Genomic DNA, 144,179 nt, shown 5'->3' with positions numbered 1-144,179 from the left:
TCCCTGAACAACTTTCAGGGATCCAGGAGAAAAAAAACACCATTCATAAGCAAAGGATAAACTATGGGAGTGGAAACACCGAGAAAAAGCAACTGCCTGAATACAGAGGTTGAGGGGACATGACAGAGGATAGACTTTAAATGAACACTCTAATGCAAATACTATCAACAAAGCAATGGGTTCAAATCAAGAAAACATCTAATGCCCAGTGGACTTACGCGTCGGCTATGGGGGGTGGGGGGGAGGAAAAGAAAATGATCTATGTCTTTAACGAATAATGCTTGGAAATGATCAAATAAAATATATTTTAAAAAAAAAATTAAACTCTGTTATTTCATTGTGACAAAGAATTTCCCATAAGGAACCTCCCTCCAACATTACACAGAGCACCTTCTCTGTAAGTTGTCACTTTATTTTTTTTTAAACCCTTACCTTCCATCTTAGAATCAATACTATGTGTTGGTTCTAAGGCAGAAGAAAGGTAAAGGCTAGGCAATGGGGGTTAAGTGACTTGCCCAGGGTCACACAGCTAGGAAGTATCTGAGGTGAGATTTGATCCCAGAATCTCCCATCTCTGGGCCTGGCTCTCCATCCAATGAGCCACCCAGCTGTCTCCTAAGTAATCACTTTAGAGAGATGCCTAGAATTCTGTGAAGTGCCTTGTCTATGAATCTAGAGATTCATAGTAATTGTGTGTCAGATACAGAGATTGGACCCATATCTTTGGGGGTTTGAGGTCAGTTCTCTATCCATTGCATACCAAACTGACTCAGTAGCTTATTATGATAGCTTACATAGCTACTAATTCATATATGTTCATTCAGGACATAATAGCATAGAGAACAGAGAACTAATCTTGAGTCCAGAAACATGTTGGTTTGAGTCCTGCCTCTGACATGGATTGGTGGTGTAACCCTGGAATAGCTACAGTTTCTTATGGTTCTAGACAACTCTCAGTTCAGATGCTGACACAAATTGATAGAAGGAGTTTCCTCAATGGGAACTCTATTAACGATAAAGTCACAGACCTTATCCTATCTTTAGTTATATAAAAGTCTATTCTGTAGCAGACGGATTAGACTGGCATGGCTCAGCCCCGGAGAACACAACTAGAACCAGTAGGTGGAAGGAAAAAACACTTCAGTTCAGAATAATACATTTCCTAAATATTAAGGTATCTAAAAATGAAAAGGGGCAGCTAGGTGGTGCAAGTGGATAGAGCGTCAATTCTGAAGTCAGGAAGGTTTATCTTTCTGAGTTCAGATCTGACCTCAGACACTTACTAGCTCTGGGATCCTCCCTAAAGTTAATTGTAAAGTAAAGTTAATTGACCCTATTTGCCTCAATTTCCTCATCTGTCAAATGACCAGGAGAAGGAAGTAGCAATCCAGTATCTCTACCAAGAAAACTCTAAATGAGGTCACAAAGAGTTGGACTTGACAGAAATAACTGAACAACAATACCAAAATTAAATGGATTCCTTAAAAAAGAGACTAGAGTCTTCTATGTTCCAGGTCCCTGGAGGGCTGACAGTCATTTTTCAGGAGATACTACAAGACAAGTTGAATTATTTGAGTAGAAGTTGTATATGAGTATGCAAAATACATAATTAATTTCTGGGGATAGTTAGGTAGCACAGTGGATAGAACACCAGAGCTGGAGTCAGGAGAGAATTTAAATCTGGCCTCAGATATTTCTTAACTGTATGACCATGGGTAAGTCATCTAACCCTGTTTGCCTAGCCCTTACCCTTCTGCTTTAGTGTTATTAAGATAGAAAATAAGGATTAGCAAAGAAAATAAAAAGAAAATATGTAGAGGGTAGGATATTTTTCAGGAAACAACCAAAAAGATTTGCTCAAGTATAGAATGAAATAAATACCACTGAGTAGCAATTGAAGTCTGTATGGAAGATGCTTAAGAGATACATAGGAGAATAAAAATTTGGCAGACAAAAAACTCAAGTGATCTTATCCTACTTTGAGACTGAAATAAAACAGGACAACTGACCTTGTGTGAAGGGAAATAGCAATGAAAGCCATTCGAACTCTTATGAGTGGAGTGACCAATTGTGAAGTCAGAGCACAGACAGTGAAATAATCTCCCTCCTCTGGAAGAGAGGGATGGACGACAGGTGCAAGATTAGGGATGTTCTGTTAGACAAGCCTAGTATCTTGGTCTATTTTGCTTAACTATAGTTCTCTGTTAGGAGGGAGGGTGAGGTTGTAATCATTGGAGAGTGACAGCATTGTTCAACGGGATATAAATACAGGGAAATATGTATTCTATGATAATCTATGTACAACCTGTACCATATTGCCTGCTTTCTTGGGGAAGGAAGGAGACAAATTTTTTGAAGTTAGTTTCTTGTTGAATAGACAGGTTTTGTAATCATGGAAAAAGAGTCTAAATTAATTAATTAAATAAAATTTTCAATTAAAAAATAGGTTTGAAAAAGAAGTAAGATAATTATAATAAATAAATGTTATGTATAATTATAGGTAAATATATATGATTATTATAAGTATTATAATATCAAAAAAGAAAGAAAACATTGATGAATCATTTAAAAACATAAATGTCAACAAAAGGAAATATAGAATGGGACCCAGACAACCAAAAGAGTGTTGAAACTAATATGTTAAATTTGAAATGTATGTATTTTAAAAGCTGTATGTAATGGAGATACACAATTTCATAAGTGATCCTCCTTTTTCTGCTCTTTGAATGTGGAAGCATTCATGTTTGTTAATAATTATCAATTCATAGTAATAAAAGATAACATTTAAATATATATTTATATTATTTATATATATATATAATTTATATAATTATATATTATATATTATATATAATTTTTAAAAGAGGGAAGCATAATGTCCAAGACTAGAGATGATAGCCTTGTTATATTCTTTTTTGTCAGATCACATTTAGAGCATTATCTTCAGTTCAGGGTATCACATTAAGGAAGGGGCATTTTATAAGCTGGAAAATACTTAAAGGATGATTTGAAGACTTCTAGTCCATTTTCTCTACAATCCATCTTATACTAAAATGCAGATTTAATCTTGTCATTCCCTCATTCAAGAAGTCTCATTGACTCCCCTTGCCTCTAGAATAAGAGAAACTTCCATTTGAGATGTATAACTCTTCTATTTCCAGTTCTAGTTTATCTTTCCAAGCTTATTACACATAATAATGCACAATATAGTTCAGCCAAACTGACCCATTTGCTGTCTCCTTTATAGGACATCCCAACATCTACCACTCAGTCTAGACATAGGCTTGTCCCTAGAATACCTTCCCTCCTCATCATTGCCTCTTGAAATCCTTTGTTCATTCATTTTTTTTCAGGAAATCCTTTGTTCATTCATGTTTTCAGTTGTATATGATTCTTCTTGACCTCATTTGGGGTTTTCTTGGCAAAGATACTGGAATGGTTTGCCATTTCCTCTTCCAGATCATTTTGCATAAGAGAAACTAAGGGAAACAGCATTACATGACTTGCTGAGGGTCACATAGCTAGTAAGTATCTTGAGGACAGATTTGAATTCATGAAAATGAGTCTAGCTGATTCCATGCTCCATACTCTATCCACTATGTTTCTACCTCCTTTTGGCATGTCACTACCTCTTTGCATTTCATTTTCCTCATCTCTAAAATGAATTGAACATTTCCTTCTGATGCCCTTGCCAACTTTGAATCTATAGTGCATGAAGCTAAAAGCAGTCCTCAACCCTTTCTTATTCCCCCACCAGTTGTTAGTAATTTAGACTTGTCTGTAAGGAAAACTTTCTAACAATTATTACTGCACAAACATGAGGTGGACTCTGGGGGGGGGGAGGTTTAATAAGTTTTCTCTCTCTCTAGGGGTCTTCAAGAAAAGGCTAGAGGATGTGATAGAGGCTGGCACTAGAGAAAAAGTGCCAGGCTGAAGAGTATGCGAAATTGATCACCTCAACCCAGGAGGGGCCCCATGAGTGGAATCTGGAGGAAGAAAAGACTGGCAAGGAGAGCATTGAGGGTCTCTCGGTTTTGAGAAGCAGAAGAGAGAAATCGGGAAAAAGACTTTCCTCTGAGGGTTACCCATTTTTCCTGCTGGTGACTGGAAATATTTTCCCCAAAAAACTTCCCAATTGAAGGGACTTTCTGAAGAGAAACCTGAGCAGAGTTTACCTCAACTCCTGTTGCCCAGGGGTGAGTCAACCTGACTTTCTCTAAGGGGGTTCAGGCTGCCAAGGGCTGGAAATATTTTAATATAAAAAGATTTTTTGTTCAGGTGAGGAATGGACTAAAACCAGAAAAGGCTTGATTAGAAACCTATTACAAAAATACCTGGTTATTGAGGTCCTTTTCAATGCAGAATCTGTAATTAAATAAATACTATAGAAAAATAATAATTATTATAATAGCATTTCTATTGTGCTTTAAGATTTGTAAAGTGCTTTACAAATATTTTATCTTTGCAGTTGAACTTTAAAATAAATGTCATTATAATTCCCATTTTACCAATGAGAAAAACTAAGACAGAAGTTATAATAATAGCTAATACTTATATACTACTTTCTATGTGTAAGATACTCTGCTAAGCACTTTACAAATATTATCTCATTTGACTCTCACCACAGTCTTGGGAGGCAGGAATTTGTTATCCCCATTTTCTGCTTAAGGAAACTGAAACAAACAGGTGTTAAATGATTTGCCTAAGGTCACCCAGGTGTCTGAGGCTAGATTTGCACTCAGATCTTCCTGACTCCAGACCCAGCACCATCTAGTAGCCTCGTTCAGTATACAGTATGAAAATATGCAATTTTTGCATGCTAAGTAAATATTCCCCTGATGACAAATACAGCATTGAGGAAACAAGAGGAAAAGGAAAGGAATGGAGGAATGAAGTGAATGGAAGAAGTAGCAAGAGAAATGGGTGAAAAGGGAGAAGAGGAAGAAAAGAAGGAATGTTAGGAGGAAAAGGAGAAAAGTAAGAAGGAAATCCCTGGAAAGATGAATAAAAGAGACTGGAAGAGAAAGGAAGGAGAGAAAGATAAAAAGGAAAAGAGGAAAGAGGAGGAACAGAAGGAAGATGATTTGGAGCTTTCCTACCACAAGGAGGTCCAGCTGCTTGATTTCAGATAGCAGTTACACCTTGGCAGGAAAACATTCGTTTCCAAATTTGAAACATAAATTCCATTTAATTAGTGACATGAGCTGGATGGTCACAGCTGCTACTGCTTGCATTAGCCAAAGGCCTGGGAAATAGCAACAGAGAATGCATGTAAAGTGAATGGGGGAAAGAAATAGAATGTGGACAGAGGCACACCCAGCCTGACAGATGGAGCTTGCAGTGCCTGGGTCTTCTAACCAACGAAGTTTGTGTACTTTTCTATACATAGTTGAACTTTGCACAGGGAAAGTCCTTAACAGAATCATATTGTTTATCTTTTTTCTGAGAAAGAAGATTGTGACATAGAGAGATGATAGAATTTTTTTCCAGTTACACTGAAAATTGATATTATTTTTACTCATTCCATATTCCTAAGGTTTTAGTATTTTTGTGTGTTAATTACCATTTGTCTATCTTATAGCATATGACTATTAGGATCCATTCCAGCTCTATTTTTTACTTGTATGTTGCTGTATTCTCTAATCTAACTTTTTTCTCCTTAGTTTCTACATTTGGACTCAGAAATATATAGGTTGGGTACAGAAATGACTGATGTAGAGAAAAGGCATCAATAAAATTGCATATGAACAAATAGGCAAAGCAAAAGGAAAATTAATTTGCTTTGTTATTCTGAAATCCTAGGTAAAATTCATTGTGATTTATGTCTCTTTAATTTTTCAAAAAATACTATTGACATCACAGGGTGATGATTTGACTTGTTTACAAAGTGAATTTAAGTGAGGCAGAATTTCACAGTGTCATAGTTAGTTATCACAGTTCAATGGTAAGACAAAAGTTAAAATAATTATTAAAGTCCCAGGATGCAGTGGATGACCTTGATGTCTGAGCAAGCTCTAAGCTATTATAAATAAAGGTCCAAAGTGAAAAGTCCTAAGAAAAGGACCTACATTAGGTTCGGGGGAAAGTCATTACTAATCATGGGGAGGGAGAAGGAAAATTTTATGGAGAATGTAGCATTTCAGTTAACTTTTAAAAGATAGGTTGGGATTTGATAATTAAGAAGAAATAAATGACTTTCCTGTGAGAGAACATGAGCAAGAGTTCAGGTGTAACACTGAGATAACAAGATAAATTGTACTTTGCAAATTTTAAATTTTATATAAATGATAGCTATAATTGATATTTATAGGAAAGAGAATGCAATATAAATTTGAGGGATATAGAACAAAAGAATTTAACGAGAACACAGAGTTCATAGAGGGGAGGCACATGTCTACAAATAACTATAGAGTGAGCAATAATAAATAAATGCTACTGAGTTGTGGGCATACAGTCTAGGGGAGTTCTAGGAAGAAAAAGCTCTTTCTTTCCCTTACTGAGGTTGCTAGGGAAGATTTCACATAGGAGGTGTCACTTTAAATCAGGACTTACAGGACAGAAACATTTCAACAGGTAGAAATAATGATATTCATATCCTAGGTGTTAAGAGTAGTATAATCTAAAGCACTGAAACAAGAAAATATGAGACATATTTAGATAACTGACTCCCAGTTTGGAGAGAGTATAGGATAAAAAGAGAAAGGCAAAATCTTATAAGAAAGGAGCAGAACACGGAGAGACCTGTTATCTTGATTTTCAAGATGGAGAAAAAAGGTGGGTTTTTTTTCAACTACAAGCCAATTTGCATTGATTCCTGGCAAAATTCCAGAATACATTATGAAAGGGATGATTTGTGAGTACCTAGAAAAGGCAATGGTAATAATTATAATGCTGACTCTTTAGTGCTTTCCATTTTCAATTCCTGTACATATGTGAGTTAGGGTATTGACTGAGTCAATCAATCAAATAACCCCATCCAACTTAAAGTAACTGATAAAACACTAAGTCCTAATACCTTTGTCAGGTGTGAACACATATCAATTGAATCAATCAGAGTGTGAACTAGATATGAACAAAACCTAGACATCTACTGTTCAATCATTTAATCAAAGCCTTTCAACTTGGTGTGATGAGCAGTCTATGTGCATTGGTTGAAGGACTGGGTGATAAAATGTGGGGTTTTTACAAAATTGAGAAGCTAATTTGGAATCCAGGAATTGAGCATCTGGGAGCTCAGTGGTGGAAAATTCCAGTTAATTTCCTGAAAAGGATTCACTTTGTAGTAAAGGAAAACACCTTAACTGCCTTTCTGACCTCACCAATTTTGGTTTGTGAGAAGGTAATTTGTATTTGTATATGATCAATCAGAGATTTAAACTTCCTTTCCATATGTTTTGAATTTGGGTCAATCAGCAACCAGGGAATTGATCCCACAGACACTGCCCCCTGGATGATACCAGGCTAATCGAGGAATTGTGATTGGTTCCTGGGGAGTGATGTAAGAGATCTGGAGAGCATAGTGAGGATTTATAAGATAAGACCCAGCAGGAAGCTGGGGATGGGGGTATTTTCTGAGGCTGAGTTGTTAGGCTCTGGATTATTAGGAAATTCTTTACCTCCTCTCTCTATTCCTTATTTTTCTTTTTCTTCCTAAAATCTAGCTATTGTGAGATTAAAATTAATATCTAATACTCCAAGAATTATATTTGATAGAGTTTATTAATAATCACTTGAAGTAGAAGGAATAAAAAGGGAATAGAAGTAAAAAAACTAATTATCTAACAAAAATTAAAACCACTTGAGCTAGTTTCTCCTGCCTCTCTCCTCACTTCACCTCCACAGCACACTATCACTGAAAGAGAGAGAGAGGCGGGGCCACACCAAATTTATATCCTCCCTACGTCAGCACGTAATGTGAGCAGGAACATAGGATGCTGGGTTCATTACAATTTTTGGCAACCACCCATTCTAACCATTACATGTTAAAGAACTTCATAGTATAAGAGAATTTGTATTTGTATCACTTACATCATAAAGACTGCATTAGGACTAAATACAATGAGAAAAGGCATATTCAAGGCTCTATAAGATGCTGAACAAAATAGCTATGCCATATAAGGATTCTGGCAAAATGACTTCCAGGAGCTGTGAATTACCTTCTTTGCTACTTGTGTTCTTTTAGCCACTTTACCCTGAAAGTTGTGCAGGTAAGATGCTGTAATACAGACTTTTGGGAAGATGTTTCATAGTAACTATAATGATATTAGTAAATGCCCATTTCAAAAAGCTAATTAAGTATTGCTCACTAATTTAAATCAATTTAAAATCACAATGGAAAGCATACTGGTGGGGCTGTCATGAGATATAGTAATAAGAAAATATCCCAAATCTGGGTCAAATACCCCCTAGCTGTGTGACCCTGGGCAAATCACTTAACAACACCCATTGCCTAGCCCATACCAGTCTTCTGCCTTAGAACCAATACACAGTAAGTATCCTAAGACAGAAGGTAAGAGTTAAAAAAAAAATTCCCCAACTGACAATTCCTCAGTAGTATCTCTAGAGCTCTAAAAGGACCTAATGAGAGCCATGTTCTAGGGACTTGAACTGTTAGTGATGTTGGGGGTTGGAAGAGTAACTCCAAAACATATACTCCATGTATGTTACATAGAGCCTTATTAAACATTGTGAGATATTCATTACTGATAGGATTATATTTTTCCTAAATTAAGAAACTGAAACTCAGACAATTTATATGACCTAACCATGGTCACACTGCTGTCAAAGATCAATGATAGGATTTGGATCCAGATCTTCCTGCCTAAAAATCCAACCTTATTTATATACTTTCTAAAACCACACTGTGATTATAAAGATTCTAAATGGGTTCTTTCGAAACAGTCATGCCAAATTGAACACTTCCTTTTTTTTAGAGGGTTCCTATGCAGGGACTTCATGGATTACTATGGAGCCAATATCACTTGCATCTGATTGATGCCTACCATGGTATCTTTGTGAATGAATGGGAAGGTTGTGATTTCAGAACTGATTGAATTAACAAGAGTCAAAGAATGGAAGGGAATCGCTGTCCTTCTAGAATGAGAAGTCTCTAAAGTAGTACCACGAGGCTCTATAGTTAGACATAACATTTCCATCAAAGAGTAAAATTAAAGCATAAATGTCATGCTTATTGAGTTTCTTAGATGATGTGAAGGTAGAAGGAATAGGTAATATACACGACTACAGATGAGGGATCAAAATAAAACTTAAACAGGTTTAAATATGGTAAAATATGCATAAAATAAATTGAAATTGAATAGCTGTAAAGAACAAAGTCTCAAAGCAAAGTTTTCAAGCAAACTGGATTTAATGATGATAGTAAGCATATCACACAAAGCCATTGGCACATAACAGTGTCAACGAGTCTGCAGACACATCCAGCATAATTTGAGATCCTGAGCATCAGATCTTTCTAGTCAAAAATAACTTAAAAACCTGTCTACTGCCCCTTCCAAGAAGAGGGGTCCTATGCTTTCTGGGGGCTCAGATCCCATTTATTGTTCTTTTTTGAGATGACTAAAAGGATGGGGTTCAGGGAAATGGTGGTGAAATATTAAATGGTGGAAAATCTGACAATGATCCGTGGTCACTTTAGTCCCCACAGTCATTTTGCATAATTATCTCAAAAGCAAGTTTCCACATCTGGTTAAGTCAATTTACAAAAGCAGGGTGAGAACTTATTTGCACATGAAGAAAAAATTAATAACATTTTATGGGTTTATATGATTATAGGGATTTGTATGATTATAAATGATTACCTTACTACTACTACTACTACTACTACTACTGCTGTTGCTGCTGCTACTACTACTACTGATTATATATAATGGATATCTTATACTCAATTATTCAATCAGCTAATAACTGGAGCTATCTCTTACTACTAAATCATTAGTTTCAATTCAGTAATCCTATTTATCTGACAGTAATTATTCCTAATCAATGTAAATAGTTCCAGATCAACAATTGACTTTATCACAGGGATAAATTTAAAGTTCTTTATTTGGGTTTGGAAAAAATCAACAGTACAAGTAAAAGTTGCTGAGAATGAAAATTAGACAGAAATTCATGTTAGAAAAAAGAACTAAGGGTGGGGTGGTAATTTTTGGATGACAAGCTTGCTCTGAATCAATAATGTAACAGCAGCAGGGGGTAGAGAAGTTAATAGAATGTTCGACTACTTTAATTGTGGATAATATCAAGAATGAAGTAAGTTACTGTCCCACTATATTATTTTCTGGCCAGACTACATTTGAAATATTATGCTTAATTCTAATATCACAATTTTGGATGTTTAATACCAACCTAGAAAACATACACAGAAGAGACTAGGCTAGTAATATAACAAACACACACATATATACATTGCTTGAATAAAAATAACATTTATAATTATCATTTGATCATTTCAAAAACTATAGGAGATAGGTTCTAAAAGTAAAAAATAATGTGGATAGAACACTAGACTTGGAGTCAGGGAGACTTAAGTTCAAATCCTGACTCAAAAACTTACTAGCTGGGAGACTCTGGTCAAGTCATTGAAATTCTCTCACCTTCAGTTTCCTTATCTGTAAAATGATAATAATAGCACTCCATACATAGCCTTATTATGAGAGTCAAACAAGAAAATATGTATAATGCTTTACAAAGATTAGAATCCTATAAAAATTTTAACTATTGCTATCATCCCCATTTTACAAATTAAAGCTCTCTTCCACTACTTGGAATTCACTTTCTTCATGGCTCCACCTTAGTTCCTTCAAGAAGCATTTCAAGTGCCATTTTGAACACAAAACCTTTATTGATTGATCCATGATTGCTGGCTAGTTAACCCCTGCCTGATGGCCTTTGTGAATTTTAAAATCTCCATCTTGGTCTAGCACCCCAAAATTGTGCACACCCACACTACACGGGCATGTGCTAGTCAATGACAAATCAGAAATAATTAACTGCCCACCTAGGCTGTCCTAAGCCAAGGTTGAGCCACCATTGGCACGTGTGAGGCACAGGAAGTGACGGAGAGAGCAGCCTCTGGAATTCGCTCACTTCCTGTGGAGAGAGCTAGACGCGAGTTCGTGTTAGAAGCTTGAAGAGTGAGGAGGCCTGCAGACAGCTTCCCTTCAGATCCGTCACGTGAGTCAAGGACTGATTCCTTCCACCTTGGCCCTTTGGGCCTAAACTCCCTCTGCCTTGGTCAGAGGTTGAGTAGCCCCTTTCCCTTTTCTCCTCTCTCCTTCTCTCCCTCTCCTTTCCCCTACTCCCATTGTGACTCCATAAACTCCATTCTGACTTGAGTGTTTCATTTTAGGAATTTCATAAGTAAATTCCTTGGTCAATATTATAATACTCTTAAAAGGTGAAAATTTTTCACCACAACACCTTGCTGTACAAAAAATCATATATATGTATATATGATATATATATATATATATATATATATATATATATATATTGTCTCCTCTAATAAGATCCTTGAAAGTAGAGATGGCCTTATTGTTCCAGTTTTTTTTTTTTAATGTATAGCCCAAATAACTTGAGCAATTCTAGGCACATTGATCTTTAATAAGAGGATTTCGATTGATTCAACTCAACACTGTCTCTCTTGGTGAACACATCTATTCATGTGGATTCAATTATCATCTTTACCAAGATGGTTCACAGATCTGTACATCTAGCCCTGGTTTCTGTCTTGAGACAGGAAATGCTTTCTGGAATTACTAACTGCCAAATGGCTATCTAACTGCATGTGCCATAGGCATCTCAAACTCAACAGAGCTTAAATAGAAATTGTTTCCTATGAAACATACATACCTCCACTCCAAACTTCTTCTTTTCCATCTAGGATAGCATCTTCCTAGTCACCCAGATCTGCTACCTTGCTATTATTCCAGACTTCTTCCTTTCACTCACCTCACATACCCACTTAGTTACCAAAATGTATCATTCTTCTAAAATATTTCTAGTATTTATTCCTTTTTATTTGCTCATTCAGATAGGGGAGACTCATCTTCATGAGTTCAAATCTAGCCTCAGACATTTACTAGCTGTGTGACCTTAGGCAAGTCATTTAACTCTGTTTGCCTCAATTACTCATCTGTAGAATAACCTGGAGAAGGAAATGATAAGCCACTCCATTGTCTTTGCTAAGAAAACCCCAATGGGGTCTCAAAGAGTTGAACTCAACTGAAAAATGAATAATGAAAAATAAATAACTCCCTTAGCTCATTGCTCTTATCCCATTTTGCTGTATTATCATAATAGCCTCCTAATTAGCTTCAGCCTCAAATTTCTCTTCCTAATCTATCCTTCCTACAACTACTAAAGTAATCCTGAAATGCAAAAAAAAAAAAGAAAAAAAACATTACTCTTCTACACAATAAATTCAAGTGACTTCTCCATTACTTTAAGAATAAAATATAAGATCCTCTTTAGGAAACTTTAATCCCTTTGCAACCTGGCCCCAATAAACCATTTCAGTCTTATTATATATTTTCCCATTCACATATATTATCATATGGCCCAAATAACCTCTGACTGTTCTTGGTACCTAATTCTCTCCTACTTCTGCATGAATTTCACACACCTAGAACTGACTCCCTTTTCACTTCCACCTCTTAGAAACTTTAGTTTCCTTCAAGGCTCACTTCAAATGCCACTTTCTATTTGAAGCTTTTACATTCCCTCTCTGAAACTAGTGTTTATCTCTGCAAATTACCTATTTTGAATGTACCTATATATGTGCCTATTGCCTACTTCAACTAGATAAGTTCCTTTGCTGCCTTAAGACTGTTTCACTCTTATCTTTATATTTTCAGAGCCCAGCACAGTGCCTTGGAACATACTAAATCTTTAATAAATGTTGATTGATTGATTGAAGGTCAGGGACCATGCCTTATTTTTCTTTGAATCTCTCTAAGAGTCTAAAACAGTATTCTGTACATATTAAGTGCTTAATAAATATTTGTTGAATTGAATTGGATGACAGGCAGTAAGTAGCAAAGGAAAGTGGGAGTAAGATGCAAGAGTCATTAGATAGATAGAATCAATTGGGTTTAGTAACAAGGATATCAAAAACAGTTCAAATTTTGAGCATGAGTGACCATGAGAATATTGGCAACATAAGCAGATTTAAGAGTCAAGAAAAGGAAAATGGAGAATAAACAGAGGCAATGAATTTGGGACATTATTAGCACAGTTGCATGTTTGGGAGGCCTGTGATAATAAACTGCTTGTGCTGTCAGTTCCATGTCTCTGATTAGATTTGTATTTAAAAACTTTTTTTGTTATTGTTATAAGGAAAGACAGTGTGGAAGATAAAGACAATTAGTATGCTTCTGCAAATGACTGTAATACATATGTGTGTTTTAAGGATGAGGGATGGAAGAAAGGAAGGAAGGAAGGAAGGAAGGAAGGAAGGAAGGAAGGAAGGAAGGAAGGAAGGAAGGAAGGAAGGAAGGAAGGAAGGAAGGAAGGAAGGAGACAAAGGGAAGGGGAGGGGATGGGAGGGGAGGAAAGGGGAGGAGAGAAGAGGGGAGGGAAGGGAGTGAGGGCAATTCTAAGCCCCTCAATTTACAAATGAAGTAACAGGACTTGTCCAGGGTGACACAGATAATAAGTGAGGTGGGATTTAAATCCAAGACTGATTCCATGTCTAGTTCTCTAACCTCTACACCAAAATGCTTCCCAAATTCCTTCATTTTACAGGTAAGGAGACAAGAGAGACCTGAGTACTAATATTGACTGCCTTTAGCTGTGTGACCTTACTTTCCATTTTTGTCTTCCATTTCCATTTCTTCATGGTAGGAGGGAGTTGATCCCATTGACATAAATCTATGTATTTTCCACATGGATGAACCCAGGATAAAAAAGAATTGGGGAAAACTAAACTTCCTAATCTATAGAGAAAAATAGCTGTAAATGAAAGCGTTTTCTCTGGTAACCCATCACTCACTTACTGAGAAGAACAAACTGACCTCGAATCTGAGGCTTCCTCTACCCCTACCCCTCCCCTTGCCTCCTTTTTTACACCAATGATGATAGAAATGCAGGCCTTAAGGGATGACATCTATAGGAGTTGCAGAAACCTCAGACTCAACCCCACACAATGCCATTTTCCAAAGACTTGGGAAATGGGTGTTTTCTCTCAAACTATTTTTGTTGTTGTTGCTGTTCTGGGCCCAATAATTATTACAGGACAATAGCAAACCTAGAAACACAATCATCCTTCCCTTATAGACAGGGTCCCTTTTGTATTCCTCTTGCTCCAGCTGAGCAGCATTTCCATAAATAGCCTATTGTGTTTCAGCAGATTGCTGTTTCATTAGCATTACTGTGGTCCTGTTGTAGTAATAAATTGGGAGCACAATGACTGCATGTCAGGTCTTTTCAAGTGCTCTGATTAAGGAGGATTCAGATTTCATTTTTTTTCCTAGTTCCATTCCTCCTTGGCTATTGAGCAAAAGCATGAAGAGTGGAGGGCAAACCAGGCCAGAAGCTGAGACCCCAAACACGATGTCCAGGGTGTCCATGCATGCTTCTGTCCCTAAGAAGTCAAAAGCTTGAGTGCCCAGACCAATAAGACTTGAGTCTCAGCATCCCCTCTGGAGAGACAGTGTCAGCAACAGGAACTCCATTTCTTGCCATTAGCTCTGGCAGCCTTTCTCTGACAAGATTCCCACCTGACAGCCTGTTGAAAATGGCCCAATAGTAAGAAAAAGAGTGGGGGGAGCTGTTAGGTACCTCAGTAGATGGAGAGCCAAGCCTGCAGATGAAAGCTCCTTACTATAATTCTGGCTTCACCCACTTTCTAGCTGTGTGACTCTGGACAAGTCACTTAACCCTGATTGATTAGACTGAACTGTTCTGTCTCTGAACTCATACTTAGTATCTCTTCTAAGACAGAAGTCAAGGGTTTAATAAATTAAAAAAAGAAGAAAATAGCGTAGGGGCATTTTTAAAACAAGGAATCAAATGCTATTATTCTCAGAAATATGGAGTCTTCTTACATACACTGTGGAAGAATAATAGATTTAGAGGTTAAGAAATCTCTTGGGCTATTTAAAAGTAGGACTGTGGGTTTTAGAACTGGAAGGGACTCTAGATCTCAAAGTCCAAGCCCCTCAACTTACAAATGAGGTAACATGACAGATAATAAGTGAGGAGGAATTTAAATTCAAAACTGACTCCATGTCTAGCTCTATCCTCTACAGTGCCACGGGTCCCCAAACTATGGCCCTCAGGCCACATGCAGCCCCCTGAGGCCATGTATCCAGCCCCCACCCCACTTCCGGAAGGGGCACCACTTTCATTGGTGGTCAGTGAGAGGAGCCCTGTATGTGGCAGTGCCGCAGCACAGCATAGCTCACGTAAAGTACTACTTCTGGTGACATAATCCTTTGCATGGCACCTTGTTCTGAGAGTAACTGAATGAGAATGAGGCACCGCACAAAGGATTATGTGTCTGCACAATGGAAGACGTCAGCATGGTGAGCGGAGATCTGGGGGAGGGGATTCCACACTGTGTATCCTGCTGCCCGGTATAGTGGTGGCAGTGATGGGCCTGTGCAAGGTGTGACAGACCCATTACAGCCAGTGCTGCAGCCTCCACTATCCCAGACAGAGGTATACAGATTTGTTCATAGTTTTGTTTTGTTTTTATAGTCTGACCCTCCAACAGTCTGAGGGGCAGTGAACTGGGCCCCTGCATAAAAAGTTTGGGGACCGCTGCTCTACACCAATATGCTTCCCAAATTCCTTCATTTTACAGATAAAGAAACTGAGACTCAAGGAATTAATCAATATTCCCAAAGTCATGCATATGGCAACCATTTGAGTGTGAATTTGAACTCGGGTCCTCTCACTCTAGAGCCAGTTGGTATACCATGATAATCCCAAACAATGCAGGCAGCAAGGAAGTGGGATTCTGTATGCTAACTTTCAGAGTGGATTTATCAAGTTTGGGGAGATCTTTGGAGTTAAATCTTGATACCCAGGCCAGTACTTTGCTAAATCAAACCTTCTATTCAGGCAGAGTGAACAAGCTAACTTAGCTAGCTAGTTAAAGAAAAAAAAAAAGAAATATGCCAGCCAAACTCATTGGTCTGTCTTCAGGTTCTGAGAGCATGAAATGGAAATGGATGGGAGCCAGTGAGCCTGCTTTTATTTTATTATTTCAAAGTGCTTTGGACACAGATTAAGTCTCTTTGCCTGGTGTTTAGCATCCCTTTTCTCTGGAAATGGGAACAAGATGCCCTGTGATAAATTCATTGGACAGTAGTATGTCACCACCACAGCTCCTCGACATGCCTCTCTTGTCACTTCCTGAGCTCAAATGCTCTGTCTCCAAGCCATGTCCCTCCGCAAATCAGTGCAGATGCACTAACCCAGTGCCTCCTCACAGTAAGCCCCTACATGTTATGGCAGGAGAAAATAGAAGGCAGGTAGTGAAGGGAGGAAGGAATGACAGTCCTACCCATTCCTCTTTGTGCAGGAAATAAATGGAACACATCAATCCCTTAACAGCTTGTTTTAGATCAGAGCCTCTGTTCTGTCTACATTGAGGCAGACAGTCATTCTCTGCTGATTGGAAACTGTTTTGCCTCCAGTACCTGAAGAGACTTTGGGAGCTGGCAGACCAGGTACACTGAGTAATGAAGCTGGCCTTCTCTGGGAGGAACCCAAAGGAAACACCCTAGGCACTTTTTTTTGACTGGATTCAAGCTTCCAGAAAGTAAACAGCTGATCCTAAAGAGGTGAGAAGGGAGCTTCAACTGCTTTTGAAAACAAAGGTTAAAGAGGAATTTTCAGACTAGACATAAAGATACCTGAATTTTAGTCCTAGATTATCCTCTATCTTTCTGGGATTCAATACAATTTGACCATAAGTTTGGCACTCCTGTAAACTTCACTAATAATCCTAAAAACCAAACTAATGTCCAGAAAGTATTCATTATATGAGAGTATTCTCCCCCTGACACTTAATGTATATTGTCTTTTCTGATTAGTTTTTTTTTCAAAGGTTTCATAGATTTAGAACTGAAAGGGCCATTAAGAGAACCTTTGGGGCAACTCTTTCAATTTACAGATGAAGAAACAGGGAGTCAGAGAAGCTGTGACTTACCCAAAGTCATACATTAATTAAGTGGCAAAAGTGGAATCTGAATTCAAGTATTCTGACCCTAAATGGAGCATATTTTCTCCACTACAGGAAATTCTTGGTTTCTCAAGATAGTTTATGAGCTCCTTGAAGACCAAGGTTGTATCTTATTTCCTCATGTTTTCCCAACCATACTTTACCCAGTGCTGGATACTGATGTATAAAGATGGTAAGGAATTGCAGGTAGCAGGAACAGGACAAGCTTCAATTCCTTATAACAGAAAATAGTAGATACTGTATGAGAAGGAAAGGCCAGAAGAAATGGAAAAGTTTGAATTTGACAACCTACCTCAGAAGAAGAGGAAATGGAACCCCAACTGACTTTCAGCCAAAGCTCAGGAGGTGGCAGTTGAAAACTGGTAAAGGTTCTTTGCTCCTGGAGCTGAGGGGAGAAGGAACTTATCCTTTGCTGTGAAGATACCAATTTTCCCAATCCTTTTGCCTTAGCCATACAAGATCTTATTTTTCAACTGGTGACACTTTTAGGATAAAGACTTTTGTCCCTTAGGGGAACCTCAGAGTTTATCCTGAAGAAAGACCCTGGGTCAAACCCCCCAGATCTGTATAGGAAATAGCTAGGGACTTCCCTTTCCCTTTGTCCTCATTACCCTTCAACACTTTATACCTAAATAAATAGACATCTTGATTTTAATAGAGATTTCAATCAGATTCAATGTATTAGGAGGGGAACTTCAAAGAACATCATTTCTAGAAGGAGGGCTGAGGGGAAATCTAACTTACCCTTTTAGTCCAGTCAGAACTGACTCCAATTGTTAGCAGCCCAACTTGGGGTAAGGGGAGGAAGGAAGGAAGTGTTACTGTGTATTTATTCCCCAAGTAGGTGGAACTTTGGTTCCTTCTTCAATTTCCCCACGAATTCAATACTTAATAAATATTTGTTCATTCCTATTAGGCCATGCTTCAAGAAAGAAGAGGGCTATATCCAGTAATGATGTCACTCTCACAGGATGATTTTATAATCTCACTGCTTTTAGGAAGCTAATTGGAGCTAAAAAGAGCTGGAATGAAATATGGATTCTCTCTCATCTTATCCAGGCCATTCAAACACCTTAGGTCCATCCAGTATGGGGCTGAATTCGTCTCCACTCTCTGTTTTGATAGACATCTGTCTCGAGAAATCCATTCTGGGAATGAGCTGATGACACCCAAAGTGTATCCTATTAACACATTTTTCCTTTCAGAGACTGCTGCTATTTTACAAAATGCCTTTGGGTGGGTTGCAGAAGAAAAGCCTTCCACAACGAGATCCAGGCTTTGATCAAAACTGTTTTCCATTGTGCTTCTCTTTAAGCTGGCAGGAAGTTTACTCTCTTGACAGGCTGGAGGAGTTATAAGCAATCCTTTAGTCTACTATTGGAATGTTGCTATTGTCACCCCTACATTCCCTGTCAGTACATTGGAGGAAGGACAAAGAGCACACATGTAAGCCCACATTGCATTGCACATGGGTAAATCAGCTCTGGATACCTTTGCAATCAAGGCTGTGAAAGCATAGATCTTTGTAATGCTCACCTTGGATCCCTGCCCTTGCAGCCCTCTAAACTGTGAGGGAAAGGCCGTTCAACTTCCTCTGAGATATTGAGCTTCATTCCAGATTTTAAAACCCAATGCAAATGATCAGTATGATGTAATTGGAAGCATGCTGAAGTTATCAAAGCAATTTGCCATCTGGCCTCTTGGGCCCTGGACTCACAAGACAGGAAGCAGTACAGTGGATAGCTGTACTGGCCTGGAGACAAAAAGATCAGAGTTCAAATCCAGCCTCAGATATTATAAGCTTGTGTGACCCTAGGCAAGTCATTTAACCTTGTTTGCCTCAGTTCCTCAAAAGGAAAATGTGCAGAAGGAAATGGCAAACCACTCCAGTATCCCTACCAAGAAACCCCCCAAAGAATCATGGAAAATCAGACACAACTAAAACAACTGGAAAAACAAATCAAAACAACAACAACAAAGCCTCTGTGTATAGAATTCAGGGGCTCCATGACCATAGAGATGGGAGCAAATCATGTATTTATTTTCACTTACCTATAACTGAAATTTAGCATTTTCTTCAATAATTTATGAACATAATTATAAGAAAGAATTTACAGACTTTTTCAGACTTCCACCTAGGGTTCAATATATTTTGTGAATTTTGTACCTATCCTTTACCTTTGTAGAGTAATCTTCAGTTTCAGATATATTTTCAGACCTGTTATACTCCTGGAAAACAATAATTGTTTAATTTGTCTTCTTATACATAATATTTAGATTGCAGCAGGTGCTTAGTATATGCTTTTTAAATTGAATTGAATTATTCCATTAACTTGCCCCTGGACCTGTTTATATGTTCTGATCCTGGTCTTTACTTAATTCTGTGTGTCTGCTTGGAATGAAGGTTTCTACTTTCCTCTGAACAGCCTACATCATTGCTGACAGGTTTCATTACACCCCAAATCTGTCCAAAACATGGCAGCATCAGCAGAGTGGAGCAAGAGTGGAACATGGTTATCAGCCTGCCACCATAAAAGAACTCCATCATGGACAGAGAAATTGCCCAAAGCATATGAATTCTTTTTGTCCAGTGCTCAAGATTCCAGGCTAACTTTCCCCTACTTTAAACACGATAGCAGTGATGGGGAGCCTATGACATGGGTGCCAAAGATAGCATGCAGAGTGTTCTCTGTGGGCACTTGGCTGCCACTCCCCCAGAGTTTGTTACTAGAAAGGCAGAGGGATGCAGGTGGAACTGCTCCCCTCCCCCTCTCCATCATACCTGAAGATATTTTTTCACACCCCCCCTCCCTCTACCCAGCACCCAATGGAACCAGAGAGGGATTAAGGTGGGTGGCTCACAAGCTGCAGAACTGGAGGGGAGAAGCGCCCTTGGGCCACTCCTCTCCCCCTGCTGAAGACATTCCTCATTTCATCTACTCCTCAGCCCAGCAGCTCAATGGGAGTATGTGTGGGGTAAAGGGATGAGGTAGGGTGTGCCTGCAGTAGGGGACTAACACAGAGCACAGTCTGGGGGGTCAGGCACAACACTCAATTTTAGTCCCTAGCATTCTGTCTCTAAAAGGTTTGCCATAACTGCCCTATCTATTCATTTCCTCATCTTTTACAGACCTTTGGATTTGCTTAACCTCTTGACTCAAAACTTAGGCTACTAAGTACTGATGACAGATCTCAATCTCTAGGAAGTTTCTTGTTAATTAATAGGTGCTGCCCCATCTCCTTAAAGGGGTTTACAGCTCCCTTGTATCTATACCAAGAAAACATCCTTGTTCAGATGGAAATAAAAAGTACTTACAGAAGTAGGATTTTTTTTTCTACCCTCTCTCTTCTTTACATAACTATATCTTCCATTTTAGGGACTCTTTCTAGGTATCCAGGTCTCTCAAGATGCTCCTTTTCTTCCTATTGTAGAACAAAATTGAATTTCATAAACCAATTCACACTGAGCTCTTAGTAACAAGACATGTTGCCCCTATCAGGAGTATTTCTATTTTTTTTAACAATTACTTGTTTTCAGGAACTATATAATGTAAATGATTAGGAAGGGAGAGAGGATGAGTCTTCTGTGCATAAGTTTTAACCTACCTCTGAGTGACACAGGCAGATTTCTTAACTTAATTGTTATACCTACCTCCTTCTTTCACATTTCCCTTTTTTTTCTATTTCTTTCCTACTCTCTCATTTTCATATACTCTTATCTTCAATCCTAAATGCCAGGAAAGAGGATAAGTTTAGCAATATTCAAATTCATGACCCATCAAGGAATGTAGTAGAAAGAAAACTCAATTTGCAATCAGAAGACATGAGTTCAAATCTAATTTCTTAACTTACTGGGAAAATAATTCATTTAACTTTTCTGGAAATTGGTTTCCTAACCTATAAAATAAGTGGTTTAGATTAGATAGTTTGACCTTTTCGCTTGATAAATAATCTCTAAAGTGCCTCCAAGCTTTAAGTCCAAGAACTCTTGTAAGTGATGGTTGGGGTTAGACTTGGCAGATGAGTTTCAGGACAAGAAAAGAAGCTAATATCTTTCATTTGCAGCAGAGCAGGCAACATGGTTGGGTGTAGAAGTCAGAACTTATGGACAAATAGTTTCCAACACAGTATCCTCCAATATATTACAACTCCAACTACACCAGGGTTACTACCAGGGTTATGCTGAAGTCAATTTGTAAGGCTTGCAAGAGCCAATTGTCAATTTTTCCTTCTAAGCATTTACACCTCAGAAATCAGTAAATGCTACAAATTAAGTAAATGCTACAAATTTGATTTATTGTTTCATTGAATGTCTATACATAAGAAAGCACTTGAGAAAATTTTGATTATGCACTTAAGTATGTCAGTCATATTCCTCCTCAATCTAGAGATCTTGTTGTTAAACATTTACCAGCACACCCCTAATCACTACCTCACTCTTAGTAGTCAAAGAGATTGTCACTGTCTTTATTACATAAGGCATTGTTATTTAAGGACTTAGTAGTTACATTCACTCATGGGAAAATGTATAGTTCTTGGAGAAAATTAAATATATAAAAAGGGTTGAATTTAGCCAACCCAGTGGTCTGATTATGGTTACAAGAGAAGAGAAGAAATGCCCAAGAAATAAGACCTTGATGGCAAATAAAGGTAGATAGCAATATTGTAATAGTCAGACCCTTAAGAGGAAGTCCTTAGAGACATCTCCAGAGAGAACTGGTCCAGACAGAGGAAAGACATCAGAGAGTTCTGAATGACTGAATGAAGGGGCTCTGCTTTTGTCTGGGAGGTGTGATCTCCCACTCACTCCTACCCTCAGATGATGGACAAGGAATAGATTTATAATGAGGTATTTCTAAGAAGTTGAGCAAATGTAAGGGTACCTGCTGATTTCAAACCAGCCTCCCTGGTGGGTTCTTTTGTGTGTGTGTATGAGAAGGGGTCATTTAGGACATGAAACAAAAGCCGGTACAGTACATACATAATTCTGTTCTCTATATCTTTTAATGCAGACAAGCCCTGATTCTATGGTACTTGCTGAAGAAATATTTTATTTCATCTCCATGTGGGACTTTTAAAGAATTCCCCCAGGAGCAGGGTTTTGCCAAAAAATGGAGCTTAATTTAATGAGGGTGAAAAGTTTAAGAATGAAATATAAAAGGAAGGGCCTGAATGGGCTGAAGAGATTTTGGGGAAATGTCAATGGGGAACAAGAATCTGTGCCTAACTAGTTAGAAAATATCAGAGATGGCAGCAAGTAGAATAGGACCATTATGAGGTCCTGAGCTTCTCCAGAGATTTTCAATGAGACACTTGTGCGCCTGTGGCACATGTCTGCCACTTCAGAGCTGATAGAATAGAAAGACAAGCTTCTATCCTGAATGTTTCAGGGTTTCTCAGGGAATCAGAAAGATAGAGAAAGGGCATTTGCTGCTGTGGTCCCCCTGCTGCAGGGGAATAGCAGACTGGCAAACCACCATTTACAATGAGGAAGCAACTGTTAATTGTTATAGAATGTTAGGCATGGAAAGATCCATAGAAATCACATCTAACTTACCAAGGTGGGATCTTAGAAAAGAGAACAAGCATCTCATCCACAATTCCACAGCTAGTTAATGACAAAGGGAGATGGAGAATCCATTTCACCGAATTCCATGTGGGGAATAATTTCTACCATTTCAAAATACTGCTTGGTTTCTTGGATAGTAGTGAAATCTCTAAGTCAGAGTTGAACCCAATCAAGCCAAACCTGTAATGACCCTAACCTAGATTAGGCTGCAGATAACTTTGATGCAAACTAAAAATAATTTATTAAGTAAATGCATAATATTTGCAAGATTGAAAGGAGCATATTTAACCTGCTTAAGGGAACAAATAAATTTAAGAATATTTGCATCTTTTTGCATGCAAATGACATTCAAATATTCATCTTATAAACACTTGAGTAATTAGTTCCAAATTATGGTACTTGAAAATAAACACTTTTGAACAGCCCCTCCTCTCCAATCTGACATCTCAACCCTCCCTCCCGCCCAGTTCACACTCAAATACCTACAATGGCTCCCAATTACCTATAGGACAATCTTTTAGCTTACTATTTAAAGTTGCCCACAATCTTGTCCAGCCTACCCTATCTAACCTCATAGCCCATTATGTATTGATAGAACCATCAAGATAAAATGAATCTACTTTATCTCCCCAGCTAAATTATGCATATACCTGCCTTTCAGATTTCAATCAGTCCCTATTTCTCATTCCCTCTCCCCTCCATTCTACTCATCCAAAACCTGTCATCCATTCAAAAGCTAGCTCTAGTTTCATGTCCCAGAAGCTTTATCCCATTATCCCAGATTTCTCCTATTAATTCTCTCACTAGTTATAGTCAACATCAGGCATTTTGCCTTTTATTTATGTTTTTATACTTTATATGTTCTTTCAATTTAATTCAACATAGATTAAATTTCTAGTATATTTAAAATCCCATTACAGTACTAAAGATAGAAATATATTAATTGAAAAAGGTTTGGGCCTTAAGAAGCTTCCATTCTGCTTGTAGCCTATCTTCCCTACTCTGTAGTAAAGTTTTCAGAGTTGGGAAACTTACTTAAGTCTTTTTGTACTCCAATTATTAGTCCATAATGCCCTGCACTATTAGGCACTCAGTAAATGTTTGATGATGATAAAATTGAATTTATTTGAAAATATTCCATGTTCCAAATATAATAATACTCACGTGACTTCTCAGTACATGTGGAACTTTGCAATAAGCTCTTAGAGGTTATATGAAAATCATTGAAGAAAATGTCTCTGTTTACCATCAATATTTCAACTTAATTCAAAAAGCCCCTCTTAAGCATTCACTATATGGAAAGTATTGCATATGCAAGATCCTGGAGCTACAAGGAAGAAAAATGATATGAACCCTGCCTTGATAAAAAAGCATAATCTTTTTTGGACATAATGAGATATATGAAAAAAGTAACAATAACATGTTAAAAAGCATATAGGAGAAGTCAAATAGAGCACAGGGTCAGGAATTAGTATGAGAAAATGGCTTCTATTGAAATCTAAGAAGGCTTCATAAAGGAGGCAGAACTTGAGTTAGGTTGGATCAATGAATAGAAATCATAAAGGAGGCTTGGGGAAAAGAGTGTACAAATTTACAGGAAAAAAAACTCCATGAAACATTAGGAAACAACAAAACAAAATCAAAAGAAAGAAAAATAGAAGAAAATGTGAAAAAGCTCATCAGAAAAATGACTGACTTGGAAAATAGGTTGGGGAGAGAAAACTTAAGTATTTAACTAACTGAAAGCCATGATAAAAAAAAAAAAGAACATATACTATGAATTTTAGATTTTCTATGCCCTGATTAGCTTTAAAAATCCTAATAGAAAGGAATGTCTACACCCCTACTTAAGGATTAAGTGTTGAGGTATGGCCTATGACCAACATGTGCTAGCAAGTGACAAATAAGAAACAACTGACAGACCCCCTGGACTGTCCTAAGTCAAGCTTAAGCTACCATTAGTACATGTGAGACACAGGAAGTGATGTAAAAAAAAAGTCTATATATTCACATCACTTTCTTTTGCCGGTTTCTCTTTTCGTGACCGAGATGTTGGGTTTGGCAGCAGTGTGGCTCATGGCAGCTTGCTGAGTCTTGGCGTTTTGGCATGCTTGTAACTCTTGTCCAGGTTTGGCGGTGAGCATCCTTGGTGAGATGACTGGGAGAAGGTCAGTAGTGTGGGTCAGATAAAGCATCTTCCCTGAGCTCTCTCAGAGTTTAGGCTGATTCATCTTTTTTTTTTTTCCTTTTACCTTTCCAAAAATACTATCCTCTTAGGAAGCCAAGTTAGTTTTTATCTTCTTAGGAGGCCTTATGCCTGAGTTCTCTGAACTCCCCTTGGCTTAGGCTAGGCTGGAGAAATCTTATACCCCTTTCTCTCTCTCTTATTCTTAATTCCTTTCCTCTATGTTAATTAAACCACCATAAAATTCCCAAACTGACTTGAGTATTTTATTGGGATTCTAATTAATCCCTGGCAACCACTAGTATAATATATTCAGTCAAAAACTCCTAAATTTACCCCTTACAATACATATTACAAATATATATATATATATATGACAAGACTGCCTTGCCCAATATCTCACATCCAGAAGACAAAATAGAAATTGAACGAATGCATCTATCTCCTACTGAATGAGATCTCAAAATGTAAACTCCCAGGAATATTATAGTCAAATTCCACAGCTCATCGATCAAAGAGAAAATACTACAAGCAGTCAGAGAAGAAACCATTCAAATGTTAGGGAGTCACAGTCAGGATAAAATAATATTTGGTAGCTACCATGATAAGAGAGTGGATAAAATATATTACAGGAAAAAAAAAAGAATTATAACCAAGAATAACCTTTCCAGAAAAACTGCATATAACTCTTCAGGGGTAAAAATGTGTGTGTGTGTGTGTGTGTGTGTGTATATATATATATATATATATATATATATATATATAATATAATAGAGACTTTTCAAGCATTCACAATGAAAAGACCAGAGATCAATAGAAAATCTGAATTTCAAATATAATAGTTGAGAGAAACATAAAAAGGTAAGCATGAAAGAGAAAGCATAAAGGACTCAATAAAGTTAAATTGTTTACATTCCTACATGGAAAGATGATGCATGTAATGCCTAAAAACTTTATCATTATAAGGATAGTTAGAAGGACTCTGCAAAGACAAAAAGGGCATGAAAATGAGTTCATTAAGTTGGGATGGTTTTTAAAAAATGAATGAGTGAGAAAGAGGGATTCATTGGGAGAAGAAGAAAGAGAGAAGAAAGAAAGAAATTATCTCACATAAAAGGGGCACACAAGTAAAAGCTTTTACAGTGGAAAAGGAAATGGTAGGGGTTGGTTGGGTGGACAATGGCTAAACCTTACTCTCATCCAAAGTGGTTCAGAGAGAAAAATACAAAAGCACACTCTATTAGGTATATAAATCTGTCTTGCCTATAGAGAAGTAGGACAGGTAGGGGATAAGAAAAAAGTGGGGGGAGGGTAGATAATAAAAGGGAAGTCAGATTAAGGGAGCCAATAGTCAAAAGAAAAACAGACTTTTGAGAAGGAGAGGGGAAAAAAGAGAAAGAAGGATGAACAGAAGAAAATAAGATAGAAAGAAATGCACAGCAATCATAACTGTGTCTGTAAAAGAGATTAATTCACCCACAAAACAGAAGTAGATAAATGGATTAGAAAACAGAATCCAACAATATGTTTTTTATATGAAACACACTAGAAACAGAGGCACACACAGGGTTAAATAAGGGCCTACAGCAGAATCTATTTAAAAAAAAGTCAGGGTAGAAATCATGATCTCTGAAGAAACAAAGCAAAAATAGACCTAATTTTTAAAAAATAAGTAGGGATTGTAGAAAGGAAAACTTTGTCAAGTTCTGGACTTTCTGCCACTGAGTTGGAACAAAAAACAGTGGGAATATTAGAGAGAGAAGATATTGACGAGACAGACAGTTGGTGGGGGAAGGGGCAACTGGGAGTGGCAGTTGGTATTGTGACTAGCACTTCCTTCCTGGCCCTGGAACTAGAAGGAGTCTCTCTCCCAGTCTCTGGATAGAAGTGCCTCTATTTTCCTGATTTTCCCAACTATGTGCTCTCCCTGGATTCCTGTGATCCTCTCATCAACAAAAGGACTTAAGGAAAGCAGTTTGAACTGTAAGACCAGTTGTTATGGGCATCAGCCTGAAGAGACAGGCCCAACTAACTGTGAAGATCAGAACTTTTCTTCCTCTCACTGGCTACTGCTAAGACTTTTGAAATGAAGAACGCTAGAATAGATATAGCCTAGACAGGAATAACAGAAACCCTCCACCAGCCTGTGAGGCCTGTCCTCAGCTCAAAAGCTGAGAGAGACTCAAACCTCATCTAGGGAATCCCTCTTCCCTGATACCTCCACAATTCAAACTTATTATTAACATTCATCTTTATTTGAATATCATAGTCAGATAAGAGGATTAACATTTCAGGGGACATAGAGGGAACTGAACCATAGGACAGCCATTTAACTATAAATGGTCCTTATTGGAACCCTGCTGGGTGACCTTGGTCTAGGGGGAGGCTTGTTCCTCAGGAGGGTCCGTGCTTACCTGCTCTGGGGTATCTGAAACATCAATCTATAGAGAAGACGTCACCTCAGGCTATCATAAGTGGCCCATTTCTCTGGAACCCCATTTTTCAAAATATAGCCTCTTGGCAGGGGGCATCTCTCTCGTTTTACTTCCCTGGCAGCCATATTCCTTCTTTCCCTTCAACTCATCTATTCCCTGTTATAAAGCCTTCAGTTATCCCCAGTTCTTCAATCCCATACATTTTTCACAATAAATATTACAGAATACTACATCTTGCAATGTATGTACCATACATAAGTAATAATACAAAAAATATACAACAAACTATGACATCAATATTTCTAAATGAAAAATTAATGGTGCTATAGGAGAAAATAAACAGTAAAACTATACTAGTGAAAGACCTCAACTTTTCTCTCTCAGAACTACATAAATCTAATTTAAAACAAGTAAAAAAGTTAGGATGACTATAACTTAGAGTTAGATCTTCTAGACCTCTGAAGAAAAATGAATGGGAAAAGAAAGGAATATACCATTTTCTCAGCTGCTTATGGCACCTTAACAAAAATTGACCATGTATTAAGCCATAAAAACCTTATAAACAAAAGCAAAAAAGCAAAATATTAAATTACCCTTTATAAATTATAATGCAATCACATTTTGATTCAGTAAAGGTTATGGAATTATGGATTATTATTTGGAAATTTAAAATATTATCCTACAAAATGAGTGGGTCAAAGAACAAATAAAAGAATAATTTAATTAAAGGGTATAACAATGAGACATCTTATCAAAATTTGTGGAATGCAGCCAAAGCAATGCTTAGGGAAAAATTTACATTTCTAAATGAATGTGTCAGTAAAAGAGAAAATCAATAAATCAATAAATTGGGCATACAACTAGAAAAAGAATAAAGTTAAAGTCTCCAATTAAATACCAAGATTGAAATCCTTAAAAGAACAAGGATTAAAAAAAAAACTTTAAAAAACAAACATTAAACTAATGTACAAAACTAGTAGCTAGTTTTATGAAAAATCAACAAATAGATAAATCACTGGTTAATTTGATTTTAACAAAGAAAGAAAAATAAATTATAAGTACCAAAAATTAAAAGGATACATGTACCATTAATGAAGAAGAAATTAAAGGAATTTTAAGAGTTATTTATAAAATTAATTGCCAGTAAACTTACCAACCTCAGTGAAAAGAACAAAATTTTACCAAAATATAAACTGCCTAGATCTACAGAAGATGAAATAGAATACTTAAATAGTCCCATGTTGGAGGAAAAAATGAATAAACTACAAAGGAGGTCCCTAAGAAAAAAATTTACAGGATTTACAAGTGAATTCTACCAAACATTTTAGGAATGATTAATCTCAATACTATTTAAATTATTTGAAAAATAGATCAAGAAATAGTCTACCGAATTCCTTCTATGACAAAAACTTGGTTTTGATACTTAAACAAGGGAGAATAAAAAACAAAGAATGAAACTATAGTCCAATTTCCTTAATAGATATTGATACAAGCAAAATACTAGCAAGCAAATTATAGCAATATATCACAAAGATCATATACTATGACACGGTAAAATTTATTCCAGAAATGTGATACTGGTCATTATTAGGAAAACTGTAAGCATAACTAACAATAAAGAACAAAAATCTTATAATTATGTCAATATATGCAGAGAAAGGTTTTTACAAAATATACCTATGTCTATTAAAAACTTTAGCAAATAGAAGAATAAATGGAACCTTTCTTAAAATAAGTAGAATCTATATAAAACCAAAAGCAAGCAATACCTGAAATATGAATAAATTATAAGCATCCCCAGTAATATCAGGGCTGAAACAAGGCTGTCCATTATCCCCACTATTATTTAACACTGAACTAGATCATCTAGGGGGCAGATGGGTTGTTCAGTGGATTGAGAGTCAGGCTGAAAGATGGGACATCCTAGGTTTAAATCTGGCCTCAGACATTCCTAGCTGGGAAACCCTGGGTAAGTCACTTGATCCCCATTGCCTAACCCTGACCACTCTTCTTCCTTGGAACCAATACACAGTACTAATTCTAAGATGGAAGTAAAAGGTTTTTGTTTTTTTTTAATTCTAGGACAATAAGATGAGAAAAAAAAAACCTAAAGGAATAAAAATAGGCAATGAAGAAATAAAACTATTTGTCTTTACAGATGATGTGATGTATATTTAGAGAACCCTAGAGCATTAATAAAAAAAAAAAACCTAGTTAAAAATTGACAACTTAGCAAAAGTTACAGGATATGAAATAAACTCACTATATATATATATATATGTATGTATGTATGTATAACAAAACCCAGTAGAAGAGATAAAAAGTGAAATTCTATTTAAAATAATTAAAGATATAAGATATTTTAGTTTGCCAAAACAATCCCAGGGACCATATGAACATAATTATAAAACACTTTATACACAAGTACACATCTAAACAATTGGTTTAATATTAATTGTTCATGAGTTAGAAGAGCCTATATAATAAAAATGACAATTCTGATTGATATTTTCACTTTTTCAGTAGTATTCTAATCAAACTACCAAAGAATTATTTTATAGAACCAGTAAAAAAAGAATAACAGAAAATGGCAGAAAAGGTACACAGACCCATTTGATTCCTACAAATTAACTTCCAAAGAACTATGATATAATGCTTCAAAATAAATTCTGGAGCACCATGACCCACAAAAAGACAAAATGAAGTAATTTTTCAACCCAAAACAACTTATAAGGCCCAACAGGAGAGATTTAGTGCACCTGAGTGGAGGTGGAGCACTGTGTACCCAGGCAAACCCCACCAGCTGCTGGAGTAATAGTAAAGGCATCTGAAATTCTCTGCTATAGACAGTAAAGGGGGTCAGACAACTGCTCAGGAGGAGATTAGGGGGGACAGCTAGATGTCTCAGTGGATTGAAAGCCAGGTTTAGAGATGGGAGGTCCTATGTCCAAATCTGACCTCAGACACTTCCTAGCTGTGTGACCCTGGGCAAGTCACTTAACCCCCATTGCCTAACCCTTACTGCTCTTCTGCCTTGGAACCAATACACAGTATTGATTCTAGGATGGAAAGTAGGGTTTAAAAAAAAGAGATTACAGGAATCCCTTTGATGACTCTGGGTGTAAGACTCTTGTCTCATTGCCTGTATGCAGAACCAGGTTGAAATCCTGGAGGGGACAGTCACAGGATGGAGAGGAGCACTAGCAGACAACAGCACTTGCAGCCAGGGGAGTGAAGGACTCTGGTCATAGATCAAAAGAGTAAAAGAGTGCTTGTGGTTACACAGACCAGAACACAGGAAGAGACCATATTAAACACATCTCTTTTTATATCATATCACCTTGTTAGAAACAGAGCTCCAGAGCCAGTTCTGAAGGCAACTACACAAAGAACCTGAAGCTTGGAACAGTGATCTCTTCACCACAACTAAAGAGCCCAATTTTAACAGGTATTTTTTTTTCCATCAAAAGGAAAGAAAAAGGCAGGAAAGTGAGCAAATTAAAAAAAAAAAAAGAAACAATCTAATGAATTATTTTGGTGACGGGGAAGATCTAAATTCAGAAGACAACAAAGTCAATCAATATTACTGTATCCAATCTCTAAGAAAAATATTAATTACTCTCAATTCCCCCAAAAATTAATGGAGGAACTTAAAAAGGATTTAAAAAATCAAATAACAGAGGTAGAAGAACAAGGGGAAAAGAAATGAAAGTGATAAAGGGAAATCATGAAAAAAGAGTCAGCAGCTTAGTAAAAGAGGAAAAAAATTGAAATTCAATTCAATTAATTAAAAGAAGTACAAAAAAATTGAGAAAAAGAAAAGAGAAAAGGTCAATTGGTAAAAGAGCCATAAAAATCCAATGAAGAGAAGAACTATTTTAAAAGCAGAATTCACCAAATGGAAAATGATTCACTGAATATACTAAAGAGGAAAACTTCTTAAAAGACAGAATTGGCCCTATGTAAAAAGAGATACAAAAATTCACTGAGGAAAAGAACTGTTTACGAAGTTGCATTGGCCAAATGGAAAAGGAGGTATAAAAGCCCACTCAAGAAAATCAAGCCACAATATGGAAATATGTTTTGAATGATAATACATGTACAACCCAGATTGAAATGCTTATCAACAATGGGAGAATAGAGGGAGGAAGAGAGGGAGACAACATGAATCATATAAATTTGGAAAATGTGTGTAAAGTTGTTAATAAAATAAAGAGAAAACTAAAAAAATAAAATTAAATAAAAAGAAATCAAGCCTTAAAAATTAGACTTGGAATAGTGGAAGCTAATAATATCATAAGACATCAAAAAAGCTATCAAATAAAGTCAAAAGAATAAAGGGAAAAACAATAAAATGTGAAATATATCATGGGAAAAACAACTGACCTAGAAAATAAATTGAGGAGAAATAACTAAAGAATTATTGAACTATCTAAAATCCATGATAAAAAGAAAGAAATTATCAAGAAAAACTGCCTTAATATTCTATAACCAGCAGACAAAAGAGAAATTGATAGAAACCAATCATTTCCTGAAATAGATCCCAAATGGATAATTCTCAGAAATGTTATAACCAAATTCCAAAACTCCCAGGTTAAGGAGAAAATATTATAAGCAGCCAAAAAGAAACAATTTAAATATCATAGAGTTATAGCCAGGATATCACAAAATTTAGCAGCTTCTACAAAATTAAAGGATCAGAGAGCCAGGAAAATGATATTCCAGAGGGCAAAGGAGCAGGACTTCAACCAAGAATCATTTAGCATAATAAAACTGAATATAATACTTCAGGGGGAAAAATAAGCATTCAATAAAACAGAAAACTCTCAAACATTCCTTATGAAAAGACAAGAACTGAATGGAAAATTTGATTCTGAAATACAAGACTCATTGGAATCATAAAAAAGTAAACAGGAAAGAGTATCATAAGACATTCAATAAGGTTAAATTGTATACATCCCTAAATGGGGAAAGGATTCTTATAACTCCAAAGAACTTTGCATTATTAGGACAATTAGAAGGACTCCACAAAGACAAAAGGAATTCATCAGGATGAAAAGGAAGGGAAAAATAGAATGGGGTGAATTATCACACATAAAAGAGAAAGGAAAAAGAGTGGAGGGGAAGATGGAGGAGGTGGTAAGGAGAACATATGAACCTTACTGTCATCAGAATTGGTTCAGTGAGGGAAGAACATAAACAATCACTTGAATATAGAAAGTCATCTTACAGTAAATACAGTATATAAAATGTTAACAGTCCACACCTGTGTATACACAAGGGAAATTATCCATAAGGATTGTCTTAGGGAAGCCCATGCTCGGTCAAGCACATGGAAAGAAAACCATTGACCTTTGATCCCAGCATCTCTAAGAGTTAGGTGCAAACTCAGGTTTCTTTGTACTCACCTGGCTGAAACAAACCGCGCCCCTACCATGTCATAATTTATAATTGAATCAATGGCAATCCACTGTGTAGTCATCAATATGTGTTATGTACATTTGCATCTCAATGACAATAAATAGGAGTGACCACAGAAAGCCAGCCCTTACCTTATCAACTCTCACCTGTCTTTCCTGGAGCTTGGCCTCTGGCCAAGCTCAACTTTAACTTCCTCTCTCTCTATCTCTCTTTCTGTCTCTGAAAGACCTTTCCTCTTTAATCTCTTATTCTCAAGTGGTTCTTGCTTAGAGTTCCAGCTCTAAGGAACCTGTGATTTCCTTCTTAATCTCCTATCTTCAAGCCAGACTGGTCTGTACTTACAGCCCTGGCTGTAAGGGACTGTGGCTTTTCTCTCAGCTAATCTTCATGTTCATTGCTTACTCTCGTATGTTGATTCAAAGCTACTTAACTGTTTTATGTCCTTGTGAAAGCTAAGTAGCTGAGCTTATTCTGTGGAGCTCGATTGTTATAATTATTGCATGGGTGTCTGCCTCCTTACTTATCCATCTCCTTGGCTCCAGTCCTTCCCCCAAGGTCAACCTTCTAACATCCTTTTCATGGGAGGGCTCCGGGCCAGACCCCCCACATAAAATATATAAAATACAGTAAAATAGGAGGGAGAAGGGATAAGAGAAGGGAGGGAGGCTGATGGGAAAAAAGTGCAAATGAGGGGAGGGGTGGTCAAAATCTAAATGGGGAAATAGGCTAGAAAGTAATACACAGGAATCATAATGCTGCAAAAAAATTTATAAGTTTTCTAATAAAGGCTTCATTTCTCAAATACATAAATGAGTTGAATATATAAGAATACAAGTCACTCTCCAATTTTAAATGGTCAAGAGATATGAATAGGTAGTTATCAGGAAAAATAATTAAAGTTCTTTATACTAACTTAAAAAATTAAGTCAATATTATTTAGAGAAATGCAAATCAAAACAATTTTGAGGTACCACCATACATCTATCAGATTGGCTATTATGACAAAAAAGGAAAATAATTCAGATAAATAAATCAAAACTATCAATAAGCACACAAAAATGTTCTAAATCTCTTATAATTATAGAAATGCAATTCAAAACAACTCTATGGTTATCTGTTACCCTAAAAAAAGAACTACATTTCCCAGGAGCCCACTGACTTCCAGTCATTACGTACTTCCTGTACACAGGGGATAAATATTGAGTGGGCAGTCCTGCTTGTCCTTTTTGGCATCTTGGCTTGATGGTGATGAGTGAGAATTTCAACAGTCTGAATAGCCAGGAGCACATGGTCTTTTTCTTTTTTACCTTTTATTCCTTTATTTCTAATGATCATTAATAAATCCCTTAAAATGTACTATGTAAGATTTTAAATAGTTGTCTGCCATAAACTGTGGCAGTTAAAAGAGTTAATGCTATAAATTGTAGTGATTAAAATAGTAGGTGAGTAAATTTGACCGCAGAAAATATGTTTCACTACAGTTTTGGTTTTTAAATCAAATATAAGGTGGTTGCCAGGGAATATATTCCCAATTATGAATATACCCAAGTCAACTGGGTTTTATAGAGATTTTAATTAATAATAAAATGAGTAATCAAAGAAAGAGAGAGAGAAAAAAGTATAAGTATGAAGGGCCTTAAGCCAACATGGCCTAGACCTGAGTCTTAAGAGAGAGAGAATCAGTCAGTCTTTTATCACTCACCATAAGATTTGTCCAAGTAAGGGATACAGAGGGACAGAGTCTCCCCAGAGGGAGTTCCAGCCAGAGTCCTCCTCAAAGAGCCTTCCAGCCAGAGACTGTTTCAAAGGGCCTCTCTCAAGAGCCTCCAGAGGGACAGAGTCCCCTCAGAGGAGCTCCAGCGAGACCTCCTTAGAGATTGTCCTCCAAGAGCTTCCCTTCTCCAGAGCCTATCTCAAGATATTCTTCCTCAAGCGAATCTCCAAAAGAATCTCCTTCCAAAAGCTTCCAAAAGCCTCCAAAAGCATCTCTCAGTAGCTATCTCAAGTGATCCTCATAAGAGATTTCTCCAAAAGGAATCTCTTTCTTATATAGGGGGTTTTCTCCTATGCCACCTCCCCTAAGTTCTTCCATCTACCAATCACTGTCGACGTTTTCCAAAGGAGAACCCATTCTAAAAACACTGCTGGGTCGACTAATCCCCTCAAGAGAAAACCTCTGAATAAGTTTTCACCTCTTTGCTCCTAGCAAGTTTGCAAGTTGCCCGACCTTTATAGGTACCTAGCATCCCATTGTATCAATTCTAAAAACAGGCATGGCTCAAAGAACTCCTTGCCTCATTATAAGTATGGGTCTAAGTACTTTCATTGTTTAGCAAGGAGTTTTCTCCCCTAAAGCAGTCTTAAGTATGGGTGGAGTAGAGGTCCTCCCATTTCTGATCCTGGCGAGTTCTGATAGTCAAAATGGGGAATGTTCCTAGTAGGGAATTGTTCCAATTGAGAATTCTCCATTGGGGAAAATTTTTAACATTCACAAGTCTGAGAAATTTCAAGATTTACAACTATTTTTATATTTCACATTAATTTTAACTTTTTCAGTTACCACCTCACACCTAGCAGATTAACTAACATGATAGCAAAGAAAAGGAATAAATGTTGAAGGGGATATTGCAAAATTGGGATATTAATGTATTGCTGATGGAGTTGTGAATTGATCCAACCATTCTGGAAGATATTTTGGAACTATGCCCAAAGGGTGCTAAAAGACTGCAGCCCTTTGATCCAGCCATATCACTTCTGGGTTTATACCCCAAAGAGATAATAAAGAAATAAATCTACCCCAAAGAGATAAATAAAGAATAAAGAAAAAAAGAGATAATAAAGAAAAAAATCCTTGTACAAAAATATTTATAGTTACACTCTTTGTCAAGGCAAAAAAAAAATGGAAAATGAGATGATGCCCTTTAATTGGGGAATGACTGAAAAATTTGTGGTATATGTTGGTGATGGAATATTATTGTACTCAAAGGAATAATAAGCTGGAGGAATTCCATGTGAAATGGAACAACCTCCAGGAATTGAAACAGAGAGAAAGGAGCAGAACCAGGAGAACATTATACACAGAGTGATATATTGTGGTACAATCGAATGTAATGGACTTCTCTACTAGCAGCAATGCAATGATCCAGGACAATTCTGAGGGACTTATAAGAAAGAATGCTATACACATCCAGAGGAAGAACTGTGGTAATAGAAACACAGAAGAAAAACAACTGCTTGCTCACATGGTTCAATAGGGATATGATTGGGGATCTAGACCCTAAAGGATCACCCTAGTGCAGATATCAATAATATGGAAATAGGTCTTGATCAATGACACATGGAAAACCCAGAGGAATTGCTCATTGGCTATGGGAAGGGGTTGGAGGGATGGGAGGGAAAGAACATGAATCTTGTAACCATGGGGAAATATTCTAAATTAATTAATTGAATAAAATTTTCTAAATTAAAAAAAGGAAAATTACAAAACTTGGAAGGGATAGGGAAAAGTTGAGACATAAATGCACTTCTGTGGAGTTGTGAACTAATTCAAACATTTAGGAGATCAATTTGGACCTATGCCCAAAGGACTATAAAACAGTGCATATCCTTTGAACCAGCAATACCATTACTAGGTTTGTATCCCAAAAAGATAAAAAACAGATAAAGGGGGAAGGACCTATATGTACATAAGACTTAAAGCAGCTCTTTTTGTGGGGGCAAATATTTGAGAAGTAAGGGGCTACCCATCAGTTAGGGAATGGCTGAGTATATTATATGTTTGTAATGTAATACTATTGTGCTCTAAGAAATAACAAGCAAGAGGAGCCCTCCTGGAAATTATTCATACAAGTTGAAGCAGAGTGAAATAAGCAGAACCAGGAGAATATCATACACAATGAAAGGAATACTGTACAAAGAACAACTCTGAATAACAGCTATTCTCAGCAATACAATGATCCCAAACTATCCAAAGGACTCAAGATAAAAAGTGCCAACTGCTTCCAAAGAAAAAGAATTGAGTCTGAATCCAGACCAAAGCAAACTTTTTTCACTTTCTTTCTTAAATTTTTTTCTATTTAAATTTTCTTTCACAAAAGGATTAATATGAAAAAAAAAAGTTTTACATGATTGTATATGTCAAATATATGAAATTGCTTACCATCTCAATAGGTAGGGGGTCAGGGAGATGGAGGGAGAGAGGGAGAGATTTCAAGACTATATTCTTTGAAAAATGTTGGAAACTTTGTACATGTAATTGGGGGAAAATAAAATAAAATTTAATATAGAAAGAATGATAAAAAAGAACTAATTCATCTAGAAAAAGACAAGATAAAGAATATTAAGAGAATCACATATAAAAAAAATGTGAAAGTGGCCTAACTAGCAGATTTCAAACTAGATTACAAAGTGGTAATCATCAAAACAATCTGGTACTAGTTAAGAAAAAGAGTGGTAGATCAATAAAATAGATTAGGTTCACAATACTCAGTAAATGACCATAGTGATCTAGTATTTGTAAACCTAAAGATCCAACTTTTGGGAGCAAGAATGGACGACTTGACAAAAATTGTTGTGGCAAGAAATCAAAACTATTAATAAGCACATGAAAAAGTGTTCTAAATCTCTGATAATAAGAGAGATACAAATCAAAACAACTCTGAGGTATCACCTCACACCTATTAGATTGGCTAACATGACAGCAGAGGAAAGTAGTGAATGCTGGAGGTGATGTGGCAAAGTAGGGACATTAATTCATTGTTGGTGGAGTTGTGAATTGATCCAACCATTCTGGAGGGCAATTTGGAACTATGCCCAAAGGGCAATAAAAGACTGTCTGCCCTTTGATCCAGCCATAGCACTGCTGGGTTTGTACCCCAAAGAGATAATAAGAAAAAAGACGTACAAGAATATTCATAGCTGCGCTCTTTGTGGTAGCCGAAAATTGGAAAACTAGGGGATTCCCATCAATTGGGGAATGGCTGAACAAATTGTGGTATATGTTGGTGATGGAATACTATTGTGCTAAAAGGAATAATAAAGTGGAGGAATTCCATGGAGTCTGGAACAACCTCCAGGAAGTGATGCAGAGCGAGAGAAGCAGAACCAGGAAAACACTGTACACAGAGACTGACACACTGTGGTACAATCAAATGTAATGGACTTCTCCATTAGTGGCAGTGTAATGTCCCTGAACAATCTGCAGGGATCTAGGAGAAAAACACTATCCACAAGCAGAGGACAAACTGTGGGAGTAAAAACACCAAGGAAAAGCAACTGCTTGACTATAGGGGTTAAGGGGATATGTCTGAGAAGAGACTCTAAATGAACACTCTAATGCAAATACCAACAACCTGGAAATGGGTTCGAATCAAGAACACATGTGATACCCAATGGAATCACACGTCAGCTATGGGAGAGGTGGGGGGCTGTGGGGGAGGAAAAGAAAATGATCTTTGTCTCCAGTGAATAATGTTTGGAAATGCTCAAATAAAAAAAAATTAATAAATAAATTTTAAAAAATTGTTGTGGCAGTTTGGCATAGATTAGGCATAGACCAACATCCCACACCATATACCAAGCAAGATTAGGTCAAAATGGGTGCATGATTTTCATAGAAAAGTGATACCATAAGCAAATTAGAGGAGCAGGGAAAATTTTACTTCTCAGATATATAGATAAGAAAATAGTTTATGACTAAACAAAAGATAGAGAGGATCACAGGAAGAAAAAAATAATAATTCTGATATGCAATTAATAAGGGGTTGCACAAACAAAATCAATGCAACCAAAATTAAAAAAGAGACTAGAATAAAAATTATAGCAATTCTCTCTAATAAATGCTTCATTTCTCAAATATAAAGAATTGAGTCAAAATTATAAAAATGATAGCTATTCCCCATTCAACAAATGGTCAAAGGATTTTAACAGACAGTTTTCAGAAAAAGAAATCAAAGTCATCAATAGTCACATAAAAATGCTCAATCACTATTGATTAGAAAAAGATGCAAATTATAACAACTCTGAGGTACCAATTCCTATCTATGCTATTGTCTAATATGACAGAAAAGAAAAATGACAAGTGCTAAAGATCATGTAGAAAAATTAGAACATTAATGTTCTGTTGCTGGAGTTGAGAACTGATCCAACCATTCTAAATGACCAATCTGGAACAATACCCAGGGCTATAAAATAGTGCATACCCTTGAACCCAGAAATACCCTTGTATCCCAATGAGATCAAAGAAAAGTAAAAAAGACTTCTATAGACAAAAATAATTATAGTGGCTCTTTTTGTGGTAATAAAGAATTAGAAAATGAGAAGATGACTGTCAATTGGGAAATGGCTGAACAAGTTGTAGTATATGATTGTGATGGAAGACTATTGTGTTATAAGAAATGATGAGCAAAATGATTTCAGAAAAACCTGGCAAGACTTACATGAACTGATGCAAAGTGAAATGAGCAGAACCAGAAGAACAATGTAAACAGCAATGACAAGATTTAATGATCTAAAATAAAGGACTTAGCTACTCTGATTACTGAACAGATCCAAGACAATTCCAAACAATGAATGGTGGAAAACACTCTCCACTTCTAGATTTCTGATGAAATCTGAGTGCAAACTGAAGCATACACCGCATTTCTTGCTTTTTATTGATTATTTTTTGCAACATGGTTAATATGGAAATATGTTTTGCATGACTTCGCATGTATAATTGATATATTGCTTTCCTTCTCAGTGGAAAAGGTAAGGGCAAGAGGTAGAGAAAGAATGTGAAACTTTAAAAAAAAATAATGTTTTAAAAATAAATAAATAATTAAGAAGACATAACAAAACTATTCTCAAATCTTTTTTAATTGGATTCCCTCTATTTTATGATGTTAGCGTTGAAGAGAAAAAGATATTTTCTCATGTTTGGGGAGTCAATTCTTGTTGAGTTCTTTATCATTATTCATTCGTGTTTACCTATTTATGTTTCTCTTCACTCCTGGGTTTGAACTCCAGTATTTCTCTAGAGCTCTTGCCATTTCATCAGGAATGCTCTGAAATCTTCTATTTTATTAAAGATCCATTTTCTCCCCTGTGGCACTGTGTTCAGTTTTACTGCATTAGTTATTCTTGGTTTTTAGCTGATAAACTTTGCTTTCTGGAATATCATGTTCCAAGTTCACCACTCCTTTATATTGGTGGCTGTTAAATCATGTATTTACCTGACTGTGGCTCCTCAGTACTTGAATTATTTCTTCCTGGCTGCAGTTTTTTAATTCAGCTTGTAAGCTCTAAATTTTGATAAAAATGTTCTTGGTAGTTTTTATATTGGTTTTCTTTTTTTTAAGGAGGAGATTGCATTTTTCTATTTCCATTTTGCCCTCTAGTTAGAGAGCTGGGCAGTTTTGCTTTAACATTTCTTGAAATAGGATGTAAAAGCTATTGTTTTGGTGTTCAGATAGTCTGTTTCTTAATTTTTTTCTCCTCAATTTGTTTCCCAGATCAATTAATTTTGCTATGAGATACTTTTTTCTGTTATTTCAATCTTTTGATTTTATTTTAATATTTCTTGTCTCATCATGTCATTGGCCTCAATTTGGTCCATTGACATTTTTAGGATATTCTGCTTGGGCGACATTTTGTACTTTTGTTAATTTCCTTTCAGATTTTTTTTCTTCAATAATAGTACTATTTCTTTTCCACTTTCTTTTTGTTCAAGCATTCTCATTGCATTTAAATAAAAATTTCCCCTTTTGAAAAACTGTTCCTTCATTTCTTCCAGGACTTAAAATTGAATTAGTCCCCAACTTGTGCTTTTCTCTGGAGAGATACAGTTTCTCTTATAGAGGTTTTGGAATCATTCTCTGCTTCTGAATTTGTGTATTGAGCATACCTGTCAACAACATAATAGTATTTTATGGTAGCTTTTTGTTTATTTGTAGTTTGCCTACTTCCTGACTTCATATTTGATAGCTGTGTTCTTCCATGCTTCTGAAGGGAATGCCTTCACTGGTTCTTTTACTATTTTCTTGGTGCATTGTGTTATTTCTGGATCTCAGGGACAAACTGGAGAGGTGCCAGGCTTAAGTGATCTGATCCAAAGAAAAGTCTGATTACTACCTCCCTGGTCTGAAGTCCACAAGTTTCTCCCTATGTTTGGGTCAATGAAAGAGTAGGCAGCTGCTGGATTCTATACTCTGTGAGCTAGATGGAAGGCTCTATTGGTTCAAAACAACAGATTTGTAAGCTCTCTTTTTGTCTGAGATTTCTGCCCTGGTTATTCTTTGCAAGCTAGATTCTGGGAATGAGTCCTTATTTTGTACCTGGAGTCTGAGCCATACTGCCTCTGCTGCTGCTATGGTTGCTGGCTCTTGCATCTCCTTATTTCTCCGTATTTCAAACAGGGCCTCCCCATCTAAGAATACCCTCCCCACAAATCCCTTCTTATTCTTTGAGTACTAGGTGACAAAACTGACTCCTCTCACCTGTCTCCAACTACACACTATGGTTTGAGTCCCTTAGAATGCTGGTATGGGTCTGGGATGTGCTCTTGATCTGTCATGTAGCTTCTTCTTGAGCATTTGGGCACTGGGGGGTGAACCCCAGCCTCAATATCCTCAGACCTCTCTAGCTGACTCCTTAGTGAAAGCAGACAGATAACTCTGTGGCTTTTTTTCTCCCATTAAGGAATTGGTCAGGTCCCTTTTTTTGTATCCATCTGGACAGTTTCCTAGAGGGGAGCTCATTATAATACTTCCTATCACTCTACCCCCTTAGCTCTGCCTCCCATTATTGTCAAAAGTTTCCTTATTGGGATCCCTCATCCCAGATTCTCCTCCTTTCAATCCATACTCCACAGAGCCACCAAAGCAATATTGTTCATGTACAGTTCTGACCATATCACTGCCTTGTTTGAGAAGCTCCAGAGCTGTCTACTGCTTCTAGGATAAAATACAAACTCCTCTTCTTGGCACTTAAAGCTTTTCTGTCTGACTCCAAACTCTCTTTCCAGATTGGTTATACATTACTCTCTGTTGTTCAGTTTACATACCAACCAACTAGCCTCCTCCTATTCCAGACATGACATTCTACCTCCCATATCTGAGTTTTTATTGGTTATCTCCTATGATTGCATTATTCTCCCTCCATATTTCCAATTTTTAGAGACTCTAGCTCTTTTAAAGATCCACTCAAGTACTACTTTCTACAAAAGGTCTTTTATGAGTCCCTGAGTTGTTAATGCCCCCTCCAGTTATTTGACATTTATCCTGTAAATATATAAATATATGTATTTACTGATCTGTGTGCATGTTGTCCCACCTGTAGTAGAATTTAAGCCTCTTAAGGGCAGGAGCTCTTTTATTTTTGTCTTTTCTTATCCCTGTGCTTAGTATAGTATCTGGCACATATTAAGTCCTTGATACGTCCAATTACGTCACATATTATGTCACGACCATGGGATCTTATCTGCCCCAACCCTTTCTTTTTACAAATGAGGAAATGAAGACACAGAGAGAATAAATGAATCATCCAATGTCATCAGGAGTGTAGAAGAGCAGATTCATGATTTGAACTCAAGTTTTAGCTCCAAATTCAGATCTCTTAACACTGTACCCTTACCTCCCAATCCCTGTGTCAGGAAATGAATGAGAGACTGCTACATAGAAGTCGAGACTTCTACCCCAGAACTACCCATGGTCATGTGAACCCAACCCCTGGGTACATCCCTATGGATACCAGCTATAAAACCTTGAAAAATCCCACTCAATCTAACTGCTGATGTGATTAAGTCTTGACTAAAAGAGGATCTGCAATCCATAGTACTGAAAATTGTCAGCTAAAATTCTAATACCCCAATTCCCATAAAAATCTGGGAGGAAGTGTCTCAGAAAACAGCTAATGGAAGGTGGGGGGAAGAAGGAGAATAAATACTCCTGAAGCTATATTCTCTCAATTGTCAGGAGCTGTCAGAGAAGTGAAAAGAAAAAAAAAATAAATCTGGATAAGCTTGTTCTCCTCCCACATTAAGCCATCTTTGCACTTGGATCAGGCAGATTATCACCGTTAAACACTGTCACCTAGCAAGCCCCACCAGAACTCTATCAGGAGTGATGCATCACCACCACAGACCTCAATATCTCAGCCTAAATGTGTAGAATTCAACACACATAGCAGAGTAGTAACCACATACTTGATGTCATTTCACGAGCTCTTATAAAGTCCCTCCTTCTTGCCAAAAGTTACTTAATTGGCATCAAAGCCTCTCATTCCACTAGTTTCACATGTTGTAACCCCTCCTCCCACACTATGGAATACAACCATTTAAAGGTGGGCATCACCTCTTACCTTTTCCTCCAGGGAAAATAGGTAGTGGGTTGAACACTGCATCTGGAATTGAGAAGATCTGAGTTGGAATTCTGTCTGTGTGTGACCCAGAGAAACTCACATAACCTCTTTTTGTATCATCTATAAAATGGGGGAATTAATCTCCTGATGGAATTGTGAGAGGTAAATGAGATAACATGTAAAGTACTTTGTAACCCTTAAAATTCTATATAAAGTTAGTTGTTATAATTATTCTTGTGAGTAAGCTTATATAAAGGGAGAACAGAGAGAGAGCATTGGTTAAGAGATCCTCCCCGGGAGGGAGTGAGCAAGAGAGGGAAAAGAATGCAGAAAAAGAAGCAAGGATCCCAGCTCTCTGCTCATGCTTCTTGCATTATGGGAACATGGTCCACTCTGAGACCAAAAGTGACACTTAGTATGTCTAAGTTTTGAGGGTCAGCCCTTCAGCATAGGTCATTCTGGAATCCGTGCAGTACCTAGCTAGCTTCAGGTGTGCAGGCATGAATGCTAGGATTGTATTAATCACCAGGAAAAATCCATCCAACCAAGTGCCAAAGGCATGATGCTCTGGAGATGTGGAATCAAATACTGGCAAATACTAGTTTGTTTATATTATTCTAATAGCTTCCTGCTTTCTTTCCTGCAGTGTATGTATATAGAATCATGTCCTTCCTTGGTCTGTTATGAGTGAGTGATACTTAACTATAATGCCTTCTGCATCTGTGAAGAATGCTAAGTGAATAATACTCCAAGAGGAATACTGAAGAAGGAGGAAAGGAGTGAAGGGAGCAAGTGACTTGAGACTATAGAGGTATTCAAATTTAGAGAATATGGGAGTGATAATCTATCTGTGGAGAGTTGTGTGAACCCTGGAGACAATTTTGAATTGGATTTGGAAATGGATAGGGAGTCAATGAAGGTGACAGATGATGTGGGGAGGGAGATATAGCACTGGTTGCTAAAGCAAGAAAGCCAGACAATATCTTTAGTTGATGAATTTGGAGAAGCAAGCCTTTGGTGAGGTTGGTTGGAGTGTGTGACAAAGGAGGCTTCTTTGCTCGGGATATATCTTTACCTCCAATACCCTGTTTCACAAAAAAAGATGAGATAGAGAGGAGAAACTGGGGAGAGAAAGAAAGAAGAACCAAAAGAGGGAGGGAAAGAGAGGAGAGTCCGTGGGGAAAGGGGGGAAGAGATCTTTTACAAATTGCACATATCTCTTGTCAGGGTATCACATTTATCAATCAGTGTTTCTGATTCTAGCTATAGAAAGCAGCCTGGAGGTATTTACAAGCCAGACACCTCTCTCAAATGACAAGGAAATCAGCCAGATATCTTAAAGGCATGAACATCACCTCCACATCTGGAATGATGATGAAAATTCTCCAACAGCTGTCTCTGGGCTAAGGTCCTATGTTACCTGAGATTTCATTGTCTAATGGGAGACCCTTTTGAAAGCTAAGAAATATCAAAACTCTTGATTTGAAAATACCAGAGTATCGGCAATGTCTCCAGTGCAGAACCAAGCAGTTACTAACCTCAGGCCCCAGTCTAGACAGAACCACTCGACAAATGAAGCCCTCCAGAGCAGGAGTGTATAGCTGCAGTGTCTCTGAAGTTGGCCTGTTTTTCTATGTTCAATTCACCATGGTCTTAAATGAAATCCTTTCAAAAGATAACCTTGTTCTCCACTAGGATCCTTTCACTAACACTCCCCTTCTTGACCATTTCACCGTACCTTCAGCTTCAGAGAAAAGAGAGCAAAAGAATCTCCTAGGAAGAGATAGACAAGAGGAGAAACTGAACAGAAATGGAGGTAGAAATATTGACTAACCAAAGCCACCTCATCTACCTTTTGTCAGTCATATTAGAACAGAGTAGGTTTTAGGGAGAGAGGAGAAGGAAGGGAGGCTAGTGGGAAAGGAAGTCAGGCTAAACTCAGAGGGGAATGTTTTTAAAAAGAAAGCTTGACTTAGAAAGAACATCAGCAATGATTAAAAAACCATATGCACATGTTTCAACCAAAGTCTGCATTCTCCTATATAGATCTGCTTCTCCATTGAAACTATCAAAATGAAGATTTAAGAAATGTATCCACAGTGAAAAACCTGCAGTAGTTTTCATCCAGGAAGGAGAAAGGGAGTATAAATGACTCACATAGACCTGCCTTCCCTGCAATGCTGATAAGAAAAATGAGAAAACTAGCTGTATCCTTAGCAAAAAACTTCCCCTTTTTACCCTCTTCATGCTAAATATTCATTCCTTCCGTTTTTTGAATCTTACAGCTATTCTGAGGCAAAGCAGAGATCATGATGAGTCTCTAGGGCTTTCATCTCCCCCATTTCTCCTGATCAAAAAGTTGAGGCATGCAGAGTTATAAGCAGCTTGTCCCAAATCCAAGTTGCCCAGAAACACTTCACCCTGCTGTTCTAGCAGCCTCTTCTCCCCCAAGAGAGCACCCTCTCTCCAAAAGCCCAGGCTCCAGGCTAACAGCAGAACACAGAAAAGATGTAAAATATTAAACAAATAAAGACCAAGTAGGGAAAAGAAAAAGACCATATTCTGAGACGCATTCTTGAAATAAGAAAGATAAATTCTGAGAATAAAACATATGCTGGGAGAACAAGACAAATACTAAAATAAATATGAAAAGAAGACAAATTTGGGCCATATAGAAACTGAAACTTTGAAATGTAAGACAATGGTTGGAGAGAGGAAAAAAAGGTAAAACTGGGAGAATAAGATAAACGCCAAAAAGCAATAAATCACAGAAACAACACTTCCGAGAATTATGGGGAATAAACCACGTCCCCCAAACTGAAGCAGCCCGAGTAAGACAAATACAGTGTGACTAACAAATACAGATATCATGACAAGGATAAAAACGACTGTTAGGAAGATAAATACCCTGAATAACACTGACCGTTCTTGTCTTCCATGGGGAATCCAATTTACATGTATTTCCCTAAACTATGCCTCTCTGCTTGTTCCCAGCCTCTTTTTATTCCGTGTAAGATCGGAGGTCACCGCTCCTCTGGCTGATAGCAGCTCTCATTTACTCTGCAGGTGACAGCTGTGCTCAGCCCCCATGGGAGAGAGAGAAAAAGCTCAGAATCTTTCTGTCCCTGATAACTTCTCTCTGGGAGAAAGCAAGGCCATTTCTTGCCCAGATTCAACCCAAGGCCCCTGCCCTATGAAGAGCGAATAGCATGCCCATGCACCCCGTGATATCTCCTCTGCTACCTTGCTACAATCATCTGAGCGTCAAGCCTTTGGGGTTTGAACAGAAACACCCTGAAAATGTAAACATGCTGCCTACTGTGGATAACACTTCGACCACGTAGCACAGAGCTAAAATTTAACACAGGCATCAGACAGATGTATTTTGATGACAGGTAGGGTAAGTTTGGGCACATAGAGATACGATAGGGAGAGTAGTCTCAAGGAGGATGCTTGGGTACCTAAGGGGACCAGTATTGAAAGGAAAAAGGTAGATCACGAGTACCTGAAAGTTGACAGGCAGGTTGTCAGAGACAAATCTCAATGCTTTGCTCAAGGAGAGCCCTGCTCTTACCAAGGAAGTTCATTCTGATCGCCTCCTGTCTGCACATCTGTCTTTTGTGAAGACTTAAAAGACAAATGTACACAGCTTAGCAGTCACCAAACCACCACAAAAAAAAAAGTGTATGGAATAGCTTGTGTTGCATGATCACATCATCACATGAATTTACCACCAGAAAAGAAAAGAAGAGAAAGAGTCCTCTTTGACTCTGCCCTCTCTCACACCTCTTATCTCCAATTAGTTGTCAAGCCCTATTGAGTCTATCTCCATAACATCTCTTGCATTCCTCCCCTTCTGTCCAATCACACATGTCAAATTAAGTCAATTCTTGATCATCACTCACATGAACAATTACAATAGATTCCTAACTGATTCCTCCTCCTCTAACATTTCCCTTGCCCAATCCAACTTCCCCATAGTTGGCCTGAGACCTTCTTAGTGCTCTGCTGAAATGATACCTACTCAATAACATTTTTTCCCTCTAGAATCAAATGAAAACACTTTTCTAGGCATTTCAATCCATTCACAACTCTTCCCTCCCCAAATTGCCTTAACCCTTCACCCTGACTATCCCCATGTCCCCTTCCCGAGCACCTTGAAGGGAATGATATCAAAGTCAAACTAAAGACTCCTTGCATTCCTTCAGATCTTGAGTTCTGAGAAAGTTCAAAAATGCTTTGCTGGGCAGGGTCAAATACTTGGCAAGATCTGACTTCAGATGTTCTAGAGGAAGATATTTCCTCTCTCCATCTCTCTCTCTCTCTCTCTCTCTCTCTCTCTCTCTATATATATATATATATATATATATATATATATATATATATATATATATATATATATATCTTTCTCTCTCTCTCTCCTCCCTCCCTCCCTCTCTCCCTCCTGCCTTCTCTCTTTCTCTCTCTTTTTATCTATCTATTTCTCCTTTCTAAATCAAGTATTCTTTTGGCATTCTGCTGAAAGGTACAGGTCCCATCTTAGGAAAAAAGTTTTAAATACATAAAATAAAATACATAGGACTAAAAAGGAAAATACACAGAAATACAGTATTCAATTTTTAAAAGTTGATGGACTTCAGATTTAGAATCCCTGATATTACTATATAGGGGTTAAAGACTGGTTAGATGGGAAGAATTTCTTCTTCAAAATTGCCAGCCTCAGAGTCAGATAATTTGGGTTCAAGCCTCACCTCTGATAACATACTGACTGTGATCCTGGGCAAGCCACTTAAATTCTGAGGATCACAACTCTTTAGAGAGTTGTGAGTTGTGAGTTAGAGAGTATAGGTTGCAAAGAAGATATTGACCCTATACTAGTAAAATCATAGGTCTACTAGGTCTAATATACATGTTAACATACATATATAACTGATTCTAGTTGTGTGTATTACATGCATATATGCCTATGATATATATGTGTATATATGTATAGATAGATATAGTCATAGACATAGATATCACAATATGATCTACCTTTCCTCCAAAGAGTTATTGAAGAACACTCTAATGCAAATACTATCAACAAAGCAATGGGTTCAAATCAAGAAAACATCTAATGCCCAGTGGACTTACGCGTCGGCTATGGGGGGGTGGGGGGGGAGGAAAAGAAAATGATCTATGTCTTTAACGAATAATGCTTGGAAATGATCAAATAAAATATATTTTAAAAAAAATAAAAAAAAGAGTTATTGAAGTCTTTCATCAGGTTTCTTGAGTTCATATTATTGTCTTTTGAATTGGAAAGTAAACTCTGCATCTCTTCTGCTAGCCAAGTCAACTTTAATAGTGTGATTTAAATCTGAGGAGCTATTCTGAAGTGTCATTTTCACGAATTTTGGAAAGTATCTAAGAACTTGAAATTCCTCCAAGTTGCTGCCCTGAATAATCTCTCAATCCTTATCTAAATGGACCTGTAAAACAGTCTTTTTATTGGGAGAGGGAGGTGAAGCTTTCTAGTAGAATTTGCCTTATTGGGAAGAAATCAAAGTCCCCAAACACAAGAGAAGAACAAAAAAGGAAGGAAGGAAGGAAGGAAGGAAGGAAGGAAGGAAGGAAGGAAGGAAGGAAGGAAGGAAGGAAGGAAGGAAGGAAGGAAGCATGGATGAAAAGGGCTATTGTGAAATGGAATTAAGAGAGCTGTTATAATGAAGAGAATCAGGGAAAAGTATGAAATATAAACTGTACCTCATGACTTTAGAAGTTTCTTCTCTTATATTGTGTCTCTATCCAACATTAAATTATCTAATCCAAAAGCCTTCACAACTGGATACCATTCTACCTTTCTAGCAATATACCCATAATTTTTCAACCAAATTGAACTACTAGCTATTCTCTAATCTTATCATGTTTTCTACCTCCATGAATTCACAGACAGGAAACACATTTCCTCTTCATTTTCTTGGATTGCTGAGATCATTCTTGAGGTCTATCTCAGGGTCACCCCAATGAAACCTACCCTGTTCCCATCTATTAAAAGTGACCTCTTTCTCTTCAGTGTTTCCTGGAATATTTTATCTTAAACTCTCCTATAGCCCTAGCACATCATATCTTAGATCATACTAATTTGTATATAGGTCACAATCTTTTCAGTAGATTGTAGGTTTCTTGAAAGCAGCAGTTCTATTATTCACATTTTTAAAAAATCATAACCAGAATCTAGCACAATGCTTTGTACATAGTAGATGATAATTAAATATAAAATTGAATATGTTTGTTGAAGAAAAATTCTAGGATAGCATATTTAAAACTAGAAGGGATCACAAAGGTCATAAACTCTCAAACCTCATATTACCAAATAGGAAAAAGAGTTATTAAATGATTTGCACATGATCACATAGATACTGAGAGAACCAGAATTGGAAAACAGATCCCTTCACTCAAAAACTAGTGCTATTTCCACTGTATCCCATTTCCTCTTATTAAAAAAAAGAAAAGAAAAAGCCATGGGTATCTGGAGATGATTCCTCTTAGTTATTTCTAGTCTTCCAAAAGATTGTTATCATTAAAAACATCATGTACAAATTTCACTTCGTTCTAAAAGCTATTCTCTAGTCTCTTTCTAAATAATATTGTTCTACTCCTAACATCACCTCACATTTACATCATTGGTCAAATTCAATGCCTTGATGTCATTTTTTTGTCTATATAGATGTCAGACCTTTCACCTGCCAAACATGATGTAGTGAAAAGAGAATTGGGTTTTGAGTCAAAAGATCTGGATTCAATATCTACCTCTAATAGGTATTCTTTGCGCAACCTATAAGTCAAATGATTTCTAGGTCTTCAGTTTCCTCAACTATTCAAAAAGGGATTTGGAATTGATGGTTTCCAATGACCCTTCTTAGTTTAAATTCTATGATCCTAGGATACTAGCCCATGAACTACTAATCTGAATTTCTAACCTCTTGCACTTGTAGGTTCCTTGCTTCTCATTTTGTCAGGCTGGTTTCCTGACATCCTGTGTGATATGATCTCTTTAACTAGGCATCGCCAAATTTTGTTCTAGTGATATTCCTGTTTTTACTGTTATTTTCATCTACCTAGTGAGCCCTGTTATACTTGTACTCACAAGTCAAATGGGCAAGCATCCTTAGAGAATCTTAGGACAAAATATTGACTTGGTCTGTGTCTTAGTACTACATGGTCTGCCAAAAATGGGGCTAGTTACAAATGACATCTTGGGTCCAGGGCAGGGGGCCCCATTACATCATTCCTGGGAAGTCCTCCAAGGGCCTCCTACAAAGGTGCTCTATTATTGCAAAGTATTATTATTCTATTGCCCCTCAATTAAAATAAGTGGCACTTGGTATTATAGTAACAGCTGTTCCCAGCAGTATTTCTTTGCAATACATTTGTGTTCTCAGTTTTAGCCTTGCCCCACAGTTTTGTGCATCTTTCTTTAAGCTGTGCTTCACACTAGCAATTGAGAAATCCATAGGAAGCCCTAGTAGGAAATGTCCATATGAACAGGAGCCAAAGTACAGCCCAAGGAACGTGGACATCCCATGTGCCTTATGATCAAACCTTGATTTATTCTGATAAATCAAGTCTACTTGTCACAGAGACACCTGCTACGGTCAACCTTAAACAGTCTTTCCATGATAAAGGCAAACACAGGCTTCACGCTTGGTCCATATAAGTTGCTGACAGTATGCAGTGTAAGGAAACACAATATGTTGGCTACATATGTTCCTCATAGGAGAAAAAAATACAAAAGCATCTGGCTCAGAAATGGGTTCATTTATGTTGGATGGAGTATTTGTTATCCTAGGGGTAGTCCATGCCATCCAGAACATGTCAGCATATTGAGTGAACCAAAGGCCATTAATGTGAAGAGGTTAATGAATCAACCACCAGGCATTGAAATATTTAGATATCCTAAAGCAGGTACCTTAGCCTGGCACCAGAATTCCTGAGCCTTTGTTCAAAGTAAGCTACTTAAAATCTCTAGCAAAGTAGACAAAGCCAAGCTAGCATAAAGGGTGAGACAAGGTGAGTTGAAGACCAATAACTATGAGACATAAAAGTAAACATGTGAAGATACTGAAGTCAGTTATTCCAACATCTGAGGTGGTTTAATATGTGCCAAACAGAAAGAAAAAATGGGAATTCATTATTTAAAATCAACTGAAAAAGTGGTACCTCTTGATAGGGAGTTCATATGGGTGGGTAATTCTTTATGTCAACAGATGATTAGACTTTCTTTGGCTCTAGACTGGTGTAGATAAACAAAACAAAACAACAACAAAAACAACCTAACTAAAACAAAAGCTAGTAACATCATTAACAATAATAATCATAAAGTGGTTAGAAAGCTGACCTTTGAGTCAGGGAGACATGGGTTCAAGTCCCTTTCTAAAAAAAATTATGATCTGAGCATGTCCCAGCCTCTAATTGCTTCCATAAACCTCTGTAAAATGATAAATTAAAGCATAGTAATGATCTGTATTTGTGAAAAGAGATGGGAGAAGGGTTCATCTTGAGATTTCTCCCCCCAATTGTGCTAGATGAAAATAAATGATATCATTGTTATCACGGGTTTCTAACACCGTGTGGCAACAATAGGGTATATTTATAGACAACCATCACCAGGAGATTTCTCTTCTTATAATAAAGGGGATGTGCTCAGCTACTAAATAGAGCCAATAGTATTCTAATGAGTTTCTAAGAATGAATCTGAATTTCATAAATAAAGTAACAAAGGATACTAATAATTCTGACAGCTAAAAACAAAACCAAAAAAAAAAAAACCCATTCATTTGTAAACTTCCAGAATTAACTACAAGACCTTGAACACTATGGGCATTGTGTAGTGCAGGGCATCCTGGGGGCTAGATGAAGCCCCTCCAGCTGGCACTGAGAGCTTCCCTATCAGGGAAGCCAGAAGGTGATGAAAATGATAATAATAAAGTCAGTAGGGAAGATGAGTCAGTGACAACCACTAGGGAATCAGACAGAACTTCCACCCCATTTGAATGGGAAGAAATTGTCTCTTACCTCACCTATATCTCACAGGTTATCCCACCTGGCAGGCAAGCAAAAATTCAAATGATGATCTAAAATAGGGCAGGGTCTTTTTCTTCTGATCTCTGGCTTTCTCTTTGCCCTTGTCTCTCCTGCTCTGATCTCTCCTCCTCCTCTCCCGTTCCTTCCTTCTTTTCTCACCTCACAGGCCCTCTCTCCTGCTGCTGCCTGTTCTTTGTGGAGAGCTGTGTCAGCGCCATCCCAGCTGTCGAGATACCCAGCTGAAAAGGTGAGTGCATCATTGTGCTGGCGTCTGGTGATTTTTTCCCCCTTCTGTGTATGGTTTCTTCTCCTCTCCTCCCTCCCCTACAGACTATTAGCATTTTCCTATTTTCTCTTTCCCATCTGAATGGTGCCACTAATGCAGAGAGAGAAAAAAAAAGAGAGAAAAGAGCCAAACCCATTAAAATATAACAATGAAAATAACCCAGGGCTTGGAACCATGAAGTATCTTAAAGGAGTGCCCCTTTCCCCCCATTTTTTTAACCTTTTACTACTTAATAAACCACATGTTCACTTCATCCTCCTTTGCTAACATTCCTTTTCTCTTTCCTCCAATTCTATAATTTTTTTTCTTTTTCCTTATTTCTGCCTGCCTCCCCCCCACCCTCACCCAGGTTTTTTTTTTTTTCTTTAACAGAGATCTCTTTCATTTTAGTCTCTACTGGTCTCCGTTAGCCTAAGTCTTCTTCATCTTCTGCTCCAGTCAACAGAATGGGAATTTCCCTAGGCAAGGAGACTGGAGAAACATCCTGCCCTCAGAACTCTCTTGACTACCCTCTAGTTTACAAATACTTGTTCTAGTTATAGCTGGATATGAGCAGAGGAGGCTCCTGGGAAGTGTAGTTTTCAGAGTAGGCTCTTGGGAAGTGTCATTTTCTAAACTGGAAGGAAAGACTAATCTGAAAGATGGAGGAGCTAGTGGGAGAGAGGACCCTTGAATTTAGAGTGATCAAAAAGGAACACCCCCAGCTGTAGGGGGTGTTCCAGGGTCACACAGAGGGCTCTACCTAGAAGACATTATCTATAGCAGTTCAAGTGCCAGGCTATGTGCTAGATACTTAGAGATGAAAAGTTAAAAATGTAATTGTCCCTGTCTTTGAGTTGCCCACATTCTAATGTGGGGAAACCCCATGTATAAAAAGCTTCAGAATAGGGACTATGCCTGGGATTTCATTAATATAAGGAACTCCCAAGGGAAAAAATTCTCTCTACCACTATTTCAAGGCAACATATTATCTGTAATGTATTATCAGTCCTAGAGCAGAGGGATAAGATACTCAGCCTTCAGGAAGTAGGTAGTCTACAATATTCCTAAATGTTCATCAAAATAAGATTAAAATCTAATTGTGAAATATTTGACAAAACAAATAATAATAATAAAACATACATAATATTAATATGTGGATGTATAAGTCAATATATGGCTCACAGGGCTTTATTTATGATTGTGAATTTTAGATTTTCTATGCCTTGATTAGCTTTAAAAATCCTAATAAAAAGGAATGTCTACACCCCTACTTAAGGATTAAGTGTTGAGGTATGGCCTATGACCAACATGTGCTAGCAAGTGACAAATAAGAAACAACTGACAAACCCCCTGGGCTGTCCTAAGTCAATCTTAAACTACCATTGGTACATGTGAGACGCAGGAAGTGATGTAAAAAAGAGTCTACATATTTCTCTGCGCTTGCTCTCTCTGGGCTTTTTCTTTGGCAGAGATGGTGGCTCTGGCTCTCTGTGCTGGGCAGCATTTTGGCATTTGGTGTCTTGGCAGCTTGGAGTGAGCGTGCTAGGTGAGTAAGTTTAGGTTGATTCCTTTTTTTTCCTTTACCTTTCCAAAAACACTATCCTCTTAGGAAGCCAAGCTAGTTTTTTTTTTTTTTTAATCTTCTGAGGAGGCCCCTTGCCTGAGTTCTCTGAACTTCCCTTGGCTTAGGCTAGGCCCAAGAAATCTTATATCCCTTTCTCTCTCTCTTCTTCTTAATTCCTTCCTTCTATATTAATTAAACCACCACAAAATCCCAAAACTGACTTGTGTATTTTTATTGGGATTGAATTAAATCCCTGGTGACCATTAGTATAATATATTAGTAAAAAAAAAAAAACCCAAAATTTACCCCTTACATGATCTAATGGCCCCCATTTATATTTCTTTGACACTAATATTCTAGAACATAAGATCAATTTCCCACATAGTATATGTGAAAGACCAGATTAAAACACGTCTTCCTGGCTCCTAGGCCATCACTCCATGACTTTGATTGTGGGCTGCTTCTTACACAAATAAGTAATTTCCAAATATAAACAAAATAATCCCCCAAACTGGGGAGAGATCACTAACATCTAGAAAAACTGAGGAAAGCTACATAGAAGAAGTGGCAATTAAAAAAAGTCTTTAAGAAAGCCTAGTAAACTAAAAGGAGCAGCTAGATGACACAGTAGATAAAATGCTAGATCTGAAATCAAGAAGACTCATTTTTCTGAGTTCAAATCTGACCTCAAACACTTACTAATTGTGTGACCCTAGAGAAGTCACTTAAACTTATTTGATTCCGTTTCCTCATCTGGGAAATGAACTGGAGAAGGTAATGGCAAATCATTCCAGTATCTTTGCCAAGAAAACCCCAAATGAGGTCATGAAAAATCAGATGTGATTTAAAAAAAAAGAACTGAACACCAAAAATAATCTAAGAGGCAAGTACGAAAGGGATTAGGGAAGTTCATGTAACTATTGAGGAAGGTGATGGAATATCATGCATTAAGAAGAGTAAGAGGGCTTGTTTGTTTAAAATGTAGAGTACATGAGGAAGAATATTATAAGTTGGAAACAGATTCTACCTGAAATATGAAATGAAGAAGTTACTCTAGAGAAAAAAGGAAATCACCAAAGCTTCTTGGTTAATGAAAAGACAAATCAGATGTGTGCTTTATGAATATCTATGTGGCACCTTTATAGAAGATGTTTTAGAAAAAAATAAAGGATGAGTTAAGAGCGACAAACTAGGAGACTCTTGAAATTTTAGGAAAGAGTTAATGAGGACCTGAGCGAGCATATTTGTGTTATGAAGAATTAGGAAGGAGTAGATAAATTGGAGATATAGTGTGGGGAGAAAAGCATTAAAATATATGTCAACAAATTTCATATGGGAATAATTAAATATGGGAATTGAGGGGGAGGGAAGAACAAAAGATCCATCTGAGTTCATGACAAAAATGATGATAACATCAGGAAAATCAGAAATTAAAATTGGTTTTAGGAAAAGGTAATGAGTTCTGTTTTGGACATGTTGAATTGGAGGCTCCATGGGTGATATAGGACAGGAGCTCAAGAGAGGGATAAAGACTATGAATTTCAAAGTAATATGAATAGAAATTATGATAATTAAATCTATGAGAGCTAATAAAATAACTTTTAGATAAGTGTAGGGGGGAGAAGAAAATAAGACCCAGGAGAGGGTCCTAGTGTATACCCACACAGGACATGGATGATGATCCAACTAAGGAGTAAGGCCATTTATACCAGTGAGTGGAAAACCAGGAGAATGCACTGTCCTTAAAACACAAGAAAGAGTATCTAGGAGGGAGAGAGTAGTCAACATTGTCAAATACTACAGAGAGGTCAAGAAGGATTCTGATTGAAAAAGGCCATTATATTTATCACTTAAGAAATTGATGCTGGCATTAGAAAGATCAGTTTTAGTGGAGAGGTAGGATGGTAAGGCAGATTACAAAATGATTGAGGAGTGAATAAGTACTTCCCTTGAAAGGTAAAGCAATGGAGATAATGAGTATAGATCATATTTTCTAAGTTTGGGAATAACAAACAAGAAAAGATAAAGCTTAAGAATGGCAGTCAAGTAAGGGTTTTTTTGTTTGTTTCTTTCTTTCTTTTTGTTTTCAGGTAGACTACAGAAATGGAAACTGTGAATAAAGAGAATTTAAAGACAATCAAGAAGACTAAGATCCCTATCAGACTGGCTAATATGACAAAAAAAAAGGAAAATGGTAAATGTTAGAGGGAAAGTGGAAAAATCAGGACACTAATACTCTGCTGGTAGAGCTGCAAAATGATTCAATTCTGAAGAGCAATCAGGAACCATGCCGAAAGGGGTATGAAATCATGCATACCCTTTGACTCAGTATTATCATTAATAGGTCTGTTTCCCTAGAAGATTAAAGATAAAAAAAACCTATCTATACAAAAATATTTATAGAAGCTCTTTTTTTTTTGTGGTAGCAAATAACTGGAAATTGTACAAACAAATTGGGAATGGCTGAACAAGTTGTGGTATATGCTTGTAATGGAATACTTTCATGTAATAACAAATAATAAACAATGATGACAAGAAACATGGAAAAACTTGTATGAGGTGATGTTAAGTGAAGCAGAATCAGGAGAATGTTGTACACAATAACAACAATAATGTGTGATGATCAACTGTGAATGACAACTATTATCAACAAGGCAAGCTTCTAGGACAACGCCAAGAAACTCATGACAGGGAAAAAAAAAAGGATAACCCACTTCCACAGAAGGAAGAGACAAAGTCCAAATGCAAACGGAAACATGCCATTCGTTATTTTATTTCCTCCATGAATTTTTCTCTAGTGTAAGTAATATGTCTTCTTTCACAACATGCTAAACATGAAAATGTATATTATATGATTATATGTGTATAACCTATATCATATTAGTTGCCTTCGGGGAGGGGTGAGAAGAAGGATCACAAAATATCAGAAAACAAATACTGAAAAATCATGTTGACATGTTATCTGGAAAAAATTTAAAAGTATCATAAAAAACTAAATAAATAAAAAGAAGAGTAAGTTCTTTGAGGAGATGTGAAAATAGTGACATAGGTAGAGTAGTTGGCCTTGCAAAAAATAAATCCCCCCACTTCCTCTGAGACTGAAACAAAGGAAATGTTGAGAACTGTTATTGAGAGATTTGAAGTTCAAGGTTCAGGAAAAAAAGGAAATTCAGAATGGATGGCAAGAAGGAGCCACTGAAGATTCATGGTCAGTGGAGTGACATATTCAGAATTGTGTGGCCTTCATTTTCTCAGGAAAGGATGAAATGAGGTTCCCTATTGAGAAGGAAATGGGAAGAAGTGGGGGAATCTGGGGAGAGAAGAGAAGTTCTGATACAGTCACAAAAGAAAGTTTGATAGGTAGTTAAAGGGAGGAGTTAAAGGATTGCCATGCAACAGGGAGAATCCAGTTGTGATTAGATAACATCAGTTGGTAGGCAGCATAATAAAAGACTGAGGAATGACAAGACTAGGGACCAAGGAATTTGAAAATAGAAAACATACAGTAAAGATTTCAAGGAAATGAAAATGAGACAGGAACAGAGATGAGGAAGGATGAGGGAGCATATAAGGGAAGAGTTATTAAAGTAGGGATGAACAACAGATTTAGAAGTGGGACAGCAAAGAAATTAGTGATTAAGTATTAAGCAGATAAAGAGAACACTCTGCAGGTTGGTAGATGATTGTGATGAGGAATCAGACTGGGTGGAGACATTGAACTTAGAAGAAAAGTGCATGAGTGTTAGCAACATGGAATGGGGTTTGGAAGTAGCAGTGAGACAGAAAGAATCCGACTACTTTTTCTGACCTTGCAAGTTTCTGACTAGAGAGATCCATTACTTGGCAGGATAGCCAGTGATAGTGTCTTCATGGATAGCCAAGTTTTCATTATTGTAAAAAAAGATGGAGTTATAAGAGGAAAAAATTCTAATATGAAAAGGAACTTGTTTAACCATAGATCCATTTGAGTGAGTGAAGGGAAAGGAAAAGAAGGGTGTTGGGAGAGGATATGAGAGCATTAAAGCTGAGATCAATGGGGATGACAGCAGTAAATGGAAGAAGCAAAAAGAAGTTTTCACCAAGGCAGCCTTAGTCTTGAATGATTCGGAGGAAAGAATTGGGTAGTCATTACAGAGAAGATAGCTGCAGCTTTCCCAATAAGAAAAGAAACTATGCCTTAGATACTAGCCAGGATATTAACTTGAGTTAAAATGACCTTTCAAGAGGTGAGGTCTTTGGGTCCTCATTGGTCATGTGGAGGCTGATTTAAATACCTTCTCATCAGAAAGGGCATTTATGCCAAGGTCCAGGCTTTGATGTTAATTTGTTTATTATTCACTGGGCAGAAGGAGAGGGAAATCATGTCTCTGAATCTAGGGTCTCTGGCTTCCAACAGAGGGCAGGGGACCAGTTTACCAAGCGATAAGTTGTAAGCCCAGTAGGTCATATATTCAGAAGCCTACTGTTTAGGTCCTTGTTGTTTATAGCATGATTGATTTATTTTTCCTCCTTCATCAGCAAGGAAAACTCTGCCTCAGGCCCTAGCTCAGAGGGATATCTAATAGAAGTGTAATCTTCAATAAAAATGTGTAAGACGACTGGTCTTTAATCAATAAAATTCTCCTCAATTTTTAAAAAGTGAAAACTGTTAAGTTAATGTGCCCGTAGGACATTTTTAAGACACACAAAAAAATACATTTTTATGTTCTCTCTCTTTCATGCCCTTCGGTGCTGCCCAGCTATCTGATCCTGCCCCTACACATTCAGGAAAGCCTCTTTGAGTAGTTCCCCTGGAAGGAAGTACTCAATCCAAAGATGCAGGTCCTAATCCATCCATGCCTGCTCATCCTGTGCAGCTCAATTTCACATCCTTCCAGAAGTTCAACCATAGATGGTTTCCCCAATGTGCTGGAACCCTTCCTTCCATTCTGTCGGCTTTCATAGAATACTAATGTACAACAAGAACTGTCAGTAGGTATGACTGCACCACTATTTATTGAGGTTCATAATCCCTCCACCACTGGATTGGGCTACATTTTTGTTTATTGGTTTGGTTGTTTAGGGATTAGAGGAGTTTCCTTTTTGTCAGACAGCCAACAAAGCTGTCCTTGAGACTTGACTGACCAAGGTCCAATCCAGACTTCCTTTGACTCTACTTTTGAGGTTTCAATTAGCTTTTAGGTTGCCTAATAACAATTAAATTAATAAAGTATAAATTTATAATAAAAATTCCTTGATATTATGAGACTGTTCCATGGCTGTAGGAATTACCTGTATGTTCTGGTGATCGGGTAGGTTTCCAAGGGAAGATGAAGGGGGCCTTATCTACCCACACTAAATAGCACAATATCCTTGTGGTATCCTTTTTATACTATGACTAAATATTTTGTTAAAATGTAAATGACCAAGTTTCTCATTCCATTTCGGCACCAAATCTAAACACACAGTAGACCAGTCTGAGTCAGGCCCACCCATTATAAAAGAAAATCCTTCACTCTTGACCTGGAAAGGGTTTTCCTTTTTGAGTTGGGTATTTTTCTGTTGACATCTTTTGCAACACTATTCCTGCTTTTGTAGTGTTACAGCAGCAACAAGCCCCTCTTCAAATGCCTATGGGTTTTTTCACTTCATTTAATCAGAAGTAGCAAAGTTACATGATTCACAGCCATGCAAAACCACCAGAATAAGGTTGTCATAAAAAAAGATGAATCTCTAATTCATGGTTAATCTTGTGTTAATAAAAATATTTGCATTTTCTAATGCTCTCCCCCTGTGCAATTCTGGGTTCCAGTTATTTATTATTTTCAGTGTCTAGGTATATTCATGTATAAATACATGCCTGTGGAGGGTATGTGTGTATATGGGGATTTGAGGGTATAGATGGGGTTGTGGACAAGGTCTGCAGATTATTCATCCAACTGAATTCTTAGTCTAGAAATTGGTATTCATCTATTTAGTTTTATTTTTTGTTTTCTGTAGAGATAGATCAAATTCTTTGGGATATTAATGGATTTCATTTAGGGGGTCTGTAATATTCCAACATTATATGTGATCAGCACATTGTCTCCAAAAACAGGGACATCTAGAGGGGATCAGCACTGATAGTAAAGTTTTATTTGACTTGAATTCTATGCTGAACTTCCTCCATAAAGATTGTAAACATTTCTGTAGAGCATTTCTCCCCATCTAATCCCCTACTTAATATTAATAATAATCAAAGAGCCATCAAAATAGTTCTATTGTGTTGGGTAAGGAATCTTTTTAAAATTATTTTTATTGATACTTTTTTAACATTAATCATTTCTGAATACACTATCACACAGCCTTAATAAGCCCTTTATTGTGAGAAATAAAAATATTAGTAGGCACAGGGCTTCAAGGAAGTCAGTGACCAAAAAAAGGGCTCCATATGCATGTAAATATTTATAGGCAACAAGTCAACAAATATTTAAATGCCTACTGTATTCCAGGAACCACACTAAATATGCAAAGAATATTAAAAGATTCCCTACTCTCAAGGAACTCTCAGTCTAATGAGGGAGAGAATATGGAAGTAACTATGTACAAACAAACTATATGCAAGATAAATTAAAGATAAACAGTATAGGGACTAGAATTAATAGTCATTGGGAAAGACTTCCTGTAAAGGTGGAATTATATCTAGGATTTGAAGTAACCCAGGGAAGCCAGGAGGTGGAAATTTCTAGGATGCATAATAGCCAATGAAAGGGCATAGAGTAAGGGAATGGAGTGTCTTATTTTAAGAATAGCAAGGAGGCCAGTATCCTGTCATTAATTTGAAGAGTATGTTTTATAGAGGACTAAGATGTAGGAAAACTGGAAAGGTATTAAGGGGCCACTTTATAAAAGGATTTAAAAGTTGAATAGAATTTTATATTTGATTGTGGAGGTATGAAGGAACTAATGAAGTTTATTGAATAGCATAACATGGTTGCATCTGTGCTTTAGGAAAATCAATTTAACAGTGGAGTAGATGATAGAATGAAGTGGGAAGAAATTTGAGGCAGGGTGACCAATCAGATGGCTATTGGAATAATTCCAATGTGAAATGATGAACTCTAGCAGTGTAGTGGCAGTATCTTAGGAGGAGTATATGAGAGATGTTATGAAAGTGAATGAACAAAAATAGACAACTGATTACATAGGGAAGAGGTGAGAGAATAAAAAGTTTAGTGAAAGGTAACACCTAGATTGTGAGTCTGGGTAACAGAGAGGACAATGTTACCCTCAGCAATAGTTAAATTGAATAAAGAGTTCCAGATATGTTGAATTTAAGATGTCTGTCACTTCTAGTTCAAGTTGTCTAATTAGCAGTTGGTACATGAGATTAGAGGTCAGCAGAGAGGTTGGGGATTTATAAATAGATTTGAGAATTGCCATCATAGAGATGGTAATTGACTCCCATGAAAGCTGATGAGATTACCAAGTGAAGAGATAGAGAAGAGACCTTCAAACAGAGCCTAGAGAGACATCCACAGTCAGGGGGTGTGACCTGAATGAAGATCTATAGAAGAAGAATGAGATGGAATGGTCTGATAGGCAGGAAGAGAGCTAAGAGAAAGACTGGGAATGAAAACTAAAGAGAAAAAAAAAGAGTGATGAGGAAACAAAAATTGCAGAGGTCAAGAAATATGAGGATTGTGAAAAGACCTAGATTTTGTAGTTTCAGTTGAAAAATGAGATTGAAAGCCAGACTGAAGAGAGTTTAGAAGATATTAAGAGGCAGAAATTTTTGTGGTAGCTAAGAACTGGAAACAGCAAAGATATTTGCTGATTGGGAAATGACTAAACAATTTGAGTAACTTGAATGTAATAGTGTATTACTGTGCTTGTTTGTTTGTTTTTTAATGATGTTTGTGAAGAAAACCAAAGAGCATAGAAAAACCTTAAAGAACTGATGATACAAAGTAAATAGAGCCAGAAAAACACGACTATAACAATGAAAATACATAGAACAATGATAATAAAACAATAAAAATGGAAGGCTAAAAAAACTCTAATGAAGAATCAAGATTGGTTGGAATCTACTTTCCAAGGCAAAGTCAGGAATTATAGGAACACAATTACGAAACATAAAGACAGATCTAAACAACTGGAAAGATATTAATTGCTCATGGGTAGGCCAAGCTAATATAATAAAAATGACAATTCTACCTAAATTAATTTATTTATTCAGTGCCATACCAATCAAACTAGCAAATAATTATTTTATAGAACTAGAAAAATAACAGCAAAATTCATCTGGAAGAGTAATAGGTTAAGAATATCAAGGAAACTAATGAAAAAAAATGTGAAGGTGGCCTAACAGTACCAGATCTAAAACAGTACAGTAAAGCAACAACCATCAAAACAATCAAGTACTGGCTAAGAGATAGAATGGCACATCAATGGAGTAGATTAGATACACAATATACAGGGGTAAATAAATGACCTTAGCAACCTATTGTTTGATAAACCCAAAGATCACGGCTTTTAGAATAAGAACTCACTATTTAACAAAAAACTGCTGAGAAAATTGGAAAACAATATGGCAAAAGCTAGGTAGCAACAATATCTCATACCCTATGACAAGATAAGATCAAAATGGATATATGATTTAGACATAAAGAGTGATATAATAACTAAATTAGGGGAACACAGAATAGTTTACCTGCAGATGATTGGAGAAAGGAAGAATTTATGACCAAACAAGAGATACATAGCATTATAAGATAAAAAATAAATAATTTTGACTATATTGAATTAAATTTTTGCGCAAATATTTTATACAAACAAAATTAATAAAAACAATATTAGAAGAGAAACAACAAACTGGGAAAAATTTATAACAAATATATCTGATAATGAAAGTCTAATTTCTCAAATTTATTGATAATTAAGTCAAATGTATAAGAATACAAGCTATTCTACAGTTTTGGCAAATATTCAAATGATCTGAGCAAGCAATTTTCAGATGAAGAAATCAAAGCCATCAATAATCATATGAAAAAATGTTCTAACTCACTCTTGATTAGAGAAAAGCAAATTAAAAAACACTGAGGTACCACCTCATACCTATGAGATTGGCCAATATGACAGTAAAGAAAAGTGGTAAATATTGGAGGGGATATGCCAAATTGGGACACTAATGATTGTTGGTGGAGTTGTGAACTGATCCAGTCATTCTGGAGAGCAATTTTAAACAATGCCCAAAGGGTTATAAACTTTGCATACATATCACTACTGGGTCTGTATCCCAAAGAAATGATAAAAAGGGAAGGGACCTACTTGTACAAAAATATTTATAGCTGTTCTTTCTGTGGTGGCAAAGAATTGGAAAATTAGGGCATGTCCATCAAATGTGGAATGGCTGAACAAATTGTGGTATATGATGGTGATGGGATACTATTGTGCTGTAAGAAATGATGAACAGAATCATTTCAGAAAGAGCTGGAAAGACCTACATGAACAGAAGCAGAGCAAAATAAGTAGAACTGGGAGAACATCATACACCATAACAACAATATTGTACTATGCATGAGAACTTGGTACTCTCAGCAATACAATGATCTGGGACAATCCTGAAAGATTTAGTATAAAAAATGCTAATCATCTCCAAAGAAAGAGTCATCTTTCACATCAGTGTATTTATGGTTTTATTTGGGGGTTTTGGTTATGTATGGCTTTGCTCTTACAACAATGACCAATATGAAAGTATGTTTTGCATGACAATAGAAATAAAATATTTTAGAGGCACATCTGCTCCCCTTGCTTCTTTGAAGAAGTAGAGATCAGGGATATATGAAACATTGCATAAAATATGAGACCTTTTTTAGGGGCAAGGGATAATTTTGGAGAATTTTTTTTAGGTCTTCTTGGTTTATAATAAAGATTATTCCTTTGGGAGGTAGTGAAGAAGAGAGAAAATGTGAAATGTAAATGATGTAAAAAGCCAAATATAACAACAAAATGTATATTAAAAAAGATAAATTGTTAAAGCCCGATGATAAAGTGACATCTGATATTATAAGAATTATTCTATAACCACGTTTTCAAAAAAGGGAAGTGAATATTCTTCATTTTTTCACTAATATTTTGTCATTATAATTATTTAGTGTTCAAATTCATTTTAGTATTATTTTCATTTACATTATTCCAGCCATGTATATTATTCTCCTGGTTGTTATTTCAAGTGCTATGATTCTCTATAAGTCTTTCCATGTTTCTCTGAATTCTTCATATCCGCAATTTGTTGTAGCTCAATAATAAGCCATTGTTCTTATATATCACAATTTGCTCAGCCATCCTCCAATCGATAGGCACCCTTTTTATTCTCAGTTTTGTTTTCCATTTACTTGCTTTTTTTGTTTTTTTTTTTTGTTATTACAAAGCTCACTGTTATGAACGTTTCAGCTTTCTTTCTGCCTTTGACCTGGGCATGACTATTTTAGTAACTATTTTCAAATGATTCTCAATCATTTCCAGAATGATTGGACCAACTCACAGCTCCCTCTACAGTGTATTAGTATATCTATCTTGACTTAGCCCCTTCAACATTGAATAGTTCTATATTTTGTCTTATTTGTCAATTTGCTAAAAATAAAATGAAACCTTGGAGTTTATTTAATTTGCATTTCTCTTATTATACATGTCTTGGAACAATCTTTTTATAGTTGTTGACAGTTTGTAATTCTTTTGAAAAATGTTCATATCATCTGACTGAAAACATGCATAAGGAATTAATACAAATATATTACCAAGAAATATTTCTTGGTATTATATTTGTGTAAATTCCCTATGTATCTTATAAATCAGATGTGTATCAGAAACATTTAATACAACTATTTCCCACTTTTCAATTTCACTTCTTATTCTATATCAGTTGATTTTGTTCTGAAAGTTTTTTCTTTGAATTTCTCTTCTGCCTCCTAATCATATTCTTTTTCTTCACCATCACCATAAATGCTTCTGCAATCACTTCTCCATAGTCTGGAAAATATGGTAAGACCAATTCAACCATACACATCAATGATATGTAAATCCTTTGTCCCCTGTCTTATCACCTGTAACTATTTGCCAAACCCCAACCCCTACCATCAGCTTTTTCTGTTCCTAATCACTTGAGACTAAATTCTCCTAGAAAAAGTCATGGTCCTTGTTGCAAATTTATATAATGCTCAGACTCTAGGTTTATTAGCCTTGGCAAAACACATCTTAAGGGAATGGGGCTATGCTAGTAAAATCAGTTTTCAGTAGTTGACAATGATTGTTCCTTTCCCTTCATTCTTTTATCAACTTTTAAAAAAAGCCTTATTTTGCCTTAGAATATGAAAATAGATCTCATTGCTTATTAATCCCAATTACTGACCTTTGTATCTTATATATGGATTATTAAGTTCTGCTCACCCCTGATTTCTTTTGGAATAATAACAAAAATGCCTCCCTTTTATTTCATTCATCTTAGGGTATAAAATTGGGAAATACCCAAACATTCTTGTCTTTGGAGAATATTTTTTCCAACCTCTCTTGTGATTTTTCATAGATAGAGTATTTCTTAACAGTTTTAAATGAATTTACATTGTAGATAAAAATATTTCTCTTCAATACTTGCAAAAATTTCTGTTTGGTATTGAAACTGACATTTAACCACTATGTACCTCAAAATGTTTCCCCAATTTGATAGTCTGATTGCTATCAATGTGTACTTTGACATGTCTTCAAAACTTCTGAGTAATTTTTATTGTGCTTTTCCCTATGTTCTTATGTTTCTTTTTTAAAAATTCATCTTATTTTGGAAGAGAGGACAGGAGATCCGTGACCCTTGTATAATCTCTATACATCCTATATTACAGATCAGTTTATATAAAACTCTTTTTCTTATGTAGAATTCATGAGTTCTTAAATATTATTTTATTTTGTTTCTCTTCTGCTAAATTTTTCCACTTCTTTATTTTTGAGTTCCAAGTCTGTCATTATCTTTTTTCAAACTAAAACTGTTTCAGAGATATTTTTTCACAATGTGTTCTAAGTTGCCTATTCTGTAACATATTTTATTTAGTAAAATAATGCATATAAAATACTTTGTAAGTCTTAAAGTGATCTTTCTCTCTCCCTCTCTCTGTCTCTATGTACTTCTGTCTCTTTCTCTGTCTTTGTCTCTATCTCTCTCTTACACACCCCACACACACCTTAAATACATCCTGTTTCTTCCTCAATCCTATAATTAATCCTTATTAGTTCAACTTTATATTAAAAAAAAACTTCCTTTGATCTTTCTCTGGACTACCTCCCCTTATACATATATATTTTAACATTATAATTCCCAAAAATAAAAGACTTAATAATGCTAAACATGAAAATTATTCCTAAATCTATATACCTAGCCTCAGTCTTATTCTTGAATTCTGATTGCCTTCTGGACACACCAAACTGAATACTCTTTTATCCCTTAAGTGTAACACAATATCTAAAATTTAACATATCACAGAGCCTCCAAATTCCCCAGCTGCTGCCATTTTTAAAATTCTCCACTATTTCATGAATTTAAGTTTCTGAGCATAATATGATCAGTCTTTTATTCATCAATGTTGAAAACTTTGAGTTGTCTTTGAATATTCTCCTCATCCCCTACAACCAAGTAGTTGTCAAGGCTTATCAGTTCTACCTCTACCACTTGTTTTACATTCATCCCCTTCTATTATAGAATCATACAATCTTAGGGTTGAAAATTATTTTAAGAGTCAGATAGTTCAATTCATATTTGAAGCAAAAGTTTTTCTATTTTATACTCAACTTGAAATAATCTAGTGAAGGGAATCTCAGATGCCAACAATCACACTTTGAAGAGACTTAGACTGGAAGATATTTCCTTCTATTAAATCTAAATCTGTCTCTATAGAACTTCCTTTGTTTGCTCTTAGTTAAATTCCACTGAGACCATTCACAACAAATATTGCTTTGTTATCTATTTCTTTCCTCTTTTCAGTAATGTTTGTAGGTGTGTATTTTTAGAAATATATTAATAATTACAATTCATAATGATAGTTGTCATCATTGATTGATTAATATATCATTTATATTTATGCAGATTTATATCTGAACACTTAAATGAATCTATGATTCCATCAATATGAGTATTTTTTCCAACAATGCAGATTACAACCCAATCATTCCTGTCTTGTCTTCTGTAGTTCTTGTCCTTGTTCTCTCATAGGTCTAACCCAGGGATTCAGGGTGTATGATAGCTTTGTTTTCACAGTGAAACACACAGGCTACACTTCCAGTATTCCTCACTTTGGCATGTGAATAGCCTATCTTCTTTTTGACTTCTACATTTTTGAAGACATACTTCATTCCAATTCTCCCTTACAATTCCTCATTTGTAATGAATTACAATGTATTCCCATTCACCATGCACCTTTTAATTTCCCCCTAGTCAATGGTCATTTTTGCCTCTTTGGACACCATAGTATACCATATCTCAAAGGCACATGAGATATTAATACTTGTATTTTAATGCTGAGTTAGAAATATCCCCAATATTTCCATATCCATGTATTTATTAAAGTATTAGTAAAGCATTCAGTAAAGTATTCTCTTGAACAAGATTTATTTGTCAAATCAAGTTTATCTTACTCTAACATCTTCTTGGACACTGCCTTTTAAGAATTTCTGGGTAGGAAGGGGGAATTAGCAAATCCCACTTCCTTCATAGAATTATTCTGTTAATACCCTGTCCTTTTTCCATATCCAAGCACATTCTAATAAGTGTTCATTAATGGAAGGAATCAGGTAATAATAATATGAGTTGAAATTTATACTTGCATAATCACCACCCTAGATCATTCCCCTCCCCATGCATCACTTTTATAGGTACTCTTGTAATTGTCTAATAGGCAGCTAAATGATTCAGTGGAGAGAGTCAAAGACCTAGTACAAGGAAGACAAGTTCAAATCCAGTCTCAGACACTTTCCAGTTTAACTTCTTTAAGCTTCAATTTCCTCATCTACAAAATGCACCCAACTCTTGACCTTGTTATGAGGATCAAATGAGATAATATTTGTAAAGTGCTTTGTGAACTTTAAAGTGACATAGAAACGCTCATCTATTAGGATTTTCTGTAGATGGAGAAATCTTCTATTTGTTCCCGTTTGCAGATGGAATTGCATTTATTATGTCAAATGCCAAGACATTGTAGAGTTTTCATAAAGATATCTGTGATTACCCAGAGGAGTTTGTTCTGTCCATCTGCACAGTATGGAGCAGAGATGAAAAATAACTATTGTCAAGATTTCAAAATGCAGAGGAGTTCTTAATATTTCTCTTTGGTCACTGACTCATAGGGCAATTTGATATAGTCTATGGATTCATTTGGAAAATAATGTTTTTAAATATCTAAAATACATAGGACTTGTCCTACAGTACATAAATCCAGATTAGACAATGTAAATCTCAGTGATCTGAACCCAGAGTTGTAAAGGAAGAGGAGAAAGAGGAAGAAGAAATCTAAATCAGAAATTCTGTGTGATAGCTAGAAGAGATTACATCCAGTCCTTTCATTTACAGATAAGAAAATGGACAGGATTAAGAATATAATCCAGATATCTTTACTCTCAAGATTGTTTTCAGGAAAAGGCAAAGTACTTATATTTATCTTTCCCTTTCTCTCAAGTATGATGGAAGTAATATTCTGTGGCCCAGACAAGTAAAAGCTGGTGATTTTTGTTGTTGTTAAACATCTTGAAACTGAAATTTAGTTGACTCCAGGGACTGAGGTTCAGACTATTGGCATGACTTCCTGGTCACTTAACTACAAAAAGCTAATTAGAAGATCCAGCTGGCCCCTGATGCTTGACTGGTGGATCATTGTGTGGCAAAACAGAGACATGGGAACCATGCTCAGTTAAATCAACTTTTTGCTGAACTACCTTGTTGAATATATTTTCCCATCTGTGGCTAAGTAAACCTCCCTTTGTTAACTGCTAAATGTTCCAGAAGTGCTTCATTTTATTCCAAAATGAATCCTAAACTACCAAGGGACATCTTTAAGTCTGACTTTTTCCCACAATTCCAAATTCCCCATAACAACATAGGACCATATTTTCCATCAAAACATCTTAATAATGTTGCATTAGACAGTGAAACCTGGAACCCAACTGCCTTTGAAGATTTGAAGATGATCATAGAACAATAGAAAAGCACATGGGAATCAGGAGTGGGTTTTAGGAGGCTCCCACATGGAACCAACAAGAATAGGGCTAAATAATACCATTAAGGAATTGTATGACTGGAAAAGAAGATACTCCAGTCACATAATTAAAGTGAGAGATGACAAGTGAACAACCAAAGTGTATGAATATGTCCTTTTCTGAGAGATCTACTAACCCTCAATTGGCCAATTGGCTTTAAAGATAATTTCATGCTTTGACCATTCTGTGGGAAAAGAGACTCTCTTTGTCCTTGTTATTTTCTAACCATTGTGTTCACATTACATGAATATTAGAATAATTAGTCAATAAACATTTATAGACACCTCATATGTGCTACACACTGTTCTACATGTTGGAGATACAAAGAAAGACAAAAGGCAGCTTTTGTTGTCAAGGAGTTCACGGTTTTTTGGCAGAGACAACATACAAACAACTACATACAAACAAATTATTTGCAGAATAAATGGGAAATAATCAACAGAAGGAAGGGCCTATAATTAAGGAGTGGTAAAATCTTCCCATAGAAGGTAGCCTCTGGGTTATGATGATTCTAAGTCTACTTCTTTCCATCTTACTATCAACCAATGCCACTAGGCTCATATATGGAGAATATATAAACTCAGTTATATAAACCAAGCCATTTATTGTCTAAATGAGCAAACTGAGGACAAGAAAGGTTAGGTGATTGCTCCAAAGTCACATAGGAAGGAAGCTTCATAGCAATAATCAATCCCAAGTTCTCTTAATCCAAATAAGACTCCTATGAGAGAGCAAATTGTTCAAAAGTAGAGCAAAAAGAAAACCATACACTGGGTAAAGGAGTCAAGAGATCTCAAAAGAAATAAGATTCTAAGTCTGCATTCTCTGCCTTCTTCATCCAAGGGCTGCACAGAGGAAACTTCTATTGTTTTCCTTGGTCTATTTTGAACTCTGCCCTGGGAGATTTTTTTAAGCCTATATGGCAAAATATAGACTGTTTTCCCAAGCACCATCTTTAGGTCCGGTCCTGTGTTCTTTAGTCACAAAGTACTACTCTGAGCAAAGTAAATTCATGTGTCTTTTTTGACTAGAGAAGGCATTTTAAGCAATTGCATTTCCTGACATCACTATCTGATACTACCTGGTATTTGCACACAGTCTTGAAAACCTAATTAAAGACCCTTTAAACTGAAAAGGATAGCAGAGGGAGAAAACTGCGTAGGTATATCCACCAATTTAAAGAGTAACTATAATATAAGAGTAATAATAGCACTAGAGATCCCCAGAAGTTCACAAGAGACAAAAATCTAAGAAAGTAATTAAATCCAGCTTTTCAGATGATTCCACACAAATTCATGAATAAAAAAGCAAGATGAACTACTGATTCTAATATACAGGAAAAATTTTAATCTTGTGCACATCACTGAAAATAGATGGAATCACATATATAACTGAAATATAATTCTTTAAAAGTTCAATATTATCAAAAGAAACATGATATATATGCAGATGGAGGAGGAGGAATCATATTTATTACTATTTTATATTAAGAAAATAGTCTTGACTTCCGGTTAAGATGGCGGCTTAGAGAAAGCTGAAGTTCAGATCTCCGGAAAACCCTTCCCGACCGATCTCAAACTAGAAGCTCCTAAGGCGCCGAAATTCAAAACGATCAACAGCACAGACCCTGGGAACCCTCCTCCTGGACCTGGACCCGGTTCAAAAGGTACGGCTCCCCTTAAAAGCCAGAACCCGAGATCCCTCGGACCTCAGGGGTAGGAGCGCAGAGTCCAAGGCTCCCGGAAGCCGCAGCCGCGCCGGGCTCAGAGAGCAGGGTCTGAGGAACAACAACCCTCAGGGTCTTCTACCCAAGTCCCAGTCAGGGTGAAAGTTACTGCCTGGGGCTTCCGCTGCAGAGAGCCAGTCGGTCCGGGTGAAAGTTACAGCCTGGGGCCTCCGCTGCAAAGAGCTGGTCGGTCCGGGTGAAAGTTACTGCCTGGGGCCTCCACTGCAGAGAGCTGGTCAAAACAACAGCAACCCTCAGGGCGGGCAAGACAGCCTCACGGGCTGGATCCTGCTATCCAAGTCTCAGTGAAAGTCTGTGCTCTCGGAGCTTGGGGAAGCGGCAGCCCATCCCCCCGCAGGCCGACGAAACAGCCTCACGGCCAGGGATTCTGAAGGCAACTTCCGGAAATCGAGCCAGGGGGAGAGTGTGGCCTCGTGGTCCGACCCTTCCATTCCAGTTCCAGTGAGGCATATTCAGTTTAACCCAGGGAACGCTCATAGAACCATCTGCCCAGGACTAAAGCCACTGATCACCAGACAAAGACAAGAAAAGCCAATCCTCCACGTTCAGAGATGACAAACTCCACAGAAACACAGAAGCCCCAAAATACCAAGAAAAATAAGAAGAAAGGGGCGACTCTGGACACATTCTATGGAGCCAAAATACAAAATACAGAGCAGATAGAAGAAGATATACAAGAAAATTCTCCAAAATCTTCCAAAGGAAATAGAAACTCTCCACAAACCCATGAAGAATTTGAATCAGAAAGGACCAAAAAGATGGAAGCCCTCTGGGAGGAAAAGTGGGAAATGATGCAAAAGAAATTCACGCATCTACAAAACCAGTTTGACCAAACTGTAAAAGAAAACCAGGCTTTAAAGCAAGAACTAATAAAGCAAAGCCAAAACACCAAGAAATTAGAAGAGAACATAAAATATCTCACCGACAAGGTGATAGATCTGGAAAACAGGGGGAGAAGAGAAAATTTAAGAATAATTGGACTCCCAGAAAAGCCAGAAATAAACACCAAACTGGACATGGTGATACAAGATATAATCAAAGAAAATTGCCCAGAGATTCTAGAACAAGGGGGCAATACATCCACTGACAGAGCTCACAGAACACCTTCTACACTAAACCCCCAAAAGACAACTCCCAGGAATGTAATTGCCAAATTCCAAAGCTATCAAACAAAAGAAAAAATCCTACAGGAAGCCAGAAAAAGACAATTTAGATATAAAGGAATGCCAATCAGGGTCACACAAGACCTTGCAAGTTCTACGCTGAATGATCGTAAGGCATGGAACATGATCTTCAGAAAGGCAAGAGAGCTGGGTCTCCAACCAAGAATCAGCTACCCAGCAAAACTGACTATATACTTCCAAGGGAAAGTATGGGCATTCAACAAAATAGAAGACTTCCAACTTTTTGCAAAGAAAAGACCAGAGCTCTGTGAAAAGTTTGATACCGAAAATCAAAGAGCAAGGAATACCTGAAAAGGTAAATATTAAGGAAAGGGGAAAAATGTTATCTTCTTTTACTCAAACTCTCTTCTATAAGGACTACATTTATATCAACCTATGTATACTAATATGTGGGGAAAATGTAATGTATAAATAGGGGGTAAAGAAAGACCAAATAGAATAATGGTTCTCACACAAAGATTCACAGGGGAAGGGGAGGGGAAGAAAACTCCTATAAGAAGGAGAGGAAGAGAGGGGGGGGGGGTTACTTAAACCTCAATCTCAGGGAAATCAACTCTGAGAGGGAAAAACATCCAGATCCATTGGGATCTTGAATTCTATCTTACCCAACAAGGGTAAGGAGAAGGGAAAACCAAGGGGGGGAGGGGGAGAGGGAGAACAAAAAGGGAGGGAAAGAGAGGGGGGAGGGGGAGGGAACAAAAAGGGAGGGACTAAAAAGGGAAACATCAAGGGAGGGGACAAGGGGGACTGATTCAAAGTAAATCACTGGACTAAAAGGTAGAGCCGAAGAAGAAAAGGTTAGAATTAGGGAAGGCAATCAAAATGCCAGGGAGTCCACAAATGACAATCATAACTTTGAACGTGAATGGGATGAACTCACCCATAAAACGTAGACGAATAGCAGAATGGATTAGAATCCAAAACCCTACCATATGTTGTCTTCAAGAAACACACATGAGGCGGGTTGACACCCACAAGGTCAGAATTAAAGGATGGAGTAAGACCTTCTGGGCCTCAACTGATAGAAAGAAGGCAGGAGTGGTAATCATGATATCTGATAAAGCCAATGCAAAAATAGACCTGATCAAAAGGGATAGGGAAGGTAATTATATTTTGTTAAAAGGGACTATAGACAATGAGGAAATATCATTAATCAACATGTATGCACCAAATAATATAGCACCCAAATTTCTAATGGAGAAACTAGGAGAATTGAAGGAAGAAATAGACAATAAAACCATACTAGTGGGAGACTTAAACCAACCATTATCAAATTTAGATAAATCAAATCAAAAAATAAATAAGAAAGAGGTAAAAGAAGTGAATGAAATCTTAGAAAAATTAGAATTAATAGACATATGGAGAAAAATAAATAGGGATAAAAAGGAATACACCTTCTTCTCAGCACCACATGGCACATTCACAAAAATTGACCATACATTAGGTCACAGAAACATAGCACACAAATGCAAAAAAGCAGAAATAATGAATGCAGCCTTCTCAGATCACAAGGCAATAAAAATAATGATTAGTAATGGTACATGGAAAACCAAATCTAAAACCAATTGGAAATTAAACAATATGATACTCCAAAACCGTTTAGCTAAAGAAGAAATCATAGAAACAATTAATAATTTCATCAAGGAAAATGACAATGGCGAAACATCCTTTCAAACCTTTTGGGATGCAGCCAAAGCGGTAATCAGAGGCAAATTCATATCCCTGAAAGCTCATATTAACAAACAAGGGAGAGCAGAGATCAATCAATTGGAAATGCAATTGAAAAAACTTGAAAACGATCAAATTAAAAACCCCCAGCAGAAAACCAAATTAGAAATCCTAAAAATTAGCAATTAGAGAAGATAAAGAAATTGAAGGTATCAGAATAGGCAAGGAGGAGACCAAGTTATCACTCTTTGCGGATGACATGATGGTCTACTTAAAGAATCCTAGAGATTCAACCAAAAAGCTAATTGAAATAATCAACAACTTTAGCAAAGTTGCAGGATACAAAATAAACCCACATAAATCATCAGCTTTTCTATATATCTCCAACACAGCTCAGCAGCAAGAACTAGAAAGAGAAATCCCATTCAAAATCACCTTAGACAAAATAAAATACCTAGGAATCTATCTCCCAAGACAAACACAGGAACTATATGAACACAACTACAAAACACTCGCCACACAACTAAAACTAGACTTGAACAATTGGAAAAATATTAACTGCTCATGGATAGGACGAGCCAATATAATAAAAATGACCATCCTACCCAAACTTATTTATCTATTTAGTGCCATACCCATTGAACTACCAAAATACTTCTTCACTGATTTAGAAAAAAACATAACAAAGTTCATTTGGAAGAACAAAAGATCAAGGATATCCAGGGAAATAATGAAAAAAAACACATATGATGGGGGCCTTGCAGTCCCAGACCTCAAACTATATTACAAAGCAGCAGTCATCAAAACAATTTGGTACTGGCTAAGAAACAGAAAGGAAGATCAGTGGAATAGACTGGGGGAAAACGACCTCAGCAAGACAGTATACGATAAACCCAAAGATCCCAGCTTTTGGGACAAAAATCCACTATTCAATAAAAACTGCTGGGAAAATTGGAAGACAGTGTGGGAGAGACTAGGAATAGATCAACACCTCACACCCTACACCAAGATAAATTCAAAATGGGTGAGTGACTTAAACATAAAGAAGGAAACCATAAGTAAATTGGGTAAACACAGAATAGTATACATGTCAGACCTGTTACAAGGGAATCACTTTAAAAGACTGATATATATTAATTTAAGGTCGCCAAGGAATCAGCTATGTAATTCCTAAATGAAAAACTCAAGTCAGCCGTCAGCCTTTTTTGGAGTTTAATTACAATAGGAGCAAGAAAGGAATTAGAGATATATATAGAGAGAGAAAGGGGAGAGAAGGGAATAGGGCTTGAATACCCCTTCTGTTTAGGCTGGGCCAAAAGGCCCAAGCCCTTAGATAGCTGGGGCAAAGAAAAGAGATCAGTCCCTTTCACTCACGTGTCCAAAATGGAGAAACAGTCTCAGAGGCCCCCACCTTCAGCTTCCTTCCGAGCAAGCTTCCTCAGAGCCCAGGACTCACACCGCTCCAAAACTCCACAACCACCCTCTCGAGTCTCCAGACCCTCCTATCTTTAAGGAAACCATCCAAGTTGCCTCCCCTCAGTCCTCACATCTACCAATCACTCTTCATCAATTTGCCTGTCAATGGAGGCTCTCGCTTAACCCAGGACCGCCCAGAGGTTTCTGGCTTTTTGCACATGTCTGTTGAAGGTCATATTTTCCAATGATTAAATCTATACTCCTTTGCTACAGCCCTTTCTAAATCCTGTTAACTTGAGTATGGTAGAGATTGGAATAATTAAATTTTGATCTAGGCTGCAGCCCTTACTCAATCCTATTAGGACTGAATAGGGTGGAGATTTATTCCAAGTATCTCCATTGTATCAATTCTAAATCAATCAAGACTCAAAGAAATTCCTGTTCTATGCTTAAGCATAGGTCAAAGTCCTTTCCATTGTTCAGCAAAGGGTTTCTGTCCTAAAGTAATCTTAAGAAGGGAAGAGAAGGAACCTCCCATGCCAATGGAGTTCCCATTCCAATAGACTATCAGTAAGAAATTTTCCAAGTATGAAATATCCCAATGGCGAAATTTCCAACATTTATAAGTCTAAGGAATTTTGAGGTTTACAATCACCCCTGATGATCATTGGGAGACTAGTCTCCCCATTGATCATTTAACATAATCATTTTGTAGTTCTAAATTCACTTCTAACTAAAGATATACACAATATTCAATTTTCTAAGAGAAATTAGAATAGTGAGAGAGGAAATAGAAAAGAAAAGAAAGCAAAACCAATGTTTGCTAGGCGCATTGACAGAAAGCCAAATTAGGGGCAGTCCCTTTTGGCATAAATGTTACAATAAATGTTCAATCAAAAGTTCAGTCCAATCAATCACATCCAAAGTTCATTCTTGATCTTCTTGATGAAGTGTAGGTTTTTGGCATCTTTCTGCAACAGTTCATTCTCTGGATATAAAAGTTTCAAGCTTCTTTCTTGAAGATCTTTTCTTGAACAAAATCAAAATCTTTGAATTTTTTATAAAAGTAAAATCTTAAACAAAAGTCTTGGATTTTTATAAAAATAAAATCTCAAACAAAAAAAAATTCAAAAATTCTTAGATTTTAAATTAAAATACAATCCCCCCTGAAGTAAGTATTAAAAAAAAAATATATCAAGTTTAGCTCAGAATGCAATGTTCAGTTATGGGGGTGTATGTGTCAATTATCAAAAGAATAGAAAAATAATCAAAAACATAAGAAAAATTCAAAATAGGCCTTGTATAGGTCCAGTTTAAAGTAATTTCTATCCCACAAGTATGTAGGACAGAATACAGTAATATTTCACTTAGCCATTTGTAGCCAAGACTACAGGAAGTTGCCATAATATAAGAAGGAAAGAATTAGAATTCTATTTTGATGGGGAAATGTCATTCCCTTGTCTGATTTTTTTTTTTCAGAGATATAGGGAGCCAGCATGATAGTCAAGCTTTGTACTTGTTTGAGTACTTCAAAAGGAGTGTAGATACAAGGAAGTCCTACGACTTAAACATAAGTTAAGCGTCGCAACCTTGAGTCTCACTTTTATATTTCATGTGTGCTCTATTGGCACTATTCAGGTTTAGTCTGTGCTCCTTGTTTTTATCCCTTTTCCTGGAATCAGACACAAACATTAATCACAGTCCTATAATATTTTATCAATAAATGGCAGGTTCCCATAGTTTAAAGCTTTTAGGCATATATTGATATTATAGCAAGAGTATATATATTAACTTGTATTACTGCAGGGAAAAAAAATATTAATATTAATTATGTGTACCTTCAGTACAAAAAATGAGAAAAAAAAATCAAATATTCTGATAAAAAAATAAAAGAAAAGAAATAAGAAAAAATAAGAAAAAAATCAGTAATTCAATATATTCTTGAAAAAAAATATCCATTTGTCTATGGATTATTATCTCCAATTCTTATGATAAGATAGAGTCACAATTCATATGATAAGATAGAGTTAATCAGTCTCAGCAGAAGATGCTTTCTTCACATGTGAACAGTGAATCCAAGAGTCTCTTTCTCCAATCTTTATAGATGTTGGAGTAGTTAATAATATTTGGAATGGTCCTTCCCATGAAGGTTCAGTTGCTCCAGTTCGCTTGAAATTCTTGATATAAACTTTATCTCCTGGGTTCAGGTCATGCAGAGAAAAATCTAATGGTCCAGCTTGTACTGCAGCTCCGGATTCATGAAGTTCACGTAGTTTGTGCTGTAACTCCTGTATATAGGAAGCAATAGTAATATCTCCCCCTAATAGCGATGTATAAGCCGGGGAGAAAGGCTTAGCCTGTATAGGCGGATGTCCAAAAAGCATCTCAAATGGTGAAATATGTAAGTCTCCTCTAGGCCTGCTTCTAAGATAAAATAGGGCCAGAGGGAGAATTTCAGGCCATTTTAAATGGGTCTCAGTGCATAATTTGCCAATCATAGTCTTAAGTTCTTTATTCATCCTCTCCACTTGGCCTGAGCTCTGGGGGTGATATGGAACATGGAATTTTGGAGTTATCCCCAAGCAAGAATATATTTGATTTAAGACAGAATCGGTAAAATGACTCCCTCTATCGGAGTCAATACGTGCTGGTAGGCCAAAACGAGGAATAATTTCTTTTAAAAGTATCTTTGCAACAAAATCTGCTGTGGCTCGGGTCGTAGGAAATGCTTCCGGCCATCTGGTTAGTTGATCTACAATTACTAGACAAAATTTATAACGTCCAGCTTTTGGCATTGTAATGAAATCTATCTGTAGATGTTCAAAAGGTGTGTAAGCCAGAGGACGTCCCCCAAAGGCTTTTCCACGATATGCATGTTGGTTATATGCCTGGCAAATAGGGCAGGCTGAACATACTTTAGAGGCTACAGTAGTTATACCAGGGGCTATCCATACTCTCTTGACAGAGTCCACGATGCCCTGGGTGCCAAAATGACCATTTTTATGAATAGATTGGCAAATTTGGTTATAGAAACTTCTAGGGAGCAGGGGTTTTCCTTCAGGTGACACCCATACTCCATTAATTTGTTTTGCTTTAAATTTTTGTTTCCATTTTTCCACTTCCTTTTCATTATAGGAGAGTGATAAATTTAAATTATCAGTGGTTGTTAATGTTAAAATTAATCCAGGTCCTTCTATGGCTGCTAGTTTTGCAGCGGCATCTGCTCGGTCATTTCCTCTAGAGACAGGGTCAGAGCCACCTGTATGGGCAGAGCAATGAACTACAGCTAGGGCTTTAGGCAGTTTGAGAGCAGAAAGAACTTCATTAATAATTTCTGCATTAGCTATGGATTTTCCAGCTGAGGTTAAAAATCCTCTTTGGAGCCATAGCATCCCGACTGAGTGACAAATGCCGAAAGCATATCTAGAATCCGTATAAATTGTTGCCTTTTTATCCTTGGCAATTATACAAGCTTGTTTTAGAGCTATGAGTTCTGCTCCTTGAGCGCTAATGTTAGAAGGTAGTGAAGCTGACCATTCAGTGGCAAATTCTGAGACTACGGCAGCTCCAGTGTAACGTATGCCATCCCTCATAAAAGAGGAACCATCGGTAAATAAAATCAGATCTGCATTGTCTAAGGGAGTGTCCAAGAGATTATCTCGAGGCTTTTCTGCCATGGACACTAATGTTTCACAGTTATGTAGTGGTTCTCCTGAAGTGGGTAAATCTGGAAGCAAGGTGGCAGGGTTAAGAGTTGAACAGCGTTTCAAGGTAATATTTTCACTATTTAATAAGGTTATTTCATACCTTGTAATTCTCTGATCCGAGAATGCCTGTGTTCTATGTTTTACCAATAATGCTTCAATCTCATGTGGGCACATTATTGTTAATGGACATCCCAATACTAAATCAACGGTTTTTGTTACTAGTAAGGCTGTAGCAGCTACTCCTCTAAGGCATGGTGGTGCTCCTGCTGCTACTGGGTCTAGTTGGGCAGAATAATAAGCAATTGGGCGCTGAGAAGGTCCCAAAGTCTGAGTTAACACACCAGAGGCTACTCCTCTTCGCTCATGCACATATAAAGTAAATGGCTTGTTGTAATCTGGGATGCCTAGAGCAGGGGCAGACATGATAGCCTTTTTCAGATCTGTTAGAGCTGACAAGTGTTCAGGCTCTAATTTGAGGGGTTCAGGAACCGAATCCTTTGTTAATGCTATAAGGGGTTTAGTGATTTCCCCATAGCATGGAATCCATTGTCTACAAAACCCTGTTGCTCCTAAAATTGCTCTCAGCTGTTTCTTAGTGGTAGGAGCACTCAATTTTTGAATGTTCTCAATTCGTTTTGGAGAAATATAACGAGCACCCGCAGTCAAGATGAATCCCAAATATTCTACTTTTTGGAGACACCATTGAACTTTATCCTTAGAGATTTTATGTCCTCTTTTGTGCAATTCCAAAAGAAGGTGTTTGCTATCTTCTTGACATGTTTCTGCATCTGTTGAAGCCAAGAGTAGATCATCTACATATTTGATTAATTTGCTATTTTTAAATGTTATATTGTCTGTGTCTTGGCTCAAAATTTGCTCAAATAAGCTCGGACTTTCGACATAACCCTGTGGCAGCCGACACCAGGTATATTGTGAGCCCTTCCAGGTGAAAGCAAAAATATGCCTGGAGTTTTCATGTATTGGTATGGAAAAGAAAGCTGAACACAAGTCTACTACTGTAAAGTATGTAGCTGTGCTAGGAATAGATGAAATAATAGTATGTATGTTAGAAACTACGGAGTGTCTCTTTATAACGTGATTATTCACTGCCCTTAGATCCTGTACGAATCTATAGATGTGCTTGCCATCGGGTCCTTTTTTTGGTTTTTTAATTGGCAGGATGGGCGTGTTGTATTCAGATTTGCAAGGGATTATTATTCCCTGTTCTATTAATGAGTTAATAACTGGTGTAATACCCTCAATTGCCTCCTTTGAGAGGGGATACTGAGGGATAGAAGGAGGTGGGCTAGATTTAGTTTTTATCTGCACAGGAACAGCAGATTTAAGTAAGCCTACATCAGAAGAAGATGTGGCCCAAAGAGACTCCGGTATATCTTTAGGTATTTCAAAAATGGAAGGTTCTTTTGCCTCCTGGTTTTCCGAGAGAAGTACAGGGAGTAAATTTAAAGATTCCTCTGGTACTTCTAATGATAATGAGCCATCTGGGGAGCAGGTTATTGTGGCTCTGAGTTTGCATAGAAGGTCCCTCCCCAGCAAATTTAAAGGGGAGTCAGGCATCAAAAGGAAGGAGTGTTGTACCTCTAGGGGTCCTACAGACACCATTCTAGGAGGAAGTCTTTTAACTCTTTGGGTTATTCCTGATACTCCCATTACATTCTCTGAGCCAATAGAATAACATTGTAAATCAGGTGTTCTCTTTAATACAGACCAGGAAGCTCCAGTGTCTAATAGACAATCATAATAGGTGTTACCCACTTTTAAGGTAACATGGGGTTCATTAGTATGGGGAGGGCAGTGGATAGGGACAACGGGTAGTAGGACATCAGGGTCTGGGAAATCAAAGGTTGTATCCTCTGATTCCTGTGCCCCAGCCCCCCCCGGGCACCATCATTGTGTTTGGGATATTCCTTGGGCACCCCCCTGAAGGGCACCTCTCTGAGGGTCATTAGTACCTCGAGTAATTTTTGGACGAGCGCCATTTCTCATATATTGTTGAGTATTATCATTAAAATTTTCTTCAATTTGAGCATTGTCATTAAATTCCCAATTCCTATTTCTATAATTCTGGTTTCTAAAGCTCTTATTTCTATATTCATTATAGTTATTTCCATAGTCATTATTATAATTTCTAGAATTCTGATTTCTATAACCATTATCATAATTTCTATAGTTATTATTTCTAAAACTATTATTAAACTGTGTATTCCTTCCAAACATCTTAAGAAAGGTTCTACATTCCATCATTTTGTGGCCCTTCTTCTCACAGAAGTGGCAAGTAATGGATTGATAATTGGATTTCTGGAGAGGGGCAATTGTCGTTGGTTCATTATCATGCCCACTTTCTAATTTAGTTATCCTATCTATTACACATCTCATTTTTTTCTTCATTTCCTCCATGTCATCATTATTCTCTTTCTCCTTTTCTTCGTTTCCCTTAAAAACATATATAGCTGTTTTTCGCAATTCTTCAAGGTCCATATCTGACCATCTTGGGCATTGTGTTTTAAAATAATTTTTAATTACTTTGCAAGAATTATTTACAAAGATTCTTCTAACTTGTCTTAAACTATTCTCTTTATTTAAGTCCCAATCTAAGTATCTGTCCCCAAACTCGATAATTCTGTCCATAAATCTGGAGGGTGTTTCGTTTTCCTTTTGCTTAATTTTTTCCAGTTCCATCCACTTATCTGTACTGTCCGCACATTCCTTCATGGCTGTGAGGATGGCCTCTCTACAACGGTATAGTTGTAGATAGTCCTCAGGATTATTATAGTCCCATTCGGGATCCTGAGATGGCCAATGTGCTGCATTACGCCCCCGGGTTTTGTTGACATGAGCAATTATTTTATTTTTTTCACGTTCACTTAAAAAAGCCTGTAGTAAGCTCTCAACGTCCTTGTAAGACGGATTATATTGAAAAAATATGTCTCCCATCTTTTTTGTTACTAGAAAAGGATCTTGTTCATATGTGGGGATATTTCGTGTAAATTCATTTATTTCTTGGGGAGTAAACGGTATCCTATGTCTTAAAGTCACCACATCCCCATTTCGTCCTATTTCAGGTACTTCTCTTAGAGGAAACAGGCCTCTAGTTGAATTTTGCACCTGTGGGTCAGTTTGACAAGGACAGGTTTCTCTAGGAGGACAAGATCTCCCTTGCATTGGAATTTGGTTTTCTGTAGGAGAAGGAACATGAGAAGCTGGGATTGCAGGGGAAGGGTTTTGGGGATTAAATTCAGACAAGATTTGCACTGCACGAGAGAAGCAGTCTGTTAACTGGGCTATAGGGAAGGTGTTTTCCATCTCTATTTCAGGGAAGGAAATTTCCTCATTCAAAGGTTCAGAAACAGGTCTGTTTCTGGTAGAGTGGGTGTTTGCCCATTGATCCTGTAAGAAACATTTTAGATCTTCTAATTGGGCTTGCATTTTTTCCTCAATTTTTCCTATTTTATCTTCCATATCTCCCATTTTATCCTCAATATTTCCTATTTTATTCTCAATATTTCCTATTTTATCCTCAAGTTTTTCTATTTTATTCTCAATATTTCCTATTTTATCCTCAATTTTTTCTATTGTATCCTCAATTTTTTCTATTGTATCCTCAATTTTTTCTATTTTATCCTCAATATTTTCTATTTTATCCTCAATATTTTCTATTTTATCCTCATTTTTTTTTTATCCTCAACATTTTCTATTTTATCCTCAATATTTTCTATTTTATCCTCATTTTGTTTTATTTTATCCTCATTTTGTTTTATTTTATCCTCATTTTGTTTTATTTTATCCTCAATATTTTTTATTTTTTCATCTCTAAATATAGTATTGAGGAGTACAAAAATGACAGTACCTATTAATATAAAAATTTGGAGGTATCCTTCATTCCTCAATGCCCCTACTTCTTCAGCTGCCATATAATTGTCAAAGAATGTAGTACTCATTTTTATATGTATATTTTGTAATTTCACAAAACACGTGGGGAGCAGGGCAAAGCAACAAACTTTCCACAGGGTTTTTTTTTTTTTAATCCAGGAAGTTGTTCCTTAAGGGAAAGGATATTTAGAAACAGTTCTTCCAGCCAGGACTTTAGAGTCCTGTTGCTGAGATTTAAAAACAGCTGTTTTCTGTCTATGAGAGTCACACAGCTGGGAAGTATCTGAGGTCCGATTTGAACCCAGGACCTTCTGCCTCTAGGGCTGGCTCTCAATCTGCTGAGCTACCCAGCTGTCCCTTAAGATTAAAGGGAAGAAAAAAGAAAAAACTGCTGATTCCAATTTAACTTAAGGAGAAAAGAGAAAAAGTTTTTATACTCACGTGTTCTAGCAGCTGTGTCTTTAAGCCAAGTTTTTTTTTTTTTTAAAAAAAAAGGACTAAGTGGTGAAACAGTATAGTAAAAAGGCAAGGAAAAAGTTTTATTGAGAGGATTCTTTAGACTCCCGTGTGGTCAGCCACAATGTTACAAGGGAATCACTTTAAAAGACTGATATATATTAATTTAAGGTCGCCAAGGAATCAGCTATGTAATTCCTAAATGAAAAACTCAAGTCAGCCTTCAGCCTTTTTTGGAGTTTAATTACAATAGGAGCAAGAAAGGAATTAGAGATATATATAGAGAGAGAAAGGGGAGAGAAGGGAATAGGGCTTAAATACCCCTTCTGTTTAGGCTGGGCCAAAAGGCCCAAGCCCTTAGATAGCTGGGGCAAAGAAAAGAGATCAGTCCCTTTCACTCACGTGTCCAAAATGGAGAAACAGTCTCAGAGGCCCCCACCTTCAGCTTCCTTCCGAGCAAGCTTCCTCAGAGCCCAGGACTCACACCGCTCCAAAACTCCACAACCACCCTCTCGAGTCTCCAGACCCTCCTATCTTTAAGGAAACCATCCAAGTTGCCTCCCCTCAGTCCTCACATCTACCAATCACTCTTCATCAATTTGCCTGTCAATGGAGGCTCTCGCTTAACCCAGGACCGCCCAGAGGTTTCTGGCTTTTTGCACATGTCTGTTGAAGGTCATATTTTCCAATGATTAAATCTATACTCCTTTGCTACAGCCCTTTCTAAATCCTGTTAACTTGAGTATGGTAGAGATTGGAATAATTAAATTTTGATCTAGGCTGCAGCCCTTACTCAATCCTATTAGGACTGAATAGGGTGGAGATTTATTCCAAGTATCTCCATTGTATCAATTCTAAATCAATCAAGACTCAAAGAAATTCCTGTTCTATGCTTAAGCATAGGTCAAAGTCCTTTCCATTGTTCAGCAAAGGGTTTCTGTCCTAAAGTAATCTTAAGAAGGGAAGAGAAGGAACCTCCCATGCCAATGGAGTTCCCATTCCAATAGACTATCAGTAAGAAATTTTCCAAGTATGAAATATCCCAATGGTGAAATTTCCAACATTTATAAGTCTAAGGAATTTTGAGGTTTACAGACCTTTGGGAGGGGAAAGGCTTTAAAACCAAGCAAGATATAGAAAGAATCACAAAATGTAAAATAAATAATTTTGACTACATCAAACTAAAAAGCTTTTGTACAAACAAAACCAATATAACTAAAATCAGAAGGGAAACAACAAATTGGGAAAAAATCTTCATAGAAACCTCTGACAAAGGTTTAATTACTCATATTTATAATGAGCTAAATCAATTGTACAAAAAATCAAGCCATTCTCCAATTGATAAATGGGCAAGGGAAATGGATAGGCAGTTCTCAGATAAAGAAATCAAAACTATTAACAAGCACATGAAGAAGTGTTCTACATCTCTTATAATCAGAGAGATGCAAATCAAAACAACTCTGAGGTATCACCTCACACCTAGCAGATTGGCTAACATAACAGCAAAGGAAAGTAATGAATGCTGGAGGGGATGTGGCAAAGTAGGGACATTAATTCATTGCTGGTGGAGTTGTGAACTGATCCAACCATTCTGGAGGGCAATTTGGAACTATGCCCAAAGGGCGACAAAAGAATATCTACCCTTTGACCCAGCCATAGCACTGCTGGGTCTGTACCCCAAAGAGATAATGGACACAAAGACTTGTACAAAAATATTCATAGCTGCGCTCTTTGTGGTGGCCCAAAACTGGAAAACGAGGGGATGCCCATCAATTGGGGAATGGCTGAACAAACTGTGGTATATGTTGGTGATGGAATACTATTGTGCTCAAAGGAATAATAAAGTGGAGAAGTTCCATGGAGACTGGAACAACCTCCAGGAAGTGATGCAGAGCGAGAGGAGCAGAACCAGGAGAACATTGTACACAGAGACTAATACACTGTGGTATAATCGAACGTAATGGACTTCTCCATTAGTGGCGGTGTAATGTCCCTGAACAACTTTCAGGGATCCAGGAGAAAAAAAAACACCATTCATAAGCAAAGGATAAACTATGGGAGTGGAAACACCGAGAAAAAGCAACTGCCTGAATACAGAGGTTGAGGGGACATGACAGAGGATAGACTTTAAATGAACACTCTAATGCAAATACTATCAACAAAGCAATGGGTTCAAATCAAGAAAACATCTAATGCCCAGTGGACTTACGCGTCTGCTATGGGGGGTGGGGGGGAGGAAAAGAAAATGATCTATGTCTTTAACGAATAATGCTTGGAAATGATCAAATAAAATATATTTAAAAAAAAAAAAGAAAATAGTCTTATTTGAGAAAACCTGGGAACCAAAAAATGAAAGCATAATGAAGATCATTTTATTCAAGACCAACAGAGGCTAAAACAAATGACACTGTTATGTGAGTATACTACAGACCACCAAGGCAGAAAGAGATAATAGATGAGGAGTTCATGGACAAGATTATTGGCCTGGTACAGAGGCATTATCTAGTAGTAACAAAGAGCTTCAGTTATACAGAAAGTGATTAGATCTCTGTCTCTGCTAAAATCAGCAATTTATTTTTTAACTTCCCTTAAGGAAAAGTTCCTTCTTCAAATGTGAAAGAGTCCAAAAGAAGAGATATTTTGGATCTGATTCTCACCAATAAGAAAGAGATGGAAACCTTGTGAGAAAGTAATCATCCCATTGTGCAAATTATTAATATAGCAGTAGAAGAGAGTTTAAAATGTACTCTAGATTTGGAGAGGACAGATTCTGAAGTCTTCAGGAAAGGGATAGATAGAATCCTATGGAATAATATCATTAAGACAGTCCTGGAGGGTTGAGCAGCTTTCAAGAATGAAATTATCAAGAAATAAAAATAACCAATTCCAATGAGGAGGAAAAAGTAGGACTCATCTAAAGAGACCAATGAAATTGCACAGGGAACTCACAAGACAACTTGCGAGTTTTTTGTTTTGTTTTGTTTTGTATTAGGTTAAATTTTAAAACAACATGCACAGAAGATGGAAGCCTGGGTAAATAATAGAAGCTAAATACAAAGGGTGACATAGTCCCACCAGAAGAGTGAAGTTCAGAATAAACTGAGACTAGACAAAAAAGCAAAGAATTTCAAAAGGTTTGATTGTTTGTTGGGGGTATGGATATTAAGGAAAAGATGATGATAAAAAAAAAGACAATATGACTACTAAAAAAGGATGGGGTAATGATAAGCAATGTTAGAGAACAGATAGAGATGCTCTACTCTTCTTTTTCTGATTTCTCTGTCTAGGAGAATGATATTTGTACCTTAAAGGATCAAAAACAGGGCAATAAGAAGTTGATAGCCAAGATAAGTAAAGTGTCTAGCTGCCATTGATGACATCCATTCTCAGGTACTGAAGAAAATCTGTTTACTGAACCATTGTCAGCAATATTTGAAGTCCATAAAATATAGTAAACATGCTACAGGACTTGGGGAGGGAAAAATTTGTCCAAATAATTTTAAACAAACAATGAAATCTGTAAATAAAGGCTTGAAGTTGATTCCTGGTAAATTTCTACACTTTCAGAAAGGGTATGGTTAATGAATTAGTAATCACTAGGAACAAGCATGGCTTCATTGAGAATTGATAATGCTAAACTGATGTTATTTCCTTTTATGACAGTCACTAAAACTGGTAGATGAGGGGAATGCTGAGATTTTACTGAAGTACTTGATAAAGTATGTCATCCTTGTCTTATGAAATAGATAGAGAGGTGTGGGTTAGAATATAATATATGAATTAAGTTCATTCAGAACTGGTGAAATTACCTGACTTAAAAGATAGTTCTTCAAAGTCAACTTGGAAAGAAGTCTCTAGGAGACCCAAGGGGCTATTTTAACATTTCTGTTTTTTGACCTGGATTACCTATAGAAGGAAAAGTTTTATCAGATTTGTAAATCATATAAAACTTCACAGTGTATTACAGAATTAGCATTAAAAACTATTTCAGTTGTCTTGACCTTTTGAATCAGATATACTCTGATGAAATTTGGTAGAGACTATTAGTACATGTCTTATGTAGGTTAAAAAAATATCACTACACAGGTACAAGATGAATAAGATATGGATACAAAGCAGTTCATTTGAAAAATATTTGGGAGTTTGGATAAATTGCTGGCTTAATATACATGAATAGTGTAATATATGAGCAAAATAAAATTAAAGTAAAATAAAACAAGGCCAACTTAGACTTATTTAAGGAATGCAAAGTGTCCTGTCCTGAACTTGAAAGATGATAGTCCTTGTCAAATATATCTGGGGTCATGTGTATGAAATGATCCATTTTAAGAAGGACAAAAATAAGCTAGAAAGTGTCCAGAAAAGATAAACCAGGAATATCAAGGACCTTGAGAGCATACTATATGAAGACTGGTAAAAGATCTGGGGATGATTAGTCCTGGGGAATTAAAGAACTAGGAAGAACATGATAATATCATGGCAAAAATGGAAAAAAATTGCCAACTTTGGAGTCAGTAGATCTAGCTTCAAATTCTGCATATGATTTTGCCCACCTAAGTGACCTTGGACAACTCACTTTGTCTCTCTTGAACTCAGTTTCCTCAACTTTCAAAATGAGGGTGCAGAATATCTGGCCACCAGAGCCAATTCCCATATTAGAAATTCTAACATTAAATAATAAGTAAATTCTCCCCATTTGGGATCATTAAAGAAAGGCTGGATAGCCACTTATTGGATATATCATAAGGAATTAATCCCCAGGTATGGATTGTAGTAGAAAGGCTCTGAGATTCTTTCTGACTCGAAGATTTCATGTTCCTAAGACACTGAAGAGAATAGTATGACTTTACTTTGTGGAGCAGAAAGAACACCAAACTAGAAAGTAGGAGAAATGGGTTCCAATCCAGACTCAGGTATTATCAGTATGAATAGGACAAATTAGTTCATTATTTACAATTTCAGTTTCTTCATCTGCAATATTGGGATACCTGTACCCCATAATTCAAAGGTTCATTATCAAGAAAGTACTTTGTAAATGCTAAAGTGTGAATGTAAATGTGAGTCATTATTTGTAATGAGTTTGCCTTGGCCTCTACCTTATAACTAGGGCACATTTTAGTGCCATGCAGACATGTTATGTCACTACTTGTTCATTCTAACATCTTCCCTCCCTTTCTTTAATATTGAATTAATTTAAAAGAAGGTTAAAAACAATTCCCATGCAAGGAGCTTCCAGCTCAGCCCTAATGATGATGAAAGATATGGCAGGCATTTTTCATCAGGTCCTGTAATACCTTATTTATACCATTCCTGATTTGTTATTTTAAATTCAGACTTACCTGAGCTTTCCCAGCTCTTGCTAATCCCTGGGTCATTTGTCTCTGCTCGGACTTGGTGGCTTTTTTTTCCCCCTTCTTTTACTTTTGTGTTTTAGCCTCTCCTGGTTGGATGCTGCTCATAGGACACGTCTCAACCTTCAAAATAAATCTTTCTTTTTGATATTGGGTTACTAGGTGCCTCATACCTTCCAACAGCACCATCTATCTTAACCAATGTATTTTCTCAACAACTGTATAAATACATATATGTTTTCTTGTTTTATTCACCTTGCGGTGCAGGAAAAAAATGAACTCTGACAATATAACACGGTTATTCCTCTTCTGCCAAAGTCCCAGGAAGAAAAAGTGACATAGGGAATGTCAAAACCCAAGGAGTGCCTGCAGTAAAAAACCTTTTGTAACCAGATTTCATGATGTAAACCACTTTGAGATGCCTCCGGAATGGCAGGCCTGATAGTAAATCGACAGTGCCATCTGCCAAATGGCCAAAAGCTGCAGAAAACCATTGGACTCATTAATTATTGCTGACGATAGCAGTCGATTTGACTTCATTATGGGCCAAGAAGAGGAAATCATTGAGAAGCTTGTTCTTAATGGCCCTGAGTGTTTTGGGGGGAGCCACAGCTTCATCCATCCATAGCGCTCTCTTTTTCTCTCTTAGAGAGGAACTTCATGACCAGAACTAGATGGACAATGTAAATAATTCAGACAAAAGTGGATTTCTTTATGGCTAGTATTTCAAGACTTGGCTGGCTAGCTACTCCGCCACTCCCCAGATAATTATATTCCACTACATTTCTCTTTTAGCTGATTAGCTCTCAAAACTAAAAAGGTGCTTCATAGTTAAACACCCCTGCTCCATGAAGGGGAGAGCTGCCCTTAATTCTTGCCTGCAGTTCTTTCAAAGAGACTCAGCTGTCACCTCTGTATCCACTGGGCAATGGTGATGGTCACCTCTCTTTGTGTGAGAATGAGAGAAATAGCACTTACCATCCAGATAGGAGGATGAAAAAAAAAATACAGGAACATACTAGTCCTCTCTGCCATCATTCCTTGTCTTCCCAGGGCCTCTCTTCCATTCCTTGTAGGCAGCCACTGTTTATCAGCACACAAGTTTTAAGAGAGAAATGAAGCCGGGTACCATATCTGATTGGAACTGCAGGGGGCTTTTGGTAGACAGGATGCAATTATTCAACTTGGAATCTGGCCAAAGCCAACACTCCCGTGATCAGTAGGGTGCATTCGTGTTTCCCTAGCACCTTCTTCTAAACATTTAAAATACATTTGATCCAGTTCTTCCACTTGGGCTCAAGATGGATATTCTATATTCTCCTCCATATGCAACATTCCACTCTGCCCTTAAAAAGCACTATTCCTAAACAATTTAATTCAGCAAACTACTTTGTGCACACCATAGACTGAAATACCTACTCTATGCTTAGCAATACAATATTCTTTGTCTGCCCACAAGGAACTTCCAATCCTTAGGAGGTGATAGAACTTACAAACAAGAATCAACTAGAACAATATTTGCAACACAATATAATCAAGTGTTTTAGAGAAGATAATAGAGTCTATGGTTTAGCACCTCCAGTTGAAATTCTAGTATAACAACAACAATAGCAGGGAACATTAAAGAAAGAAAAGGAAGAAAGTTTACTTTAATAGGAGCCAGATACTATGCTAAGCACCTGACAATTATTATCTTATTTAATCCTCACAACAACCCTGGAGAGAGATACTATTTTTATCCCCATTTTACAGATGAGTAAACTGAGGCAAAGATTAATTTCACTCAGTGTCACAGAGCTAGAAAGTATATGAGGTGAGAGTAGACCTCTGGTCTTCCAGGTTCGGCACTCTATCCACAGTGCACCTAGCTGTCCCAGAAAATAATACAATAATTATTAAAATAGCTGGCATTTTTATGGTAGTTTAAGGTTTGCAATTCTTATCATATCCTCTCAACAGAATGTAAACTCCTTGGGCTAACAAGATGTTTTTCATTTTGTCTTTATGTCCTCATTGCCTACCACAATTCATAGTACATAGTAATTATTTAATAATTCTCACATTTGAATTGCTACCAATGAAGAATGAATATACTTTTTCCTTGACCATAGGAAGAAAAGCAAAATATTGTCAATTGTACAAAGAATTTATTTTGTTCTTGAACAGCATAAATTTATGATCAATACAAGCTAAATTCATTTGACTCTATGTAGGGCTGATTTTAGTCTCGTGTGTACATAAATTTACTCTTTAATTACTTTCACTCCAATCTCTCCTCCCCAAAATAGGCAGCAATCTTACCAAATACCCAGTCCAGGTCTTCTGACCTCTAAAGAATAAATGAGGCCCAAGGCCTAGTGTGATAAAGCTTTTCCTGCCTTCTCATGCGGTGACATTCCACTTCAATAGCCTGGTCCCCTTTCATGTAGCTTTTTCATTGAAAACACTAGGCAATTAAATCATAAGAATCTCTCTTCATTTTTGGGAAAACGGCCAATGCAACTCACTTATATTTGCTCTTTGAAATTATAACTGCAAATTTGAAATGGACATGGAATTAATTGGACATTATTATTAAATCCAATAAGAGGCAAATCAAACTCAATATTGAGCTGAGTCTGTACTTATTATCTTTCAACCTGCAGTCTGTGCGGTCCTTCCTTGAATGTACTTTGGAAGGAGAATATCCCATGGAGATACCAGAGGGAAACTCTGAGTGTGTGTGTGTGTGTGAATTCATTCACACATGTGTATATTTTTGTTGTATGTTCTACCTGAAATAGACTCCTGAATTTAAAGATCTTTTCCACTGGTGCTTTTTCTTCACCTCTATATGCAAGGTATTTCAACTGACCTTCCCTGGGGCTGGAGGAATGCTGCCTAACCGGGCTTCTATATATTACCTTGACATGCCCCCAACTCAGGTCTGGGATTCTTAATATTTTGTATGTGTGTACCATGGACCCTTCTGGTAATCTGGTGAAGCCTATGGACCATTCTCAATTTTTTTTTTAAATACAGAAAATATATGCATATGATTATAAGGAAATCAATTATACTGAACTCTTATCAAATATATGTACATATGTGTGTATTTAATTTATTAATTATTTTTACTCAGCCCTTCCTTCTCCTCCCCATACCATAGAAGACAACATCTAGCTATATATATTATATATGTATATAAATATATATGTGTATATAATGTATATATATACATAGACATGTGTCTATATATATACATATATATGATGTCTTATGTTTCCATTTCTTAGTTCATTTTCTAGAATTGAACATTCACAACTTATTCTTCAAATACTAAATTTATAGCAATATATAATGTTTTCTTGATTCTTCTCATTTCACTCTTCATTATCTTACATAGTTCTCTCCAAGATTTTTGAAATTAATCCAATCTTCATTTCCTACAGTGCAGTGATATTCCATCACAATCATATACCACAATTTGCCGAGCCATTCCCCAATTGATGGATGTGTGTGTGTGTGTGTGTGTGTGTGTGTGTGTGTGTTATTTTAATCAAATTCATGGACCCCAAGGTAAGAACTACTATCCTATATTATCCCTGGAATTTAATTTTAGTTTTGTATTGTGGATATTCTATATCCCTCTCTGTCAAATTGAGAAGTACATTATCCTGTTCTTCCATTTAAAAAGTTTTACAACGACCATAAGAAAATATAGATACATTGGTTTCATTGGGACTGAAACACAAGGTCATAGTTCCAAAAACATGGAACCTATTGGATCTAATGTCACATTAGAAGGATTAAAAATATTTGGTTTACCTCTACCAACTTAGTCTCAGAATTCCTTTATCTGCCTCCCAAAAGGCCTTCTTCTTCTATTTGAATTCAAGAATTACTGGAATAGATTATGTAGAACTCTGTGGCAAAATAAAACTCCAGGGCTTATCCCATATCACCAACCCTGAGAAGCCTACCATTATAGGACAACTATTTGTTGGACTTTAGGACCCTCTTGCTTTTTCATGTGTACCCACTCAAATTCCTTTTAATCCCAAGCAATTCTTCTCATGTTCCACTGGGAACTGGCCATCAGACTCACTAGGTTCTATAGAAAAGTGCTCTGCCAACTATATCTGAACTTTCTCATTCTAAACTCTTCTTTAAAAATGGATCTTAGGTAGCAAAATGTTTTTATGTCCTTGAGCTCTGGTCTCTCTCCTTGAATTATAAATATGACCTATAACGTGCCAATTCTTGTAAAACATGACCAGTCTAGAACTTGACCTCAAAGTTCTAGGTATATCCCTGAAAAAGGACTCCCTTATTTATAAAGGGCATTATCCAATCTATTGAAGCTCTTCCCCAAACCCCAAGGATAAAATGTCACTTATCAAAGAGTTGATTAAAAAATGCATCATGGTAAGTAAAATAATAGTTGGCATTTTTCAATCAATTGCACAATCAACAGGAATTAAGCACCTAGGTCTCTCAGGACTATGGTAACTATTGGAACCAAAAATTCTAAAATGCATTAGTTGCCCTTGAGAAGATTTCCTTCTATTTTTGAAGACAATGTGTGTGTATATATATACTGGGAGAATTAGGAAAATTCTCATGCTGAAGGTCAATGTCTCTCCCCACTCTATTGACTATGGAATGTGGAAGTTTTGAACCTGTGGCAGCAGTGCCATTACTTAAGAAGTTATGAAATGGATATCCATGCTGAGAAAGAAAGTATAGTGCTCCCTGAATGCTACAATTGCTTCCCAGAGTTATACACAATCCTTGCTAAAGTCCCCCCATCTCATGCTCTTACTGGACATCTATTCCTGGGTCAGAGAACTGGGAGCAAATCCATCTGTACAATTCTGATAGTATGAATCTGACCACACCTTCATCACTAATTTCCATAATTCTATATTTGGGATCTGGGACAGGGGACCGCAATCCCAACAAAGGCAACTGCAAATAGTCCCCCATTTCCCACAATGAAGAAACAATGAGAGAAAGCTCCAAGTCACAAGAAAGCTGGCACTATAGCTCTACCAATTCTTCTAGGCTTGCCTTGTCTCATCACCAGTACTATAGAGACATATCTAAACAGAGGTCATAGCATGGTAGAATTTCAGAACCAAGGTCTTCTGCTTCCCAAATCCATATTACTTATAAGACCATATATTTAGAGCTAGAAGGGATGTCAGCGACTATCTAGTCCAATCTCCTTATTTTTAAGTTAAATGAACAGAAGCCAAGTTTATTAAAGTGATTTGCTTAGGTCACACAAACAGTAGCAGAGAAATTAGAACCCAAACATTCTGACTTCCAAGACAGTTCTCATTCATTTGCCTTTCTATCTCCCCACTCCCTCTGCAATTTCTACTAATTATTACACAGAGATCAGCCTGATAAGTCACACACCAGCTCCTTTCCCACTATAGGACTTCCCTAAATGTTTTAGCAGATGTGCTAATGGAATCAACATTCACTCATTAAAGCTTTTCCCTGACATACCTCCTCTCCATTTACACCAACCTAGTTACATCTCTTCACTCACCAGGCAACCCATTCCTTTTAAATTTTTTTCCAAATATATATTTTAATGAATAGTTCCATATTTATAATTAGAGTCTAAGAACCTATTTTGTTTATGTCCTGGTACTTTGCACAATGCTTGGCACATAGTAAGCACTTAGTAAATGTTTACTGATTGATTTGTATAGCTACTCCTCTGGGCTATTCAACCCCAACTTATATTCAGGCTTGCAAATTAGGTATCCAGAGGGCAGCTGTTACCTGTTCCAAGGATGAAGCTATGGATGACTACTCCTGACTTGTGAGACTCAAGTGGTACATTTCCCCTTAACAATCAGGGAGTAGATGCAATTTGCAATTAATGAAGACATTTACTAAGATGGTGTAGTAAAAACAGTTGCTTTTACTCAAAATCCTGCAGCATGCTTTTACATTAAAAAAAGTGTACATGGTCAGAATGAGTATAATCTTATAGCATAGTGGTAGTGAAATACATATAAAGTGAATATATGGGGCCAAAAAAATTCACAATTCTATTGTTTCAATGACTTTTCCTCTTCATTAAGTTCTCTCAAAGCTCCTTACTGGCTATAGTGATTCTACTAAATGGATTGCTCTTCTTATCTTACTTTTGATAGGGCACAAAGTATGTGCTATGCTTCAGAATAAACTATTTTTGCTTCTAACAAAGTAAAATGTCTCCACTACTATCTTCAAGCATAGATGCAATCCTTAGTTGGTATTGCCATGCCCTTATAGAAGGAACAGAGATTTTAGCCCAGTACTTGCAGAAGCCTCTCCAATTCTGCTACCTCAGGTCTTGGCTCTGAGGCTTGGCCACTTTCCAGGTAGGAGGTGAGAGAATAAGATCATCCCAGTATGCACCTTTACTTTTGGCAGCTCTTCTTAGAACATGACGGGGTCCCCTTGGTAAGAAACTCCATCCTTACCTATCATAATTATATAATGCATTGTTCAAATCTTCATCTCAGTTGAATACATGAATGGACATTTACCTCGTCATCAACAAATAGCTCTAGAGTTCAGGATTCCCCATTGCTTTTAAATTGTGTGGCTCTCCTGTCAGACTATGCAAATGAATTGTTGGGGAAAAGATTCAGAGGTAGCCTCTTCCTCCTGGATACATGTATTGTCTCTGCTTCTCTTTTTATATGAAAGTGAGTCACTCAAAGCCTCACATGTTTTAATGGGTATAGAATAATCCATTCATATCTATAAAAGGGCCCAGTCTCTGAGAAGAATACATCTTTAATATCTTTTTTTTTTCATCTCTGTAATTTGCCCATTACTACCAGTAAATTTGCTGAAAAAGAGAGAAGGCTATTATATTATATAACCTAAATAATAAGAGGTGAGGTCCCAAATATGGTAGTTGTATGGATGGAAAGAAGTTAATCCATTCAAGAGATATTATGGAGAAAGAATAAATAAAACTTGCCAACTGATTAAATATGGAGGATAAGGAAGAAAAAGTGGAGGATGACTTTTTGAACCAGAGTAACTAAAAGATGGCTATGCTTTCAACAGAAATAAGAAATTTCAGAAGAAAAATGGGTTTTGTGGGGGAAAAAAAAACAATTCATTACACATTCATTATGTCTATTTGGACACAATTAGCCTAAGGCTCATATAGGACATCCAACTGAAAATGAGAAACTGCAGCTCAGGAGAGAAAGGAGAACTGCATATATGCATGTTGGATTTATCTACATAGAGATAATGGAACTCATGGGAGTTGATGAGATCACTGAGAGAGAGAATTTGTAGAGAAAAAAATCTAAACCAGAATCTTGGGGTTCACCCACATATAGGGGAGAAACATGGATGGTAATTTAGCAAAGGAGATAGGAATGGTTCTGTAGTTAGGAAGAGAACAAAGAGAAAGTAGTATCATGAAAACGTAGCTAAACAGATACTTAAAAGAATCTAGAGGGAAGGATCCAATGATGTCATACATGACAAAAAGGATGAGAAAAGTCATTGGAATTTAGTCCCTAAGACTCCCCTCTATCTTCACCAAAATTTACCAGTCCTTTGGTCCTTTGGTCTCAGGATCCCCAATCTCAAATATTTTATTTTTTGATAAAATAATCCTGGACAATATGTTCATAGTTACTGATGTATTACTATTCCCATGTAACATTTAATGTAATCTTTTGGAAACACAATGCCATAAACCAAATAATAATGAAATTTTCAAGTACTGACAGAACAGTATGGTAGACATGGGAATAAATGCAGTTATCAGTGCCCCTTAAATTATGTCCATTAGGCAGTCTTCAAGCCATCCTATACATGGTTCCTGTCCTAGGGATGGAGGCACTGCTATCCCTCATATGTATATATATATTCTACAAACACAGAGTTATATCTCAGAAATATAGTTCAGTATTCTCATCCTTTTCTCCATTGCACAAACCATTAGAACCATAGAGGAAAGGGATTGGTCAGTTGAAAATATCTATCCAATCATAAAACAAATGAAAGACTCAACCAGGGACCCTAGTTAATATCTCCCCTCTTCCCACTCATCAGCCACCCATCCCTTCTCTAAACCTTAAACCACTTTGTAATGATTCATATGTCCCTTCTCACCTTCTTCTATGTCTTATTCTTATTTTTGTCCTTGATTTTACTTTCCCTGGTATACCACAAGCTCCTTGAAGGCAGTGACATGTTCTTGTTCATTATCCAATATTCTTAGCAACTAGCACAGGAGTCTTGTACAGAGAATCGACTAAATAAATGTTTGCTAAATAGACAAGTGAACATTGCAAATGGATATAGGTATACCAGTTGAGGTAAAACATCTAGGACCCTGACAAGTGATCAAACTTTCACAGCATAAGTCATTCTTGCACACATTAGGCACTTAATAAATGTTTGTTACATGTCAAATCTTAACAACTCCTCCTTGAAATATTTTCAAGCAGTTCCAGAAGAGATACCATCCCTATATCAAGGGATTAATATTGTTATATGAGCATTTCTTCTGAGCTGAGATTTCTGTCACTTTATAGGATCTTCTTATTAATCATTTTCTCTAATATCTTAATAATGTGATAGGAAAATCAAATTAGGTTAGTAGAAGTTCCTGTTGAACTGAATTAACTTTGCCCAGTAAAGACTGTTCTTTCTAATGAGAATACTAACAGCCAGCTCAGATTAAACACACACACACACACACACACACACACACACACACACACACACACACACACACACAGATTGTACAGTAAGTCAGTCAAACTCCCACCTGTCCCTTTCTACTTGTGGAAGTCACCAGAGAGGGAAGAGGGGAATGTCTGAAAAATATAGAAATTAAGGGGCTCACCTCACCAATCACATCAGATTGGATGCTGGTCAATTAGAACTATGCAGAGGCTGACTGAAACCTGAAGGTTAAACTCTAGAGTGAAAAACAGACAGATAGTATAGTACTGGATAAAGCACTGCATATGAGGTAAGAAAGACTCGAGTTCAAACCTTTCTTCAGATACTAAGTGCAAATACCTGTGTTCTTGGGTAAATCATTTAACCTTTATTTGTCTCAGTTTACTCAACTATAAAATGGGGATAATAATAAAGCCTACCTCCCAGAGTTGTTTTGAGGATCAAATGAGATCATGTGTATAAAGTGCTTAGCATGGCAACTGGCACATTGAAAAGCACTATATAAATGCCAAGTAGATAGAATACCAGGTCTGGAGTCAGAAAAAAACTGAGTTCCAATCCAGTCTCAGACACTTACAAGCTCTGTGACCCTAAGAAAGTCATTTAACCTCTATTTATCTTAATCCACTGGAAAAGGAAATGGAAAACCATTCCAGTATCTTTGCCAATAAAACCTTAAGGACAGGATTGACATAAAATAGTTCATGGGATTACAAAGAGTCTGAGTCTACTGAAAAACTATACAATAACACATTGTCACTATTATTATTAAAATGAGCTAGGCAAAAACCTAAGCAGGGGATCTGGCTTATTCCTTCTACTTTACTTTTTATGGGGTTCTAGTTGAGGCCCCCAATTATGGTGTCTGAGTCTTTGAGAAACTCCTTTGTGTCCTTTGAGTTCACTTGGCCTGCAAATCTATTACTTTACCTCAAGAAGTTTTTCTTGAAGTCAGTATGGGGAATAGTTAAATGCTATAGAATCAAGAGAAAGAGAGAGGGCCACTAAGGCTGCACCAAGGCTAATGAATTCCTACGTTTCTTCATTCTGAGCTAACATTGTGACTGCAATGTAGAAGAACATTAAAATAAAATCTTCCAATATTATATCATCAGAGAAAGAAAAATAGATTTCCCTTCACCCTAAGAAAAGCCCAGCTTTGTATTCTTTACCTTATCCCTGATCTGGGGAATAATTCAGAAGAGAACCCCAAAGAAAAAGAAAGGGTCATGTATCAGACAGAGACTTAAAAAGATACCTGAAGTCATCTTCTGTTTCCCTGTTCAGAGGACCCTCAGGACTTAAGACAATGCTCTGTAATAGAAGTTGAGGCTTCTTAAGAGATGAGATCCTTTTAAGTCATCACTCACGCCAAAGATGGGATAGCCAGATACCATTCAGCCACCTTGTTAAATAATTGCATATTCCATGCAGACTTTGTTGGCATACCTTGCCCATCTTTCACATCTGTAATTTTTTCTGATGCCAGTAGTATATGAACCTTACCCTATTTCTAGTTTCCCTATCTTTTCCTCATCACCTTTGGTTAATGGTGTGATAAGGAACTCAGACTCAACTAGCCTTGCATCAAAAAAAAAATTGTCCTGCCCCTTCCATCAGAGTCCCATCTCACAATTTTTGTTCCAAACAAAACTCTCTACTTGCTGTTTCTCACTGATGCCATCTGATCTCCCGTCTCTATGCCTTTGTTTAGGCTGTTCCCCATGCCTGTCATGCACACTTAATTTTTGCCTCTAAAACCACTAATTTCCTTGAGAGCAATGCTCAGATGCCCATTATTACACAAGTATTTCCAGATTCCAACAATAGCAGCCTATTCTATTTTTTTAATAATGCTTCAAGTAATTATTTTTTGATACTTAGTATTTTTTTAACTTGTATACATTAAGTATCTCCCAAATAGCAGGAACTTCCTGGAGGGCAAGGCCTTTTCATTTGTCTTTGTACCACCAAATTAGTGCCCAGTATGTAACAGGAATTTAAAAAATGTTTGTTTGATTTAATTTATTTATCTTTGTTCTTTAAAATACAGGTCCAATTATTGCCAACCCCCATCCCAGCCAATAACTGACACACTTGTGGACAATTCTTTTTAGAAACACACCTGCATTACAATCTGCCTAACCTTTCTGGACCACCCTGTGTTAAAATCTTTTAAAACATTCCACTCCAATAATATATTGCAGACAGAGTTCCATGCATTAACTCCCCGCCTTCCAGTGGCATCTATATGATCTCTATTTATTTGTCTCTTTCCTTCATCTGACACTCAGCACTTCTTGGTACTGTAATATAAACATAGGATTAATGAGGAATAGGTGTGATGTTTAAGGTCTATTGGAAAAAACAGAAAGATGAACATTTCAAACTTCACCATTTACTGGCAACTCCTGATCTAAGTAAATTCCATCTGTGGAATTTGGAACTTTGAGAGCTAATGTGGTACTGTTATAATTGATCTGCATTTATCATAAGCAGAAAGTTTTCAGGATAAGCCTGGAACCAGAGCCCAGATCAATTAGCATATTTTCCATTGAAAGCTGGAAGGTCTGTGAAGATCTCGACTGGATTGGGAGTTGAGAGAAAAAAGAAGAGAAGGCAAAACTTTAGGGGCTGAATCTGGATTCAGACTCTTCTCAGGTTCAAAATAAGTATCTATGATCTGGCAGTGGTAGGTGGTTAGAAGGGATGGAGTCATGAAAAAATTAGGGAAAAGTCTGGGTTTTAGAAAGTACCCCAAAGCTATGACAGGTAAGGTAACTGACCAGATTGAGCTTGATTCTCCCACTGAGCCCTGGGGCCCTCGTGCATCAATTTAATATCTATTAAATCAAGAGACTGGCCACATTCTTGAGCCTGTCTTTCCCCAAAATTGTCAACTTATTCTAAAGGAGAATATTTTCCTGTGGTAACACATTTCCAAGTTTATAATAACATCTTATGGCAAGATGAGATTGCTACTACTTTAGAGGCAACTTTCCAGAAACAAATTTATTCCAGAGACTGAAGGGTCCCCTCCCCCTATCTGAACTGAGACTTGATAATATTATAACTGCTCTGAATTTACTACAACATTGAGCACTTTTCATAGAAGCATGAAATAACTATGAACCCACATATGTGGTAACGACATGCAGGCATACCCTGCCTAATGTCATTAATCATTTCTGCAAAAACCTAGTGATAGGTGACACAATGTTTGAGGGAAACAGTTATTTCCCTAGGAAAAATCCTGAAGCATATCCAGTAAGCAGTCTAATGCATCCTGAAGTTATCACCACCAGGCCTCCACTGCTTGCTCAAATTGTTGCTGACCATCCAGTTTGCATCTTAGTAATCAGCTTAATACTCTAGTGATTCGTGACAGTAGAGCAGAGATTGGTTATAATGTATTAACATTGTTACAGCAAAGTGACATTGGTTGTGCAGGGCATGCTTATAGATATTTAAGAGTGTTTCCATTAGCTCATAGTTGACTATGCTCATAGAAGCCAAAAAATGACATGTAGGCACATGCAAGTCATCACTCTCTCGCCAGAAACATCACTGGAGAATTGAATCGCCTGGGGATAAATCAGCTGGGGTGGGTGGTCCATCCTGGATCCAATGTAGAGAGAAATGCATCCTCTGGGGTCTGACCTCCACCTCTGGGAAATGTCCAACATCCAAATCCCGACCCGCTAACCACCACTGAAATAAGACACAGTTGGTGGTGGAGAGAAGTGCAATTAGAGAAAGGAAAACAGTGAAAAAAGAGATAGCGTGTCTGGGGTGGCACCTTTTGATGTGAAACTTGCAAAATGTCTTGAAGCAGAGAGCTGGCCTTAGAGCACAGCTCCTCTTTATTTCAGCACCTTGGAGAAAAGCTCAGTCTCCCCACCCGGAGGATGAATAAGGGAGAAGGACATTCTTACTTCTAAAGCAAAGATTTGGAGCTGGGCTTTAAAAGAAAAGGATGGTCTTTCACTTTGCAAAGCCCCTCTAACTTTTAAGCTTCAGAATAGGAGGTTGCCACATCTTATATATAAGGATGTTTGAGGTCTCTCAGTGTCTGGAGATCAAATTTCGCTCTGCATCTTAGAAGACCACTTCTAATTTCACGCCAAGGAATGCATCTCTTTCTTCAAATCAAGCCATCTTTCCGGTTATAAAGATTTCACTTTGCTTCAGCAACATTGGATGTGTGTGTTCTTGGGGAGCTCTGTGGACCTGAGGGAAAGGCCTGGATATAATCCAGGCTTCGGTGGATAAGAAGTTTAAGAGCTTTTGGTTCAAGATTGCAGAGAGGCTGAAAGGGGGTGGAGGAGAAGAGAGAGAAATAATCACCGACACAGTGATAACAAGGGATGGATGTGATGCTGAAACTGGGCTGAATCCACTAAAGACCATAAAACCTCCAAAAATTAAACTGACAGTCTGATATAAACAAGATCAGAGTAAGAAATGTCTCATTGGTCAGACCTCCTGAAAGCCTGGGGACAGCAGAAGCTGAAAGTGCAATGTGTGTGAGGGGAGAGAGAGAGAGAGAGAGAGAGAGAGAGAGAGAGAGAGAGAGAGAGAGAGAGAGAGAGAGAGAGAGAGAGAGAGAGTGTTACCAAAGACTTGAAGAGTTAGACAAGGAATTTGTTAGCATATCTTAGCCATTATTTTTTCTCTTCCAAAGGCCTTAGGCACCGAAACCAGCACCTTGTCTTGTACTTGTGAATGGGTAATCCTGAGGGAGTAGGGGAAAAGGCAGAAGCCAGAAGACAATTTCAAAGTACCAGTTTCATCTAGAAATGTTTTCCTTCTGACTAATGACTTTGGGCTGATGGGAAAGGAATAAGGAAAAGGAGAAAATGTAGAAAAGTACAAAACTATAATTAATCAATCAACAAACATTTATTAAGAGACAGCTAAGGGGTAGCTAGATAGCTCCAGGCTTGGAGAAACAACTATATATTCCAGGTACTCTGCTAAACTCTAGGGATACTAAAGAAAAAAAAAAACAATTTGTCCTTGACCTCGTGAAGCTTACATTCCTAATGATGGTAAGGGAGATACTTATGACAAGTAATTTTTGTGTCTGATAAGCAGTATTGCATGCCCTCAAATCAACAGAAGTAAAGGGAAACCCTGATAATCTTATGTCTTATAGGGATAATCTTATCCCTCTTGGAGGTACCCTGAGACCCCCACCTAATAGTGGAAACATCTTCAGACTCCAGGCAATGAAAGTAAAGACCCCTAGGATTGTGAGAATTCTGCTGTAGTGTAAAACAAACGAAATAAAACTAAGGTGTGTTCTGAGAATAGTAATCATACAATTTAGCCAGAGAGGAAGGTATATGAAGGATTTTAGTAAGAAATGTCTGGATGGAGAAGAGGAGTTCAGAGCATGACGGGTCCTGAATTCTAGGGTAAGAAGTTTACTTTGTTCATTACTATTGGGCTGTTGAGAACTGACACATGATTTTGATTTGTGCCTTTAGAACATAAATTTGGCAAGATGGATCAGAGGCAGCAGAAACTAAAGGCAGACTATTTGGACATTTATCACAAGAATCTAGGTGAGGGATAATAAGGACATAAATTAAGGAGGCAGTTGTAGGAGAAAAGGAATAAGCAATTATATAGGACTACTTATGTATCAGGCACTGGGTTTAACACTACAAATATCTCATTTGAATCTCAGAACAACCCTGCAAGGTAGGTGTTATTATTATTCTCATGTTGAGGAAACAGAGGCAAGTAAGTGACATGCCCAGGGTAACTGATGAGGGATTTGAACTCAGGTGTTCTTGACTCTAGTCTTCAATGCTTTCTACTCCTCTACCTAGCTGTTTCTGATAGAAACAAAAAGAGGTATGACAACTTGTAGTAGCAGAATCAACAGGACTCAGGAACATTACTGAATGTGAATGATAAGTGAATGAGAGGAACTCAGAGAAGATCCATAACCTCATTGAGTGCCTTATGATTTTTCTTTCTTGTTTACCATTTTGTGTTTCTATTGATTCTTGTGTTTCAGCATCAAATTTTCTATTTAGCTCTTGTCTTCATCAGGAATTCTTGAAAGTCATCTATTTCAATAAATATCCATTTTCCCTTGAAATATTATACGCAGTTTTGCTGGGAAGATTATTCTTGGTTCTAATCCTAACTCCTTTGCCTTCCAGGATATCATAAGTCTTCTGCTCCTGTAACATGGAAACCACTAAATCTTGTGGGATTCTGACTGTGGAACCACAATATTCAATTTTTTTCTGGTTACTTTATAATATTTTCTTCTTGACCAGGGTATGTTGGAATTTAATTATAATATTCTGGAGAGTTTTCATTTTGGAATCTCTTTTAGGACATGATCAGTGAAATCTTTCAATTCCTATTTTACCCTCTGATTCCAAGATGATAGGGAAGTTTTCCTTTATAATTTCTTAAAATATGTTGTCTGAGCTCTTTTTTTTATCATAGCTCTCTGGCAGCAAAAGCTTTTAAAAACTCTTATCTTCTGTCTTAGAATCAATACTAGGTATAAGAAAGGTGAGGTCTAAACAACTGAAGTTAAATGTCTTACCCAGAGTCACACAGTTAGGAAGTGTCTAAGGCCAGATTTGAATGTTTAGGTTCTTCTGTCTCTAGGCCTAGCTCTCTATCCATTAAGCCACCTTGCTGCCCGTAATCCAATAATTCTTCAACTATCTCTCGTCTATTTTCCAAGTCTGCTTTTTTTTTGATATTCTATATTTTCTACTATGTTTTTTAAATTTTTAAATTTTATTTTACTCTTTGTGATTATCTCATGGAGTCTTTAGCTTCTAGCTGCTAATCCTAATTTTAAAGGAATTATTTTCCTCAGTGAGCTCTTATACCTTCATTTCCATTTGGTAATTCTATTATTTCACTATTTCTTTTCTTTAGTCCATTTTTATACCTCTTTATTATTAGACCAATTCTGGTTTTAGGTGTTATTTTCTTCAGTATTTTTGTGCCTCCTTTACAAAGTTATTCTCTTTTTATAATTTTCTTTTATCACTCTCATTTTTATCCCAATTTTCCCTCTATCCCTCATCTTCCAGAAATTCTTTTTGTATTTATTTGTATTTTGCATTTTTCTTTAAGTATTTGCTTATTGTTATTTATGTGTTATTATCTTCTTCTGAGTTTCTGTCTTGGTCTTTCCTGCCACCATAGTAGCTTTTTATGATCAAGGTAATTTTTATTGTCATTATTTGCTCATTTTCCCCAGCCTATTTCTTGACTTTTAACTTTATATTAAAGTTAGGTTCTGTTCATTTGGAGTTGGGGGAGACACTGTCCCAAGATTTAGACTTTTTAATACTGCTGTTTTCAGAGCTGGGACTCTGCAAATTTTTAGTGCTTCTAAAGTGTGTGATTAAGAGAATCACTGTTCTCCTAGTCTTTGCTTTGATCTTAGGCAGGAAGTGACCTTACTTACCTGGAACACACAAATATTGGTATTCCTCTCAGTCCTAGAACTCTAACTAGGGCTCTTCATCCTCTGTGACCAATTACAGGCACTCCTCTCCACACTAGAACTGTTATCTAGAATAGTGTATGGGCAGAATAGTTGCCAGTCAGCACCGGCTATTCCCACTACTAGCAATGGGTACCCTATAATCTCTTTCTGCCCAGTTATCTGACTCTCTTACCACCTCTGTAGTAAGGGCTCTCCAAGTGTCTACTGGTACTATAGCCAATGTTATTGCAACTGTGTTTGCAATATTGCAACTCCACATAGGCCTCAAACTCAGTGGCACAGACCTCTCTTACAGGCCTCCTAAGCTTTCTTAAACCAGAAAAATATCTCACCCTAAGCTTTGGTGGTTCCAATTTTAGGTATTATTTTAAATTATTTGGAGGGAACTGTTGCAAACATTCAGCTAGGTTTTTGCCTCTTATCCACCATCTTAGTTCCATCTACCCAGATTACTTTTAATAAAGAGAGTCAGCACAGTTAAGGGAATGATTGCCAAGGAGGAACCATTTGGCTCCCCAAAATTGCAAATGGTGAATGGGGTCATAGGGAAGAAATTGACACATCCCTTCCAGAAACAATGCCAAAATTGGTTTGATCCTGATTCCATAATTCAAAAGAGAGGTACAGGTATTGAAAGAATATATACATTTGCAGGTACCTATAAAGAAGGTAGCAAGATATTGGGGGGGGGGTGAAATAAAGTGAATCATTGCTGAGTTTTGTCTGGAATAGTGGAGTTAGAAAAGCAATCATCAATCAGGAGAGTGGAATCTCAGAATGGAAATTCTAGAGATGAAAAGGGAAAAAAACTTTCTGGCTAAGGTTTACAGGATAATAACTTTAGGGCTGGAAATTAACTTGGAGACTGTGGAGTTCAAAACCCTCATTTTGCAGTTGAAGAAACTAAGGCACAGAGAAATTGAATTACTGGCCTGGGGCCACACAACTCAAAAGTGTCTGAGGTAGGATTTAATCTAGGTATACATAGATTAAAATCTAATTCCAAAACCCTCTCTACTGTATCATACTGCTTCCCTCATCTGAGTATCAAGGAAGTTGATAAGACTAACTATAAAATGGCTAGGAAATAGGGAATGAAGGGAAGAAGTGAAGGAAATCTGGGGCTTGCCTGAATGGAGCTGAACTGATTTGAAAAGAGCAAAAAATCAGGGCCAATGAAAGCAAGTAAGCATTACTTTTTGCTGAAATATTCCATTTAAAGTACAGGTCATCTAAAAACTTCCTGCAGGAAGCTTCTCCTAGGATTCAGGTATCAGGACAAGTAAGAAAAGAAGACAAAATAGAAAAGAGTGAGAGAAGATAAAATAGGAGAGTAAAGAACTAGACAAGACATTTGTTCCCAGGAGGTAGATCCAATAGTCCTTAAGTACTCAGATAAATCTGGAGTTATCTTCTTAACTCCCTAATCTTAGAACTTTTTTAACTTTTCAAGTGGGCATATAATCCCCCGATACTATCCAGGGATATAAATACATACTATTAATAAATATTATTTTAATTAATTAAATATATTATTAAATAAAATATATTTTAGAGATATTTTAATGTAATTTTATTACATATAAATATATATACCTGTTTAATTATCTATGTAATACATATAAGTTTTATATATATTTATATTATATAAATATAATTTTATATAAATATAGCTTTATATATAAATATATATATATATATATATAAAGTTACCTTATGCAGGTGGTTCAAGGGCTCTTTTGATTTTGCTTTTGATATTGCTTTAGTCCTATTTTGACCTTGTCCCTTAGTTCTATAGTCTAGATCCAATATTGTCTTCCCTGTGTCTGAATCTCTACTTTTTTCTTCCTCCTCTCCCCTATCCATGCAGCCTTCTGATCTCCCAACCCAAAGAGATCTCTCCTTCCTCAAATTTTCCTAGAGTATTTCATTAATATTTTTCCTTTGCTCTTAAATCAATATGTATATCTGCACAAATGTTCTGTCCCCATAATTTGACTGTAAGTTCCTTAGCAACAATTGACATTTCTTCACTTTTAAGATTTGCAAAGCACTTTTATATACATTATATCAATTGAGCTTCATTCACATCAACTCATTGAGGTTACCCTTATTTTACAGTTTAGAAAACTGAGGCATAGGAAAGTTATGGTTATGGGGCTCACTTAGAATCATAAATGAATGAATGAGAAAAGTCTTAGGTGCTTACTATGTATAAAATGCTGTGCAAAGTACTAGTAATACAATTTTTGAAAGTAAGACAGTCCCTTCTTTCAAGAGGCTCACAGTCTAATGGAGGAGACAACATATATGTAAGGTTTCAACTGTAAGTCAAATAGAAACATCCCATGGTCCCCAGGGCACAGTGGCAAAGCAGATGGTAATACTGCTTATTTAGTGGCATTTCTACTGACAAAATTCTCACTGTTTTTGATGTTGAACTATCTGACAGAGCCAAGGACTTTGAAGGCAAACATTTTCTTTTCTAAGTCTTCAGCAGCTGTGTCTGTAGCACCTGCAGGAGCAGTTGCCAGAATGTGTCTCTATAGAGGTTTCTTCCCAGGATGATTGATCATGTGAGGGCAGTGGGCTGGAAGAATGGCTCTCCCAAGGCTCTTGGATTCAAGCTCTTGGACTTGTCTCCACTGGGGTCTGAGGGAAGATGGTGGTGATGGTGGTTGTAGTGGTTTGACTTTCCTTCTTTATGCTACCTTCTAACTTTCCCTCAGGGATTTGGTCCCAGGGATTCTCAACTATTAAGTACAGCAAACATTCCAGCACAACATGCTGCCAGTCCTTGAAATCAAGGATAACATTTTCTGTAATGGATTGAATGGTGGAACTGAAGTCAGCAAGGTTATCTCATCCCTCAAATGCTTACTAGCTATGTGGCCCTAAGCAAGTTATTTAACCTCTCAACCTATTTCCTTATCTGCAAAAGGGAGATGAAAATAATACCTTCCTCACATGATTGTTCTGTTGATGAAATGAGACAACACATGCAAAATGTTTTGCAAACTTTAGGTTATATTATTGATAGCTAGATAGTCTTCTTAGAGTCCTACCACACAGCCAAGGGAAGTGGCCTGAGAAGTTTGTCCTTATCCCCTAAGGGGCTCCTAGCTCTGGGATCTTGTATCTAGGTGTCAATCCTTAGTGATTTGAGTACTTTGGTCAGTTATACCCAAGGAAAGAAATATAAAGCAGGAATGGTAGCTCGACCCTTGAAAACCTGACTTAGATTAATTGAAGCATGGATATGTTCTAGATGCCATATATGCTAGGGGGATGAAAGGAGTCCCTCTTTTTCCTTCACAGGAAATTCAAAAGAAAATAGATTAGAAGTTGTTTCGCCTTTTAAAATCTACTGAAAGAGAGAGGGTCTTCCTGGCCTGATAGTCAACCCTCTTCAGTACATCCCACTACCCAGGATGCCTTCACAGGGACCAGAGAATTACTACATCATCCTATGGAAATGAATCCAATCCTACAGAATTCACCAGAAGTGACTCAGAGAAGCCCAGTTCAGATCCAACAGTAATGGGCTGGGATAATGATTTCCCCCCATTACATTTTTTTCCCTCAGTTCCTAGCAGTGGTACTTTCTTAGGCATAGCGCTAGTTTAATAAATGTTGAATTGAGTTGGATTGTCCAATAGTATGATTCTTCTGAATCTCTGGTTTTACGTTAATCCAGTCTCTGACTTATCTTTATGGTCACATGCCCCAGATCTCTTTATTCTGCCCTAGCCTCTCTACTGAGCTCTAGTCCTACATCATAAAACATTTCTCAGTTATCTTGGGTGTTTCATAGGCAATTCAGACTCAACATTTCCAAAACAAGACTCATGACCCTCCAAACCCACCCCTTGTCTGAACATCACTACTTCTATGAAAAGATACCACCACATTCCTGGTCACCGTAATTCAAAATCTTGGTATCATCTCTGACTTTTTACTCTCTTTTACTATAAATATACAATCAATAACCAAATCTTGCCATTTCCCCCAAATGACATGGTCCATTTTTGTTCTTTTCTATCCATTCACATAAACACTACCATACTTTGTTTTATTTTATTTTTTAATTCTACAATTTTTATTTTTAATTTTTAAGCACTTTCCTTCTGTCATAGAATCAATACTATACATTGGTTCCAAAATAGAAGAGTGTAAAGGGCTGGGCAATGGAGGTTAAGCAACTCTCCCAGGGTCACACAGCTAGAAAGTATCTAAGGTCAGCTTTGAACCCAGAACCTTTCATCTCCAGGATTGGTTTTCAATCTACTGAGCCACCTAGAAGCCCCAAGCTCCTGCATTAACCTCTTTCTTATTCTCATTACCTCAAGTTTTCCCCCTTCAATTCATCTTCCAAATAGCTGCCAAAAGGATTTCCCTAAAGTTCAGGTTAGCTCAAATTTCTCTTCTATTCAATAAATTCCAGTGTCTCCAAATTAACTCTAGGTTCAAATAAAAATTGTCTAACTTTTAATATCCTTCACAACCTTTTCTCAATTTACCTTTGCAGTACTATAATATATTCGTCACAATACTACAGTTAAACAAAATGACCTTCTCACTCTAAAATTCATTCACAGCACTATATGTCCTCCATCAATCTTGGAACTGGCTGTTCTCACCTCTGCTTTCTTTAGTGATGAGCTCTACACCAAACCTTTCCTATTCTCCTATATTTTCCTATTTCCACCATCTCCCCACACCCCATTAATTATCTTATACATACTTATCCATTAGGTATATATTGTCAACCTGAAAAAACACAGAACTACCAAAGTAGTTATAATTAGGGTCTTTAATTGAAGTAGGAAGATTAGTCTGGAAGACACCCAGAGCCTCAGACCTGGGATTTCTACTGAACTACAGAATGTAGAGTGCTTATATAGAATTTTGGAGAGGAGGGAGGATTCAAGTCCTGCCATCACTTAGGAACATCACTAGCCACCCTCTAAAATGACTGTGAAAGTCTTAAATGCATTAGCCAAAAGCTAAGGCTCCTGGGAGCAGCTTAAATGTAAAAGGAGAAACTAAGAAAACAAAAAGAGTGGTTAAGACTTGTTTATATCTGCTAATTCTCTCTGAAGTGATCAAGGGGTACTTCAGGTTTTATGGTTCAGTTAAAGAAAAGGGTTAATAAGGGGGTTTCTTCAAGACAGATTATCAGGGTCAAGGGTCAATTTGGGGTTGGCAAGATATATATATATATATATATATATATATATATATATATATATATATATATATATATACTTTTTTCCCCCTCCCATATCTAGGTCATAACCTCATTGAAGGCCCCAGTCCTAGCATATTACCTAGCACACAACAGACACTTAATAAATGTTTGTTGATTGAATGATTAATTCTCTCCAAAACTTGGAGAGACCACAACCCTGCCCTGAAGCCCAGTGCCTTTGGTCACATGCTGCTGGAGCTTCCTGACACCAAATGCTTGCCCTCTGAAACCTCCTTCTTTGCCTCAGACCCCTCTGACTCTTTATTTTGCTCAATTGTTAGGACTTTAAGGCTACTTCCTAGTTCTGTCTCTAATACCAACTTTCTCCTAATCTTCACTTCTTCCAGCTCCCTGGGGACAAATCCAATTTAAGAACTGCTCCTGCTCTCTGGGGCTTATCTGGCCTCCAATCATTTCTGCCATGGCCATGCTGTCATTTTGACAGAGTCTAGGATGACCTTAAACCAAGGCTGTTAGGCCAGTTTTCAGAACTGGCCTCTTATGTGACGAATCATTCTAGGAACCTCTCATTCAACATATTGCTTTTATTTTGGCAGTTAGAGGAGGTAAGCAGGTGGAAATGCATTGCTAGCAATGTCTTTAGTCTGAGAAGCTATGGAAAAGAGATTCTTAAAGAAAGATTTGTATGCCCAAGAAAGAAAGTGAGATGATCATGTAAGGAGGACGAGGGATAACATCTGGACAGTCCAAGTGCTGGGCTTGAATCCTAAAAATATTAAAAGAACTAGAGCAAGATTTATAGGGTCCTTTTAATATTTTAATGCCCAGTTTACAAAAAGATAGACACTTGAAGAGAAGAATACTGATTACAGAACTTAGGGTTAGAATGTAATCTTAAGGATCATCTAGTCCTCATTTTACAGATGACAAAACTGAATCTCAGAGAAGTTGTGACTTGTTCATGGTCACACAACTAATGAGTATCCAAGCCAAGATTCAAAGCCATGTTTCCTGACTCTAGTCCAACTCTTCACTACACCAGCTGCTGACATGAAAGGGCTGTGATTTTCACTGATTAAAGGCATAGCCATGCTAGTGATATCTGGTATATAAATATATCTCTATATATTTATATGCATCTATATATTTAAGTATATTAAGCATAGTCTCCTCTACTTTTAAGATGTAGATCTTACAACATGACAAACATGGAAATATGTATGTGTGATAACAAATGTATAACCTATATCATATTAACTGCTATCTCAGGGAGGGGAGAGAGGACGGAAAGAGGGGGGAAGAGGGGGGGAGAGAGAGAGAGCATGGATTGTAAAATGTCAGAAAATGATTATTAAAAATTGTATCTACATGTAATTGGGGGGAAATTTTAAAAAGATGTAAATCCCACAACTGAGGTCAGATATTTTATCCCTAATACTTTATTGCACACCTTTTCTCTTTTCCTCAATTTATATATCTTTTCCTCCTATCCCTAACTGCCATCTCTCTGTCTCTGTCTGTCTCAGTGCTATGATAAGTTCATTTACAATAAGGAAGAAGGGGATAATTCTACGGTTGGAAATGGTCAATGTGGAGGTCATTCTAGGGAGAAAAACTTCAGCTGTGGATATATTCACCAGCTGTGTGAAATTCTCTAGGAATCTATTCCTCTTAGATATTTACTTTGGGTATGCATGGAGGCCAGTGATTTCAGCATAGCATCTCTCTTTTTAAGATGTTTATAGAATTTTGCCTAGTAGTACAAATCCATAATAGCTTCCTATGGCAGGTTTATTAGACCAATTGTTCTTCCCTTCATCTCTGATCCTTGCAATATTTAGTCACTCAACTAATTTAACATCTTTCAAGCACCTACTATGTACCAGATATGGAGCTAACAGCTAAAGATTCAAATAAAAAATAAAAAGATGGTCCCTACCCTCAAGGAACTTGTAATGGGGGTAGAGAAAATCAATGTATAAAAGAAAGACGAAAAAAATGGGGGAACTAGGAGATATGATATATGCTCAAAGATTCAAAACCAAGTAGAGTTGTTGTGGTAAATGGAGAGTTACCAGGAAATTTCTGGAAGTTCTAAGTTCTCTCTGAAGAAAGGCTTTAAGAAGAGTTTATTGTCCCACCCTCCAACCTTCCAATCAGAGAAGAGAGCCAAGAGAGGGAGTTGAGAGGTGTTAAGTGTCAAAAACTGAATCAATCAACATGAAGATGAGATTTCAGGTGATCAGCTTCCCCTGGAGGAGGTATGATGTTCCCTGGAGTAGAAACCAAGCAGAGCTGCTGATGGAAAGTGGAAAGTTACCTAGAAAAATTCCCTTCAAGTTTTACAGGAAGCTTTCAAAATATAGAGAAATTAAAACCACGTAGGAATAGGATGAAGTACATGTCATCACTGTCATCCTGTCTGCGTCTGGAGTTGATCCAAATTTGCTTTTGTCAAACTTACAGAAAATGAGCTTACGTGCCAACACTCTTACTCAATTACCAAAAACAAGACAAACAAGTCAGTCCTACCCCCCCAAAAAAAACCTCATTATTTATCTCCCTGAAAAAAATATTCAGAATATTCAGCATAAAAGAAAACTAGTAGGATAATAACTGTCCTTAGGTCCTTTTCAATATGAATTCTCTTGAGTAAACTTGAGAATTAAATAGCAATGACAGTAGTAATAACATCCCTTGGAGGGGAAGTTTCCTCACCTGGAACCCCCAAAGTCAATGAAACTTCTCTTCTACCTCTCTTCAAGCCTACAGACTTCTCAGCCCCATTTAAATACTCCCTTCCTCCTATAGGAAGCATTTCATAATTCCTCTATTTAGATGTGCTCCCTACAATGACTTCATATTTCCTTTTCATCATTGGTGCTCTCATTTGCATATGTTATCCACATCCCCACTCCATGAGCCTGGAAACTCTTTGAGGGCTTATTCCACTTTGCATTTGTCTTGGTATCCACAGTACGAGGCTTAGCACATAATAGTTGCCCAATAAAGATTTGTTGAACCCAATTGACTTGGAAGCATAGGAAACTAACAATATTTGTCAATAGCATATTTGCAATATGAGCTGACTATAATTATTATTAATAAATGCAATTTATAGATAGACAATGATTTGCAAAAATGTTGACTCAGTCACTTAGGAATGTAATATCAGGGGCATGCTAGTAAATGTTTAATAATCTACTCCCCTTTCTTTTGTACATTGATTCCAGATCACCCCTGAATCTCTCAGATTCAAGCCCTTTCTCTTTGCTAGGCCTCTCAGAGAATTTACATGAAGACAGACATATCTCTAAGCATAGAGCGTATTATAGACCTAACATCAAAATGAATTTATTTATTCCTCTTCTTTCCCCCTTCCCCATTGATAGCACCTCTCTACAACCATTCTGTTTCCTGAAATATAGCTCTTTGCCAAAAGAGGTTCTTGAAAATATGGGCCAGAAATTTCTGAGCAAGAAAAGTTCCAGGAAAAATCCTTGATGCTGCATGTAAAGATATAAATGAGCAGTAGTATATAGCCTGGAGCCCAGTTTCTGGGGTGGTGCCATGATGATGTCTAGATGATGCCTGTTCATCCTCAGCTCAGGCTAGTTGGAGAAGATACTGCTTCTCCTGGCTCTGTCTGGTGCTCTCTCCCTCCCATCTGCCAGGGAACTAAAGATGTTCTGTGGGGATTCTCAATCATTCTACCCTCTTCACCTCCAAATTTAAGAGAAGGAAAAAGAAGAAAGTGACAGAGCCACCCTCTTCCATCCTACCCCCTTCGGTTTAAAAGGCTTTTCAAAAGGAAAAGAGGGGACTGTGAGAGGGGCAAGATAACTTGACTGATATCCAAATTAGGAAAAGATCTAAGGCTTGCAGAAAAGAGATTAAAGATCAGGGTCTTTGGGACCCTACAGTAAATCAGCCCTATTCATCCACTAAAGCTCTGGGGATAATGCTTGTTTATACTGGCTTGTTGGCTTCCGATTAGCAGTTTCCAAGCCCCTGGAGAGATTCAGACATGGAAGTATTTGGAACCTGTGGTTAGCTTCTACTGGTGTTTTTTAAGCCTCTTGCCAGAAAATGGCACCAAGGTTTGATAATTCTCTCCTGCTGGAAGTAGGGAGAACTGAGCCATGGTCTGGAGTAGGTATCAGGCTACTGAATAAAGTAGAGCCAAGAAGTACATTCTTGTATTTAAGGAGAAAAAAGGGCTGGTGGAGCACCTGGGGAGTACCTGCTGGGATGAGTCAACAAGGTTAGATATTCTTTTGCTGCTGCTTAAAGGAGGAGGATTGGGGAGGTGGAGGGATTGGTTGTTTTCTTTTAAGGATATAGAAATTCTATTATTGCTCTTGGGAATAGGGGATAGTTAGAGGTGGAGAAGCCACTCTTGGAAAAGTCTATGTTGTGCTCTCTAAGAAGTTACAGTCAGAAAGTGATTCCCTCAGCCTTCTGGCTGACAGCTCAAACCCAGTCTCTTCTTCACTGTTGGAAATTTGGACATTAATATTCTACATGGAATCCCTCCAGGGAGACATTTGTTATGGGGAAGTGAGGGGGTGGGGAGGAAAAATTTTCAAATGAAAAGTATTTTTCCCATTGCAAGAGCATTCAAGAGTCTTATGTTTTGTGGGTTTTGTTTTTGATGGGGGACTACACAAGCAATTCTACTCAGTAACTGTGTAACTGCACAAACCCAATTACATGTCTTATTTTTTTTAAACTCTTACCTTCATCATAGAATGAATACTACATATTGGTTATAAAATGGTAAGGGCAGGGGCAGCTGGGTAGTTCAGTGGATTGAGAGTCAGGTCTAGAGAGGGGAAGTCCTAGGTTCAAATCTAACCTCAGATACTTCCCAGCTGTGTGACCTTGGGCAAGTCACTTGACACCACCACCACCACCCCCATTGCCTAGCCCTTACCACTCTTCTGCCTTGGAACAGAAGGTAAGGATTTTTAAAAAATAAAATAGTAAAGGCTAGGTAATAGAAGTTAAGTGATTTGCCCAGGGTCACACAGCTAGGAAGTGTCTGAGGCCACCAGGACCTCTAGTCTCTACTTGGCTGTCAATCCATTGAGCCACCAAGCTTCCCTCTTGTTTGTCAGTCTTACAAATAAAAATGATAGAAGCTGTAAAATTTAAAATTAAATCTCAATAATAAAAATATTATATTTTAGGAGATTTATTAAGGATCATTAGAAATAAAGGAATAAGAGAGATACAAAATAAAGACCACATGCCCATGACTGATTAGCCATTTCAAAATCCCCACTAACCACTGCCATGCTCACTAACAGGGCCAAAAAAAAAAGGCCAGACCCTCCCAGTCTTTGCCTAATATCCCCTATCTATCAGAAGTACATAATGCCAGGAAGTCAGTGGGCTCCCAGGAAAAGTAGTTCTTTTTTTTAGGGTAACAGATTTTCAATTATACAAAGCTTATGACTAGCATTGAAGAAGTAGAAGAAGAAAAAAGTTTAAGGAAAATTTGACATAATTACCTATCTTATTAAACACAGAATGGCACAGAGGAGAGAATGCTAGACTTGGAATCAATAAAGACTTGTTTGAATCTCACCTCTTAGGAATGGCTATCTAATCATAGGTGTCACCTTCTCTGAGTCATTAGTGTCAATTACTAATTGTTAATCAGTATACAATTAATACTTTTAGCGCCTTTTTCATAGGATTGTTGTGAGGCAGAAAATGAGATAATGTATATAAAGTGTTTTGCAAATCTTAAAGTGTTTTTTGACTGTCAAGACTCTCTTATGTTTGGTTTGAGTTTTTGATCCAAACCTACAATTTCACTGGTTTGGGAAATTCCTAATGAGGAAACTTCCTCTGCTAAGGCTGCTATTATTACTTGTGCTATTGTTATTTCATTCTCATCTTACCGGAGATCAAATAGAAATTATATTGGAGCAGTTGCTATCCTGTTATTTTCCTTTTAATTATTATTATTTTTATTATCCTCCCATTTTCCAAGATAAAAAAATAACTGGAAATTTTTTAGGGAAAAAGATTAGTTTTGTTTATTTCTCTGTTTTGATAATTGGCTGAGTCCATTGGGATATAAGAGTGTAAGCTCATCTTCCATAAGATAAATGAAAGCATTGACAACTCCAGTGGCAGACAGAATGACAATTATTACATGTTCTTCGTTCTATTTCTACGTGGTTTTAATTTCTTCCACTAAGTCTCTATGTTTTGAAAGTTTTTTTCCATTTGAGGCAGTTTGGAGATTATTAGAATTTGAAACAGTGAAATTTATTAAAAAGCATAGTTAAATATTCAAAGATCAATGTTCTATTGAGGAAATTGTGGAATAGATCTACTCACAAAAAAGTCTAGTTCCAAGCCAATGCACTTGTTGAATTTTTGTGGATATTTTGAGTTCTATATTTGAAATATGAGTATGTTTCATTTGTTAATTTATGAAATACAGCTTACAAGAAACAAAGTGTAAAAAATAGACTCGAATACAGGACTACAATCCCCACAAGCCTTTGCTCCACTTCCCCAGAATGCCTTGTAATCTCACCTGGGCCGAGATGGAGAAGGTATTTAAGCTGATCCAAAGGCTCTCTCTGGCTCTTGGACTTCCGTTTTGGGGCAGGCATGACTTTTTTTCATAATGTAGGTGAGGTTGTGTCTAGGCCACTCTATGTTTCTTATCCTGTATTTTCTTTAATCCTTAATCTTCAATAAACCTCTACAAAATATAATACTCCTTGCAGAGAGAAACTAATTTCTGCCTCAGATGCCTCAGTCTCCCCGTCTCCCCTAAATTTTAACTGTTACAAAAGTGTCTCAAAAATATTACTTAGGACAATAAGAATAAAACTTTCCTAAGACTTTTGGGATATCTTGTATAATTCTAGCCACCCAAATCATACCTTTCTATGTGTTCAATAAATGTAAAAATTTTCCAGTCTAATGATACATCACACATTTTCTATCTTTTCTTGGCTTGATCCATATTGATCAATAACTTTTTCAGGCTCCTCAAGGATAATCTTTTATTATCCTTGGGCGCAATGAATTACCTGGTCTTAAAGCCTCATCATAAACCCCTCAGTTTTTCATAAACTAATCTATGTAACTTACAAATTTGTGCTTTTCTGTTGGTACATTGTTGCTTGAGTACATACGGATATCATCCATGGAGAGTCTTTTAATTAGACCTTAACTTTTTCAGAAGTTCCATCATTTTGGTTACATTCAATAAATATACCTACTGTCAGCCTTTCCTATTACTCTATGTAGTCATTCTTGTTTGTTCTCGTATTTTTCTCTGTTTTTAGTCTACTTATCTTGTGATCTAAGATCCATTAATCCTCTTCCTTAGATTTCATTACTTCACAGGTGATACAAAGGATCACAAAAGATAACATTGACAATTTTTAGACATATAAACTTTAAAAGATCTAGCCCAAACCTAATGTACTAAAAAAAATAAGGGAAATGGGTAACTCTGGAAAATATTTACAACAGGTTTCTCTGGAATGTCTCATATCCAGGATATATAAAGAACTGATTCAAATATATATGATTAAGAGCCATTCCCCCAAAGTTAAATGGTCAAAGAATATAAATAGGCAGTTTTCAAAGAAAGAAATTCTAACTAATAATTCATTAAGTATAAATTGAAGCAACTTTGATATTTCATCTCACTTTTATCCAATTGGCAAATATGACAAAAAAGAAAAATGATTAATTTTGGAGGTTCTAAAAGAAAAATGGTACACCAGTATGGACAGGTTTACTTTTATGTAAGTGGACATTTCTGTAGACCTCAAATGTGAATTTACCTGAGGGCAGGGAATAAAGTAAGGAAGGGAAGAATGAGTTGGCATGTGGTTCAAGTACATAACATGGGACTGGCTGGGGTTCTGGCCAAACAGAAAGGAAGAAAAGAGGGTAGGCACATAGGAACCAAAAAGGGACATAAACAGTATCAGTGACAGGGAGACTGGGGACAGATACAAGATACTGGAGTGACAATGGACTGAAGATAGCTATATTTGGGCTAGACATTCAGGCAGGTGGACAGAGAAGGGCAAAGATCTCCACTCTCTGTCTCAATCCAAACCCCCATCCAATGGCAGTAGTGGCTCTCTCCCCTAAAGTCCTTTCTTCCACTTTGGAAATTTTTTCTTTTTGTTTGTTGGTTTGTTGGCTGAGGGGGCCTGGGAGGGAGGCTTAGAAGCACCTGGCTGAGAGACAGGAGTGGAGGGAGTCCAGTACTATACAATATTATTAACATAGTTTTTTTATGCAGATTACTTTCAAAATTCTTTATGTAAAATAGAATTTGCATAATGTGAATTTATGTAAAGGAAGAACTGTCTATATACTCTTGGTAGAACTATGCATTTGGAAAGCATTTAGGAACTATGCCCAGAAAGTTATGAAACTGTGTATACCCTCTGACCCAAATATACTTCTACTGGATCGACCTAAACCCTAAGGAAATCAAAGAAAGTAGGAAAAATAAATGTACAAAAATATAGATAGCAATTCTTTTCATGGCAGCCCAAAATTGGAAACTCAAGGGGGTGTGGGGAATGGTCAAGCAAATTGTGATAAATGGATATAATGGAACATTATTATACCATAAGAAATGATGAAATAGACAATTTCAGAGGAAATCGGAAACAGATGAACATCTATGAACTGATAAAGAGCAAAGTGAGCATCAGATTTAGGAGGATGATTTATACAATAATAACATTATAAAAAAAACATTAAAAGCTTTTAGAATTCAGATCAAAGCAATGATAAATTATGAATTCAAAAAATGAAGATGGAACATGACACTTATCTCCTAACAGAAGGGTCATGTACTTAAAATGCAGAGAGATGTTTATTTTTATTTTTTACTTAAATTAATGGGGTGCATGGGGTGTTCAGGGAGGGATAGCACCCTTGGTATGGAGGGCTTGTCATGCCCTCCTAGGGCAGCTCTCCAGCCTTTGACCCCCACCTGACACCCAGCTCTCACTTGTGGCTCCCAGTAGCTGCTAGCATGTGGCAGCGGCCACACCCCGGGCAATGACTTCGACAGGCTGGCTAAACCTTGTGAGGGTAGCCATCGGGTCATAGACCCCTGGTGAACCAGGGCTTTGCTCACCCAGCATGTGAGGACTGCTTCAGATGAACAGACGGAAGCAACCAATAAGAAGGTTCAACGTCTGAGATGGCGATGCAGCAAAGCACTGTGGAGTGCTTAGGGCGTGTTGGAGCACAAAGGACAACATGGCCATCCAATTCAGCTGAGGAAGTCTCCAGGTGTAATGATATTTCATGCCACTGGACCCAGGCTTCCAACACTGAGAGAGTGGGACTGTCTCTGTGCATCGACTTTTCCACTTAAATATCCTTCACCCACAAGTGTTTTTGTGCACACTCATCTACATCACAGATGAAAGCTCACAAAGACAATCATCCTCAGATACCGAGAGACTACTACTACTTAAATTAATTTACTTAGTCAATTTAGGACATTATTCCTTGGTTACAAGAATTGTATCATCTCCCTCCCTCCCCTCACACCACCCTTCACATAGCTGATGTGCAATTTCACTGGGTATTACAAAATGACAATTTGGGTAGGATTGTCATTTTTATTATATTAGCTCATCCTACCCAAGAGTAATCGATGTTTTTCCAATTGTTTAGGTCTAGTTTTAATTGAGTGGAGAGTATTTTCTAGTTGTGTTTATATAGTTCCTGTGTTTGTCTCGGCAGAAGATTCCTAAATATTTTATATTGTCTAGGGTGGTTTTAAATAGATCTTCTCTTTATAATTCTTGCTGCAGAGATGTATTTGAGATATACAGAAATACTGATGACTAAAGTGGGTTTATTTAGTAACCTGCAAAGTTGTTGATTATTTCGACTAACTTTTTGGTTGATTCTCTAGGATTCTTTCAGTAGACCATTATATCACCTACAAGGGTAATAGTTTGGTCTCCTAATTGCCTATTTTAATACCTTCAATTTATTTTTCTTCTACTTGCTACAGCTAGTGTTTCTAGTACAATGCTAAATAATAGAGATGATAATGGGCACCCTTGTTTCATTCCTGATTTTATTTGGAAGGCTTCTAGTTTATTCCCATTGCAGATAATGTTGGCTGATGGTTTTAGATAAATACCGTATTTACAATAGGAATTAGTGTTGTATTTTGTCAAAGGCTTTTTCTGCATCTATTAAGGTAATCATGTGATTTTTGTCAGTTTGCTTGTTGATATGCTCAATTATGTGGATGGCTTTCCTGATATTGAACCATCCTTGTATTCCTGGTATAAATCCTACCTGGTCATAGTGGACAATTGCAGGAATTTAGCCTGCAATTGCTACATGAAAGGGAATGACTAAAGGAATTATGATTTAGAAGAGAAGAGATAAGCCGAGGGCAGAGGTTGATGAATAGAGATAGACACCAGATCATAACTTGTTGTGGAAGGACGCAACTTCCCTTCTATCTTCCTTTGCTGGGCACACAAGACAGGAAGATAGAAATTGACCAGAATGCCTGAACAAGGAATCAGGAGTGAGGTGAGATGGAAGAAGGAGAATAAAGAGGAAAATCTTTAATGGTACACTGGCTCTCCATCACTTGAGAGATCCATGTGGCCAGCAGGCAGGTAGGAGTGAGAGACAGAAAGAGGAAGAGGGAGAATAGAGAGAGGGTCGCATCCTTCCTGACTTTTTATTGATGTAATGACGTCAGAGGCAGGTAACACATATAGAGGATTTACATTGGCTTGACAAATCCTTGACGTACAATCTAGAGGTGTGGTAAGTACAGCCTACTCTTTTCAAACTCCCAGAACAAAGACTTCATGGCCTGCTCATAAATTATACATTGGAATGTTGTCAGACCAGTCCAGGGCTAAGCCTTTTGTGACTCAGGTCAGAGACTGATGCTGGAATCCTACAATAATCCTTGTGATCACTTGCTGGAGTCTTTTTGCTAGTATCCTATTTAAAATTTTTGCATCTATATTCATTAAGGAAATTGGTCTGTAGTTTTCTTTCTCCATTTTTAACCTGCCTGGCTTTGGAATTGTTATAGTGAAATCAATTTAAAGGCTGATATAATATTAATTTATGTTCCCCAAGGAATTTACTTATGAAATTCCTAAATGAAACACTCAAGTCAGAATGGAGTTTATGGTGGTTTAATCACAATGGGAGTAAGAAAGAAGGAGAGGGAGAGAAGGAAAGAGGGGGAAAAGGAAAAAAGGTTAACTCAACCTTCTGGCAGAGCCAGAGGGAGTTTAGGTCTGAAGGACAAGGTAGAAAGGAGAATTAGTCCTTGACTCACATGACCAATCTGAAGGAAAGCTGTCTGCGGGCCTCCTCTTTCCTCAAGTTCCTAGCAAGAACTCATGCCTAGCTCTGTCCCTAGGAAGTACGCAAACTCCAGAGGCTGCTCTCTATGTCACTTCCTCTGTCTCACAAGTGCCAATGGTGGCTCAAGCTTGACTTAGGACAGCCCAGGTGGGCAGTTAGTTATTTCTGATTTATCATTGACTAGCACATGCCCATGTAGTGTGGGTGTGCACAGTTTTGGGTGCTAGACTAAGCAAGATGGAGATTTAAAAATCACAGAATCAGTACCATATTTGTATCATAAAAGGAATTTGGTAGAACTCCTTCTTTGCTTATTCTATTAAATAGTTTGTATAATACTGGGATTAGTTGTTTTTTGAATGTTTGATAGAATTCATTTGTGAATCAATCTAGTCCTGGGGATTTTTTCTTAGGGAGTTCTTTGATGGCTTGTTCAATTTCTTTTTCTGATATGGGGTTGTTTAGGTAGTTTATTTCTTCCTCTGTTAGTCTAGGCAATTTATATTTTTCTAAATATTCATCCATATCACCTAGAATGCCATATTTATTGCCATATAATTGGGCATAATTGTTTTTAATGATTGCCTTAATTTCCTCTTCATTAGAGGTGAGGTCACTGTCAATTTGATTTTCTTCTTTCATTTTTTAAATTATATTTGTCGATTTTATTTGTTTTTTCAAAGTACCAGCTTCTAGTCTTACTTATTAAATCAATAGTTCTTTGACTTTCAATTTTATTAATTTCTCCTTTGATTTTTAGAAGCTCTAATTTAGTCTTCATCTGAGGATTTTTAATTTGTTCACTTTCTAGTTTTTTTTTAAATTTGCAAACCCAATTCTTTGACCTCTGACCTCCCTAATTTGTTAATATATGAACTCAAGGATATAAATTTCCCCCTGAATACTGCTTTGGCTGCATCCCATAGATTTTGAAAGGATGTCTCATCATTGTCATTTTCTTTAATGAAATTATTGTTTCTATGATTTGTTCTTTAACTAACTGATTTTGGAGAAGCATACTGGTTAATTTCCAATTACTTTTTATTTGCCTCTCCATATACCCTTACTAATTATTATTTTCATTTCATTGTCATCTGAGAAGGTTGGATCTATTATTTCTGCTCTTTTGCACTTTTTTGCAATGTTGTTATGCCCTAGTATATGGTCAATCTCTGTGAATGTACCATGTGCTGCTGAAAAGATGGTGCATTCCTTTTAGTTCCTATTTATTTTTCTCCACATATCTACTAACTCTATTTTTTCTAAGATTTCATTCACTTCTTTTACCTCTTTCTTATTTAATTTTTGGTTTGATTTAGCTAGTTCACATACAGGAAAGTTCAGATCTCCTACTAGTATAGTTTTTCTATCTATTTCGTGCTTGAGCTCATCTAGTTTATCCTTTAGAACTTTGGATGCTAAGCCATTTGGTGCATACATGTTGAGTACTGATATTTCCTCATTGTCTATACTGTTTTTTATCAGGGCGCAATTATCTTCCCTTTCTCTTTTTACTAGATCTATTTTTACTTTGGCTTTGTTGAATATCATGATTGCGACTCCTGCCTTCATTTTATCAGTTGATGCCCAATAGATTTGGCTCCATCCTCTTACTTTCATCCTATGTGTGTCTACCTTCCTCATGTGTGTTTCTTGTAGACAGCATATGGTAGGGTTTTGGTTTCTAATCCACTCTGCTATTCACTTGCATTTTATAGGTGAGTTCATTCCATTCACATTGTATTAGAAAGATAATGTTTTCATAATTCTTCCCTAACCATATCTGAGTACTTAGGTTTTGCTCCAGTTTTTATGGTCTGTTCCATTTCATGCAAGTCATTTTGTGCTTTGAGGACTTTAATGGGTAATGAGAACAGCAAGAGGACTTTTTGAACCTAGTTTGTGAATTTTTGTGTTCTTATTGTCAATCTCATGTTTCTTCTTCAAAAAACAATTTTTAATCAAGTGGCCTTTCTTGTGGCAAAAGAAATATTCCCTAGTATCTCTCTGCACTCATTTTTCCTTGTAACTAGGTTTCTTATAACTAGATGTTGTGTATGTCTTAACTGTGTTTAGTCTTTTTATTTCTTCAATCTCCTTTTGTTTAAGATTATTCTCTGTCATTTCCAATTTTTCTTTTAGGTCTTGTACTTGTTTACTTTGTTCTGACTCATTCTCATGCAAGTAACTTGCAGTCTCATGCAATTCTATCAGGCCAACCAAGTCTTATTTAGGGAAATAGTGCTTGAAGAAATTTTTCAAATTAGGTGTGCAACCCCTTAGAAATTGCCTACAGACATGGCTGGCAAATATGCCTTCACTATCAGCTTCTATTCCCAAAATCGAATCTTCCATCTCTGACAGATGGTCTATGTATGTGGCAGGATGTTTTGATTTGCCTCTCCATATACCCTTACTAATTATTATTTTTTTATTGCATTGTCATCTGAGAAGGTTGCTTGACTAGAGAGATACTAGGGGAAACCTGAGGGTGCCTAGGTGTAATGGAGATAGAGATACTTCTGAGAGATAGAGAGATACACAGGGGATACTCTGGGGTTGTCGATTGATCACTACTGATGGCTAATAGATAAAGATATTTCCTACCTTCCACCCTTCATCTCCCAGTTTTCCACCCACACCTTCCTGCCTCCCTTTCCCTCCCCCCTGTTAGTCATCCACCTTTCTATGTAACTCAAAGGTAAACTGTGAGGTTTAGAGGAGATACCTTTTCCCTCTTTCTCGGGTAAGGTTTATTGGGAAAAACAGGACAAGGATGGAAATTGAGGTGAGAGGGATGAGGTTTTCCCTAATCTAAAAAGTAGGTTAGGATGATTTTGGTAAATGTCAGTCCTGTCACAGCTGTGACACAAAATTCTGTCAGGGAGCTGGGAGGACAACTGTTTAATCTTCTTTTGTCTTCCTTCAAACTCAAATCTCAGATATACAATCAGTTCTTCAAACTCTAAGTCATGAACAAAAGTTAATTTCTTCTCAGCCTAACTCCAAAAAACCCCCCCAAGGGTCCTTCAGCCTGGGACAGAAGCTAACAGAGGTCCAGTTCCCAGCTTCTTCCCCCTTCAGCCTGCCTTGACTCTCCAACTGACTTTCCTGGGAACATTTCTATTTGGAATGTTCTTTCTTGATTGACAGATGATGTCCCCAGCTTTCTGTATTGCATGCATGAAGTTCTCTCTTCCTTCATGCCTCTTCCACAACATTCAGAGTTATGATTACCAGCTGTGTGTTTCCCAGAATTTTAATTTCCACTCCTAGTCCTGCCTTTTCATCTTTTACTATTTCCTTCTACACCAATTTTTTTAATCAGTCCCCCTAATTCCCACCCTTATTTTGCTTCCCTTTCTACCCCCCTCCCTTCTTATTTCCCTCTTATTTTCTTTAGTCTTTTTAAACTGCTCCCCCACCTGCTCCCTCCCTGGTACTGCTTCCCTGCCCACCAGTCCATTTGTTACTCTTCTACTTCCCTATAGAGCTCAAATAAATTCTCTGCCCTAATGGATTGGATTTCTCTTCCCTCTTTGAGTCATTTTCAATGCATGTAAGAGTTGAGTATTTCCTATCTCCAACCTCTTTAGCCTTCTAGTGTATTGATGTTCTTCCCCCTTCTGCCATGTGCTTCTTTGTGACATATAAATTTATCCCCTTTGTTTCTTTTCCCATTTCTTTTAGTATTAACCTCTTTTTTAGCTGAATTTTTATATATACCTATATATGTATTTATGCATAGATATACACACATATATGTATTTATGAATATATATATATACATATATATATATGTCTTAGCATTTCATCCTATACAGTTTGTCACTGTTCCCTCTAAGTATAATTCTTCTAGCTGCCCAGGTGATAATAACAATTTTTAAGAGTTACCAATGATCTCTTTTCTTATAGAGATAAATATCATTTTAACTTATTGGGTCTCTTAAAATTTTTTTGTTTGTTTTGTTCTTTCTTTTTTCCTCTTTCTTAATTACCTTTTGATGATTCTCTTGAGTTCTGTCCTTGGGCATCAAATTTTCTGTTCAGGTATGGTCTTTTCTTTACAAATGCTTGGAATTCTTCTATTTTGATAAATGACCATACTTTCCCTTGTAAGAATATAGTCAGCTTTGCTGGGTACTTGATTCTTGATTGTAGGCCTAGTTCCCTTGTTTTCCAGAATATCATATTCCATGCCTTTCAGTCCTTCAGGGTAGATGCAGTCAGATTCTCTGTTATCCTCACCATGGTTCCATGGTATCTGAATGACTTCTTCTTAGCAGCTTGTAATATTTTTTCCTTGGTCTGATACTTCTTGAATTTGGCTATAACATTTCTGGGTATTGTCAGTTGGGGATTAAGTACAGGAGGTGATCTGTGTACTCCTTGAATCTCTACTTTTCCCTCTTGTTCTAGAATATCAGGGTAGGTATTTTTTTTTGGATAATTTCCTGTAGCATGATGTCTAGGCTTTCCCTTTTGTCATGGTCTTCTAGTTGTCTCTCCTGGAACTATTTTCTAAATCTTCTGTTTTGTGAATGAGGTGCTTCATATTTTCCTCAATTTTTTCATTCTCTTGATTTTGTTTTATAGTTTCCTGCTGCCTTGTGAAGTCGTTTGCGTCTAGTTGTTGTATTCTGGTTCTTAAAGACTGGATTTCATCCCTGGCTTTTTGGTCATACTTCTCCTTCTGGTCTTATTTTCTTTGGAGGTCATATTTCATCTTCTTTGCCTCATCTTTCATTTTCTTTGCCTCATCTTTCATCTCCTTTGCCTCAGTTTCAAGCTGATTGTTTGGCTTTCAAGATACTGTTTTCTGTTTCCAGATGACTTATCTTGCTTTTTAAGTTCTTTTCCCAGTTGTCTTCAGCTTCTCTTAATTGTGTTTTGAATTTTATTTTGACTTTGTCCAAAGCCTGTATTCAATTTGCTGGGGTTTCTGTTTTTATGCTTGGTGTTACTTCATCCTTCTCTGTTCTGTTTGCACATTGTTCATTGCCTGTATAGAAGCTGTCAATTATAATTTCTTTTTTCTTTCTATTGTATGCTCATATTTACCCCTTCTTTACTCTCTGAAGTTGCCTGTACTCTTGTTCCTCTCATTTTTTTTTGGTTGAATCTATGGTTTTGGACTTTTCTGTCACCCTTGGAGCTTAGTCAGCAAATCTCCCAGTGCAGTCTGTGGAAGAGGGGTGTCAGAGCTTAAGCTTCCCTGGCCTCTGAAGGTTTTGATGGGATTAATCCCAGCTGGGTTGAACTGGATGTTCCCTGAGCCCAAAACCTTGGGAAGGGGGAGGCAATATAGAGAGTCTCCACCACTGCAACTAGGCTACCCACTCTGTGTTCCGAACTTCTCCAACTGCTTCCCCACTGCCCTTGTTCGACGCTCTGAGCCTGGGACAGCTTTTCCCGCAAGGTACTCCCTCAAGACCAGCACCCTTGCCTGGCCAAAGGTTCCAGCTGCCTCTGAAGGCTTAGTGCTCTAGGTGGGGAAGGGGTCCTGGGACCTTCCTTCTTCTTTCCTTTTAAACCCAAATGTTCTTGAATTTAGGCTATTGGGGGGTGTACCTTTTAAGTTGAGTTCAGCAGAAAGGTTCCTTGGCTCTGTCTTGTTGCTAAGTTTGATTTTCAGTCCCCTAGGAGCATTTAGTTTGTAATCAGTAAGGAAGGGTTTTCAGATGTCTGAACTTTCTCTGAGTCTACACTGCCACCTTGACTCTGCCTCCTCTTACCCAAGATGTATATTTTTAAATATGACCATTGTGAAAAAAAATTTTATTGGATTTTATATCTATGTATTGAGTTTTCTGTCTTTCTGTCTCTCTGTCTCTCTCTTCCCATTGTAGTGGTAGCGGGAGGGACAGAAAAAGAAAAAAAAGAAGCTTATTAATTGAAAAACAATTCATAAATTATTTTAAAGACCCTTATCATCCTCTTTGATGAAAATTAAACATCATATGTGTGTGATGGGTCCTGTATATGATTTGTATACCTTAAAATAGGTTATTGTCCATTTTACTATTCCAAAAGTAAATTTTAATGCTGGTATTAAATACTTGTTAATTACTCTAAGTGTTTTTGTTCTTGTAATTGGGGTTACCCAATGAAATTTGAACAAAAATTGAAAGTCTTCAGAGGCTAAATCACAGAGACATTGAAAAGTAAAGGGGAAAGTCTTCAAAAAAAATTAATATTTCCCACAATGAACTGAGTAAGAGGTGTGAATACCTTCATTGTATAGGAAGGAGTAGGCTAGACAATTAATTTGTCTCCAAGGATTAGACTGCATTCACAACTTGGTCCCTAGACATTCATCTACATATGATTCCTATAAGAGTATAGGAAATAAAAATAATTAATCACCGTAAAACTATTTAGAGTAGCCTTTGGAGAAAAAAGACTTTTAGTAGGCAAGAAAATAAAAAATCCAACTCTAGCTAAACAGTATTGAAAGCCACCCCTAATCCCGAGCTGTACACAGCCTGAGTGTAGGAAAAAGACTACAGCTGCCCACTGAGGAGTAAACCCAAGACAAGTAGATCAAGTAGTCTAAGAGAGACACTGTATCCTGAGAGGAATGGAGCAGTCATTGGCCTTCAAGGCCAATAAGTCTGGAAAAGGCATCACACCCTAGTAGTAACAAGTCCATCTGGGATACTGACCACCAGAATCACTGGGCCCTGCAAAGAGCCAACCAAGCTGAACAGTCACTGGTTCACAGTGAACTTGTGGGAAACCTCTAGAGAAGGAAAAAAAAAACCCTCAGGTTCTTCTTTTAGTGCCAGAGTTGTATGTGTACCAGAGTATGTGCATCACTACCATATCCCCTCTTCCTGTCTCCTAAAATCATTGTTATTAATTAATATTAATATTTAATACTTACTAATATTTAGGATTAACTCAAAATCCTAAAAATATTTGTAGAAGATATATGGGGCTAAATGCTTTGTACCTAATATATATTTTTATGTTATTGGAGTTAATATCTTTACTAAGAAACAAATTTAATGAACTTTTCTAACTATCTGGGTATGTGAGCTAGCATATAGGCAGTCAGCCATCTACAGAAATACCACTAGAATATCAGAAGTAGCAATAGCTGCCTTTCTATAGAACTAACAAGACAGAGATAGTTAGCTAAAAAAGGGGTTGGGATAATAGAAGGTATGTATAGAGGGGAAAGTAATGTTGCATTTCCATTGAACTTTGACTTGGCCATATCAGTAAATCTTTTAATATACTCAGCTCTGCCCTTTCCTTGAAGACTGTTCTATGTGTGTGTGTGTGTGTGTGTGTGTGTGTGTGTGTGTGTGCGTGTGTGTGTTTATGAAGAAGACCGAGCATTGCATTTGTTACTGGTTCAATTTGACCATCAAATTGAGACTCAAAACCCTTCAATACCTAGTTTTCCTGAACATTTTACAATTTCTACTTATTGAGCTTAAATGACATATTGATATCATTATTGAGTAGACAGTCATATTGACTTTCTCAATGGTAAATGAGCCACTGTGGAATGCATTCTGTTCTCAGAATGTTGTAAATCAGTCCTGTTGCTCAAGATAGAGTCCTTTTCTGCATTCACAATGCTGGGCAAATCTTACTAATCCCTTCCCCACCCCCAATCCCCTGTGGAATGACATCTCTTCTCTGGGGACTGATTTAGTCCAGTTAGATGCTCTGGCCCTGAATGGACTTAATCAGGAAAACTTTTTGGTCTAGGTCCTTCTGACCTTTCCCAACATCCATCAAACTAGTCGCTGGGTTGTAAGAAAGGGTAATAGCATCTTTTCTCTTTCCCACTTTCACCATTCATCACCTGCTCCTCAATTCAAGTCTATTACCTTTGAAAGTATTGTGAAGAATTGTTTCCCTTTTGTTAAATTTCAGTGGAAGAGAAGAGTCTCATTCAGTGGGGAACTAGGACTCACTGGCTTCATCTCTAAGCATCAAGCTGGTAACTATGTCCCTGAGCAAGTCACTCAACAATGGGATTTAATTTGTCTTTCTATCAGATAGACATTTTTTGTCAAGTATTTTTGTGTGCTTGTCTTAAAAATTAATGTTTACTAATATCATTGGAAATATTAACTCAAAAGGACAGGGATATGGCCATTGATAAACATTCTTAGTGTTTTGTTCACTACAAAGAATATATAGCATTCCTTAGAAGGGCACAGATAATTTTATAGTAGTAGTGGACACTCTTATATAAGTGAATCAACAAGCATTTATTCAGTACCTATTTTTTAGGGCCAGGTATTGACTTAGGTTCCAAGGTATAAAAATGAAATAATTTGTCTGCCATCTTTTGTCAGGAAAAAATCACTTATACATAAAATATATTCTATTATATATGCATATATGTAATTTATCACACATATATGTTGCACTTTATTATAATATTACCATTTTACAACTGTAAGAAAGTTCAGGGTAAAGGTGGATGGAGGAGTTAGTAACTGGGATACTTGGGAAAGGCTAAATAAAGCAAGTGGTACTTAAACTAAACTTTGAAGAATTCTAGGGATTCTAAAAGAGGGAATTTATTCCAGGATTGTAGAAGGTCTGTGCAAAGACTCAGAGACCAGAGATTGAATGTCATGTTCCAAGAATAACAAGCCCTCCAGTTTAGCTAAGCCACAGATTATACTGAAAGGGAATAGTGAGTAATAAGCCTAAACAGGTATCCTGAAACCAAAAATACTAGAAGAGTTTATCTTTTTCCTAAAGGCAATGGGAAGCCACTAGAGCTTGAGAGACTGACATAGCTAGACTTATACTACAGAGCTATTAATTTGGCAGCAAAGAAAATATATCTACTCTTCCATCAGTGTGGCATGTTGTACATTGCTGGTCTATACACAGTCTCTTGCCATAACCTCCTTGTAGAAAGAACTCACATTTCCAAGGCACATGGGTAGAGTCAGAGATACTATCTAAGGCACTAAGGCAGGGAGCTGAGGCCTATGAATGGCTTGTACATTTGTTCAACCACATTCTCAATAGTATTTATACTAATCAAAGACCTTCTTTGTCAGAAACTCATGCATTAGGTGACTTTACCAAGTTTATAGCATCAATTGAAATACTTAACTTTTAATAGATATATTGAAGAATTAGACCCTTTATTTCATTTAACCTATGCCTGACTACTAATAGATCAAAAAAGGTTTTGCTGAACACCCACTGCGTGCCTAGCATTGTGCTAAGCCTTGTGGGAATAATGAAAAAGTGATCCAGGCCTTCCACTCACTTGCAATTTATTGGAAGAGTCAAAATTTCCACACAGAAAACCATTCTATTATTCTTATTATTGTAGTTATACATTTGAAGTCATTGGATCCATTGGGATAGTGTATGTGAAAGCATTCTGTAAACAGTCTTTAGAGATATAATACATTATATAATTTCTTTCTTGCAATAAACCTGTCAGGTAGACAGGGTTGATATTATTGTTCACACTGTGCAGATGAGCAAACTGAATATAGAATGAAACAAATTAGAGTGTTATTAAAAAGTAAATTGTAGGGTTAGGTAGATGGCACAGTGGATGGAGAGCCGGGCCTAGAGACAGGAGGTTCCTGAGGTCAATTCTTACCTCAGACACTTCTAAGCCCTGTGATCCTGGGCAGGCTACTTAATCCCAATTGCCTCATCCTTATTTTTCTCCTTTGGAACCAATACTTAGTATCAATTCTAAGACAAAAGGTAAGAATTTTTTAGCTAAATTCCGTAGTTCAGAACATAAATGTTGTATTTCAGGAGTGTTTATAAAACAAGAAAATGTTTTTTGATTTACTTGTTTTGATTTTTTTGTTTGTTTTAAACCTTTACCTTCCATCAGGAATAAGGGGGAGAGAATGGGGATTAAATGGCTTGTCCAGGCTCACACAGCTAGGAAATGTCTGAGGTTAGATTTGAATCAAGTACCTCCAGTTTCTAAACCTGACTCTTAATCCACTAAGCCACCTGGCTACCCCTTGAAAAGCAGAATATTATCACTGAAAGGAAATTCAAAAACCACTACTTCAGGAATGTTAAATTAGGTTCTATGAGATTATTTTTAAATGAATATTTTCATAACTATTTCAATAATATCAATTTGCTTTGTAATCCCATGAATTTTGGAGTGTTTTTTTTTAATTTTAAAATATTAGTCTGAGAAAGAATCTATGGAGTTCCTCTGACTTCCAAAGGGGTCAATGACACAAAAATACTAAGAACCCCAATGTAGTTGAACCCCACTCACTTTGCAGATAAGAAAATAAACCCAGAAAGGGTAAGTGAATAGCACCACCTCATATATCTGATTGGTTAAGAAAAAGAAAAAGACAAGGAGCCAAGTCTCTGCTTTCAGGGTAGTAAACCTTCCCCACACTATGCTGTCTCCTGAATAAAGGAAAATTTGAGAACCTTGGTGAGTTGTATATCTAGCAAGGAACTGTAGCTGTTCTGCTAGCCACCCTTGGGCTATAATTTTTAAATGTTGGTTTTTATGATTTTAAATATAGACACTTTTCTGCATTGTATAAGACACTCTCTTAACAAATGGACATTTTTGCCCTATAGTATAGACTCGAGTTTCAGTCAATAAGTATAAAACATAGATGGGCAGGAAGAAGAGGCCATGTCAGTCATTATCCAACCAGTGGGCTAGGCTCCAAGAAGAAAGATTTGCATTATGCATTATGCAATATGCAATATGATTGGAATCCTAAGAAAATCTGAAGTCTTTAGCGGTGTCCTTCCTCTGGAAACAGAGTTTAAAACCAAGGACTTATGACAAGTCAGTGGCAGATAAAAGGCACTGGAGATGAGTAGACAGAGTGTTCTTGCAGTTGAGCTATAGCATTAAACAAGCCAAGGTGATGGGCTGTTTGATAGACTGAGAAAGAAAGTTGGAGTTGGCAGGGTCATTTGTTTTGGGAATTGCTACAGTGAATGTTCTCCTCCATCCACCAGCTCCTTCTTTTATATAGCCTTGGCCATTGCTGGCTTTCTCACAATGACCAGAGCACACTCCGAACACTTCCTTACAGAAGTCCTTCAATTTGGCAATACCTTTTCCAAGGCTGACAGCTTGACAGACAGATGGCTTCTATTCTGACAGCATAGACACACAGCCCAGCTCTTTTGCCTGGCCAGTCATCATTTGACCCATTTGGAAGGAACAGGAGTGGCTCCAGAAGAAAACAAAGGAAATACAAAAGCAAAGAAATCTCTTTTCCTAAGAGGCAGCTGTTGGATCTGCCTGAGTTTGAGCCATTTCATTCTGTCTCCTTAGCCTCAATTTGATTTGTTCCAATGGATCTAGACATTTCTGCTGGATATGGCTGGATGGTTGTTACCCATTTGACCTTGAGCTTCTTTCGAGCCTGCAGGCTGATGTGCTGCCACTTGATCAGACTTGACCCATTAGACTAGCCATCCAGCAAACAAGAGAAGCAGCTTCTCAGGGTGTATGCCTTTCCCGCCCTCTTGCTGTTGCTGCAGCTTGACCCAGGAACCTCCTTGGAAGTGGCTTTACTAGAAAACTCATGGCTGACTTTCTATCTACTTGAGCTGGGAAGAGTTCAGCCAGGTTCATTGCCTGGCCCCCTTCCACCCTCCCTGCACAGCTGTCTTATTTAATAACCCCAGGATCCAGAGGGGACTTGCACCGATGACCTTCAAAAGGAAGCCAAAGTTCCACAAATCTTATTGCATTAGCCCTCTTGCAATCTTATACCCCTAGTGTCAAAGTCTTGTCTGGTTAATATACTTCAGATGACAGGCAATAGGAAGAATAAAAATAAAAAATAAAACAACTTTCTCATGCCCTGTATAAATCACTCTGACCAAAAACTTCCTGACACATGATTTTATATTCTAAGTATTGGAGACACAGAGGTATAAGACATGGTCCTACCATCAGGGAGGTTATAATCTATTTGGGAAAGTAGATAGGCCATTTATTCCTAAATTACTGCTTTGTCAACTCTTTACCTGTAATATTGAAGTATCTCTGAAACAAGTCTAACCCCTCCTTACCCCATTCTGCCAAAAACTTCCAAAGTGCTTTTCTGTACACGTCTGGCTATGTTTAAGGTAAACCTTCAAATGAGTAGTGTCCATAGTAAGAACTACAGTTGTTATAGAAAGGAACAATCTTGAAAGACAGCTAAAGTTGAAGTACTCATTTTGTTTTCTTATTATGAAGCCTTGAGTTAATATCCCCAAGTACGGGGGTAAGAAAAAAAGAATTGAGAAATGAACAGTTACATGAAGCTTGTAGGAGGGGTAGAGTTAATGGAAGAATCAATATAAGATATTCATCATTTATTGGCCAGTGTTTCTGTTATCTCCATCCTACTGTGAAAGAGAATTATTAACTCTATTGTATTGAATTAATACTAACTTAAGTACCCCTACTAGACTGAAGACAGGATTAACTCTCCTTTAGTCTACCTTTTGATTGAACCAATATAAAGTTTGAACTAGATGGAGGAGTCACAAGTCACTTACTAAAATGGGTGATAACTCCAGAAACTAGATTCCAAACTTGTAAATCCTATGATCAGAGTTGATACCTTCACAGGCATTTGATAAGAGTTGACAGCTTCTGCACCATAAAAGTAAGCCCTGAACTCCCTCAGAGCAGATTGTCTTTGAGATTGTCTTCTGGAGATAGTCTTCTGACTGGGGAGAGTCTTCAGGGAACTTCACTGGAGAATGCTACTTGGATCATGGACTTGGAGCTCAGATTCAACTTAGACTCTGACTTCTGGACTACTTCATTGGTGAGTGAAAGGATGACTCCTTTCCTAGTTTCTGGAGAGACTAGCTTTCATCTTGAAGGTGGCCATGTGGTTACTCACTGCCAACCATCCTGGTTGAGAGCTAATTAATCTCTGCCTGGATTAAGCAGACCCAGAGCAAAACTTTAGGTTGATAGGATAGATAACTTCCAATCCCCTTCACATTTCTCTTCTTTATTGTTTCCTCTCTATTTGTAAATAAATTTTTGACTCAAGATATATTAAATATTAGCAAATGCATAATTTCATAAAATTATTGTCCAACCATTAAATTTTTTTTTAAACCCTTACCTTCCGTCTTGGAGCCAATACTGTGTATTGGCTCCAAGGCAGAAGAGTGGTAAGGGTTAGGCAATGGGGGTCAAGTGACTTGCCCAGGGTCACACAGCTAGGAAGTGTCTGAGGCCAGATTTGAACCTAGGACCTCCCGTCTCTAGGCCTGGTTCTCAATCCACTGAGCTACCCAGCTGCCCCCCCAACCATTAAATTTAACCCTTACACTAACAATAAATGGGGAGCCAGAGATTATCAGGAACTGAAAACTAGTAGGAATGCAGTCAGACAAAAAGGAGTTTGAATAAGAATAGCAAGTCAGTCTAGAAAAGGAAGGTATTGACGGCACCTACTTCTGCTATTTATGATCTCATCTAAGTGAATTAAATGAGTTGGGTTTCAGTTTCCTTGCCAACAAAATGAAAAAAAAAATCCTAAATGATCTTTAAGCTCCTTTCCAGCTCTATGTTACTAGGGGGAGAAAAAAGAAATGTAAATAAGTGCATATAAAATAAACACAAGATAATTGGGGAGGGCTTGAGAGAGCACTAGTAGATCAGAACAGAAGAGGAAATTAGAAAAACCTTCATAGAGGTATCCCTTGAACAGAATTTTGAAGAAAATAAGGTTCTAAGAGGTTGATGGCATAGGGACTCTCAAAGCAAAGGTGTAGAGATAGGAAATGGAATTTTGGTGCAAGGAACAGCAAAAGGCCTGGTTAGTTGGACCATAGGGTATAGAAAGGTTGGTCATTTACATGTAACAAGATAATTATAATAAGTTTTAAAATGTAGATTGGGTCCAGTTTGTGAGGGGCTCTAATAGCAAAACATGAACCTATATTCTTGTCCTAGAGGCTATGGGGAGTCATTGGAATTTATTAAATAGGGAAATGACATGGTAAGACCTGTACTTTAGGAAAATTGCTTTGGTAGCTTTGGGGAGGCTGAATCAGAGAGGGGAGAGACTTGAAATAGGAACACTATTCCAGAGATATTACCATATTCCAGGAAAGAGTTGAAAAAAGCATGAACTAGTATGGAGAAGAGTCAGAAGCTAGAGATGTTGTGGAGTTAGAAATGCCAGGATATGGCCCCACATTTGCTTTAGAGAGTTTGGAGCCAATGAGAACTCAGTTTCTTTTGTAAAAGGAGACTAGAGGAATTCAAGCCAATTATATGTACTATCTCTCTGCTTTGAGCTCCTTATTGCTTAAAGTCTGCATATTTAGCATAAGAGGATACCCTATGTTTCATTGCAGGAATACCTGCTGGCATCAGTGGATGGAACAAGGGCAAAATAGACTTGGGACATCTGAAGTGCAAGGAGGAAAGGAGACATGAGAAATTAGCCTTAATCCATTCTCTCTAATTCTTCCTTCAAGGCAGACAACTTGGATTCTGGGCACTAAGGTTCCCTTTCTTCCCCCACCCTTCTTAGTTTCAAGGGAGATATTTTACTGCTAGATAATAACAGCAATGATGAGATCAGATGTTTAATCTGCATAATTGAATCAATGTTCAGAGATTTTTTTTATCTTTGCCAAAAAAAAAATGATACCTTAGAATTTTTTTTCCCTTTAGAGACAGCTACAGTTTGCAAAAGCTTCTCTGCTACTAGATCCCACTTCTGGGGAAGAATACATACACAACTTTCAATGAGGAGAATTTAATTCGTTCCCACTCCTTTTAGATCAGCTCCGGTGTCAGCAGGGTACTGTTACAACAAGAGACTTTATTACATCTTATCCAACTGTTGGCAAGTTCTGAATCTTAAAGAGAACTGTTTTGTACTACAAAGATTAGAGTTCTACACAGAATAGTAAATGAGAGGAAGACGAAAAAAAAAACAGTCATCAAGGAAGGTTAAAAAAATAAATTTCTGCAGTGCTTATTTGAGGAACCCATATCATATCACTTTGAAATTGATTTAATTATTAACAAGTAATGGAATTTTTCTTTTCTTGTTATTTTGACTTCCAAGCATAGAAACTTCAAAGTGTAAACAGTCATCAGAGTCCAGGTGTGCCTTGTGCTTATATCTGTTGTAGTGAAATTTCAGTGTGTTTTTAAGTCAGTGATCTCAAAGAATTTTGTCATCTTCCCTATTTGGAGTAACTGAGGCAAAGGGAGAGACTTGCTCAGGGTCAAACTTGTCAGTCCATGAAGAATACTTTGCTCTCTGAAAATAGCAGTAAATTAAGATCTTGTGCATTGAGGGTAACTGTACGGAAACCATTGTCTAAACTTTAAAGGTGCATTATCACCGACATTGAAGAAGTTTTCTGACATTAAAACATTTGCATTTGGAAAAAAAAAAGATCTTGTGCATCAACAAAAAATTAAATTAAGTATATGTATGTGGCTTAGCTAAAAGATGAGTATCTAGGACTTTCTAAGAGTACTGATGCCATGGAGGCAAAAAGACAGTTTAGGGAGACATCTGGAAAAGAGTATGGAAATTGCATTATACTATATGACTGATACTTTATGAATGCTCCTTAAAAATTATCTCTATTTTAAGTCAATTATTTATTTTTTTAATAAAACCCTTACCTTTGGTCTTAGAATCAATACTGTGTATTGGCTCCAAGGCAGAAGAGTGGTAATGACTAAGCAATGGGGGTTAAGTGACTTGCCCAGGGTCACACAGCTAAAAAGTATCTGAGGTCACATTTGAACCCAGGACCTCCTGTCTCTAGGCCTGGCTCTCAATCCACTGAGCTACCCAGCTGCCCACTACTTTAGAGCATTTAAAACCAGATTAAAAGAGTAGTTGAAATTTCCTGCTTGGTTATTTGCTATGCCCATATCTACTAATTTCAATATTTCAACCACCTGTAAGATCTCTATGAATACTTAATCCAAAGACACAGATATTAACTGCACTATGACTTGAAAAGGAGTATTGTATAATGGATAGGGCATGGGCCTTTGAGGGAGAAAGACATGTGTTCAAATCACACTTTAACACTTACTAGTAGTGTGATCCTGGGATGTCATTTAATGCCTATTTACTTTTTAATTCTATCTTCCATGATCCTTAACTGAATATAATTTCATTGCATTATGATCAATAAAAGGTATATTTGATATTTGCTTTTCTACATGTTTGTAAGGCATATATATATATATGTGTGTGTATATATATATACATATATATATATATACTTCCCTGTATTATTATTCAGTAATTGATAGCAAGCTTTTATATCTAACTTTTCTAAAATTATAATCATGTCTTTAGCTTCTTTGTTCTTTCTTTCTTATTGTTAGGTTATCTAGGTCTGAAAGAGGTACGTTGAGATCACCAACAATTATAAATGTATTGTCTATTCCTGTAACTCATCTAACTTGTGTTTAAAGTATTTAAATGTTATGTCATTGGTGCATGAATGTTAAGTATTGATTTTATTGCCTACGATGCCTTTAAGCAATTTGTAGCTTTCCTGTTTACATTCGAGCCAATCTGTTTTTGCTTTTGCCTTCTCTGAGGTCAAAGGCAAGATATCCTGCCTTTTTTTGTTTAGATGAAGCATAATAGATATTGCTCTAGCTCGTTATTTTAATTCTCAATTACTGTATTTCATGTGCCTTTTTTACAAACTATACATTGTTGGATTTTACTTTCTAATCCATTGTGTTAGTCTTTTCCTTTCTGTGAATAAGTGTGCCCAATTTTTATTCACTTATGACTGTTAATTGTTTATTTACCTCAATCTATTTTTTATACTTTTACTGATTTTGCCCCTGCCCTCCTCTTTATAAAGAAGACAATGGTGAGAAAAGCTTAGAGAATTATTCATCTATGCTTAATGCAGTCTATTTCTGCTCTCATATACCTTTCCTCATCTCTTTGCCTAGACACTTTTCACAAGTATTTATCCTTTCATTCCTTTCAATTAACCCCACTTCATGATCCAGACTCTGACTCTGGAATTTGTTTTGCTTGTGATTAACCCTACCTTCCTTACCTCTTATTCTCTATAAAGGGGATCCTACTTTTCCCTTTTAAGTTGAATGTATTTTCTACACCAAATTCTGTGTGTATATATTCCACCTCTCCTGACAAAATTGAGATTTCAGTAATGCACTTGACTCAGCCCTTTCCTTCTTGTTTGTCTAGTCTTCTAATTGAACACTAAGTTATGTGAAATAGTAAATTCTCCAAACTTTCCTCCTCTTTTCTTCCTTAATGTATTCTTTTCCTGCTTTCTTTTATTTCTTCTTTTAAGATTACTGAAAAATAACAAAATTACTAGGCTTTTTGTCTTATTTAACTCCATCTATATAGCCCTTGATAGCACTGGGATTCTAAGAACATAACTACTTTTTGTTTTTCTATTAGATGGTAAATACTTCTACCTTTCTGGTACTTTCAATGGCTCAAATGTATTTATTTACCTTTTTGAAATTTCTCTTTATTCTCATGTTTTTATTTAAAACTTTGTATCAACTCCGGTTTCTTTGTGAAGAATTCTAGGAAGTCGTCTATTTCATTAAAGGTTTTAGACTAATTTTTAGTTTTAAATTTTAGACTATTTAAAGGTTTAGACTAATATTCATATTTGCTATTTTTCTAGGTTGAAAATCTATATCTTTTGCCCTTGGGAATGTTTTATTACATGCTTTATTCTGCTTTAAGGTGAGAGCTGCCAAATTTTGTCTAATTCTTAACTCTTTCTGTCTAATTGAAATATCTTTTTTTTCCCCTTTGACCTAGAAGTTCTGAGTTCTGACTACTACATTCCTGGGAATTCTTGTTTTATAGTTTCTTTCAGAAAGTGACCAGTATAGTCTTTCTAATTGCATGTTATCCTATGTTTCTAATAGTTTGGGGCCATTTAAATTCTTGAAAAATGCTCTCCAAGTGCTCTCTTTCAGGTAAGCCAAATCCCATGGCATCTTTAATTTATGTTTTATTCACTCTAATTTTCAGGGTATCTCTTTCTTGGGTAACATTTTATACCCCCTTTTAATAAGCTCTCAATTTTCCTTCTGAATTTTTCCTCCAGGGCTTTCATTTCTTTTCCTAGTATTTGCTCAAGGGATCTCATTTCATTTATACTATGATTTAAAAAAAAAAACAAAAAACTTCTTCCTTCATTTCTTTCACTCAGCTTTGAGGTTCAAGCAACACCACTACTGCCTAACTCCTATTCCAAATTTTTGCCTATTAAATAGTTTCATCAACTTAGCTCTTTGACTTATTATATGTTGCACTATTCTTTGAAGAAATTTGCAAAGGACTTTAAGGGGCAGATCCAAGATGGGGAAGTAGAAGAAGCACTCCTCTAAACCTCTCTCAACATCCCCTTTAACAACTTTAAAATAATGCCTCAAATCAAATTCTAGAGTGACAGAGCCAACTAAAAGTCAGAGTAAGACATGGAAACTATGCAGAAAGAGATTACAGGGGAACCTTAGGGAAACAGTAGATCTAGGACTAGAAACTGCTTGTTAATTCCATTGCCTCTATCAACTTATGTCATATAGTCCAAAAGCATAGAGGAGCATTTTTGGTCAGCAGAGATCTGGAACCCTGAGGATCAAGAACAAGTAATACTTACAATCCCAAGTAAGCAGGGTCCCTAAGGAGTATTATTGATTGCAATATCAAGAGATTGATCTACGTATAAAAGAAGGGTTTATGACCAAACAAGAGATAGAAAAGATCACAGGCAATACAATGGATAATTTTGATTACATGAAATTTAAAAAGGTTTTGTATAAACAAGCTAATACAGTCAAAATTAAAAGGAAAACAGAAAGCAGGGGGGAAATTTACATTAATTTTCTCTGAAAAAGGCCCCATTTTTCAAATCCATAAAGGAATGAGTCAACATTATAAAAATATGAGCCATTTCCTGACTGACAAATGGTCACCGAATATGCACATGTAGTTTTCAGAAGATGAAATCAAAGCTATCAATAGCCACATGAAAAAATACCCTAAGTCACTATCAATTGGAGGAATGAAAATTAAAATAACCTGAGATACCTATGACCTCACATCTATTAGATTAGCGAACATGGTGGAAAGGAAAATGATAAATGTTATATAGGATATGGTAAAAATAAGTAAACTAATGCACTCTTGGTGGAGTTGTGAATCAGTCCAACCATTCTGAAAAATAATTTTCATTATGTCCAGAGCTATAAAGTAGTACATGTTGAACTAGCAAAACCACTACAAGGTCTATATTCCAAAGAGATAAAAGTAAAGGGAAAAGTACCTATTTGCACAAAACAACTAAAGCACCTCTTTTTCTGGTGGTGAAGAATTAAAAATAGAAAGAATTTCCACCAATTGGGAAATGGTTAAACAAGTTGTAGTATATGATTGCAACAGAATATTATTGTAGCTTAAGAAATGGTGACTAGGATGATTTAAAAAAAAAAACCTGTAAAGATATATATAAACTGATACAAATTGAAGTGACTAGAACCAGGAGACTATTGAACACAGAAACAGCATCATCATAAGGCTGATCAACTGTAAAAGACTTAGCCATCCTGATCAGCACAATCATCCAAGACAATTCCAAAAGACATGATAAAAATGGTATCTGATGAGAACTGATGAATTCTGAGCATCAATTGAAGCATATTTTAATTTTTTTCTTTATTTTTCTTATTTATATGTGCTTTCTGTGGCTAACATGGAAATATTGTACATGATTTTATATATATATATATATATATCATTTATATCATGTTGCTTGACCTCTCAAATGATGTGGGAGAAGCAGGAGGGAGGGAGGAAATTTGGAAATCAATATTTAAAAAAAACATTTTAAATTATATATAATTGGAAAATATTTAATGAAATACATAAAATATTTTTTAAAGAATTCACCACTTAAAAAAACAGGGAGTATTATTTATTTTATCCAACCTAGTTTTTCAGTGTTTCCTTAGAGTCCTTAAAAAAAATTTCTCAATAACAATATTTTCTTTCTTTGTCTCCCTCAGCAGAATAGTTTCCTTTATACTGAGGGGGTCACATGACCTTTGTTTCTACTAGCTAGATGTTTTTTATATTCCTGGGTATAGCTCACATGCTAGATACTGTATACTCATGCCAACATAGAACCTCTAATTATAAATTCAGGGCATCACTTCCTTAGAGCAGTGTACAAACATAAATACTTGGGCTCAGAATATTTTTTTGTATAATCCTATAAATACAAACACAAATGAATAACACAGAGACCTGTGCTTTTTTATATATCTAAATATTTTGGAGCTTTTCTGTTTTGGTTTGGTTTGGTTTTGCTTTCAGGGATGTGGAGAGTTCCAAATTGTTTTTTTTTTCCAAATTTTATATTTTCTAAACATACACACATGAGAAACAGTGTTGCACTTCAATATTTCCTTTGGTTTCTGTTTGTTTGTTTTTACATATAAAAACTAGGAATAAAATATTGTGTTTACAGAGAGATGGATAAGGAGAGGAGGGAGAGGAAGAAAAGGGAGAGGAAAAAATAGATGGAAAGGGAGACGGCTGGGGAAATAAGGAGAAAGAGAAAGAAAAAGGCATAGGAATTATAGTAAAAGGCACAAGAAAGCATATGACAAATGGAAATAATGAGTAACCTGAATGTGAGCAATAATAGACATTTCTTGTAACTATAAGGTTTATAGAGTACTTCATATATATTTTCAGCACATCCTCAAAAACCCCCCTTTTAAGTAGGTATTGAAAGCATAATTTCCCTATTTTGCAACTTCCCTAAGAAATTAAGTGACTTGCAATAAATCCTACCAGGAAGAAAAGCCTGAGAACGGATTTGAATACTAGTGTCTCCTGGTTCCAAGAAAGCTTGAAATACCATTCCATGTCATAAAGGGTATTGTCTAAATCCACACAAAATTGTTGATCAAGGAGTTAAGCAAAATATTATCAAATGAATTAATGCAACATACATCGTCTATAAATAAATAATAATAATAAATAATTTCCTCCTACTCATTTGACTGCTCTTTCCTACAGTCTCTACTGGATCCAGATCCTGTCCTCTTACCATAAGTATCCCATAGGGCTCTGTCCTTTGCCTCTTCTCTTCTGCCACTATCTACTTCACTTGGTAATCTCCATCACTTAACATTATTTAATTACTATCTCTATGCTAAGGATTCTCAGATCTACCTATCTTGTTCCAACCTCTTGGCTTAACTCCAATCTTGCATTTCTAACTTCCTTTCAGACACCTTGAATTAGATGTCCAAAATGGAACTCATTGCCTTTCCACTAAATTCTCCCCAACTTTCCTATTGCTGTCAAGCCAAACCATCAGCCTCACCACTTGGGTATGCCATCCTTGACTCCTCACTATCTTTGATTCCCCATATCCAAGCCTTTGCCAAGGTCTATTGATTTCACCTTTCTCACATCTCTCAAAATTCACCCCCTTTTCTACTCTGACATGACTACCAGCCTAGGGCAGGTCTTCATTACTTAACTTCCAGACTATTGCAATAGCCTGCTGAAAGGTCTGTCTGGCTCAAGTTCCTCCCCACTCCAATCCTTTCCCCAAGACATTCACAAAAGTGATTTTCCTAAAGCACAGGCCTGACTGTTGCTCCCTACTCACTAATCTCTGATAAATCCTCATTGCCTCCAGGATCAAATACAAAATCAGGTATTCAAAGATCTTCATAACATAGGTCCTCCTCCCTACATCTTTCTAGCCTTCTTGTATCGTACTCCTCACTTCATAATTTTCCATCCAGTGATACTGGAAAAGACACTTAATGTCACACTTCTGGACCTTTTCTCTGGCTATCCCTTTTGCCTGGAATTTTCATCTCTGCCTACTGACCTTCATGGCTTTCTTTAAGTACTAATTACAATCTCATCTTTTACAGGAAGTCTTTTTCTGACTCTCTAAATTCTAATATCTTCCATTTCTTAATTAATTATTTTTATTATTCATATGTTTTTTAAGCTTTTAATTATTTTCAATTACATGTAGAAATAATTTTTGATAATTGTTATTTGACATTCCATGATTTAGATTCTCTCTTTCCTTGCCCTGTCCCTCCCAGAGATAGTAAATAGGCTAATATAGGTTATACCATATGCAAATAGCTTTCTTGTACATATTTCTTTTTGCTTCCTCCATTAGATTGTGAGTTCCTTGAGGTCAGGGAAATTCTCTTGACTCTTTTTGTATCCCTAGTACTTCGCAGAGTGCCTGCCACATGGGAGGTGATTAATAAATAGTTTTTAACTATTGACTGTCACTGTATATAAACAGCCTCTAGGATTCATTTTTGCTATATTTGGACAAAAGAAATAAATATATGTATATACCTAAATATATTATATTGTTTATATTTATATTATTGTATACAAATATATAATACAAATTGTGTTATATTTATATTATTATATATTATATGTGAATACACACAAATTATTTCAGGGTGGACTTAACTCTTTTCTGTTGTCCAGTTAGGTCATTTCTTGGTTTCCAGATCCTAATAATTCCTAGCATCTCAACAGTAGAAGGGACTTCATGTAATTTCATACCATGGAAAGGCAGCATGGTATAGTGCGTAGGT

The sequence above is a fragment of the Monodelphis domestica genome, chromosome 4 (assembly GCF_027887165.1).
Source record: "Monodelphis domestica isolate mMonDom1 chromosome 4, mMonDom1.pri, whole genome shotgun sequence".
Classification (NCBI taxonomy): domain Eukaryota; kingdom Metazoa; phylum Chordata; class Mammalia; order Didelphimorphia; family Didelphidae; genus Monodelphis; species Monodelphis domestica.
The sequence above is the reverse complement of the archived record's forward strand: the minus strand, read 5'-3'. Positions refer to the sequence as shown.